The sequence below is a fragment of the Caenorhabditis elegans genome, chromosome V (genome assembly GCF_000002985.6).
Source record: "Caenorhabditis elegans chromosome V".
NCBI lineage: Eukaryota > Metazoa > Nematoda > Chromadorea > Rhabditida > Rhabditidae > Caenorhabditis > Caenorhabditis elegans.
The window spans coordinates 5,295,616-5,415,313 of record NC_003283.11 but is presented as its reverse complement, the minus strand read 5'-3'; the positions used below and the strand labels follow the sequence as shown (position 1 = coordinate 5,415,313).

The 119,698-nt window shown below is 34.3% G+C and overlaps 24 protein-coding genes and 12 non-coding genes across 42 annotated transcripts; 15 read left to right on the top strand and 21 right to left on the bottom strand.

Annotated features, from left to right (window-relative positions):
- Positions 1–240: 240 nt before the first annotated feature.
- F08F3.10 (uncharacterized protein) lies at positions 241–1,994 on the bottom strand. The gene is made up of 6 exons (NM_182419.6): positions 1,894–1,994; positions 1,605–1,690; positions 1,431–1,556; positions 702–821; positions 500–660; positions 241–441 (listed from the first exon to the last, which is right to left on the bottom strand). The coding sequence occupies exons 1-6, from the start codon at positions 1,901–1,903 to the stop codon at positions 318–320; spliced, it is 627 nt and encodes a 208-aa protein (NP_872219.2). The 5' UTR covers positions 1,904–1,994; the 3' UTR covers positions 241–317.
- Positions 1,995–2,312: 318 nt separating this feature from the next.
- Positions 2,313–4,359, bottom strand: F08F3.4 (L-threonine 3-dehydrogenase, mitochondrial). The gene is made up of 5 exons (NM_072032.7): positions 3,957–4,359; positions 3,721–3,898; positions 3,439–3,671; positions 2,605–2,874; positions 2,313–2,522 (listed from the first exon to the last, which is right to left on the bottom strand). The coding sequence occupies exons 1-5, from the start codon at positions 4,198–4,200 to the stop codon at positions 2,371–2,373; spliced, it is 1,077 nt and encodes a 358-aa protein (NP_504433.2). The 5' UTR covers positions 4,201–4,359; the 3' UTR covers positions 2,313–2,370.
- An 822-nt stretch (positions 4,360–5,181) lies between these two features.
- On the bottom strand, positions 5,182–6,791 carry C25A6.1 (Serine/threonine-protein phosphatase). Its single transcript, NM_072031.4, has 7 exons — positions 6,463–6,791; positions 5,951–6,079; positions 5,805–5,880; positions 5,685–5,758; positions 5,499–5,639; positions 5,371–5,448; positions 5,182–5,323 (listed from the first exon to the last, which is right to left on the bottom strand). The coding sequence occupies exons 1-7, from the start codon at positions 6,784–6,786 to the stop codon at positions 5,243–5,245; spliced, it is 903 nt and encodes a 300-aa protein (NP_504432.3). The 5' UTR covers positions 6,787–6,791; the 3' UTR covers positions 5,182–5,242.
- Positions 6,792–6,927: 136 nt separating this feature from the next.
- dmsr-7 (G-protein coupled receptors family 1 profile domain-containing protein) lies at positions 6,928–9,961 on the bottom strand. The gene is made up of 9 exons (NM_072030.6): positions 9,859–9,961; positions 9,579–9,791; positions 8,580–8,723; positions 8,125–8,383; positions 7,946–8,076; positions 7,772–7,897; positions 7,420–7,560; positions 7,281–7,355; positions 6,928–7,230 (listed from the first exon to the last, which is right to left on the bottom strand). The coding sequence occupies exons 1-9, from the start codon at positions 9,942–9,944 to the stop codon at positions 7,116–7,118; spliced, it is 1,290 nt and encodes a 429-aa protein (NP_504431.2). The 5' UTR covers positions 9,945–9,961; the 3' UTR covers positions 6,928–7,115.
- Positions 9,962–11,148: 1,187 nt separating this feature from the next.
- Positions 11,149–11,437, bottom strand: C35A11.8. The gene has a single exon (NR_068746.1). It is a non-coding gene; the product is annotated as an Unclassified non-coding RNA C35A11.8 (non-coding RNA).
- Positions 11,317–11,465, top strand: C35A11.6. The gene has a single exon (NR_068745.1). It is a non-coding gene; the product is annotated as an Unclassified non-coding RNA C35A11.6 (non-coding RNA).
- Positions 11,466–22,165: 10,700 nt separating this feature from the next.
- On the top strand, positions 22,166–25,834 carry C35A11.4 (Major facilitator superfamily (MFS) profile domain-containing protein). The gene is made up of 11 exons (NM_072029.6): positions 22,166–22,228; positions 22,290–22,477; positions 22,522–22,680; positions 23,184–23,281; positions 23,331–23,444; positions 23,844–24,047; positions 24,101–24,296; positions 24,346–24,477; positions 25,186–25,346; positions 25,396–25,546; positions 25,598–25,834. Exons 2-11 carry the CDS (start codon positions 22,298–22,300, stop codon positions 25,748–25,750), a joined length of 1,548 nt encoding a protein of 515 aa, NP_504430.2. The 5' UTR covers positions 22,166–22,228; positions 22,290–22,297; the 3' UTR covers positions 25,751–25,834.
- Positions 25,835–25,865: 31 nt separating this feature from the next.
- C35A11.2 (uncharacterized protein) lies at positions 25,866–27,672 on the bottom strand (the record flags this gene model as incomplete). The annotated part of the gene is made up of 4 exons (NM_072028.7): positions 25,866–26,290; positions 26,346–26,491; positions 26,537–26,667; positions 27,474–27,672. 4 exons carry the CDS (start codon positions 27,670–27,672, stop codon positions 26,158–26,160), a joined length of 609 nt encoding a protein of 202 aa, NP_504429.2. The 3' UTR covers positions 25,866–26,157.
- On the top strand, positions 26,976–27,125 carry C35A11.5. The gene has a single exon (NR_068744.1). It is a non-coding gene; the product is annotated as an Unclassified non-coding RNA C35A11.5 (non-coding RNA).
- C35A11.9 lies at positions 27,324–27,473 on the bottom strand. Its single transcript, NR_068743.1, has one exon. It is a non-coding gene; the product is annotated as an Unclassified non-coding RNA C35A11.9 (non-coding RNA).
- A 1,333-nt stretch (positions 27,673–29,005) lies between the features above and the next one.
- On the top strand, positions 29,006–29,211 carry C35A11.7. The gene has a single exon (NR_068742.1). It is a non-coding gene; the product is annotated as an Unclassified non-coding RNA C35A11.7 (non-coding RNA).
- Positions 29,212–31,229: 2,018 nt separating this feature from the next.
- C35A11.10 lies at positions 31,230–31,299 on the top strand. The gene has a single exon (NR_068741.1). It is a non-coding gene; the product is annotated as an Unclassified non-coding RNA C35A11.10 (non-coding RNA).
- A 5,142-nt stretch (positions 31,300–36,441) lies between these two features.
- Positions 36,442–36,571, top strand: C35A11.11. Its single transcript, NR_068740.1, has one exon. It is a non-coding gene; the product is annotated as an Unclassified non-coding RNA C35A11.11 (non-coding RNA).
- Positions 36,572–39,959: 3,388 nt separating this feature from the next.
- C35A11.3 (Glycoprotein) lies at positions 39,960–42,896 on the bottom strand (the record flags this gene model as incomplete). 2 transcript variants are annotated; one of them, NM_001356640.1, is made up of 9 exons in its annotated part: positions 39,960–40,133; positions 40,183–40,389; positions 40,928–40,990; positions 41,042–41,071; positions 41,137–41,202; positions 41,250–41,318; positions 41,702–41,764; positions 42,706–42,780; positions 42,831–42,896. In NM_001356640.1, the coding sequence occupies 9 exons, from the start codon at positions 42,894–42,896 to the stop codon at positions 39,960–39,962; spliced, it is 813 nt and encodes a 270-aa protein (NP_001343824.1). The 2 variants fall into 2 exon arrangements, with proteins under 2 accessions (NP_001343824.1, NP_001343825.1); NM_001356641.1 differs by lacking the exon at positions 41,250–41,318.
- A 3,525-nt stretch (positions 42,897–46,421) lies between these two features.
- T09D3.9 (uncharacterized protein) lies at positions 46,422–48,534 on the top strand. Its single transcript, NM_001392512.1, has 4 exons — positions 46,422–46,518; positions 46,563–46,676; positions 48,202–48,325; positions 48,370–48,534. The coding sequence occupies exons 1-3, from the start codon at positions 46,471–46,473 to the stop codon at positions 48,256–48,258; spliced, it is 219 nt and encodes a 72-aa protein (NP_001379654.1). The 5' UTR covers positions 46,422–46,470; the 3' UTR covers positions 48,259–48,325; positions 48,370–48,534.
- Positions 48,522–50,151, bottom strand: T09D3.8 (DUF281 domain-containing protein). Its single transcript, NM_001038414.2, has 7 exons — positions 50,105–50,151; positions 49,658–49,820; positions 49,149–49,197; positions 49,024–49,099; positions 48,893–48,977; positions 48,745–48,848; positions 48,522–48,700 (listed from the first exon to the last, which is right to left on the bottom strand). The coding sequence occupies exons 2-7, from the start codon at positions 49,793–49,795 to the stop codon at positions 48,652–48,654; spliced, it is 501 nt and encodes a 166-aa protein (NP_001033503.1). The 5' UTR covers positions 49,796–49,820; positions 50,105–50,151; the 3' UTR covers positions 48,522–48,651.
- Positions 50,152–54,854: 4,703 nt separating this feature from the next.
- Positions 54,855–54,942, bottom strand: T09D3.11. The gene has a single exon (NR_068738.1). It is a non-coding gene; the product is annotated as an Unclassified non-coding RNA T09D3.11 (non-coding RNA).
- T09D3.12 lies at positions 54,855–54,942 on the top strand. The gene has a single exon (NR_068739.1). It is a non-coding gene; the product is annotated as an Unclassified non-coding RNA T09D3.12 (non-coding RNA).
- A 1,013-nt stretch (positions 54,943–55,955) lies between these two features.
- Positions 55,956–56,085, bottom strand: T09D3.10. Its single transcript, NR_068737.1, has one exon. It is a non-coding gene; the product is annotated as an Unclassified non-coding RNA T09D3.10 (non-coding RNA).
- A 356-nt stretch (positions 56,086–56,441) lies between these two features.
- On the top strand, positions 56,442–61,261 carry nhr-216 (Nuclear Hormone Receptor family; the record flags this gene model as incomplete). 2 transcript variants are annotated; one of them, NR_151570.1, is made up of 14 exons in its annotated part: positions 56,442–56,477; positions 57,089–57,208; positions 57,258–57,358; positions 58,546–58,620; positions 58,714–58,772; positions 58,830–58,958; positions 59,008–59,119; positions 59,163–59,270; positions 60,110–60,229; positions 60,274–60,369; positions 60,438–60,538; positions 60,786–60,904; positions 60,957–61,108; positions 61,157–61,259. NR_151570.1 is itself a non-coding variant. In NM_001356639.2 (13 exons), 13 exons carry the CDS (start codon positions 56,442–56,444, stop codon positions 61,250–61,252), a joined length of 1,473 nt encoding a protein of 490 aa, NP_001343620.1. In that variant the 3' UTR covers positions 61,253–61,261. The 2 variants fall into 2 exon arrangements, 1 of the variants encoding a protein (NP_001343620.1); NM_001356639.2 differs by having other exon boundaries at positions 58,830–59,119; positions 61,157–61,261.
- Positions 61,262–62,246: 985 nt separating this feature from the next.
- srd-9 (G_PROTEIN_RECEP_F1_2 domain-containing protein) lies at positions 62,247–63,531 on the bottom strand (the record flags this gene model as incomplete). The annotated part of the gene is made up of 2 exons (NM_072025.1): positions 62,247–63,081; positions 63,341–63,531. The coding sequence occupies 2 exons, from the start codon at positions 63,529–63,531 to the stop codon at positions 62,247–62,249; spliced, it is 1,026 nt and encodes a 341-aa protein (NP_504426.1).
- Positions 63,532–65,742: 2,211 nt separating this feature from the next.
- Positions 65,743–68,820, top strand: T09D3.3 (EB domain-containing protein; the record flags this gene model as incomplete). The annotated part of the gene is made up of 10 exons (NM_001356638.1): positions 65,743–65,823; positions 65,868–66,000; positions 66,422–66,993; positions 67,039–67,141; positions 67,185–67,356; positions 67,721–67,847; positions 67,898–67,951; positions 67,997–68,090; positions 68,136–68,689; positions 68,734–68,820. The coding sequence occupies 10 exons, from the start codon at positions 65,743–65,745 to the stop codon at positions 68,818–68,820; spliced, it is 1,977 nt and encodes a 658-aa protein (NP_001343619.1).
- Positions 68,821–69,794: 974 nt separating this feature from the next.
- Positions 69,795–73,220, top strand: srg-25 (Serpentine receptor class gamma). Its single transcript, NM_072023.4, has 8 exons — positions 69,795–70,014; positions 70,860–71,017; positions 71,337–71,549; positions 71,600–71,818; positions 72,390–72,533; positions 72,578–72,760; positions 72,808–72,911; positions 73,007–73,220. The coding sequence occupies exons 2-8, from the start codon at positions 70,949–70,951 to the stop codon at positions 73,173–73,175; spliced, it is 1,101 nt and encodes a 366-aa protein (NP_504424.3). The 5' UTR covers positions 69,795–70,014; positions 70,860–70,948; the 3' UTR covers positions 73,176–73,220.
- Positions 73,221–73,838: 618 nt separating this feature from the next.
- Positions 73,839–75,517, bottom strand: srg-27 (Serpentine receptor class gamma). The gene is made up of 5 exons (NM_072022.4): positions 75,246–75,517; positions 74,672–74,890; positions 74,196–74,626; positions 74,004–74,146; positions 73,839–73,958 (listed from the first exon to the last, which is right to left on the bottom strand). Exons 1-4 carry the CDS (start codon positions 75,468–75,470, stop codon positions 74,005–74,007), a joined length of 1,017 nt encoding a protein of 338 aa, NP_504423.2. The 5' UTR covers positions 75,471–75,517; the 3' UTR covers positions 73,839–73,958; position 74,004.
- Positions 75,518–76,300: 783 nt separating this feature from the next.
- srg-29 (Serpentine receptor class gamma) lies at positions 76,301–78,130 on the bottom strand (the record flags this gene model as incomplete). The annotated part of the gene is made up of 4 exons (NM_182426.1): positions 76,301–76,439; positions 76,485–76,915; positions 76,961–77,179; positions 77,906–78,130. The coding sequence occupies 4 exons, from the start codon at positions 78,128–78,130 to the stop codon at positions 76,301–76,303; spliced, it is 1,014 nt and encodes a 337-aa protein (NP_872226.1).
- An 854-nt stretch (positions 78,131–78,984) lies between these two features.
- srg-28 (Serpentine receptor class gamma) lies at positions 78,985–80,426 on the bottom strand (the record flags this gene model as incomplete). Its single annotated transcript, NM_182427.1, has 4 exons — positions 78,985–79,117; positions 79,163–79,593; positions 79,641–79,859; positions 80,202–80,426. 4 exons carry the CDS (start codon positions 80,424–80,426, stop codon positions 78,985–78,987), a joined length of 1,008 nt encoding a protein of 335 aa, NP_872227.1.
- Positions 80,427–82,258: 1,832 nt separating this feature from the next.
- srg-26 (Serpentine receptor class gamma) lies at positions 82,259–84,047 on the bottom strand (the record flags this gene model as incomplete). The annotated part of the gene is made up of 4 exons (NM_072021.1): positions 82,259–82,400; positions 82,461–82,888; positions 82,933–83,151; positions 83,823–84,047. The coding sequence occupies 4 exons, from the start codon at positions 84,045–84,047 to the stop codon at positions 82,259–82,261; spliced, it is 1,014 nt and encodes a 337-aa protein (NP_504422.1).
- Positions 84,048–85,102: 1,055 nt separating this feature from the next.
- Positions 85,103–85,190, bottom strand: C10G8.9. Its single transcript, NR_068736.1, has one exon. It is a non-coding gene; the product is annotated as an Unclassified non-coding RNA C10G8.9 (non-coding RNA).
- C10G8.t1 lies at positions 85,104–85,175 on the top strand. Its single transcript has one exon. It is a non-coding gene; the product is annotated as a tRNA-Gln (tRNA).
- A 1,709-nt stretch (positions 85,191–86,899) lies between the features above and the next one.
- On the top strand, positions 86,900–90,508 carry C10G8.8 (the record flags this gene model as incomplete). Of its 2 annotated transcripts, NM_072020.6 has the most annotated exons (7): positions 86,900–87,009; positions 87,078–87,131; positions 88,163–88,245; positions 88,297–88,639; positions 89,649–89,798; positions 89,864–90,040; positions 90,090–90,508. In NM_072020.6, 7 exons carry the CDS (start codon positions 86,908–86,910, stop codon positions 90,336–90,338), a joined length of 1,158 nt encoding a protein of 385 aa, NP_504421.1. The 2 variants fall into 2 exon arrangements, with proteins under 2 accessions (NP_504421.1, NP_001367494.1); NM_001380642.1 differs by lacking the exons at positions 86,900–87,009; positions 87,078–87,131; positions 88,163–88,245 and having other exon boundaries at positions 88,328–88,639; positions 90,090–90,338.
- A 139-nt stretch (positions 90,509–90,647) lies between these two features.
- ceh-33 (Homeobox protein ceh-33) lies at positions 90,648–92,120 on the top strand. The gene is made up of 6 exons (NM_072019.4): positions 90,648–90,738; positions 90,832–90,907; positions 91,275–91,376; positions 91,418–91,621; positions 91,664–91,827; positions 91,878–92,120. The coding sequence occupies exons 1-6, from the start codon at positions 90,698–90,700 to the stop codon at positions 92,074–92,076; spliced, it is 786 nt and encodes a 261-aa protein (NP_504420.1). The 5' UTR covers positions 90,648–90,697; the 3' UTR covers positions 92,077–92,120.
- A 3,616-nt stretch (positions 92,121–95,736) lies between these two features.
- ceh-34 (Homeobox protein ceh-34) lies at positions 95,737–99,818 on the top strand. Its single transcript, NM_072018.8, has 6 exons — positions 95,737–95,912; positions 96,518–96,608; positions 97,757–97,942; positions 98,081–98,299; positions 98,350–98,408; positions 99,440–99,818. Exons 1-6 carry the CDS (start codon positions 95,878–95,880, stop codon positions 99,618–99,620), a joined length of 771 nt encoding a protein of 256 aa, NP_504419.1. The 5' UTR covers positions 95,737–95,877; the 3' UTR covers positions 99,621–99,818.
- On the bottom strand, positions 99,725–100,910 carry C10G8.2 (BPTI/Kunitz inhibitor domain-containing protein; the record flags this gene model as incomplete). The annotated part of the gene is made up of 5 exons (NM_072017.3): positions 99,725–99,966; positions 100,008–100,089; positions 100,137–100,198; positions 100,627–100,815; positions 100,859–100,910. 5 exons carry the CDS (start codon positions 100,908–100,910, stop codon positions 99,725–99,727), a joined length of 627 nt encoding a protein of 208 aa, NP_504418.1.
- Positions 100,911–100,957: 47 nt separating this feature from the next.
- C10G8.3 (BPTI/Kunitz inhibitor domain-containing protein) lies at positions 100,958–102,561 on the bottom strand. The gene is made up of 5 exons (NM_072016.4): positions 102,364–102,561; positions 102,239–102,318; positions 102,079–102,190; positions 101,882–102,028; positions 100,958–101,194 (listed from the first exon to the last, which is right to left on the bottom strand). Exons 1-5 carry the CDS (start codon positions 102,425–102,427, stop codon positions 101,025–101,027), a joined length of 573 nt encoding a protein of 190 aa, NP_504417.2. The 5' UTR covers positions 102,428–102,561; the 3' UTR covers positions 100,958–101,024.
- A 403-nt stretch (positions 102,562–102,964) lies between these two features.
- On the bottom strand, positions 102,965–103,379 carry C10G8.4 (TIL domain-containing protein; the record flags this gene model as incomplete). The annotated part of the gene is made up of 2 exons (NM_072015.4): positions 102,965–103,279; positions 103,329–103,379. 2 exons carry the CDS (start codon positions 103,377–103,379, stop codon positions 103,034–103,036), a joined length of 297 nt encoding a protein of 98 aa, NP_504416.1. The 3' UTR covers positions 102,965–103,033.
- A 687-nt stretch (positions 103,380–104,066) lies between these two features.
- Positions 104,067–111,625, bottom strand: ncx-2 (the record flags this gene model as incomplete). 4 transcript variants are annotated; one of them, NM_072013.9, is made up of 14 exons in its annotated part: positions 104,067–104,934; positions 105,660–106,343; positions 106,391–106,512; positions 106,679–106,837; positions 107,140–107,235; positions 107,428–107,528; positions 107,573–107,653; positions 108,168–108,599; positions 108,683–108,786; positions 109,104–109,215; positions 109,265–109,398; positions 109,446–109,850; positions 110,333–110,609; positions 111,491–111,625. In NM_072013.9, the coding sequence occupies 14 exons, from the start codon at positions 111,619–111,621 to the stop codon at positions 104,845–104,847; spliced, it is 2,928 nt and encodes a 975-aa protein (NP_504414.4). The 4 variants fall into 4 exon arrangements, with proteins under 4 accessions (NP_504414.4, NP_504415.2, NP_001023644.1 ...); NM_072014.9 differs by lacking the exon at positions 106,679–106,837 and having other exon boundaries at positions 104,068–104,934; positions 108,683–108,795; NM_001028473.5 differs by lacking the exon at positions 104,067–104,934 and having other exon boundaries at positions 105,645–106,343; positions 111,491–111,621.
- Positions 111,626–119,698: the final 8,073 nt, after the last annotated feature.

Sequence of the window (119,698 nt, the reverse complement as noted above, 5' to 3'; positions counted from 1 at the left end):
GGCCGCTTACACAGTAAGAGCTTCGAGGCGAAGCCTCAAACCTGAATAGTCAAGTTTTCTAAACATATACCCCACTCCTGAAATAATTTCAAAGAGATCTCGAATAACCCGTTAACAGGTTCGAGGCGAAGCCGAGAACCTGCGCCAGCTACCTTGCTAATAACTTAGAGCGAATTAACCCTATCCCCATTCCCGAAGGGCTGGCGGGCCCATAGGCCCGCTAGTCTTGCTTTCTAGAAAAACCGTAATCAATTTATTTGATTTGATACGTTCACAAAGTGAAATTCCAATATTGAATATCAAATTCAATTAATCAATTAAGAGTTCGATGAGTCGTCCTTGAAGTGTACCGATTTTGCTTGAGCGCTCAGAATTTCGTTTAGAATCATCAATTTCTCGTCCAAAAACCGATGAAATTTTGCGAGTAGATACAAGTTTGTGCTGGAAATTATTTTATTGGTTGTATGGATATTTTTTAATTTAAGAATTAAAAATTTACCATGCAAATAAAGTATGAAATATTATAACTATCAGGGTAAACCAAGCAACGCGAGATCCAGTCATACTGTACACGACTAAACTTGAAATGGCAATAACGAAGAGCCCAATTTGAAGCACGAGAACCAAAAGTTGCGGTTTAAGAAGTTTTAGGTTGCTTTTCTAAAAGACATGATATTTGAAAATCTGAAAAGGAAACATACATGTACAGCTACAACTGTGGAAATTATTGAAAGCAAGTGAAGAGAATGCAGAGAAATCCAAAAACCGAAAAATATTCGATATGCAATCCAATATCGTACGGGATCAGCACGTCGGATGTACTGAAATGAAAAATTACTTGGGAGAGAAGTATGAACATTTTAAAATATGACATTCTTGGTTCAGACAGTTTTTACTGTCATTAGATTTCCTTGTCGAGCTTGAGAGTTTGTTCAAATAGGTTATTCATAATATATTTTTGAATAAAAGTATAAAAAAAAGCAAATTGAAAGTCAATATTGTCGATATTAACTGCAAAAACAAAATTGATTTTTTTTAACTTTCAAAATGTTAAAGTTCATGAAAGCATTTTCTGCTTTTGGACAAAAATGCACTGGTTTTTGTTAAATTTTTTAAATGCTCGAAAACTGCTTCACATAAAAAATTTACAAATACGGCCCACATCCAATTTTTGGTTTCAAACAGATTTTACATGGATTGTGCTCGAATTTTAGCGAAAATCCATTTAGTTAAGCCAGAAAACGTTTTTCCTTTTTTAGCCCTTTTTATTTTTTAAAAATTGAAAAATCATAAAAACATTTTTGGAAAATTATTTATTCAATTTTTTGGCAATTGTATTTGCCCATTACGGTCCATTTTCTATGGTTTAAATCAGAATACCGAATTGCTTTTCTCCACTTTTGAAGTTAAATATTTGAAAAAAAACTTACTGCAAACGTCAATTTATAAATAAACAATTTCTCATGCCATTCTGTTTTGACCAAAAGTAATACTCCAAGCGTGATTCCAATTATTGAGGTAGCAATACTGATCCCACAATGTATGTAAACCCAGGTCTGAAAAATTAAATTTTCTGAAGCAAAAAAATAAATTGCAAGCCAAACCTGAATACGGAGCCTAAAACAAGTCTGCTTTTTTTCATTTTCTGAAAAGTTTCCAAAAGGACCTTGAATGTTTAAATATGGATTTCCTGAAAACAAAAATTTTGAACGTAAATTATGGAAATTGTGTATGAAAATATGTCTCAATTAGTTGCTCTAATTGGTTTGGTTTGTAAAAAACGTTTTAAAAGTAAGAACCCAAGAATTTTAAATTTAGACTAAATTATTTGCTTTTTAGAAATAAAAAAACATTTTTATATTTTGATATATAAAATATATGTGTGAAACTTACCTGAAATCATTTTTGTTGTAAATTATGATTCCCAGCTACAACCTTCAAAGCAGAAACAAAACGAAGAGTGGAGCAGAGAATGTTGAGCTCAGTTGACAACTGTTACACCATCATTTCATTTCAATCACATTGTTGTTTCTCACTCTAATTCTCAACCTTATGTATCACTAACATCTAATAAATTTTATTCGATTTTCGCATATTCTTTCATCTCAACTGATGTTTCTGAATAATCAAGTGTCAATTTTTAAATTGCTGACAAAAATACAACCGTGTTCATGAATTGCACTCTAATTCTTCTCATAACCCCACAGTTAACTGAAATGCTGTTCAAATGACCACTTGCTTTTGTGTCATACACCCATTTTGCACCCATTGATACTTTCTATCCGTTCCAAGTGTAAACTTTTCTCTCTATCACTTTTATTTTTGCAACAAGTAGATCAAATGATTTATTAATGCCTAAATAACCAGTTTTTATGCAGTACTGACAATCTTTGTAGGTTTGTCTTCTTCTCTTCGCAGCAATGCGAACATCACTTGAACAGTTTCATCGAGACCATATTCTGGATTCCATCCCCAATCCTTACGTGCTTCACTGTCATCCAATGACATAGGCCATGAATCGGCTGAAAAAAATTATTTTAGTTTTTTTAAAAGAGGTATTTCTTTTTGCAAGTCCACTTGCAAAAATGATCATATATCACCTACCAATAGACTGCCTTGTTGGACAGATATCGTAATCAATCTCGAAACCTGGCATCACTCTTCGAATTGCATCAGCAATTTCCTCTGGTGTGAATGAGAATCCCGTTACATTGTATGTTCGCCTCTTCAATGATTGACTGTCAGCAGCCAAAAGTTGAATGACTGAAGCCATACAATCAGTGTCGTACATCATTGGAAGACGTGTGTCTGGTCGAAGGTAGCAGGTGTGCTTGCCTTTTTGAAGAGCGTCGTAGAAAATTTGGATTGCGTAGTCTGAAAGGAGGATAGTTTTGACTGTGTACGTGAGAAATATTCTTTTCAAAAATGTATCAACTGATCAACTTTGACCACTTTTTGATACCGTTTGTCTGCAAGGAAATTATCTCTAATCGTGTTACAAAACCTTTCTAATTGAAAAGGTCGTATCAAAAATTAGTTGGGAAGTAATTCGAAACCATTCATATAGGGCTAAAAGGACCAAATTTCATAGTAAAACTTTTCCAAAAGTTTTTGGAAAATTTTTATTGCCAGTCAGAAAGTGGCAATTACTGAGTTTTGCCATTTTTCAAAAAAAAAAAATCTAAAACATTGTTGCATGTTCAAATCCCAATGTTGAACTATGAACATTTTCAACATAATCAAACAGCTGTAAGAAATTTTTTTCTGATTTTTTAATCGACGACTTGCAAAAGATAGGTGAAAACTGAGATTTCACCTTTTCAAATTTTTTTCTCTAAGTTTTATTATAATATTTGGTCATTTTAGAATTGACCGTACTTCATCTTTAAAGGAAAAAAGTTTCAAATTCTCGTTTAATTATTATATAATTTTACTCACCAGTAGTTCCACCACCTGGCTTTGTCGCTGAGATAATACCCGGGAATCTCATGCTTCTGAAATCAACCCCAAACCGATGATTGAAATATTCTCCGAGACGTTCTGCATATACTTTACTGACTCCATAAATGGTTGTAGGACATTGTACTGTAAGATCTGGAGTGTTTTCTCTTGGAGTTGTTGGTCCAAAAGCTCCAATTGTGGATGGAATGAACACTTTTAGCTTATGTTTTCTGAAACAATACAATGTCAAGATATAGTCCAATACAAGTAGGAACTTACGCAGCAACTTGCAAAATGTTCTCAACTCCTCTACAATTCACTTGCAGAGCCAACGGAACATTTGTTTCTCCAACAGCTGATAGAAGTGCAGAGAAATGAACAATTGTGTCGATGTTTTTGTTAACAACGATTTCTTCAATAGATCCTTGATTCAAAATATCCAGGTAATTGTAGTCGGCTAAAATACACAATAAATTAATTTTCTGTTGAAAATATGGAAAGCAGTTTCAACTTACAAACATCTGTAGCATTTGCAGGAAGACGAACAATATCACTCATAACAACGCATTCAGATCCATACATGTACTTGTAGACTGAATTTAAACCTCTTCCAAGCTGCCCAAGAGATCCAGTGATTAAAACTCGAGGAGCTTTTTGTGTTTGACTGATTGTTTTAAACCGTAATAAAGGATCAACTGGTAAAGGTGAATAGTTTCTTCTGGCATTGTGAATTCTTCCAAAAACTCGCAAGTTTTTCATTTTTTGTGTGACACGGAAGCAGACGAAGAACAGTTGATAATCAAAAAAGTTAACAGTTAGAAAAATGAGTAATCAAATCAAGTGTAGTTATGTGGGAATTTTCTTAAAAGAGGAACCAGTGAGGTCGCCTGATCAGAGACTTAGACATCGACGCCTTCTGATTTCAACGAAATGGGTGGAGGGTTGATCTTATAACTTGATGACGACGACGACGAAGACATACACTCATTTGTCCTCTTCCCACACGTGGTCATTGTCTAATTCAATTATCACGCAATTTGACGGATGCTGCCTGCTGAAGGCCTGTCCCCCCCCCCCCCCCAATTGCTAGAGAGACGAATCAAAGATAAGTATGTACCTTTTTTGTTCCCAACGCATACCTAGAGACAAACACGTGTTTCGTTAAAAAGTTACTTTGGGATACAGTTTTGGTACGGATGTACTCAGATTGTTCAGATTTTAAAGATTTTCGTAGGCTTTTTTGAAAAAATTATAAGAGTAAGTAGAGTGACTAATAGTAGTGTGACTGACTAGATGCCACGTGGGATGATATAATAACAAGCGTGACTGTATGATTAAAAGTCTAACATATGACACCCGTCTTGCCTTGGCTGGACTATCCGAATTAGAAATTTCAGCTAGTCACGATGATTGAAAAATGTAGGATCTGAAGCCAATATAACTAATTGAGGTCTCTCAAAATATTAATAAATTCAATTTTTTGGATAAAAAGATCAAAACATAGACTGGTAAGATTGAAAAATCAGTTAAAAATTTAAAGTGTTGTGGTATTCTAGTTTTGGGATAACTGTTGGGATCACCACTGTTAAGATCTCCACTGCAATATTTCTCTCAAAAAAGACGGGAAGTTGGTGAAAATTTCTACCGGAAAGGTGTCGTTGTTTGTCAAGCTGGCTGGGCAGGTTGTTGGCCAAATTTCAAATATTACTTTTAAACATTAAATTATTATTTTACAAATAATATCAAAACCACATTTATTTGTCTATTCATTTATTGAAGGAAATTATGAATCAGCCATCCATCAGTTTGTTTCATCCTTGAGCAATGGTTTCTCGCGAACTTCAAGGCGGCCACTCGTTGGACGGAGAATTTCGAACGAGCACTGTAAGAATGCACATTTATTACAACATTTCAATTAAAAATTTTTACCTGAAGCTTCTCGTCGCAAGACATGAAGGCAGCACAGTTGTCGAATTGACCACAGTAATGAGGAGCCGAGAAGATTGTCTAAAAATTTTTAATGTTCCTTTCTCTCGGCACTTTTTTTTTACTCATACCACCAATTTCCGACCAGCAAAGAACTCATAACCGTCTTGAACAACTTGATGGGCACGACAGATCAGGTCAAGCTTAAAATCGGAGCACACTTTCAGAACAGCATCTCTTCCGAATCCACACCCGGCACCTCGGTTGTTTTCCTGAATAAAGTTGATGAAATCGATCTTTTCTTATCAGAAAGTTACCATAAACCCAGAAAGACCACTAATAGGATCGGCCCACAAAAGATCAGCTACCAGTCTCTCCTTGCCGTCATGGCCTATTAATTTTTCTCAGGTTGTCCAAAGTGAAATCCTTTGACATACTAGGCGATAGTCCTCCGTGCATGCACAAGATCTTATTAGCAATGAGTCCGCAGAGTGGAAGCCAATTGAATACGTCCTGAAAGTACCGTTTTTCCTGTATTAATATTGCACCTTATTGTTCAATTTTGGTAAAAAATCAAATTTACCTGGAAAGCCGTGAACATGCGAACACTTTGATAGCGTTTCTGACACTCTTCATAGAATCCATATACCTTGTTGACAAACTCGCACTCATGGTTTCCACGCAACAAGAATAAATTGCCCGGGAATTTCACCTGGAATCATGACTTGAAAAATGTTTCAAAGAAGTTCACGCCATGGGATTTGGAAGATCGGGAGAGAGAAATAAACGTCCAAAAGATCCATCACTCCAGTTGACGTCATTTTTCAAATTTGACAGCTCATCGGAGCAGCATCAACTTTCTGTCACTTTGATACTTGAGAGATGCGCACTTTTTTGCAGAGCAATATGTGATGGACAATAAATATGTTTCTTTTTGAAAACACATTTATTTATCACATGTGTACGCTTATTTTGGAAAATCTAAGCGGTCTCTGCAAAAATCCCCTGTTTTGGCATTCTTTGTGTCAATGATTAATTCTGGCGCGTCACAATTTTTGATCCTAGCTTCTTTTTGCAAAACTTAAAGCAACAAACCTTATAAGCGAGAAGAAGAACAATGGTTTCAATGCTAAATCTTCCACGGTCCACATAGTCACCAAGGAATAAATAATTCGCAGTCGGCGGCCATCCACCACGATGGAAGAGACGAAGAAGATCCGGGAATTGTCCATGGATGTCACCGCACACCTTTATCGGAGCATTCATTTCAACCATTGATTTCTGTCTTTTAAATACATCCAGTGCCAAATCGAGAAGCTTTAGAACTCGTCCTTCCGTGATCACTTCGGAAAGTAGCTTTTCGTGAGTACTAGCGCTCAGGACATCAATTATTATGTTGTCAACGACGTCGTCTTTCATAATCTAAAACATCAAACCTTTTTAACTTTTGATTCCTGGAAGAGAAAAAGAGAACTCACCTTTCGGAAATCACTTTCAATTGAAAATAATTTTTTTTCCTAGTTTTACTCACATCTACGTGTCTTTTTGTAAACAATTTTTTTTTCACGGCGCCGTGAATAATTTAATAATTTTGTAAACCATATTGATTTATATAAAAACTGAATTAATAAAAAACAAAAAGTACCCGTAACAAGAATAGAATAGAAAATGCGAAAGCTATGAAAATGAGCAAGATATCACAAAAAATCTGCAAAGGGAATTTGTACCGAGATCGAAAAAATTGGAATTTAAAGTTGATGTTCTCTACTGCTGTTCTGATTGTCCGACACGGAAGCTTCATACCGCCAATACTCATTGCGTGCTGGTTCCGGTTCAGTTGCCAGTGGCGTATAGCTTTGTTTTCTGCAAATTAAAGATAATATTTTCCAGACTTCAAAAACAAATTAACTGACCTTCCTAGTCGTAAGCTGTTGTTCAACTGAAGCTGTGAAAGTTCCGTCGGAGAACCACGACGGGTCGTCCACAATCTGAGAGGAAAAATTTTATTTTAGACTACTGTAACAGGAACTGGTTCAATAAGAATGAACTTACCCACAAGCCCACGAAGGAATGATAACTTCCCAAAACGTCTGCCGGTATCTTGAAGACATCACACAATATAAAACAAAATTTACAGAGGAATTGACAAGCGATAGGAGATCAAGAACATCACCAATGTAGAAATAGAGGTATCTGAAATGGAAAATTTAATTTTTCGAAAACTTCTTTAGCGCCCAATTTTAGCTTTAATTGGGCCAACAAAAATTTAGCAACACTTTTGCAAGACTCAGCCTGCACCCAAATTTCCAAAAATTCAAATGACTCAAGAAAAATTGGGTCAAGCTTGGGGCAGTTCGATTTCAGTTTTTCCAGGCCAAATTTCTAGTTAAACATCAAATCTTACCTATGAACGTCTGTAGTAAAAATTGCGCAAAGAATCGAGATGATTCCTTGTGGAAACTCCGTTATTAAAAATACCAATAAAATAACAACAAGCATCAATGTGGTTCTATCTGATGTTCCATTCTTTCTGAAAATTTCCATTTTGTCATAAAAGTTCTTTGAGAGTTGACTATACTTTTTCAATGGTTTTGAATCTGTTGATGCATTTGACGGAACACTCGTTAGTTTCCTCCGATGCTTTTCTGCGTCTCTAATCTTTGATACAAGGCCGAAAGACAAGAAAATTAGCAGAATACATGGAATGATCTGAAAACTGGTAGGACGTTTAATTTGATAACTCGCGTACTCGCTAACCTTGAACAGAATTCCAATCATCCAAATATTCCATTTAAACAACCGGCAATTGTTGATAGTCGCCGCGTGGCTGACCATAAAAGTGTACACCGGTTCAGAGTAGTTCGATGCAAATTTTTGACACGTTTTGCCAGGTCGCCAGTCATTTCCTTCTACACGGGCGATTTCGTGGACCAGCATATTTGGAATACAAAGTACAAATACGACCATATAGATTCCCAGGCACAACTTCCATGCGAACTTTGGTCGTTGCCATTGACTGAAAATTTCCAGATTTTTTAAGGGGGCCAACGTTTCTGGGTATATTGCTTGCAATGTCTTTGTAAAATTTCAATTTTAAATATTTTTGGATACCTACCATTGTTTGAAAAAAATTTTGAAAACTTTCATTACAAAACTTGTTCATCTTAGTGTATAAAAAAATGTTAGTCCCTTAAACTTTGCTCCCAGCATACCTATTCAAAGCGGTAACCCTTAATGTCATCCTCCGAATGAACGCCATCGCCACAGCGAGCCATAAAGAAGTTGTGTGTAGTGTGATGCTCAAAACAACATGCCACAATAGGAATTGTAACCAAGAATGAGTGAACGTTGGAGTGCTGTAATAAAATCTAATAATAAAAATTATTGAGTTTCATTGCAAACGCTTGTTTTCGTGTTTTTCAGTATCATTTTACGAGCGACTTTTCATCTTGAATTCACTTTTGTTATTTATGAATACACGTAGTTTGTAGCTTTGTGACGATTTTCAAAATTTCCTATGATCAATAAAATATGCAGTTGTTTTCATGTTTTGATGCACATAAAACGGATAGGAGGAAATAAATAGTTCCAGGTTCAACTAAAATTCTATGCCTCTTCAATTAAGTGCAGCAAGTGACGAACATGGGCATTCAACTTTTGAAATTCCATTATTACTTTGAGGATGTTTTTTTGTGTGTGTGTGTTGATACTTGAGTGGAAAAATAGAAGAATATAAATATCCTTCAAAATTTTCAATAGAAAGAGCACACTTAGTTTGAATTCTTGTTATTAATGGTTTGAGGTAGAGTTTGGAAAATAAGGATTTTGTTTCAAAGTATTCGAAATATTCAAATATATGCTGCATAATCAAAAAAAAAGGAAACTTAAAAAATCGAGAAAGATTTAAAAATGTCCAATTTTTGAAATTGCGAATTTTCATATTTGAATTTTTCCAAAATGAGAAGCCATGACTATTTTTAAACCAATCAGCGCCTTCGAACTCTACATCCTTTTTATGAAGTGACCGACATTTTCCGGGTTTTGCAATTCACCATAAAATTGGAATAGGAAAAACCAGAAAATAAATATTTTAAAGCTTGTGTTATTTTTCCAAAAATTCCATATTTGTTGATGTTCCTACTCAAAAGCCGCCACGCCGCTCCATTTCCCAAAACAAAAACATTTCCACCCAATAAACACACAAGAATTACCAGGAATTATTTCGTCGTAAGACAAAATGTATAATATAAATGAGATAGGATGCCATTGTTCCGATATCACAGACAGCCACTGCTGTCAGTATGCAGTTGACGGCCGAATTGCGCATGTTGGGTCTCGATAAAACTGCCACATGCACAAAATTGGTGAAGATACCAAAAACGCAGATGAGCACACATACATATCCGTGAATTGGCTGGTACCATCTGACAATTAATCATTGGTTCATTTTTCTTTTTTTGAAAGAAGTGCACAAAAAATAGTTTAACAAACCTTTGAAAATGTGCAAGTTTCCGAAGAAATGCCTGCGTACTGTTACTGTTCGGATCAAACAACTGAGCATCGTGCGGACATTCCATATCTAGCACATCCTTCAAAATGTTGAAAATTTAAGGGGTTTTTAAAGACCATTGAAACAAAGAAACATAAGGAGAAAATCAGAAGAAGCCAAGAGCAACAGGGTGGAATGCGTTCTGTGTTTTTTGAACTTTTAGATGACAGTCGGTTGTTGTGGAAGAAGCTGATCGAGTTTTCGAACAAAATATATAATTTCGTTTTTCAAAAAATTTACAAAATTATAGGTCACTGGCCGGAAGTTATTTTTGTTCCGTGAGTTGTTATTTCTATAGCAGGAAAATACTTTGAAAAATTGTAAAAATCTTTGATTGAAGATTTTTATTTTTTAAAAACTATTTCCTAGAGTAAAAAAAACCAAAAAACCTATTTTTTTGCCGGCCAGGGCGGTAGATTTGTTTGTTTTCGAAAACAAAGTGAGCGAAAAATTGCAAAAAACGCGTAAATTCTTTTGTAAATTTTGCATGTTTAAAAAAAAATGACACTCGAAACCGTAAAAGAGAGCCATATTTATCAAAATATTTATTATTTGGGTTTAAAACATTTTAAAATAATTTTTTTCGATTTCAGCAGATCTTGAAAATGCACAAAATAATTGGTAGGCATGTAGGCATGCCTGCCAACTTATCTTGGCAAGACTAGTCTTTTAAAACATAGTAAGCATATTTTTCAGCAGTTTTATAATTGCGATGATTATAATTGTGAAGCACACTCGTTCGTGAATGTTTAATCTTTCGCTCAACTTTCTGTTTCTTGTGAACATGTAACCTAGATCTAGGGCTTCTAGGTAGGCGCCAAACGACTGCCTACCTGCCGGACTTCAAAGTTAGGTCCACCTGCTTTTCATCAAATTAATCGAAATTCAAATTTATTGCTTTCAAATTTTATGCGCCTGCCTACCATGTTAGTCCTACCTAGAACAGAAACTTATTAGTTAAGTATAAAAGTTTTAAACTTTGGTATTTCATGCCACCATAAAACATATAAAATCAGGGGGCCATCTTGTGAAAATGTTTGTTGTGTGGTGCTGCTTCACACACACCGAAACATTTGAAACAGAATGGATTTCGAGACAGAAATGTGGCATTCAAAGTTAATGAATTCATCTTCCAGAGAAGATGAATCGGAAAATCGAATATTCTCACGACTTATGAATAAGGAAAACGTGGAAAAAAAAAGTTTAGGGGCGCAGGCGCAGTCAAAAGGGGAAGAAAGAAAGCTCAAGTCCCTTGGGAATTGAAGTGATGTGCCTATTGACTATTGACCACTGAACATTTCATCTTTGTTTCAAGAAATCAAAAGAGTGACCTAGCTAATTCTCTAACACCTTAAAATGCAGAGAGCCTAATTGGGGGAGAAATGAGAAAAATGCAGGAAAAAAGCTGAAAAGGGGCAAAAACTGGAGGAAGGAGAGGCGCTACCAATGGTGGATTGCGCACGTAACGTGTTCATTGTCTTTTTTACTCGAAACAAAATGGCGAAGCTTCTCCTCAAATTCAATTTGCAGTTCAAGCAGCTTCTAGTGCTTGAAAAGCAGTGACGAGACTGCATTATTTTCAAAGTGACGAGCAAAAAGGAGGAAAAAAAAAGAAGGACTAGAAGGAGGGGTAGGAATAGTGAGAGGAGAGAATTGGGATGCACAAATCACAACAAAACTTTGGGCAATGAAGAGGAGCCTTTCTTGGTTCCTTCTGGCTCCTCCACAAGTTTCCTAATGCTCAATTCTAGACTAATCTTTCAGATGGCTGTGCAGACTCCCGGATAGAATGATTCAGGCGGCTGCTTGGAATGCCTCCGTTTTTTTTCAGTTTGAGCACATTATTTAGTTACAGTGGCTCTGACTTTTGCTATCATACAAAGATACAAACAGGCCTAGAACGAAACAAAAAACAATTGGGGTGAAGAAAAAGAAAGATTATTGAATAAAGTTCCAGATGTGTTTTTCACAGATTGCTTGTTTTTCAAACTTTTAGATTTAGCTTGGATTTTTCGGGAAATTGAAAGAAATTGAAATTGCAAAAATTTCAAAAAATTTCAAAAGCACACTCATGCTATAAAGATCAAGAGAAAGTTTCTCCGAAAAATTTTACATTAAAAAGGTAAAATGCCTGCCTTCAAGGCGACCTATGCCTACCCTGAACCCAATGAAACACCGCTTTTACAGTGAAATGCCAAGAAACTTATATTGGGCAGGCAGGTAAGCAAATTGGACAAGCCCTGCCAATAATTTCTCTAGTGTTCAAAAACATTTGTTCAAATGTGTCACTAGAATTCTTCATATTCCGAAATCGCCGAAACTGACGATTGCTGGAATTTCAGGAGTGTTCAAACTTAACTATATTTTGAAAATTAAACTTAAAAGTTTAACCTTGGCATATTTTGTTTTTCTTTGTATTCCGTCAGCCACGAAAATACCTAAACTTTCCAGGTTTTTTAGCGTTAAAAGTAAAAATTCTGCTGCAAAATGCATTTAGGGGTATTCATAATTTTTGGCAATTTAATTGTTTGATACCTAGGAGTCTAGATATCCTGCTTTTTGAAATGGAATTCTGAATATGAATGAAAACAAAATGCAAAGAAATTCAGAAAAAAAAACCAAGTACTATCCGTTATCAGAGGGTCTCGAAAATTCGACAAAAATTCAATTCGATTCGCAACAACATTGCGGGATCTTCGAATTAATTTTCATCATACTGGCACAGCCAACTGGCTCCCCCGTCTCTTTTCTCTCTCTCTCTCATCTTTATCTCTTCTCTATCTTGGTCCCAATGTGCTTGGCCCCCACTCCTTCCCTCCTTCCAATTCTCTCTGTTTCACCAATTCTACCAAACCTCTCTGTTTTGTTTTATGGTGCAACACGATGGGGGCATCTTCAGCGTGCGATTAATTCAATTCTTGTGATGTTGGAAATTTATTGTGATTATCAGGCGATCTTAGTTTCAGACAAATGAGAGAAGAAGAAAATGGAGAAAATGAGCTTCTGTGGTTTGAAGTCTTGAAGCGAAAACGAGAAAAAAGGAATTGCAGATTGAACAAAATAACAATACAAAAATGAAATGACGGAAGAATGTCCAGTTGTCAGTTGCAGACGATGACTATGTGACAGGAAATACTAATTGGCAGGAAGACAGGAAATTGAATGGAGCAGGAGAAAGGGGAAGAAAGTGAGCAAAATGTGTGATTTCCCGCCAACAAAGGAGGGAACTGAATTGAGTCATCCTATTTTTCTTGAAAAAGTGAACGAGACAATGGCGTTGGTCAATGATCGTGCTTCGACAAATGAAAAGGGGTTAAGTTCGAACTTTTGTGAAAAATAGTAACTGCATTTTTGTTTTGAAGGAGTAAAAGAGTAAAAGTCTCACATCAAACATCTGAAAGTCATTTCCAAGAATTTAAGCCTTTGTAGTTTTCCAAGAAATTTTCGAATTCCCGAGTGGCTATTTGGCTTGAAATGTTGGTGCACAGCCAATTCCCGTTTGGTCTGTCACACGTGAGTACAAGTAAATCGCGGACAACTGGCCTGTAATTTGAAAAAAACCAAGAATGCAGGCATGCCACAGGCATGTAGTCCAAATTACAGGCGTTTTGCATCAGCTCACCTGCGACAGATCAAATGCGAATCGCCTGTGTGGAAAACAAAAAGTTTAAAAATTTAAAGGTCTCGATCTCTGGATCTCGAGTTTCTCTGAATATCAAAATATTTATGACCTAACATCACAAATTTCAGGACAATTTTTGATATTGCACTAAAAAGTGCAGAAGCGGCTTCAACCAGTTTCAAATGAAAAATTCTTGTGTTAGCTGACAATGTCATCTTTCCAGTGACCACTCGAAAATGGCGCCATTCCTCAGAATGTTATGGATATTTAAAACAGCTACTAAGAAACCGAGCTTACAAGAAAAAGGATAACATGTTTACTAGAAACAATTGGCATCTAAAAACGCCAACTTTGGGAATTGTGTAGGCTCAGGATATTTCAAAAAACAAAGAAGTTAAAAATCGAGTTTTTCCAAAATGTTTAAAATTGCTACTACGGTGCTAATACATCAAAAAATTTGAAATTACAATTGAAACTTTAGTTTTCATCTAATATAATTTAAGAAGTCTTTGTTTTTTCTACGAGTTTTATATTCTATAAATTTCCTTCAATATATTTTTTTCAAACTTTGAAGGGCTTAAAACAAGAAAGAATGCTCTAATCTAACTCTTAAAAATTCGCGAAAACATTTACTGGGAATTAAAGAAGAAGTAAAACTTTATAAAACTTTCTATATTGGTTTGCTGTTTTCATCGATAAAAAAACCAGCATCTCTCGGCTAAATGTACGTACTGAAAAAAAATTATGAAAAATTGTAAAAAAATTGCGGTGTCCCATGGGCGGAGCCTACTGATCCTACAATTTTGAGAACGCCCAATTTTGCAACGCACCAAACCATCTACAGAAATAATTATAGCAGAAATTCTGTTAGTCACAAAAGTTATTTTAGAATGAAATACCAGAGAATTTGATTTTCAATTCGACCTTTTCAGGAGGCAGGTGATCTCACTTTTTTAAAGTTGAAACGCGTCAATCCTGGCTAAAAATTCTTCAAATTTAAATTCTAAATTTGTCTGACCCGCCTTCATATGTAAAATGTTTTTTCTGAGGTCACACAAAATTAACATATTGAACGATTATACTATATACATTTTTGGAGCATTATCCAGGTTTTTTGCAAGCCATCAATCTTCTTCAACTTAAAAAAAAAGATTCACCTTTTTAGCGTTGAATTCTACAGAAAAAAAAATTTTTTCCCGCAATATTGCTTATTGGGAAATAAGAAAAAAAAACGTGTACCGGGAAAAATATGTTTCTGCAGTTCTAATTTTGGAAGAATTTAGCTGTGTTTGAATATAGAATAACAGGTGATATTTCATAAAAATCGAGAAATTTTAAATTTAAATTTTCCTTGAAGCAAGCTTTTTGTAGAATCTCTGACCAAGCTATTTAGAAAAATGATTTATCATCGCCCAGCTAGACAAAGTTAGAGAAAATCCTTAGATTAATTGCAGATCTACAAAAAAAAGTCTATACAAACAGGATAATTTGAGAAAAGCGTTCATTTTTTGTCATTTCTGACTTTGTTATTATTTTCTCTTGAACAAAATCGTCTGACTAACAGAGAAGCAAGTTCCATAATAAATAAAATGATAAAAAAGATTACAAAAGCTTTGACTGTCTGCCATTTTCAAAACACTCCCACGAGGTTTGCAACAAAAAAAAACGAATTTTGTGGTAAAAAAACTGAACTTTATACTGAATGAGAAACCCAGAGGATAGCTACTCATTCAATTAATGGCGGCACGTAAATTTTGCAAAAGGTTAAAATGAATTGAGTAGGCGCGAGCCATTTTTAAATTTTTAAATAGGGGGAATGGTGTGTGAATGAATGAAAAATAGCAAGGAAGTTGGAATCGTCATCGAAAGATTATAACACAATGAGCATTAATGAATGATATTTTTAGCTCGTAATTTGTATTTAAAGTTATTAACGTTATTTTGTGCTTACTGGCCTGACTTTGAAAAAAACTGAATACATTACATTAGGTGTTAAATAAAACATTCTGAAACTGAAATAATATAATCTCGAATAAAGGTCAAAGTTGTATTCATTTCCTGAATAAGTGTTTTAAATTAGGATCAAACTCCAAATTAGGCTAATTTAAAGTTTTCGGCACACGGTTCAAGTGTAGAGGCTGAATTCAAAGATGATCTTAACTAAAAAAGAAGAAGGAATTGATAAATTTAAGAAATGATTGAAATTTGTTGTCCTTTTCTAAATCGTTTTAGAGAAGTTGACAACAATATGGTCAGTTTGAAAAAGAAACTGTTGAAAAAATATAATAACAGGGATGAAATTCAAAGAAATCCGAAAATTTAGACCACTTGTTAGCTTATTATTGAGCTTCGAAATTCTTCAAATAAATCAACAAATCGCCAACTTCTTAACCAAGTTTCGGAGTTTTTCTAATTATCAATTTTTCTTATAGACACGATATATTCCATTAAAAAAAAACCAAGAATTTTACCTTTTAAATAGCTATATAAATAGTTAGTTACAAACCGGAACTGTTTACCTTTTTCTCATAGTCAGCCACGAATATAAATTTTCAGATATAGAATACTACCTTTTCAGTTGATAGTTATGAAAACATTGTCTGGGTCAACACTGAAAGTGCTTCCTTGTTGAATTGATGATGAGAAATATTTTTTTGTGAATGAATATGAAATGTATTATCAAAATTCAGAATAACATTTTTTAAATGTAAGATGAAAGCTGAAAAAAAGAGATTTATGAAAAAAGTTTGTGAAAGTATTAGAATGGAATTATGCCTCGATGAATAAGCCGTTATGATGTAGGCGTATATAGGTGGTTAAAAATGAAAATGACTAGTTTTCAAGTGATTTTGTCACCTTAAAAAAATATATTCTGTTTGAACTGTATCTCTGCAAATATTTTCTCTTGTCAAAAATAGTAAAAACCTACGCAAAATATGATTTCATTGAAAAAGTTAAAAATCTAATTTATCAAATTATATTCTCGGATCAGAAGAAATAATGAAATTTGAAAAGCAAGTGGGTGGCTACGCCAATACATCACTGACAATGAGTCAAAATTGTTTTTGGGAGATTATTACAGAGTTATTCAAACTATGATTGCCTTTACCTATCTCTTGAAAAAACAAAAGCTCCTATGTTATTCTGAGGGGAAATTATGAGAAAGGTAACAAAGGGAGATAATGGAAATTATTATGGTTCTGGTTAATAGTGCAATCAGGATGAACAGGTTGAAAACACATTTTATTTATCGGAAAACGGAAAAAAGTCACATAGGCTTTGATAGTTTAAGCTCCATCATATTATTATAGGTAAAGTTAAAAAAACTGAATTTTTTTAAATTTCGTAAACTGATGTTAAAATATTGAAAGTGGACTGTCACTTGTGGAGAATTTGCTTTCAGGTTTGAAAAATTCAAAATTGCTGATTTTTTCAAAAAATTTGCAAAAACATTCTCAAATGGCTGATAAAAATGGCCACATACACTTTTTCAAGTTTTCCATTTTTCGGGAACTTTTTTAGATTTTTCTTGTTTAATGTGGCGTCTTTAATTTAATCACAAAAAAAATCCAACGAAAAAACGGGACTAATCAGTAATTTGCATTTTTTCTTGCAAAATCGAAAAATTTGCTTTAAAAAATTAGGTAATTTTATAAATTTTTTAACAGTTATATTTGGCCACTACGACCTATTTTTTACCATTTTAAGCAAAATTCCTATAACGACACTATCACATCTCCAAGCTCCTAAAGCTTTTAAAAATTTATATCAGGTTTTGAAGAGACGAAATAAACGATAATAATCGAATTTTCCTTTCCAAAGACATTTTTCCCCAGAATGTAACTACTTTCAAACAAAAATAAAATATTAAAGAAGTTTTTTGAAAAACTTTTGAAAAATATTAAATTTATTTCTTTCCCTCTCTCACTCTTGTTCTAGCGTTTTTCACAAAAAAAAAACATTGTTAAAAATTCAAAAAACATAATTCCCACTGACAATTAAAGTGTGTATCGATGCACTTCTCTGTCGCATAATCGAACATTTTAGTTTTGTTTTGCTTAATTGTTATTAAAATGGGCGTAGACTAGGGACAACTTATTTAAAATGCTCTAAATGGACCATTGAAAAATGTTCGAATAACTCTCGCTATGAAATATATTTTTTAAAAATCGAAAAAATGGTTAAAAAGATGTCTCATAAATACGAACACCCACTGAAAATATTCTAACTTCGAAACATGTCAAGTTGACATGAATTATTCCATCGGAAAATCCCGAGACGCCTACCTTGGAAATTCTATGCACGAAGGTGGAAATATAAAAGTCGCAAAACTAGAGAGTAACTTCCAAGGAGGATTTTATGTTCTCAAAATATTTTTATGATGTTTTAAGAACTTGAGCTCCTGATAAAAGATATGAATTGTTTTCCCAAAGCACCTTTCAACAGCTTATAAAGCAAGGATTTTAGTTTTTTGAACGATGCTCAAAACACACAACATGAAGAATCCGGAAGCAATTTTGATTTCATTCCAATAAATGGTAATGAGGAGGTGAGGACACTAAAACTACACTCTAAATGTTATTTCTATCAAAATCAAACGACTATAAGACCTAGCAGAACAAAGAAAATTATTTTATTCCGACGATAAATAAAAGCACAAATCCCAAAAGCATACATCCTCACAATATTATTTACCTCTCTAAACTGTAGCTATTTGACCAGAAAATCGTGGATCTTAAGTTTTCACACGTATGTATACCAGAACCTATGGGATCTATGAATTATTCCTTAAAACATATTTGATAAGAAATCCAGCTTTCCGAGGGTGGCTATAATCTATGTACTTACATAACACAAAGATCGGTATCACGGGAAGATCAAATCTGTATCAACTTCGGTTTTCCCGTTTCAAGGGGAGTTTCATGATAAGGAAAAAGCAACTAATACCTTGGCAACTTTGAGAGGGGGGGGGGGGGGCTAACTTTATTAAATCACTTTAAATTAAATTTTATCTATCTAGACTATTTAAGTAGCCGATTTTATCAAAAAACTGCCTTTTTTGACATGATTTTGCAAAACCGTTTAACTGAAAACATAATTTGCTAACTCCACTCTAGAAAAAGTGAAGCGGCGGACATCTCCCAAGTCCATTTCTGTACACTTCAGTGCTGTGCGGCGCTCGGCTCTCGGCGCGAGCCGAGAGCCGACATTTTGGTGTTTATTTTTGTTTTAGCCGAAAAAAAAATTTGAACTCGGCTCTCCGCGGGAGCCGAGAGCCGAAAAAAAAAATTTTGCCGACTGAGAGCCGACTTTTTTCAAGAGCCGCACAGCACTGGTACACTTCTTTTGAAATGTCTGAAACTCAATTTTTCCAGAAAAGGTTTAAGTCATAAAATATTCTTTAAATGGTTACTTAAATGATTAATTATATGGCATCAAACCAAGATTACCGGAATACAATTCAATTTTTAAATGCTAAATGCCAACGAATTTGGTAAAATATAACTTTTTAGGCAAAATTTAAGATTTTTCATAACTTAAAATAATGTTTTCTAACGGAATAATTAACGTTTTCTTAAATTTTCTGAAATAGATTTGTTGCAAATGTTCTGTTCTTTTTGAAATTAAATCTGCAATTTCAGTACATGACTATGATTTTTAAATATAATGGAGAATAGTATTAACAGTAACATTCATAAACCAGCCGTGGACCGCACCTACGGCGCGGCCCCCGACTTTTTGAGAAAACACATTAGATATACGGTGTATATCGCGGACCTCGATCGATGTCTGCTGCGCACTTACCATAAGGTTTCCCAAAATTGCGTTGCTCTGATCAAAGATCAAACTACATAGGGACAGAAGGACACGCGCTTTATATATAGTAAATGATTTTCAAAATTTCAAAAATAGTTTTCTAACGGGGAAATAAGTATTACTTGCAGTTTACTCTACGAAGTTTGGTACCACCATTTTGAATTAAAATTAAAATTCCATTTATTTCTTCATATATCATAAATAAAGCATAAAAATGGTTATTTCCTAATTCTAAAAATCCTAAATCTCGAAAAAATTATAAAAAGGATATAATACAAAGTTTCAAGTTCTGCACTGAAAACCTTATTCCACCTGCAAATTTCAAAACTAAAAAAGTTTCAATGCCATTCTTGGTGTCAAACATTCTACTCACAAAGCTCATTGAAATTCCAAAGTACGCAATTTGCACTGAACCCTAATTCTATACTCACCCAGATGAGCTATTGAGATGAGAATTGTAATTTGTAACCAAAGAATTGATGCTAAAAAGAAGGATATTCAACAATAATCACAAATGGGCTCGCAAAGAAAAAAAACTCACACACACATTGGAGCCATCATTGTGGGGAATAAAAAACCCCCAAATTCTTTTCAATAGCTATTCAAGGAACGAAAATTGGATTACGAACAATGTCAATTGATTAATTAGGTTGGACATTCTTTTTCACCAAAATATCCATCGGGATCCTTTTGTAACCACTGGGAGCACACATTTTTCTTTCAGTGAAATTCATGATGCAATGCATTTTTTTCCAGTCCTGGACCCGATGAACATGAGATGAAAAACAAGAAGTTTATAGTTGAAAACAATGGTTTTATATTTCAAAATTCATTTACGAAGAACACGTTTCTCAGATTACAGATCGACACACAAATTCAACGTTCAAAAGAACAATTTTTCTACCAAAATTTACATGAAACCCCATAATCCTGTTAAACAGAGATGAAATATCAAATAAACCCGCGTTCATTCCGTGCAAATCATGAAAAATTGTCTGGAAATGATTCAAAATGCAAATAAGTTTCAAACCTATAAAAATTCAATCCAAAGTTCAACCGCACGCAGTTTTAATTTTTGTATTCTCTTCAGATCGAACCCGGAGTTGGAGGCAATTATCGTTTTGTCAAAACTTGTCAATTGTCGAATAAAAATTTAATATTCTCAAATGTAGGATCAAAAATTTTTATTTTCTGAATTGGAGAGAAAAATGTTACGTTAAGTTTTTCTGTTTTAGCTACTTTTTTAAAAACTTTTGTATCAAAATTAACTCGATAATTGGGGAATCGCCAAGTTGCCAAATTGCAAAAAGAAAACCGATTTTGAAAAAAGTTTTATTATAATTTTTGAGCATGTCAGCACTAAATCTTTGGTTTTTAATCATTTCCCAACTAGACGTACTCTACCTTTAAATGACAGTTACTGTTTATTTACACAAAACTGACTAGGTTTCAATTTTACAAAAAATATGCCTACCCGCCTATAAGCCTATGTACACAAAATTTGTTCTAAAACTAGAACTTTTTACACCTATCTTTAAAAAAAAGATCCTAAATTAAAACATAATATGTACTTCAAAAACCAGTCTTTTAAGTACATACTTTTTGAATGATAAAAAGTGATACCTATAGGTGCATCAAATTGCACTAGGAGTACTTCCAGGTTTAACTGTAAATTAATTTTCCTTATTAAAAAGTTATTTATATAATGTTAAAATCACCAAACGGCATAGTTAGATCTTAAAGAAAAATTTAATTTTTTGTTTGCATTTTGCAGCCAAAAAAAAAACCAAATACTCATGTTTTCGTCAGTCATTTATAGTTTTTAACGTCCAACAAAAGTATGATTATCTACAAGTTTTATATTCTATGAAATTTGAAAGTAAATTTGGCAATTTACCACAAACTTGGTCTGAACAATTTCAAAAATCTAAAACTTTAGGGAATTTTCAAAACTACTATGTAGAAATATTTATAAAAGATGATTCCGTATCATTTTCTATGTCAGATTTTTTTATCAGTTAATTTTTTTTCTGGGTTTCGATTTTATCCAGAGATAATCGAAAAACCGTAAAACCGGAAAGCAAGAAACTTTAGATTTTTTGAAACTAGGAATTTTGATTTTTAAGACAAAAAATGTCTTAAAAAATAGGGAATCAATTAAAATTATTAAAAGATTAGAATTTCACAATTACTCATGTCGATTCATAAGCCGCTATTCGTAATATTTTGTTTAATTTTCGAAAAAAATAAATGTATGAAAACAAACCCTCCCTGGAACTACTTTACAAGGAACTATATTCCTCTTATCAACATCAGGCTCATAACGTTCGGCTCCTTGTTCCTCCTGTTCAAAAGGTCTGAACTTTATGTTGTCATAAAGTACAATTTACACGCTTAAACTTTAAGTGATAAGGCTGGAACCGCCCATGAAAACATGCGAAACAAATGTTTGAAGTGATAGAGTCCATCTTCACAGGGCACGTGGAAACCATTGCCTCGTGTGCTCATTAGATGCTCTTCTATTTTAAAAATGATGTCAGTGTACTGATAATTTGATTTTTGAAGACTGTTTTTGTTTTGACTGGCTTTTAAAGTTCTTTCTTAAGAAACTTGAAATGTTCAGTTTTAAAACTTTGAAACATAATTTTTTTCCGATTCCGGGATTAGTTATCAGTTGTTCGAATTTTCATCCGATCTTTCTCTCTCTCTTATGCTCTCCCACTGAAATTGTCACGCTTAAGTGTGTGTGCAAGTTATCAAAAAATTTCACACTGATAACATATATAAATGAAATCGTTAGAAAAAGTGTTAAAATAATCTCGAAATTAATTTCTGACAACCATATAGATAAGGATCATTCTCGCGTGTTTTAGGTTCGTCTATCACACCCAAATAAAGTCTGTCTTGAATTTTCTTATTTTTCGGAATTTTCAGAGACGAAAATGGTGGAAGCACCCAGTTTTCGGATGATCTGTGTTGCTGTCATAACTTCAATTGCAGGATCATTTCATTTCGGTTTCAACCTGGTTCTAACTAATCCATCACAAGAAGCATTCTTGAATTTTATGAATCAAACATTGGCAAAGCGATTCGACGGTGGATTGAGTGATAACACATTACAGGTTTGGATTATCTAGGATTTAAATTTGAAAAATTTTCTTTGCAGAATATTTGGAGTTTTGTGGTTGCGATTTTGTTTTTGGGAGCACTTGCTGGCTCATTTTCAATTCGATTAATTGCCGACTGGATAGGAAGAAAAAATGGATTGTACATTTCAATTGCTGTAGGAGTTCTGGCTGGTGGTATGTCAATTGCATCAAAATTTGTGAGTTTTAAATTTAATATTCAACTTTCTCATGGAAAACTTTGAAATCTGAAGTAGCAAATTTGTTAATTACTTTAACATACTCAAAATGATTCCAATTTCATACCAAGACTCTTTGGAAAGTTATCAAAAATGTTTTTATTCTAGTTTAAAATTTTGATTAGAAAAGTTCAACTTTACTAATTGGCAGCAGCTGGAAAGTCATCACCATTTATGGTTACAGTTTTATATTTTTTTATGGTTACAGTTTCGGATTTTAATTACGTGTATTTTCATTGATAAGGTACATTTTTCGGTGACTAAAGTTTGACAAATTTGTTACCCTATCTCATAAAATTGTACTGAAAACAACAGAGGTATGCGTTATAAACGACTAGTTTAGGTAGTTTTTTTGAAAATTTAAAACCATATTAATCCTTTTTGAACAGGTTTCATTAATTCTCAGAATGAAATCTCCTAGGCCCATTGTATATTCTAGAAAATTTCAAAATTTGAAATTTCAGATACCACTATTCGAACTCTACATTGCTTCAAGAATTGTAATGGGGTGGTCAGTATCTGTGAGTCTCGGTCTCTCGGCACTATTTCTCTCGGAAGCAAGGTAATAAAACAAATTATCAACGGAGTTTGGACTTTTAATCATATTACAGCCCGAAACAAAATCGCGGTGCAATTGGAATGATGACTGGAACTTGTGTTCAACTCGGAACTGTTTGTGGTTCAGTCATCGCTATGCCACAGATTTTTGGAACTGAGGATTTATGGTAATAATTAAATCAGGGATTTTTGGCGTTTTGAACCTGTAGAAACAATATTTAGTGAATCTAAAAATTGACAATGGTTTACTTTAGAAATGTGAAAAATGTTTAAAAATGTCTTAATAGTGCCAATCGTCGAAAAAAAGATCCGGCGAATTTCGGAAAAAGGAATTCCGTAATCTGACAACTTTAATACAATTTTTGAAAAATGCTATCATATTTCAAAAACAAAACAAATGTGTTTTTCATATCAATTAAATTTTTTTTCTATGTTTTACCACTAAATTTCAATTAAAATATCGGACTACATGCCGTAATCGGTCATTTTATAAAAGTGCCAAAATCCATTGCCGCGCATCCCTGGACGAAATAACTATAATTAAAAACTTTCTATTCAAATTTCAGGTGGCTGATTTACGCGACAGAAATCGGAATCATGCTTTTCTTCGGTGCTGCTCTCCCATTTTTCCCGGAATCCCCTGGATTTCTGATCCAACGAGGAGCAACTGAGGCTGCTACCAAGTCAATTGCCTATTACTACAACTGTGAGATTGATGAAGCCGAAAAACATTTGAATGAGATCAAGGAAGAGCAGAAAAATTCGACTAAGTGAGTTTTTGTAAAAGTTAAATTAACTGCCAAAACAAAAACCAAAATTTCAGGAATTTCAAAATGATGGATATTGTACGAAAGAAGTCTCTTCGTGATAAAGCATTCATTGGAGTTGTTGTCACATTCGCCATGTCTTTCAGTGGAGTTGCAGTCATTAATGCTTTTGCTTTTGACATTTTGAAGGATACTGGTTTGAAAGTTCTAGAAGCATCACTTGCAAACGATGCAATTTCCGTTGTGAGCATGGTAAGATTATTTTTTTGAGAAATGCTATTTGAAAAAAAAATTAATTTAGATATCATCAATTGTTGCTGCTGTAATTGTGGATAGAAATGGAAGACGACCACTTCTTCTCATTTCGTTTGCAGGAATTCTTGTCTGTAATTTGATTATTTTTGCGTTGATGTTCACGTTTTATAAGTTTGAGGTTAGTTTTCAATGTCGAACTCCGCTAACATAATTCGATGAAACAAAAAAACTATAGAGATATGATCTGCCAAAACTGAAAAATTGCACAGTTAATTCGCAATGTGCGCATAATGAGCACAATGCGATCGAGGACTGAGCACGATGTTCGCATATTTGCGGTGTGCCCATTGTGCCCGGTTGCGATGGTGTTGTGTAACAGGAGTGGGTGGCAATTGCCGTTCGGCAAGTTTATTTGTCGACAAATTCGACAAATCTGCCCGTTTGTCAATTGGCCGAAAATGTTCATTTTTGGCAAATTCCCAATTTGCCGGAAATGTTCAGAGGGATTATTTTATAAGACTGAAACACTTAATAATGTGTCTTTTTGAAATTGTTCCCCCGTTTTCTTTAATATTTTCATAGAATATGCTTACTTTTAAAAATAGATGAAGGAACGAACATTCATAGAATTCGTACAATTTTGCCGATTGAAATTTAAATTCTGAATTTTCCAAAAAAAAAAAAAAATGCAAACCACAATATGCCAAAAATTTAGGGTTTTTAGGTTCCTGATCACATCGCGAATTAACTGTGTAACATAGTATGCAATTTTTTGAAATTTATTTTTTTATTGCAGTGGTGTTTCTATGTAGCAAAAATTTTTTTGATTTTTTTAGGATTAAAAATCGCAATCACTCTTCATAAAAAACTTGTCTCCATTTTCCAGAATCATGTTCTTGGATTCATTCTCATCTGCTTCATTTGTATTTTCACGTTTTTCTTCGCTCTCGGCCCCGGACCTTTGTGCTATTTTATCAACGCCGAGTTGGTGGGACAAGCTGCTCGAAGTGCCGCGCAAAGTTGGGCCAGTGTTATTCAAATGCTCTCGTGAGTTTTATTTATAAATTTATTAAAATCAATAGTCTATTTTTTTCAGTCGATTCGTCATTGTCACCGCATTTCTGCCAATGAAAAATCAACTTGGAGAAGCATGGTCTTATCTTATTCTTTTCGTCGCCCCCGTCGCCGCATCACTTGTTTATTTGTACTTCTCGCTTCCAGAAACTAAAAACAAAAATCCATTTGAGGTTCGTCAACATTTTCTATTTTCCAACCTTCTAAACATGTACTATTTTCAGGTGGAGGAAGCGATTGAAGATCTTCCAAAGTTCCCGTTATGTGGAAAAAATCGTGTATATGATAGGAAACAATCTCAAGAAATGGTTTTGTCGAGGCAAATGCAATTAGTTGTAGATTATGGCTCGATAGAATCCTTATCTTATCGACTCTAGATTTTCAATTAATTTTTAAAAGAACGAAAATTAGATGCTATTCAAATTATTTGCGGGTATTATTAATAAATATTCACAATTCACAATTCAAAAAGCAAAAAAAAAAAACGAAAGATTTCTAAATTCAAACTGATTTATTTTAGTTTTTTTTATTTTTTTAAATTAAAATTATGAGGAGTTTGTGAGGTGTTAATGATAATAATAAATAATTTATGATTCAAAAAAACTGGGGAGATCTCATTCGAAATGTGAACACACTAACATTAATTACATTAATTATAATACACGAAATACGGTATAGAGATAGAGAGAGGTAGAAGGAATGCAACAAAATGAAGGAAAAAAGGAAGAAAATTGGACAAAACGGGGGAAAAGTATGGAGAAAAAAAAAATACATATGAGCAAGTTTAAAATTTGATTTGATTATCATGTCGTTGAATTATTCCAAATGATTTTGCAATATGGGCGGCCTGTAGCCGATGAGCTTTAAAGTATCGTCGCAATGATGGCTCATTTTCATAAATTAATTCTGGATTATTACTGAAAAAGAATTGAATTATTAATATTAAAGTTACATTAATTATATAAAACTTACTAATAAACTGTTAATACTTCTGGAAAATAATCAGGACGATTTCCAATTTTCATCTGTTCAATTATCCTCTCCTGAATGCTATTGAACACTTCATCTGATGAGAAAACAAGGTTAGCAAGTTGAATTTCTTCCACAGAGTCATCCCACTGCAAATTTCAGATTTTTTACAAGTTTTCCTTTAAAAAATTTACCGGGTGGCATTCAGTGTCTTCACAATGATCTCCCTGGCAGCAAAATTCATCAAATAATTCCGTTGGCTCACAGCTTGGAGCATCTTCACAGCAAAGCTTTGCAACTTTTTTCACTGTCCTTCGTTCGTGCTCTAAAAAAAATTAAGTAAAGTTTTTTGATCTATGAAAATATTGTTTCGTAATAGCTAATTATCTTGGAAAAAAGTCAGTTAGTCTGGAAAACTTTTAGAACAACAACAACGCAACGTTGACGAAACAAATATTAAATTTGCATCTGCCTTACTCAGCATCTGAATCTACTCGGTTGTTCCTTATTTACTAGTTTTAAAGTGTGAGGATTACGGTAGTTTTTTCGAGAATGTTTTCTGATCAAAGTAGTTTGAAAAAAGTTTTACTTTTCTAAAAGTTCACCTCATCGCTGAGAAAAATCGATGAATATTACACTACAAAACTAAAGAAAAATAAGTGGGAATTATTTTGCAGTTGAATTTTTTTAAATAAAAACTAAAGGCAACTGATAATCTAAGCAGCAAGCGTTGAGGAACGGGGTGCAGCACTATAAGAGAAATGCGTTATTTACAAAATCCAATTTTTTTATAGTTGTCTTAAAGTTTTTTCTTAGAAAAATACATGATTATAGAGAAATATTTGACTTTCTTTTATTGAACTTTCGAAAAATAATGTTTCTTCAAATTGAAACTTTTGGGAAATTTATCAAAACCTGGCTCATATGTCAATGTGCCGATCGACAAATTCACTCGGCACATAGCGCAGTTTTTGAGGAATTTTTAAAAATTTACCATCAAAAGTGAAATTATTTTTCTATTTTCAAAATACACAAATGTTTCTATATTTTCTTCGTAAAAATTTCCAAAAAAAAAAACGCTCTCAGAACGTTAAAAAACGTTCTCAGAACGTTCGATCATTAAATTCTTACCATTTAAATCACATCGAAGTGTTGTGTTGAAATGCTTTTTACAGTGCCTTTTCATATAAAATCCGGTGATCCTCATCTGACAGGAGACGTGCTTCATTCCGGCGCCAAGCTTTTTATCCAATTGTTCTGCTGTCACTTTTCCGTCTGATACGACAACCAGTTGATGGAGAAATGCAATGAAGAGCACTGATAATTGCATCTGAAATTTTTTTTTTAATATTGGAAAATAAGATCTAGAGAAGTTTAATTTTTTGAAGTTGGGAAACTGGGAAACTGAAACACAAATTTAAATATGAATTGAAAACAACAAAAAAACAATCTGAAGCTGAGCTGGATGGATGGAAAATCGTAGTATATAAAAGTGTTCTTATAAAGATAAAGAGAGCCGAATGACATAGGAAACATATAAAGCTGATCGAGAGGGAACGCTGAGTACCAGACACTTCCGGTCAAGAACTTCCTCCGGTCAAGAGGGGGACAAAGAAAAACAACCGATTCTTTGAGCAAACGTAAAAATTAATTTCATTTCATTTCAGAATATTCAGTGTTATATTAAAATAATAACATTCTTGACTTGTTTCATGTCAAGCAGGCGGAGCTTCACGACAAGAGAGAGAAAGATCCAAAGTCAGATGAACAACAGATTTCTAGATATGCGCCTAGCTAGGCTCCACCTCTTTTGTTTCTGACTAAAAGTTGTGAAAGAAAAAAGTGCGAACATTTAATTGTGGAAAATTTGAAAGGATTAAAATGTACAAAGCACTTTTAACATAATGAGGGAGTGAAATATGCCAAAACGGGGTTACGGAGAGATTTCGAAAACAAGTGGTTTTGTTGAAAAGTGCACAACATCACAAGAAGAGAATGCACAAAAAAGTATGAATTTTGTGGTAGATTTGGGGTAAGAAACTTTGTGGCGGAAATATGAATCAGAACTATATAGAAATTGAACGTTTTAAAAACAAAAGTTGGCTATGAATAAGCTAATTTTCTGCTTGATCTAGGAATTTGGATGATAACGAACAGAAAATTTAAAGGTTCAGTAGAGTCGTTTTGGGATTTTGCGTGAAATGATATATAGGGGTAACTATTTTCGAATTCCAGCGCAGTTTGCTGATATAGGTTTCCGCGGTTTTGTTTTTTCTAAGCATATTGGTTTTTAAATAACTAATATTTGACTGGAAACATAGTTTGCCAAACTTTGAGACGCAGTAAAAACCGCAAATCATTTTTCAGGCTAACTTTGAAGTTTCAGCAAATTCCTCCCAGGTTACCGGGTTTTATTTACGGAATTATTTCTGAAAAATTAATAAACTGTTCCCAATCAAGTTTTAAAGAAATCAAGCAAAAAAATGAGTTTAGCCAGTTTTTTTTTCAATTTTCTATCATTTAAAGCAACACTTCTAAACGACTCTACTCCATCTTTAACAAATATTCGAGAATTTCAAAATATTACCTGATCTCCGAGGCCCGCGCGCCGCCTCCAAACGAGTTGAAAATCGAAAACGGAAAGTCGAAAGTGGAAAACGAAATCGGAGAAAAAAAAGTTCCGAAAAGTGAAAACAAGACGGTGGGAGAAATTCCACGTAAGGACAAACGGAGATGACGCAAAGGGTCACTGGGTCAACGGAACACACACACATATACACACGAGGGGTCACACGATTTCCTCGTTTTGACCACCACAAAACTTTTTTTCTAGTCGAATTTAGAGATGAGAGCCACTGGTCAACAGCCAGAAACAGCTTCATCTTCTAGAAAACAATCGGCTCTGCAGGCGTCACGAGGATGACGACAAGGACTATGTTCCGAAGACAATTGACCCGAATCCGTGTGTGTATTATGCGAACGAAAAACATCTCAACGAGGAACACATGATTGAAGAGTGACATTAACGATAAAAAAACTGAGAATCAGGATCTGTTTGATGACCACTATCATCATCTTATGATGAAAACACATTTGGTATTCTGAACGGGCTTCTTGTTTATCGGATACAGTAGTCCTACGGGAAAGTGAAAGAAGTAGAGAAAACGGTGAAACCGAAAGGTCGGGATGAGTCACGGAATTTGTGGAATACCTTGTGTTCTTTGAGTATACATTTCGAGAAAACAAAAACTAGTTTGGCTTTTCACATTAACAAAACAAAAAAAATGTATCAAGGGAGGTGAAATGCCTTCAGTAAACAAAATAATTGAAATATGAACTTGATGGTTCACATGTGATTGATCAGAAATCTAAGGAACACTTATAGAGATAATAAATATGGAATTTTTATAACGGTGTTTTTTTTAATCTTATTATGAAACTGTATATAAATAGCGTACAATTTTTTGGCTGGGGGTCGCACCACAGGTCCAAAACAATTGAAAATCTAGAATTGACCAAAACTTATATTTAAAAAATATAATTTTCATTTGTAAGCTAAACTTTCGAAACTATTCAAAGATTCTGGAACTATTTGGAAAGTTTTCTTGTGATTTGGTTTTGATTAGGGAGTTCTCAAAATTTTTAAATGACAGTTTAAACTTTTAGCCGAATATTTTTAAAAATGTCATGAAAAGTTTTTGTTGGCAATAATTATTCATAAATTTTCTGGAATGTTTACTGAAATTTTTTTAGAGAATAGTAAACGGAACAGTATGTTTAAAAAAATTGAAATAAAGGTGGAGTATCATATTCCGTATATCAATAAAACACTACATATTTTTTAAAAAGATTTTTAGATTTTTCAAAAATTGCAATCAAAGTTTTGCCAAATTGCCAAATTTTCCAAAAAAAGTTAACTTTTTAAGGCGATTTAGAGAATCGCTGCAAGTTGGAGCCCCTGAAAAATCAAAACAGGATTAAATTAAATTATAAAACTCGTAAACTCGTAATAAAAATGTCTGAAAAAATTTGCTTTGGCTATAAGTTGCACGAAGAGTTTTCAAATTAGTATCTATTAAAAACAAGATTTGTAAAGGTTTTGAAAACGAACGGAGTTTTTTTTTGAACATATGTTTGCGCAGTTCAAACTATATTTTCTATATGAACTTTTGATCAATTGATAACGACTCCCACGGAGACATACTCAATTTTTAATTGCGAAGCTAATTTTTTTTGAAGTAAACTAGAGTTTCAAATATAACTTGAACTCATTTCAGACCTATTTACAAAAAAAAAGTTAGATTTGAAAAATTTGATGCCAGGTTTTTATTTATTTGACTTGAAAGTTTACTGAAAGATCATTGTCAATATTCTAGAAAATTTCTCTGAAATGAGAAAAAATTATTAGCAACGGGATATTTCTAGAACGAAGTGTTTCTGAAATTTTTAATACTTTAAAAATATGTTTATTTTTTAAAATTTATTCCAAAATTCTTTGAGAAAGCTAAACAGTTTCTAGTGAAGATTTAAAAAAAGTTTATAGATTTTCAAAAATATTTGTTAAAGAAAGGAACGTTTTCAGCTTGATATTTTCAAAAAATAGCTTTTACAATTGCTCAACGTTCTTGTCTATTTTTTTTGAATATTTCTTTTAGAAATTATAAATTTTATAAAATTCTTTTAGAATTCCAAAATCTAAATAAAACGACCCCTCCCTTATTTATAGACTTCTTAATAATAGTTGAAGTTCCAAAGTAGCATTAAATTTCTCTTTAAAAAAAACCAAAGAAACAGTAACGTATATCCAAAAAGCCATAAGTGGTATGGTCAACAATGTCCTTTCTGCTGCTACTCATCAGTAGTCTCTATGAGTTGCTTACACAACCTAGTTGACAAAGAGAGAGGGGCCCGCGCAAGTGCGAAAATATTGACAAGTAGGTAAACGCCCTTTTGCAACTTTTTTTCAAACTCTTAATTCCTTGGCAGAAAGAGATATTTGGAGAACAATGTATTTGCAGAAGAAAAGTGAGCAAGATTCTAGTCGGAAGTTTCCTGCTTTTAGAACTTAGAACTTTGCTTTTGTTTTTGGAGAATACCCAAATGAAAAGTCAAACAAACAAACATAACTAGGAGAGTTTCTGCTGAAAAAAATCCGAATGAGTTTTGGTTAGATCGTGAACCTTTTGGGAGTTTCAGATGTCACGTTTGCAAAAGGTATATTGAAATGTGAAGGATCTAAAAGCGCGCGCATCTAGGCGGCCTGCCTGCCGTCGACCTATGTTTTTGTATGTAATTTTCAATTTTTGATGATTGTCGATTGTAGAAAATTTTCAATTCCCGCGCACCACTGGTACGAATGTAGGAACAACCCAGACCAAGGATGCCTAGAGGTAGACGGAAGTTGCCTTGAAGTCAGGCAGATAGGCATATTTTATTCCTACTTGGACGGCTTTATCTTCGACATAACGTCAAAGTTTATTGAGAACGGTCATCAGGACTCTAAAAGCTCCCAACTGTTTGCACTTCAGTTTTTATTTTTTTTTGTCGAGGAAGTGCACTGATAGTGTGCCGAAAATTTTTTTCTGTTCATTTTTTTCCAACCTTACTCTTTTTTCAAATAGAAATGAGAGTACGCGCACTATTTCAAAAGTGTAACGTTATATATATATAGATACGTACAATATATAGTTTCTCGGATTATGAAAGATTATAAATCTGATTTGTTTCTGCTTGGATAAAAGTGGGTGAAAATTGATGATGACTTCATGGCATTATTCCCTCAAGTACAACATTTACTAATCTTCGAATATGCATGTTTGATTTTAATCCATCTGTTTTTGGCAGAGATAATAGATGAAATAAATACAGCAGCACCGAAGCGTCAAGAACTAAATGCAACATGCGTGGAAGACGGGTGGTTTGTCATAAAATGATGCAGAGAGGATAAGATTTGCAATACCGGGTACATTTGTGAAACTAGGTAATGGAAAAAGGTAAGAATTATCACGAATGCTTAAAAAATTTCTTTTAAAGATGCACTCGGCATGACTGAACCAAAACTGTTTGAAATTTCAAAAAAAGGTGCTAGAAATGTGGAGTTAGAAAAATGTGGTATTTGCTGTAAAATACTTTGATTAAGGTGGGATAAAACAAAATAAAATTGAACTCTTAAATCCCGACTTTCCAACTTTCGCAGATCGCCTTATTTCAATTTTATCCGAAATGTGAACTGCAAGACCAATCAGCGATTTGCACCGTCCTTTTCTGAACCAATCAGGTTGAAGTGTGCGAAGTTCGAGCTCGCTGATTGGTCTTGCAATTTTGACTTTGAAGGAGACTCAAAAAGTGAAATCAGTGAACTTTGGGAAATTGCGTTTTTAAGGTTTGGTACGTGCCTGTGCCTGCCGACAAATAAGCAGAAGGTAGAAGCGATTCGGATTAAAGGTTGACAGAAAAAATACAAAAATTAATTTAATGTATTTCAGAAGAACAAAAAAAACTGTGAGAAAAATCTTTAGATCGTTGCGGTAAAGTTGGATGTTGCCTCTTTAAAAAAAACATTTCGTTTCAAACTTAATGCTATAACAGTTTCAGATTTTGAAACCAAACCATTTAAACTCTAGATATTATCTGTAGACAACATAATACCTACAACATAGTTCACATCTTGTTGTTCTTAACATGATCAAGAGCACGTGTGATTGCAAAACTCTGGGTGGGTTATTTATATTAGGGAAGTTATGATGCTAAATCTGGGTTGATTTCCAGATAATCTGCATAAGGAGGAGAACAGTGATCGTGCAACACCTACGGTGCCAGACGGTATCTTCCAAATCCAAATCACAATCTTCTTGGACTTGATAAGTTGCAAGTTGACGATTTAAAGCGTTGCTACATCACTCAAAAAGGTTTCAATATAATTAAATTTTCTGAATATTTCACTTATCTTCTCTGATCTTTTGTTTCGAGAAGATCTGCGTTGATCTTGAATATTCGGATATCTCGGATAAAAATAATGAACCCTGTTGACAAAGCCAAGGTAATCAAGAGTTCGTTTCGAAATTTAAAACTCTAAGTCGGAGCTTATCCCATCTTACTTCAACTCCGTTCCTTCTCCGTACAAGTCAGTCTTATCATTTTCTGAGAAGAGTTTTGCGGAAATTATTGAAGCATGGAAGGGAAGGTAGAAATTTACGAGAAAATCGATTGAGACAGTCAAAATCGATATCGTAAAGTAAGCACCTGCACTTTACTGAAACGCGGACTTAAATTTTATTTTTTGTGGATTTTTTTGTATGGGTCTCGCCGGGAAGAAACGTTTTCATGTAATTTTTTATTTCTCAAAGATTTCTCAAAAATATTAATTGTCTGTACAATTTTTTTGAAAAAAAAAATCCCAATTTTATTTTGAGTATCTTCAATAATTTCAATACATATTTCCTATTTTTCCGTGCTTTTCCGTGTAATGTTACTAAAATAGGCGCCTTCAGCAAAAGCTGATCTTGAACCGGAAAAAAAGGAAAAAAAAAAACAGAAACTTGCTTGCAAATCGAAATTGCCATATAATGCTACCAATAGATCCAAAAGAATATGCGCCCTTTGAACAGATGTCCCAAAAATTTCAAAACTATGATGTGAAATTTATGGTCTCTATTAATATTCTGTGCCAAAACAGATTCTCATTTTACTTCACATCAATGAACTACAGTAGACTGACCCGAACAATCATAGTGACATTAAAAAGAAACTGTCATGAAGCTTATCCAACAGTGTCATTTTAGTTTATCTAGCTTATAGCTTACTGATTGAATGATCGGATAAAAACCACATTGGTTGGCTAAATAAATGTTGAATACTACATCTATCTGCTCCAAAGAAAACGTACATTTTGTGCATTAAAAATGTTCAGGATTTTGGAAATTGTAAAAAAAAGAAGTAAAAGTTGAGCTTTGCACAAACTATAAACCTGCATATTAATATCAGGTATTGCATTTGTGCGTTTTTTCAATCAAAATTAGGGAAAGCAAATCATTTCTATTTATTGAATATTCAGCTGTTAACATTTACGTCTGCTAGTGTTTTTTTTTATTCTGAAACGTTCAAACTTAAAATTAGATTTTCAAAGGTGAAATGGCAACAAGGAAACTTCTTTGAGATTATTATGAACTCATTCAGGCTAAAAGAAGACCGTTAAGCTTGCATTAAAATCTACGTAGTTGAATCAAAAATGGAAACACTTAATCCCGTCGAACGGGGCTTTTGTGCAAGGAAACCTTCAAATTTGACTCCCAGTTACGTGATAAGTGAGGGTAGGCGAATAATTTAAGAGGTGTAGTGGCGTCAGTAAAAATTTTGATTAAACAGTAAAAACGGTAAATAATTTGTGATGTGCTCATTGTGCTCATTACTATCGAGCGCATATGCTGCGATGTTTCAGAGGAACACATCACGAATTTGCTAATATGAATTTGCTTTGCTAATTGTTCAAAAAAATTCACAGTAAATACGTAAAGCGGTATGTACGTTTTCATAGTTTCAGCAAACGGATCAGTTGTTGTTTTTCAATATAAATCCAATAAATACTACGTAGTTAATTGGAAAATTTGGAAAATTTGAAAAAATCACGGAGTCTAACTTATATGTATTTTTAAAAAATTTCAGATGGATTTATATTCGCAAAACCAATTTTTTTCGTCGTTCCGAATTTAATTTTTGCTGATTTGGCTTTGAGCGGTGAAATGAAAAGAGGCATGTTTAAAAACGGAGTTTCTAAATTTTAATAATATGGGAATTATGGGATTGAACTTCATCCTACTTTATTCAGTTTCAGGATATCTCCAGACAAAAAAAAATTGAATTAAAAGTTTATCCTCAATTTAAATTTTCTTAGACTTAGCGTGGACTTCTTCTATTCTACAGTACTTCCAGCTGAAACTTCAGAGCTTCGAAATCCACTAAACCGCATCAAGAAGATAAAATAATGATGAGCTGGACGCCTGGCAAGACAGATTGACTGATCTGATAAACTATAAGTGCTCCAAATACAATAAACACCTATTGAAGGACCTCCGATAAGATGGATTTATTCTTTAAGATCAGAGCACGAGACACCTCTATACGGGTCATAGAAAAGCCGGGAAAGATGTGATACGGGTGGTAGACAACGATTGGATCAACTAACAATAAGTATACTAATAGTATGTATGTAAAACTATAAGCCTCCAACTGTAAACTTTTCACCGGTTTTGTATTATCTTTTTTTTTCTTTTTTAATTAATTTTTACTCGAGTTGAACTCTTTTAGGGTTCGTCTCGTTTTATCTGTTTATTTCTCTTTTTTTAAGTGAATAAACTCAAATTCAATTCAATTCAACTGTGAAACTTTAAAAGGCATACTAAAACATTTAAACTTCAGAAAAAAACTATTTAGTCTTATCTGGAATTCAAAATCATATCTAGAATGATAACTTAAATTCTGTTCAAATTTTGTGAAAAATGAAATTACAGAAAAATACATATTTTTTAAATTTGATGTTTTTCATTCAAATAGGTGCATTCAAATCAAAACATATTATTGCCATAACTTTAGTATTATAAATTTGAAAAAAAAATCAATAAGATTTAGAGAAACTTTCATAAAATCACCGAAATATTCAGGTCAACATTCTTTTTGTAGGGGCCTCTTCCAGTCCGAGAATAAATTGAATTTAAAATTTAATTGCATCCGACTCCCCCTCAAACTTCTACGAGATGCTAGTTCATTGTAAATCCAAAATGACATTTTTCTTCAAAATAGGTCAGTTGACAATTTACACAGGTCAGAATCGGGGTGTGCCACACTTGCACTTTTTGTATTCACGTAAGAATGACGAGTATTTGGGCAAGTCAACAAGATATTTTGAATATAGAGAAGAAATGTTTGGAATTTTCCATTCATATCGGCTGATAAATTTGAAAAATTTTTGAGCCAGTTTTCTGTAATTTCATTTTTTAACCTTGAGCAAAACTTTTGGTCGAGCTGAACTTCGGCAAGTGAACCTTAGCGGCTAGATTAAAAGTGACCTGAAGATTTTCAGGATCACAAATTGCTGCTGCTAAGGAGGGTCTACAAAGAGCAAATAAATACTCGGGCGTCATGTGGTAGTGAGTGGGTTGAGCACGGTTTTCCTCTTAAAGTACAACCGGTTACGTTCCTTTAAATATTTATTTTTTAGGTGACTGGGCAAAGTTTGATGGGTTTTTCTGTGTAGATCACACTGCGATCGAGTGGAGTTTTATTTTCAGCATCGGGGTGAGAACTTGTGAACTGGAAACTTGTGATGACATCATTTTTTGAGAAATTTTGAAAAAATTCGTTTTTGAAACAATAACGCACTGAACCTATGCTTATTTACTGTTTTGTTCTACTTATAAAACTGGGTACAATAGAGCACATTATGAATCAGAAGATGATGTGTGAAAATTTATTCAACCGGAAGGAATGTAAACAGAATATTAAGAAAATGTTTACAGGTGGCTAACATATGATTTTTAAGCTGAATACCACCTTGAACAAAACGAAAGTGTACAATTTTCTGTTTACCTTTTCATTATTTCAAATTCTAAAGTTCACTAGAATTCAGAGTATACAAATCACATAAAAAAGGAAGCAAAATCAAAAACAAATACCGAATCGCATGATATAAAGGTATTTGTATTTACTACTAGCAGAAGATGATTTTCCTTTTGGATAATATTGTGAAAACATTTCAAAGGCAATTTAACAATATAATGAGATGGAAAATTATTAAGATCGGGGGAGGTTTTTAAAATTATAGTTTTGGAAAAAATTATTCTTGTTTCTTGAAAACACTTTACAACACTGATTTAACAGTAACAAACAGTGACGGTCAAAATTATGAGTGTTCCTGGATTTTTGGTGATTTTTCTAAAATTCCAAGCGATTAAAACTGAAATTCTCCAGGATTGAGCAGAAAAACATTTTTAAAAAATATTTTACACGCAGTTCAAGTTTTACATAGTTGCTACATTTAAAATTTTTTCACAGGATGATAATAAACCATTTTTAGACGATTTATTGCAATTTATTTACATGCGAAAATTATAACATTTAAAAAAATGTTCAATGAATGATTTTTGAAAAATTTGCCTAGTTTTTTGAAATTATTTTTCTAAAGTGACGCCCAGAATTTTGCCCAGGAATATATTTACTATGAAAAATCTCAAAATCGGGCGCTTGAAGCTTATAGCTTGAAGCTTACAGCTTGAAGCTTACAAGCAAGTGTCCAAAAAATTGTTGCAACTTTTTTTGAATGTGATTTTCTGTGATTTTTTACACTGCTTCAAAATAATCTGACAAAATTTGTTTCCAAAAAAATCAGTTGAATAAATTAGTTGCTATAGCCTACATCTTTTTGCTAGATGTTTTTTTTTTGATGCAATGAACATTTGAAGCAGTACAAAGATACATGACTAGGAAATATAAGCATTTGCATAGCCGACAGGATGACTGAAAAATTGTGAAACACAAAAAAGTTATTTTCCGTTGAATTTTACACTCCCATTACAGTAGTCCGTTCCAAATAAGTTCGAAGTTCATTTTTATCCAATTTTAAATTTAATTGAGATCTACACTTCAACTCATTTATAACACCCATAGAAAACAAAATACGTCAGAAACGAATTAATAAGAATTTTTGAAATGAAGGGATCAGTTTTGACCTTTCTGAAAGTAATTGTTGCTGAAAAAAGTAACAAATTTTTTCTGAAAATTTGTAGTTTGAACATTAAGGTTTATAATTTAGTTTTAAAGAAAACCAGTGTTTTCAGATTTTTATTAAATAAATTTTATAAATTTTATAAATTGTTATACATCATAATATGTGAGGATTGAATTATATTTTGTTGTTTTAGTGAGTTTCGGGTTTCATAAATCAAAAATAAAATTCTCAGAACATTTAGTCAGAATCTATCTCATCATTAAAATCACATCATGCTTGAATAAGGAAATACTAAAATTATATAAAAAATGTTTCAAACGTAGGAGCCCATTTGGAACACTTCAGTGACTTTTCAGAGATAAAAAAGTATCTAAAAAGCGGAAATTTTGAACATCCGGATCGGGAGGGACTCATAAAGTTTTAGAAGAGAACATCATTTGCAACTCCGATGACCTCATTAAAAATATAAATTTCCAAAAAGGGAATACTCTTTCAATAGGAAACGCGTCATTCGATAGAGGATAATATTGAAACGTGAAAGCTCAAAAATCGACGAAAACTTAAGTTATTGCTTAAAATAGGCCTAAATATGAAAATTTTGGTTAAAATAAAATTGACACCTATTATAACTCATTTTTCACACCTTTAATTTTAGTGATATCATCTTTCAACTTTCAAAATCATGTCATTTTTTGAACAAACTTGAAGTTATATTGTTAAATTTAACACTCGAATTGTCAATTTTAGGTTAAGTATACGTTACCAAAGAAATCTTGAAAAATGACATTGATACACATTTTATACGTTTTTTTTTGAAAAATTAAAAATGTTCTCCGTACATTCTATTGAAGAATGACAATAAAATGCATAGATAATATTTTCAATTTAGAATTCCAATAACAAATTCTTGCAAACAAAATGATGACAATCGAAATGGTGCAGATTATCCTGTATAGTAGCACTACTTTTATTAAGTTTAAATCGTGCAAGAAGTCATATGTTTCTTTTTTTTATTGGAACAATTACCATCAAATCACTCATAAACACAAAACAGCAACTAAAACCTTCCGGGGTAACTGAAGTTTAAAATTATTGACGCATTAAATTACCTGATTTTGCAAATGTTGGACATATAAATAATAATTTCTGTTCGTTTGAATTAAAGTATTGAAACGTTAAATAAGAACACAAACTGTTGGATTAACTAACATAATCACAGCTTACCGTATTTCGTATTTTTCTATTAGTATTGCACCCCTCTAATATAACACAATTTATTTTTTAGCATTTTGCGGTTTCGGCAATATTGATTGGGTTTTTTTTTTCATTTTTTCATGTTTTTCCTTTGATTAATAATTTGAAACATGATTTTTCAATTCTTTGACATTTTTATTCAAAAAACTTGGTAATCGGATAGAAACTCGCTGAAACTGCAAATTGACCTAAAAATCTATATTTTAACAGTTTAAAAAACTTTTTTAAATACTGATTGATTATGTTTCAATGTTTTATAAAACAGAAAATGAAGAAAAAATCAATAAATATGGTCCCAAATTACAACGGGTTATAATTACTATAAAAGACGATTTCCCACTCAATAAAACCCTACTATTAACTCGGCAAATCGCCGCAACTTATCTACCAACTTTAGCAACTTTAGAAATGCTAAGCACAGAAGGTTGCACTGAAAATTTTTAAAAAATTGGCTAAACTAGGTTAAAAAGTTGCTAAAGTCGGGAAAGAAGTTGCTAAAGATAGCTTAAAGGTTGCGAGAATATAAAATTGGTAGAAAAGTTTCTAATGTTGGCGGATAAGTTGCGGAAGGGTAAAATTGGCGCTTAAGTTGCTAAAGTTGGTGGATAAGTTGCGACAAATTACCGAGAACATAACTAAAGTGTTCACGACAGCATTTTCTCAAGCAAAGCATCGATGAAGTTTCCGTCCGCATGCGTGTCCCTGTCCCAGCATATGTGGTATATGAATGCATTGATGTCCCGGTACTCGAAGGGTAGGCAATCGGCTTTGTCGTTGGCGCAGTTGTTTTTCTGACTTGCATCCAGAATGACGACGTTCTGAAGGAAAAAATAAATTTTTGATGCTTTTTATTGAACACAAGTTTACCTTCTTGTTGTTGTAGAAGACGAAGATCACATTCAGCCCGCGGTGGTTTTCCAAGTACAAGTGTGGTCCTGTCTCGTTGGCCTTCTCATAGAACACAATTGGCTTGAAGGTGAGAATCTTCGAGTAGTCCCGTTCTTCCAGGTCATCTTGGCGCCGGATAGCCATAGCGTATCCAGTGAACGGCTTGGTGATGCACGTGCCTTGGATCTGAAAATAAACGGAATTATTTTCTAACTTTTAACTTTTAAATACAAAACTTTTACTTTAGAAATTGTCATTTCAAAGGTGGAGTAGCGCCAGTGAGGAAATTGTTAAAAACCACTCCTATGGTCCAAAAATGACCGTATATCATAATAAAACTTTTCAAAAATTGTTTGAAAATTTTTTTGTTAGTGTCAAAAAGTGGCAATTCAGTTTTTGCCACTCATAATTTTGGAAGACGACAAAAAACAAATTATTTTTCGACATTTTTTTTAAAAATTTTCTTTAAATTATTTGTATAAAAACATTGTAGGGGTCGAAACATGCGACATTTCTTTAAATTCCCTTAAAAGATCGTATTTTTCAAAATTTTGGCAATTTGCCAAAACTTTACCCGGAAATTATGAAAAATCTAAAATGTTTTGGAGTGTTTTATTATGATATTCGGTTGTTTTGGATCATTATAAGTGCATTTAGACGAAATCCCCAGTGGCTCTACTCCATCTTTAAGCTGTATTCTCATTCACTAATCGTTTTTTCTTACCAGGGTGCTATTTCTGCTGAAGGTAGCTTGGTTCGGGGTAAAGCATATCTGATGTTTAGGAGTCTGAAAATTTAATTTTTTTTGTTGACAAACTATGTAGTATTTATTGAGTACCTCTGTTTTGATTGGAGATGTTGCAGCTCCCTGAAAAAATAATTGATTGATTTAACACTGAATTCTCTTAGAAATAAAAAAAAAAGTTTTATTACATCAGTAGTAGAAGTCAAGTGTCCGTTTGTTGAAGTAGTTGGCGAAGCGCAGGTAGTAGTTTCGGTCTAAAGTTTTGAAATATTTAATGAGAGGTAGGTTACTTGTTACATACCGATGGCGAGTTTGAAGAGAAGATTTCAGTTGTTGGAGTTGAAGACGTAGCGGTGGTCGACGTGGATACCTGAATTGAGTCTAGTGTTTCAGTTTCCAAGCAACAATTTCATTTTTTTTTTCATAGCCAGAAATATTTAATTGAAAAGAAACAAATAATGAGGGCCCTGTACATATATCCATGGATACCCGGGCGCATAAAATTGTATGTGCTGGGCAACAGGATAGATGTGACTATCGAGCTTTCAACATCAGCTTCAAAACTTTTTATGAAAACAAATATTTGTCTAATGTATTTTTGAAAGCGTCACTTGCTATCAATTTTCAGAACTCCTGCCTGACGGCCGGCACCTCCCGAAATCTCAGCGAAATTTGGAAAAAATGTAGATACACTTATAACTGTTGCATCTAGGCTTGAAATATTTTATGAGAGGTGATTTAGTTGTTACATACCGATGGCGAGTTTGAAGAGGAGAGTTCAGGAGTTGAAGACGTGGCGGTGGTCGGCGTGGATACCTGAATTGAGTTTTGTGATTCAGTTTCCAAGCAACAGTTTCATCGTCGTGTCATGTCTTTTTCTCAGACACATACGATTGAAAAGAAACAAATAATGAGGCCTATATACATATATATCCATGGATACCCAAATGTAAATCACATAAACTTGTATGTGCGGGGCAACAGGATAGATGTGGCTATCGAGCTTCCGGCATCAACTTCAAAACGTTTTATGAAAACAAAGAATTGCAACGAATAAGCTAACTTAAAGCACATAATATTTGTCTAATGCATTACTGAAAGCTAAATATGGAAAAAAGGTAGATACACTTAGAACTGTTGACAACTAAGTTTTGAAATATTGTCAGCTATAAGTTTAAGTCCAGTAACTATTAAACTATTACTTTATAAGCTAACACTATGGCTAGATCCTTAAAGGCAGTTGAGATATAAGTGTTCGGAAAAAAGTAGCTCCCGGCGCGCGGACGCGACGCAACTGGAATGTATCTCGCTCCAGGCGAGAAATTTGTGTGTTCTGAGATCATCCTATCCGCGCCCTCTGCGCGCTCTGATCGATTCCCTTCCACGCGAAAAGCAAACTTTTGTGATTTTGCGAAAGAGAATTGATCAGAGCGCTGAGTGGACTCGGATCGGATGAGCTCAGAGCGCGAAAATTTTGCGTCTGGTGCGAAATACACATTTATAACTATAGTTAAGAATCTTAAATCAGTCCTCATGTGTCATTTAATTAGACTGGAAATATTGAATATACAAAATCTCAATGTTAGAAAGTTAAAATGTTATGTAAACGTGTTTCAAATTAAAACACCAGAGCTTAGATGCCTATACGTGTACCTTGTTTCTACCAAGCATTTCCTACCAAGCACTACCTATCATTTTATGATCGATATCTGTTTTGGAAACATGTCTACTTGTATAAGGAAAAGTGCTACACTTACAGTGGTTGATTCCGTTGCCGTGGTTGTGCTGGTCTCGCGAGTACAGAACGTGTCAAAAGGAGCCGGATCGCTTGGCTAAAACAATTCAAAATCTAAATATATTTCTAAATATTTAACCAATGTACCTGGTAGTTTGTCTCAGCGACAGGAGTGCACATGGTAAGGAGGAGAAGAAGGTGGATAGAAGTCATCTTGTTGTTCACAAATGGAGATGAATGAAAATATATGTCGAGGAAAAAGTGAAAATCGGGGAATAATGAGGCTGTTGCTTAGTAGCACATAGGGGCGGGACAAGAATGATGTGGATTGGAAGATGTTGAAAGATTTAGGAATATACATATGTAGATATCGACATTTTAACTGTATGTACATAAATATTATCGGGTGGTTTGCAGCAACTCTACGGAAAAAAACATTGAAAGTTCTTCGCTAGCAAAAAATTCCAAAGATTGGCACAACGATGATGAATGAAACCTGGAATTACGATCAAACTATACTTGGACTTGGACAAATACTCTTTCATTGCTCAACTCTTGTAGTTTGTATCTTGATTTCCTTTACTTTTAGAATTGCATAGACATAATTTGAAACTCACAATAGTTCCCAATATAATCCTCAACCCGATGAATGGCTTGATGTGAACAATTTCAGTCCCATTCTTGTTTTATCGAAACGGTCCCAAGTAGACGTAATCGTCTAATCCCATATCTAATACATCCTTGATATTGGCACAAAACATTTTTCTGATGTAATCACTCAACAAAATAAAAGGCAGCATGAAATGAAATTTTACCTGATGAATCGGCTGGTGAATTCATCTGGTTCCGTTAGAACGTATCTGGTGAAAATCCTGGTTACACCGAGTTCTCCACCTGTTGAATGTGGTGAATGCTTTGATTTCTTCTTCCTTGTCTTTAGCCGTTAAACTTTTTTGTAGAAAGCAGATACCTGTAGAAAGTTTTGTGAATGTAGAATTTGTGAAATAATATGCCGTATTTTCCCTATTAGTTTTGCATATGAGTCTATTTTTTAAGCGGCTTTTTTGTGCTCTAATGGAAACGCAATAACTTGAAAAATGACATATTGGTTTACTTTTCCTTCACTTTATCCATTCTAGTTTTTGTAATACATTTCTTCAAAATCCCTTCTCTCTAATTTTTATACTAATTAGTTTCGTCATTCGAAAAGCTTGGCCCGATCAAACGGACCACTCGGGTATCCATAGCAAACCCCATTATTTCCTCGTTTTTCCGAATTGCGGACGAGACTATCCGTTTAATACACGTATAATAGAGCCAAATCGCTAAGAGCTTTTTTCAAATAAATAATAATGAGTCTGAAGTCAGTCACAGAAATTGTGGCCGTTTTCTTAGTTTCAAGAAAAAACTGTAGCAAAACAAAGTGGGAGCGATCAATCATAATGTCAGATCAACTATAAGATGTGGGATCCTAACTCTCTGAAATTTGACAAATGATGAAATTACCATCGCAAACTTTCGGCAAACGTCTACTTGGGTTAAAAATTGGGCAAACAAAGTTTGGTGAACACTCGGGATGTGATAGACTATGAATGTTAGCAAGATTTGGCGCTGATAAGTAAAAAAAAACAAAATTGAACTACTTTCTGCTGGTCATCGGGAGAAGTCGATGTCAATGACAAACACACCTGGGATAGCTCGCTGGCACTCTACGAAACAACCCAGCAGAATTTCTCATTGAACAAGAAAGCACTGTCGGATTGAAAATTCCCGCAACAGTCACAGATACATTGGAACAAAGAACTACAATTTGTATAATGTTTCCCATTTATCATTATTCTCACATAAAACAGGAGGTTTTAACGCAAGATGCAATTACAATCAATCCCAACGTTTTTAAAGGTTTTCTTTACTTCTCGTTCACTTTATCCATTTTATTTTTTGTAGTACGTATTTCTCTCAAATCCCTTTTTACATTATTCATACCATTCAATTTCGTCATTGGGAAAGTTTGGCCCGATCAAACGGACCACTCCGTTTAATACACGTATAATAGAGTGAAATCGCTAAAAGCTTTTTGCCAATAAATAATAATGAGTCTGAAGTTAGTCACAAAAAATTGTGTCCATTTTCGTAGTTTCACAGAAAAACTGTAACAAAACTATGTGAAAACGAAAAATAATTATGCCAAAACAAATACGAATATGAAAGCATTACTAACAAACCAAGATCCTTACTCACTGTCAGTCATCGGGAGAAGTATATTTATGACGAGTCAATGAAAAACACACCTGGGATGGTACAGTGCATGCTAAAAGCATGCTCAACCTTACAATCCAAGCTTAGATAAAATCAATATCTTAATTTCAGACTGCATATTCTGAAAAAAAAAGTTGCAATAAAAATTGTCTGAACGTGTTTTCAGCTTCTCATCCAGTTTTTGAAACACAGTTCGTTCTGGCAGAGAAAGCTTGGGAATTCAAACTTTGTGTAGAGATATAAATACCAATACGATCATTATACTCTCAAACTTGCAATTCGGCTTTCTAATTTGGTCAAATTGCCAACTTCTCGATGATCTTTTCATTAAGAGGCAACCAACTAGTTAGTTGTCGGTTGATGACGACAAGACCTGATTCCAACCACATAAGGCAAAAAATAGTATTTTTAGAAACATCATAATATCAGAAAAAATTATTTTCCTAGCGACAACTTATACAAGTTCGCTTAAAAAAGACTGAAGAACTTCCAACATTGCCATCACCCCATCTTTATGCTTAGAGAGCTTTGCGAGGCCCGTGAAAATGTGACCTCTAGATTGTTCTCTGACTTTATATGGCTATGTTTATCACGAAAGATCAGAGCGTGTTTTACTTCTACTAATTTAGTTTGTTCATTTTTATTTTTGTATGACACGTTTCATTTATTTCTTTCAAATCCCTTCTTTCAATTCTTCATCATATTCAACTTCGTCATTCGGAAAGCTTGGCCCAACCATACGGACAACTCGGGTATCCATAGCAAACCACATTATTTCTATGTTTTTTCGATTTGCGGACGAGACTATCCGTTTAATACACGTATAATAGAGCCAAATCGCTAAAAGCTTTTTTCAAATAAATAATAATGAGGTTGAAGTCAGTCAAAAAAATTGTGTCCGTTTTCGTAGTTTCAAGGGAAAAACTGTAGCAAAACAAAATGGAAACCATAAAGGGTTTTAAGAGAGGTTTGGAGTGTTTGCAGGTTTTTCCTCTGATCAATAGAAAGACAACTGATCTAATTTCTGTCGGTCATCGTGAGAAGCCTAGTCGATAACAAACACACCTATATGTAATATTCTATAGCACTTACAATCATTTGAAACTTTCAATTGTAATTTTAAAAATTTCCCAAGATAAGCACATAATGAGTATCGACCAAATCTTATGCGATAAGTTGAAATACAAATTGAACACACATTGTGTTTTTTAGTGATTTCTTCAATTAAATCAACTATTCCAAAGAATGCAGAGTTTTTCCAGTACCTTAAAAGTAGTAAACTTTCTTGTTCCTTCAGCCTTGTACAATACTCCAATTTCCGCTCTGAGTTCTCAAACTTAATTTTCTTAGCAACGTTTCATTTTCTAAGTCACGCCTACTTTCCTAAAGCTCATGTACATCTGGAAATAAACCACGCCTATTTATGCCCGCCCAGAAAATTTTCTGAGAGCTCATTTCCACAAAATAAATCTCAAACGTTCTCCAATCGACTAAAAATCTCTCGATTCTCTCTTAGTTTCCCATTGAGATGATCATCCTCTCGCTTTTTTTAGCGCCTCTGATGAGCACCGCTCAAGTAAGTTATTCACAAACATTATTTAAAAAAAAACAATGATTTAGGAAATTCCACCAAACATCATGAGCCCTATAAATTTAAATTTCTCCGAATACGGGACTTCAATAAGTCAATTTGCCTGGCCCAAGATACTTGCGAAGTACACTGTCAACAATGTGGTATGACTTAATATGTATATTTAAAAATGTTTCAATTTTGATTGAAAATAATTTATAATTTTAACGCTAATACTTTAAACTCATAATTGAAACTAAGAAACAGAAACGACATAACGCTCTGAACCCCAATCGATTGAAACTCAAAAAGTCGAAATTTCCCATTTTCATGAAAGGGGAATTTAGAGCGTTTCATTGTTTTACTTGCCGTTTAAAGCTTGAAGTTCAATTTTTTAAACGAAGCTTTGAGAAAATGTTAAAAAATATACAAAAATCGCTAATCGGAAGGAAGATCGGAAAATGTGCTCCGTACAGCATCTCTGTGGATTTTTTTGCGTTTTTCAGACAATTTTTCTATTCTCTGATTTTTAAATTCTCTGATTTTTCAGTTTCTTGTTGTAGGTGATTCAACAAAAAGTAAAAAACTAATATGAAATTCCGTGATCCTGTGAAAATTTGAAACAAAAAGAAAATCGTCTAGTTCAGGGATTATAATTTTTAGTATTTCCAGTTACTAAAAATGTTCGAGAATGATACCCTGTGTTATGACTCGAAAAGTTTATCGAAACCTGAAAACTATCTTGTAGTTGGTTCAAAAACGCCATTCGATATTACTACTTTCTAATTAGATCTGTATACAACTTTTCAAGAATGCCAATTTCTTAGAAAAATTAGTAATCTTATTACTTTGTCAGTTATGTACCCTTTACTATGTATCTGGATGTTGAAGACATCTTGCTTCGCAATAACCTAGTACTCGATGAGTGCTTGAGAAAATTTTAGTCAAAAATCTACAAGCCCTAAAAATAGAATTAAAAGTGTTTAACATTTTTAAACTTGAGTCTAAACATTTCTTTATCGGTTTACTCGGTAGGCTTCCGCGCACATTCTGCGCCGATTAATTTATTTTCAATTAATCGACGCAGAATGTGCGTTGAATCGGCGCAATACGCAGGGCTGCCCTGAATCGGCGCAATACGCAGGGCTACATTCTGCTCCTATTCTGCGCACAATCTGCGCCGATTAATAGAAAAGAAATTAATCGGTGCAGAATGTGCGCGGAAAGTGCGCAGACGTCTACCGACTAGCTCAACAGGATCACAACTCCAGAAACAAAAATATCAGCAAATTCAACTCCCACAGAAATCACAACATTTTTTTGTTGCTCTGCCTCCATCGCACTTCGTCGCACATCGTCGCACTTCGTCGGAGTTCACACAGAGTTCAGAGTTTTCTGTAGAAATGCGAGGGAAAGCATCGGAAAAATGCTGAGAAGTGGTTATTCATAAATTTTACTGCAAAAACTATTATTTATAATAGTACATACGTAACTTTTTTATTTACCACGAAACATTGTCAAATGTTTCGTTAAAGCCTTTGGTGTTGTAAAACAAATGAAAATATTTTTTGCTCGCAACATTTCACAGCGAAATCCAACGTAAAAAAGCCTAGAAAAAACAACTGAAAACTAGTTTAACTACAAAACTTGTGAGCACTGTCGGTTGCTTTTTACAAAGCCAGTTTTCAGACTCCCATTGCTCTCAGCTTCAATAAAGGCTTCAAATCCTCGTACATGGCAAGATGACTGTTACATGAGATATTTTCAAACCACTGATGCCGACCTAGTTGTTTATTGGAAGGGTTCTAGCGCTGTAAATTCTCAAATTAAAGAAATTTTTCATGTTGCATTTTTCAGATTTATTGCGAAGTGTACGTCAAACTCCCAAACGGTGCCCCAGCGTCCACACCATCGTTTCCTGTAAGTATGCTGCTCCGTGTAGAACATTTCAAGCCCAGATGCCCAGACCTATAACTGAAGTTCTGAAGTTTTTCTTCTAATGTTAATAAAAAATATTGTTAAATTTTATGTAATAATTAACTTGGAATATTCTAGAAAATAGTACATAGATTAATTGGTTTTTGATTCTCTTTTTTCCTTCAACTCCGCCCTCTTTGATTCAAAGAGAATCAAAACAATTTAAACACAGTCGCCGCCAAAGACGCAATACAAGTTCTCAATTTCAGTTCTGAAAGTATGTGTTACATTGTTAAAAAAACAGTTAAAACTTACACTGTTCCTGATGACCAAGTTCCATCTTTTTGACATGTTAATGTTGCTTCAGAGCTAGTTGCAAGATCATCTCCTATTTCGGTTGTTCCAGAGGGGGAATCAGCCTATATGCGAAAAGTATTAAAAAACATGCAAAATTACTGCTCACGTATAGAATAGTAGACGTGCAATCCGGAGAAGTGTTACAATAAACATTCCATTGAACACATCCATCGGAAGTTGAATCAGTTTGCCTATAAGTTACTTCTTTTCTCATTAACAGTTAAAAGCTGAACAAACAGCCATTCGTTAGGTCTCTTTTTCATGCCATCATCCGCTGGTAATAATATATCGTTAATTCCGCATACAGTACAATCTGAAAGAGATATTGTAGTTGGATAGGAGCTTTGATAATGAAAACCGACCATCAGGTGTTGCTGTTGTGGTAGGCTCTTCTGTCACTGTGACTGTCGTCTGATAATAGATAATTACAGTTAAATAGATTATATTATCAATAAACATATTTTTGCTATATATCTCCCCATAAGACTGGGGGGGGGGGGAGAAGTCTAGCCCAAAACGATTTCTGATAACCTCAAAAAATTTCAAACCACTACTTTATGCTAACGGTGATGAAGGGTATCGCCCAATGTTTGACTTTTTAATTTTGGATATATTTTTAAGAAAATTAAAAAATTAAAACAAGTAAAAACACCAGTGGACGATGCTCTTTTTTCGGAAAAAAAACTTTTATATTTTCACAAACTTAGTCACTAAACAACTAATCCTATAAATTTTATCATTTTTTACTTTATTTGAATTTTTAAATTTTGACAATTTGAAAATTGAAAAAATTGAAATTTGAAAAAAGGGTCACATATTTGTTACGTTTTTCTCTATGGTCTTTATCGCATTTGAAATAAAAATGTTTTACCATCGGGTCTGTAGTTGCTTCTGTCAAACCTGTTGGATCTTCTGTAGTAAAACCAACGTCATCCGGAGGGACCATTCTCATACAGAACTCCATTGGTCGGGACATTAAAATGAATAAGAGATACGGTGCCCAATTCATTGCACTTCTATGTACAGCCCAAGCTGAAAATTATTTTTTAGTTCCGAACTGAAAAAACTCTAAAAGGTTCTAAATTGGAAGTACCTGATGCTTACAACGACTAGGCCATATCCTAATTTTAAAAACCATGGTTTTTGAAAATGTTGTTTTTATTCTTGACGTTGTTTTGTTAATTTCCAGTTTAAGTTAAGTTGAAAATTAAAAAAAAATTTAATTTTTTGATCTAACAAGTTTGTTTTTGAGTTCAAAAAACGTACAGTACTATTGTAAAGAAAACAAGGTGTCTGACAGTAGACTCGATTTAAAAAAAATTAAAAAAATTAAAAATAGGAATAATTCTGATAAGAAACAATGACACTCATAATTTGTCATTCAACTAACCCCGCCTTTTTCCATATCTTTTTTTTTTGCAATTGTTAGAGTACATTTCACTTTCTCTCGTCTCATCGACAATTGATGGATGACAAGAAAAACAGGATTGAGGTCTGGCCAAATGTGAAGTTTATTTGAGTCTTCGAGTTATTTCAAAACAATTGTGACAAATAACTGCTCTGTGGCATACACACACTCTTTGACTAATTTTGAATTCACACAAACTATGCAAACTCTGGTCACACAAAGTTCTTTAATTCACTAATAATCATTAAAATCTGACAAGCTTCCAGCAATGAGCGGAGCCTTTTTGGAAGTTATTTTATAGTAATCTCGATATGGTTATGACAAAATGCATTTCTTTAGACATTTAGAACCGATCTTCGGATTCCTCGACTATCATGGCGCCATAGTGAAAAGTTCTTGTCGAGGACGGTTTTGATAAAGAGGTTCAGTCTGAAAAACTAAATTAAGCCACCTTTTGAAACGGTCAGTCTCTAATGATAAATCGTTTCGTCGGCCGATAAAGAACTCCCACAAAAAAACTAATGACAATATCGCGGTGAAAACGACCACCCATATAAGAAACGAATAGATTGGGTCAGAGAATTAAGATGAAATGTTCTAACAAGGGCATGTGAACAGCATTAATAGGAAAAAAACTAATATGCGGGTGATTAAAAAAAAGGATAGTTGTCAGAAATGGTGGATTCCCTAACAAGGGAAGGATCTCGAAGAATTTCTAGGACTTTGTTAGACCACCAAATACACTCAATAGAAGAAGATTACGGATAATTACTCCAAAAATTTGAGCTGTTTTAGAGCAAGTTCAGCCAAACATATCGTGAAAAATTTGCCGAAAAAGGCTTCATGTTTTAATTCAAAAATTGAAAAGTGTTGATATTTTCAAAAAAACGAGTTGAAGAATAAGGACAATGTTAGGCAACACGCTTTTTTTGGCAACTACATATGTTTTCTCGAAAACTGTGCAAAGAACGTTTTTAAAATCAAGAACTAATTATTGGAACATGTTTTTTTTTTGTTAAAAAATACACACCGTGGATTAGTGTGCTCAAAACGTTTACAACAAACTTGACAATTTAAACATGTTCTTTTGAACGAAAGTGCATGAAACATAATCGAAATATTCCAATTGGATTAACAATATTTTGTTTCTCTGTTAAATTTGTGTTTTGAAAGTTTGCAAGCACGTTTGAAAAGTTGTATTCAACGTATTACAAGAGTTTAGCCAGGTGCTGTTTAAGAGACTAGCAAAAATCTGAGCATTTTCCAATAAAAATCTTGCACTCTTCCCCTTCATTATTCTGATTTGTGATAAAATGAAAATCTACTATAGTTTCTGCTTTGTTTCCATCTAATCACCAAAATATTTTCAGCAAAAAAAAGTGTAAGTTCAAAAGCTTACTCATTTGTTCCCTAACTCGATAATTGTGGTGTTGTACATTTCGAGAACAAACGGTGTACCCGACAAGGTGCGTGCTCTTTTGGTTTTATCTCAGCTTATCACTTTTCCCCTGATAAGAAGAGATTCGCCTCTCGAATTTTCAAGCGGATGAAAAGTCAATTTAATTCGAATTGTTGTTTTTTTATTTTAAAAACTCGACACCAATTTTCTTAATTTGAAATTTTTAGAGAACACATTTTGTGCATCCTCTTTTATAGAATAGCCAATCTTGATATAAACTTGTAAGATCGTGTAATCTTTCATTATTTAATGATTGTCTAGTTGTTTTAAATGTAGTTAAGCATTTTGTTATTCTAGTCTATCAAGAACAAAACAATATTTTTTACAAAGATCACGTTTTCAAGTTATAATCTAGAAAAAATAGATTTCTGTCTTTTTGCATTTACCGTATATTCTCCATTAATGTTGCATTTTTATGTTAGGGAGTGCAAGACTATTAGGGAGTGCAATACTAATTTTCAGAGCATTTTTCTGACATTGAGCTTACTAGTTTTTCTCTGAAAATTTTCGAATCTTATGCTAAAATTCAGAAAATTTGAAAAATTGTTGCACAGTAGGCAAAAAATGTTGTTGAAATCCTGAAATTATCGAGGCGGGGTTGTAATAAAAAAAGTAAATGCAAGATTATTAGGAAGTGCAACACTAATAGGGAGTGACGTACCAATTTTCGGAAGGTCTCCGAGGGGCAATTCTAATAGGGAGTGCAAGTCTAATAGTCTAATAATTTTCAAATTAAAAAAATGTATCATACTGAAATTAACAGTTTTGTACGTTTGCAAAAAAATTACAACCCTGTGCTTGATGTTGTGTTAATGAAAATTGTTGAATTTAAAGTTAAAATTTTGAGATTGTAATTTTTTATTAACGTCCGAAAATGTAGCAATTCGTATACTATAGGATGTGAACTGTGCGATTTCAATGATCCTATGATCTTGTACGGCTATACTATCATACATATGCCAAACAAAACAATGTTTTTTTTATAATTGAAGTCCTTTATGCTTTTTTATTTGCCTTGTTTCTCAGTAGTATTAGTTAGAACTATAAACACCTGGGTAGGAAAACCGAACCTCATAATAAAGTTCAAAGTTTCTACGTATTGTTCTGTCTGCCTGTCTGGTTTCATTGTTTTTCACCTCATTACCACTAACGTCAAGCCGAAACATCAACGTAGGTACAGAAGACGTCAAAAATGAGTCAAGCTAGAAACAAAAGACGAATTTCTTTTTTTTTTTCCAAGAATCCCCTTTGATGGGGTATTCCTTTTGCAAATCACATAGTAGGAAATGATTGGAAAGATTAAGATTGAGATTAGCTCAAAAAGACGTCATTTGCAGGGTGTAGGGTGAATTATGATGGAGTTATAGTTCAAAGCTGAATGGTTTATTTTCTGCTGATCCTTGTTTCATATCTTGTACTTTGTAAAATATTGAACTTCTGTTTGGTCTCCATTACTGTAGCAGAGATTATAGCAAAAATGGTTGAATTTGAAATACTAAGCAAATTCATTTGAGGAAGGAATAGTAAATGTTAAAAAAATTATTGAAACGTAAAGTGTAGTACTTGCTGTGGTATCAAAAAAAAATCCATTGACGGTCTGAAATCCTAGCTGCTTTAAATTTGAAGTATAGCACAAATTTTTGGGGGTCTCGAATTTTCTATGTATTAATTTACGTAAACAAGATGTTCGAGCAGAATTTTTCCAGCTTTCAAGCCTTTTAAGCTTTTCAAGCTTATTGCAAGTTTATCTCCGGAAAAATTAAAAATAAACCGAAAAAGTTAATAAACTAACCATGTTTAAGGAGATAACAGAATGCCAAAATGATATTTGAATTTTTACAAATTGCCACTTGTGCGGGAATTTGAAAAAACTAATTGTTTTCCCACACTTGGTCAACTTTACCATGTCAATTTAGGGACCGAAAATGTGAGTTTCAGCAATTTCCCCACATCTTTCTTCAAGCTCCTTCTTCTACAATGTTTTTTAATCAATTCGGTAACAAATCACATAGAGGTTCCTATCTGCAAACTAAACTACACTCTTTCTATCAGACAAGTCAACGTGCACTTCATATTCATGTTGTTAATAACATAAGTCTTTGAAGCTCGTCAAGATCAACGAGTCTCAAAAGAACTAGAGCAAAATTTCCAAATTTCTGATAGAGTTCATCAGGATGAAGAACTACGTTTTGTAAGTGCTACAAACCACGAATCTGGAAATTGGAATAGTATCAAACTAGAAATTAGATATCTGCAATGGTTGAGAAGAAAACACCTGGAGTATGGTATCAAAAGGTCGAAAAGTTATGGAAGTCTTCTGAATTTCAACTCAAGTAAATTTAAAATCCTTTTGGAACAAAAATTCTGGGAAAAACTAAAATAGTACAAAACCATATTCAGACGAAATTTGTTTTTTTTTTCAGTGTTAACGGGTTTTTCCGTTTTTGCTTTATTTTATTCGTAAGTAACAGCACATCCATTTTTTCATTAATATTTTCATTAATTCCCCAATTAACGATACTCTTTTTCTTTGAAAACAAAATTTGTATTCACTTGGAAATTCAAATTTCCAGTTTTGCGAGGATTAATTTGAATTGTTAATTTTTCAAAACTGAACACCTTTCATAATTAAAAAGAACTTTGTTTTTTTTTGAGTGATCTACAAAGTTCGATAAACATATCAGATTAAACGTTGCGGAACTTGTTTTCCAACTTTTTTTTCAAAGTTTTTTCTTCAAAATTTTTTATTCTGAATGACGATCTTAAAATTAGTCAGAAGCTCTGTCTGATGTGAAGCGTGAGAAAAAGTCGTAATGACTCTCTATTTGGAAGTATAATACTCAAAACATTTCCAAGTCAACACAAAGTTCTGCCAGATCATTGGAATATGTCCCGTTGACTGAATTGCACCTGCCTAGACTAATGATTAGGATTTTGATCTTATTTGAAAGTGCTGCATGCTATGCAATTACTCTTTGAAGTGGAAAACATTTCCGAATCTTCAAATATGTTTTCAGGTTCAAAATGTTTTTTTTTCTACTTGAGTATCAATTATGTGCAGAAATAGAAGGGATTGGAAAAATTTGTTCTCAAGATTTGCATTTAGTTATTTTATTTATTTTTCCTTCTTTTTCCTTCTTTTCTTTGCTAGACAAAACATACACCCCGCCAGACATTCATGCCGCCTTCCGGTTATCAGCCAGCCACCCACCTAGATTCGAGATTAACTTGTTATCCATTTTTTCAGAATAACACCAAAACACGAACACTTGTTCCAATTCTCGGTGGGCTGCTAAAACAATATTCAGCCAAGTAGTAATTATGTGGAGACCAGAAGTCTAAGTGTCTACAGGTTTTTGAAACTTGGCGCTGCTCGAAAATAAGTCCTTATCTGAGACAATGATCAGTCTCTGTCTAGATATGGCTTTTGTTTCTCAAAAATTTACGTAATACAAATTTTAAGTCAGACAGAACAGAATCAAAGTGGTCTCTGAAATTTTGTTTATTTTGTTTATTTTCACATTCTGCTAGAATTATTAATCTCATAAAAATTCTGACTTTTGATAAAAATAAAGATTTCAGATTAAAATTGAACTTAGAACTTTTCAAATATTCAAAAAACTCAAAATTTCAAAACTAGGTAATTTGTTTGAGCCTGAATTCAAAAAATTCATTAAAAACTGACTATCAGAAAAAAACGAGACCTTTCCTCATTGTATTGTCTTGTGTTTTTTTAAATTTTATTCTTTATTTCACTTTCTTCAGAGGCCAAAGCCGCACCGTAATCAAAATTAATTAATTTAAAAAATTAGACAACAAAATTTTTGACAAATTCAAAAAGTGTTTTTCAGTCATTTTCGGTTATTTCGGGGCATTTTCCACTTTTTTATACAGAACCCCTATTGTCGATACTTCTAATCAATATTTTAAAAAAATATTTATTAAATCTCGTAACAAAAAAATCAAAAGCTGTATATATGAATGCCTCAAAAAATGCTCACAATTAGCAACTATTGCAAACTTTTTCCAATTTCAGAACTATTTTGGTATTTTTCAATTCTAAAGCGGCTAAACATTGTTCTGTTCAGAAATATGTAATAGATTCATTCAAATATAAATATCAAAAAAAAATAGTTGTATTCATTTTTTTTCCATCTTAGCAAGTACCAATCGCGTATTCTTCCAATACATTAAATCAAATGAAAAACCACAGACAGCACAAATATTGACCCTCTTTTCAAATCTTGATATGGAAAATCCTAATCTTTTTTCAAAAAGTCCAAAATGTCATACATCACTCTTAAGAAGTTCTTAAGTTCTGCTCCACCCATTCCAAATCCCTTTGCATTTTCAGAACAGACAAACCAACCGAATTATCAAATTATCAAGCATATTAGGCTTCCTTTCACATTTTCATCATTTTCACTTCCGATATTTTTGCACATTTTTTGTTTTTCCTGAGCTTTACGCTATTCGCAATTTTCTCAAGAGGGTATGACTTTCTGAGTCATTTTACTCATTTTACTCATTTCTCATATATATTTGACTCCAATTTTTGAAAACGAATTTTGAAGTCGCGCGGGATAAAAGATACAATTTCTTTGAGATAACATTTGTTTTCAAGAGGATTGAGCTTTCTCGGAAGCGACGAAAATTAACCATAACCCAATGGAGATAGACTCCACCCACTTCTCATCTGATCATTTATCGTATTTTACACATTCAAAAATAGGCGACAAGAATCTTCTACTCTAATTTACTGTACTCTCACTGATTTCTGTACTAAATATGCAGAGCAGCAGCAATATTTATATCGATCCAAGCGTTTGTTTATTGCTTAAAGAAAATACATTGCAAATACTGAGAAAAAGAACTTTCTTTTTTAAACAAGAATCAGAAATACGAATAGAATTTAACAATAATCCAATTTCTAAAATTTCAGAAAAACTTTAAAAGTTAGGCCCGATTGGAAAATGCCAATTTTTCCCGTTAAACTGGGGAGAAGGAAAACTTAAGCCTAAACCTAAGCCCAAAGCTAAGCCTAAGCCCAAGCTCACGCTCGCCACTGACGCCAAGTCTAAACAGGAACCCCCTGAAAAATAAAAAAAAACGGAAAATCCTAACCCTAAATATCGTCAGTGGTGACGCCAAGCCTAGGCTTAAACATAAGCCTAAGTCTTTTTAAAACCTAAAAACCTTTTTAAAACCAAAACCTAAGTCTAAGCCTAAAGCTTAGCCTAAGCCTAAGCTTAAACCTAAGGATAAGCCTTAGCTTTTTTTAAAGTCAACGGCTTCGTCATTATTAACACATCAAAAAATGTTTCGTTCTGTGTTTCAAATTTCGTCAAAATTATTTGAATAATTAGAAAACCCTATCTCCACTCTTAAAAAAACCTTTAAAACTCTAATAAGCTTCCAGAAACATAAATTTTCAGATGTATCCCCGGTACGAGTATGCGAATCTGGATATTTCCAGTTTCGAGCGGTCCCCCACATTTGAGCAGCCTCCAAGTTATCCAACATATGATCAACATGTTCAGTTCTTGCCAGAAATCGTGAGCTTAACCAATTTTGCCAGCTCTGCAAATTCAACACATTTTTCAGGAAAACAATGGGCCAAAACAAAAATGTCGGGTTTGCAATCTGGAAGCTCATGGAATGCACTTTGGAGTTCAAACTTGCCGGCCGTGCGCCGCATTTTTCCGGTAACAATAGGTGTAACTATTCACATTTTTTCGGTTTAAATTTGAACTAATCTTGCATGTCATTGTTTTTTTATTCAGAATTCTCTTTGTTTTCTCTTTTTCGTTTTCTATGTTTTCGCAAACCAATGATATTATTTTGTCAGTCCGTTCATATTCTATCACGCTGCGATAAGTTTCAAACAGAGAACAATAGGTGTCACGAGCCGACAGTGGTGAATTGGTATCTAAACAGACATATTTCACAATAATGAATTAGGCAATTTACAAAATGAATAGTTACTCATACTCGATTCTCAGACGTCTGTGCAAGTAGTCAAAACAGTTATTAGTGGATTTACAATAAGGTCTAAACCCGAAAGAAAATTTTATTATGAACTTCTGTAATGTAAAGCATTTTCAAATGATAAAACTGCCCAGTACAGCTTATTAAACGATCAAAGGAAGTTATCAGGTGCTTCACTATCAATTTTGTTCTAAAACATTTGAACTAAAATTTTAATCTGGAAATTGTTTTCTAGGCATATGTGATTCAAAAGTTTGAAGAACAATTTATGCATTTTTTTCACGTTTAAGGATACGGTAAAGTGACCATTGGGGAATTGATTTTTCAAAATTTTCAGCCAAAGTTTTGGGAAACTTTCAAAATATCTATACTATGAAAGCGGCTTTAAAAAATTTTTTCTTGAAACTCTAACTTTTTTTAAATTAATTTCAGTACCCGGAATACAACACAAAATTGCAAAAAAAAAAAATATTTTTGCGCAAAATATAAAAGTTTGGGCTTGGGTTTAAATTGTGCACAGTATGAATCTAGAATGGCCAATGTCCTGTCTAATTTTTGTTTCAAAATTTTTTATTTGAAAATTTATATAGAAATTTAGAAACATGCTTGTACTTTCTAATGACAAAGTTAGTTCATTTAAAAGTTTAAAAGAAAATTTGCTCAAAAACATTTTTTTTTCAAATATTTGATATTTTTGATATGAATTCTGTGACTAATTGAGACGGACTCCATGTTTTTCATACACGTGGAGATAAGCCGATAGTATAGCGCTGAGACATTTAAATCCGATTTGACTTTCTCTTGTCCCAATTTTTAAATTTGTTTTATTTTATTTTTTGCATGACATCAGTTCTTTGAACTCACTATCAGTCTCTAAAATAATAGGTTTCAACCTATATTCCAGACGGATTGTTGTACTCGATCTCAAATACACTTGCGTGTCAAATACGCAGAAATGCAATGTCGACGGGCGTGGAAGGTAATTTATTTTTAGAGAATTTTTGGATACCTAATCCTTAAGACACATACATTTTTATGAAATTCTGATTCATAATCTTTTGAATCTTTTCAGAAATGTGTGTCGCGATTGTCGCTACAAAAAATGCATTGCCGTCGGAATGACAACTGATAGTAAGTGTGTCCTTCTGACTGCCCCAAATCCTTTAAGTACATACAAATAATTTCCAGATGTCCAATACAATCGCGACAGCCACAACAACAAGAATTCTTCTGGTTCCGGTGGTGGACGGGGACGAGGTAAAAATAAGAGAAACGTCATGATGATGCTGACTGACGAGGAGGAGGCAGCCGGAAGTAGTACTGTAAAACCGGGAGGTTCGATAAAGGGGGACGAATCTTTTTGTAGTGATGGCTCTTCATCGACGCGTGGCAATCCTCAGTTAGATCCGGATGCGGAGAGACGGGACGATGAGGAAATGGACAAAATTATTAGCGATTTGAAACATTTATTTGTAGAAGTTGGATGGCTTTGAGAAAATTAAACAAGATTTTTGATTTCAGTATTCACCTCCTGAAATGATAAATCAATGCTCAATTAATCAACTTCAAAGACTTACTCATTCTTTGGTTCTGTATAGACAGAATCAGCAATCAGCTAACCAAATAAAGGTGATACGTTCGAAATGTTTAAAATATATTGAAATTGTGGTATTATACGCTGAAAGTCTTACTTGAATTTAAGATTTCAATAATGATTAAACAACTTTTTTTTGGCAAAATCGGTGAAATGTAACAGGGTGGGCGGCAAATTTTTTTGTCGACAAACTTGGCACATCGGCGAATTGCCGGTTTGCCAATTTGACGGAAATTTCCAATTCCGGCAATGTGCCGGTTTGCCTATTTGCCGGAAATTTTTATTTTCGGCAAATTGCCGATTTACCGTTTGCCGAACATCAATTTGCCGGAAGTTTTTAGAGTGATTTTTGTATAAAACGGAAACATTTTAAACTGGGCGTTTTTGAAATTTTTTCCCGTTTTTAAGATATTTTTATAGAACTTGCTCACTTTTCAAAGTAGATGTAGGAACATTCCAATGATGCATACAATTTTGCCGATTAAAATTGAAATTCTGAAATTCCCAAAAAAAATGTGCAAAACCACAGTTTGCCGAAAACTTTCGGCAATTGCTGCTTTACCGGCAAATTCGGCAGATCGACAATTTGCCGGGTTGCCGATTTGACGACAATAGCTTGGCACAACAAAATTTCATGGAAATTACCAAATCTGGATACTCAAAGGCTGGAAAATGTTAAACCCGATCTTTGCTCAGAATGTTAAACGTTCATAGAAATTTTCTGAAATTTCAGAAGAACTTCAAGCCATTTTAAATATGAAAATAAGCTCACAAACATAGTTAATTTGTGATGAGCTCATTGTGCTCACAGAGGGATTATGCGCACATCGGGAAATAACTATTCCAATTTACAGAAATTCATTCTAATTTTCAGTTTTGTGATACAATAAATGCCTTCACCGATGGCAAAGCACATCTTCAACGAAAATCCGAAAAATTCTCAAAATGGGTAAAATGTGTAGACTTTTTCGATAAGTTGTCCGATGAACAAAAAGTGAGATATTATTCTTAAGGTACTAAATTAAACAATTTTTTCAGATTGATACTGTTAAAATGTCGTTTACTGTGTTTGATAGACTTGAACGCGCTCAAATGTCTGTGAAAATTTTTGGCGAGAAGAGTATTACTGAAAAAGTAGGTTTTGATTGACTTAAGTTTGACTTAAGCTTGACTTAAGTTAATAAGGTAAAATTTTTTTCCAGAAAACCACGTTATCTTCTTATTGTGCTGTTGACTGGAAAAATGTCAAAATCAATCCAGAAACTGCAATAAATACTGAACAAGCAAATAATTATGTTAAAGCGTGAGTTTTACAGCATTTTCCCTATTAGACTTTCACCGCCAACGCTCTTCAAAGTCTTATATTTCGGTTCTCTTCAGTTTTACCAAAACATGTTCTACTGTCGAAATCTAGAAAAATTTTTTGCACGTATTTTGTTAGTTGGCAATTTTTTGCTAAAACCCAATAGAAACTATATATCAACGGTCAAAGTACATCATGTGTAATTGGGAAAATACTGTATTCATTTCTTAATGAACAATTTTTAAAGTGAATTCCACGCTCATGTTGATTCAATTATTGATGAAGTATGCAAACCACTTTATGAACTTCAACTTTCTGACACTGAAACTGCATTCATTTTGGTACAAGTTCTTGTTTATCACGGAGGTTTGTTCCCTTATAGAACCAATGTTCAACCCTTTATGTAATTTGTCTTCAGGTGAAAAAGTGACTCCTGAATTAGTGAAAATGTTCGATCAACTTCGTGAGACTATTGCCACAGATCTTCATCTTTATTATACAAAAGAATCTCAAACAGGAACTGATACAAATCGAATACTCAAAATGATGAGCGTTGTAAACGCTATGAAAGTATGCTGACCTTAATAAACTTTTAGTCATATACTATAAAATTTTCAGAAAATTCACGCAGATCGTGTCAGGAAAAGTGATTTAATACAAATATTCAATATTTATAAAGTATCTGAAAAACGAACCGATTTTAATTGTAGCTAATTTTTCTTTTTTTTTGTATTTTTTGAATATATACTGTGTTTTTGTGTTTTCTTTTGGTGTGTTCTTTTTTTTCTTTTTTTTTTGCAATTTCCCAACAATTCATTTTTCTCATACCATAAAACGTTGTACTATTAATTTTTTTTGTTAATTCGAAGCTCAAAATTTGAGTTCAAGTTAAAAAAAAAACTTCATGTAGAAATTTTCAAGTGATCTTCAGAAAAGGCGTTTGTGGTCGGTTAGAAATATATTCATGGCAAATACTCATTGACTCCAAAATCATTGACTACCTGTTCTCATTGTCTACCCTTGCTCATTGACTACCCTTGCTCTTTGTCTATCTCTTTCTCATTGACTACCTGTGCTCATTGCCTTCCTGTTCTCATTGCCTACTTGTTGCTCGTTGACTACCTTTTCTCATTGCCTACTCTTTCTCATTGCCTATCTTTTGCTCATTGTCTACTCGTTTTCTACATCAGTCAAGAGGCACGTACAAGGACCGTATTTCAAGAATACATCAAAGGCACATATACTCAATTTGTTCATTTCTTCAAAGGGTATACATATTTACAATCTTTCAATCTGTACACAACGTTTCGGGCAACAATTAGTAGTAGCTGAGTCATGTTTTAATTTATATTAATTTTGATAGGACACGAAAAGGCTGCCGTAGTATCAGACGTGTCAGACAAGGATGCACTGGAGTTGATGGTGGCTTTCGATCTAAAAATGAAATAACCTTCAAAACTCTCTGAACTGAGTATTTTCAAACTGGCGTATCTCAAAAAATACACATCTGGAAAACAAATGACCAACTAACAAAATGATCAGAAATATAGTAAAGGGTCTTTTGAGACCCAATTAACATATAGTACTACGTATTTACTTTTTATGCAATGCAGCGCTTTCATAAAAATAATTGTTGACTGACTTTTTACAAACAATCGTTATTTTATATTAACTTTATTTGTCTCAAAATTAACAAACTTTCAAATTTTTAAGAATTGTTGGGAACACTTAATCGATGTAACCTCCCCATGCTAAGTACAGAAATTTTATGTTTAGCAGCGAGAGCAACTGCAGAAGAAGCCGGTTCAATTTGTGGAATAGGAATGGTTACTCTTGTAAAGATACGCAAGATTTCCCGGCGATAGGGTCGGATATGGTAAAGTGAAATAATAGATGATAAAAGTGGGATTGGAGCAGGAATTGCACATATCAGACATTCAAAAATTGGGTGGGTAATCAGCCGGATTGCTTGGATAAAAAAGCAGAATACTCCGCCAACAAATAAAACTGGAAGACAAGCTTGCAGCGTCAATGCTCTCAACAGTTGCTTGTGGATGGATTTTGTTTCAGAACGTAAATTCTCGGTGTTTTTCCCGAGACGGCAAAGAATTTTCCTTCGAAATACAAGGATTGCAGTGTAAATCGCAAAAACTGGAACTGTCATGTTTAGGATTGAAAATGTAGCAGCTGGAGATAATGCATCGGATATTCCCGTAACAGTTGAAATTTCAAATGTATAATCTGGGAACTTTGATTTCAACATTCCAAAAATCAAATAAGGATCCGCGGCGGTGAACATTAGCACAATGAACTGAGTGAATGATGGAATGTATATAAAAACACTGAACATGAATACTTTCCACGTAGATGGGGGAGCAGATGAGAGTATATAGTTACGATATGCAAATGATAAGAGTAGTGACCACATTGAATGTATGAATAAATGAAGAAGTGCACTCCAGGATGCGTAACATAAAAATGGATGTCCAAAGTGACAAAGCCCATAAAATATATGGGCCATGGCATAGTCGAGTGGTATGATTCTGAAAATTTATTCACTTGGCTTTAAGGGGTTTCTAGATTTTCTTGAAATTTTCAAAAAAAAAAATATTTAAACTAATTCAAAGTTTAAGTTTGCAAAGTTATCCCGGTTTAGGGCACAGACTTCGGATTTTCTCTTATCCGGACGTTCTGCCCGCTGTCAAAACCGGACGGTTTTCGGAAAAAACTAGTTCTCTCGATTTGCCACCCTTGTCGAGATTTATGTTTTTCTGCATGAAGTTGTAAAAAACTAGGTCTTACCTTGGTGCACAGAACATCATTAGAAATGAGGAAAACATATCCGTGAGTGCAAAGTTGATGATTAGAATTCGGTAGGTTTTGATTTGAGACGGAGATCGGAATATTGCTAAAAGCAAAAGAAGACCATTCAGGACTATTCCGAATGCTCCAAGGATGGCATAGTAAATCATCAGAACGATAACTTCAATCATCCTGAAAATGTTCAATGTTTAGTGTGAACCTTGTTAGAATGAAACAAAAGACGTAAACAAAGAAAAAAGGAAACGAAATGGATAAATGCAGTAGCGTGAGACGAAAAACAACGTGTTTGGCACATTGTACCCTTCATTCTTTAATTTGAACTTTGTTCCCAAAATTTTGCGAAACAAAATTTCAACTCACGTGGTCGCCCGTGGTCAAGCGTGTATCAGAAATGGTCATTCTTCTGACGATGTATCAGAAATGGTCATTCTTCTGACAATTGGCAACCGACTTGTCTCCGAGAGAACTGCAAATCACTCAGCAATCTGGACACATCAAATTGCTGAACAATTCCGGGAGACGTATTGTGTTTGGAGTGAGCACGGCGCTTAAAAAAGCAACAAGTACTCCGACAGGAGTTCTGGATCCAAATGAAGCGGCTCTTTTCACAGTGAAGTGTGATGGAAAGGATGTAAGTGGGGAAAGGCATGAGCGCAAGGGTGGTTGAGTTTTCGGCAATTAGAAGATTTGCCAAAAAAGGAGAATTGTAGTATAAAACTTTAACTTTCTATACATTTCGGAGCGTAGAAATGTATTCCGTTGAAAAATTTTAATTTTTCAAATTAAAACTGCCCAAAACTCAAAAAAGAAAATTGTCGAAATTGCCGAAAATTCAAAACCCGGCAATATGGGCCTACGTGGAAATATCTCCCACTTTTTATCGATCAAGAAGGAAGTTGATGTTTTAAATTTTAAATTTCAAAATTTATTTTAAAATCGTTGTGAAACGTATGACTATGCAAGCTTACCCGATTGATAAAAAGTTGGAAGCAATTACACGTAGCCGCAATGTTTCATTTATTAAAATTTTCAAAATTTTCAGCAAAACGACCGTATCACTATCATCTACACAAATCCTCCAGATGGAACCGACAAGCAGTATCGATCCGAATACTTTCTCCGTGAAGACGCTCTGATCGTCAGAAAGAATCTCTCGACACGCTTTGAGAAGATTACAGCTGTACTTGCAAAATTCGAAAAGGCTAATTAGTTTGTAAATGATATTTTTGCTTAAAAATAAAGTCTGTGTCTTGATTCCGAAACAAAAATGAAAAGAATGACAATGTTTGCAATTCTTTTGGAATTTTTTCGTCAGCGGATTGTGCAGCAGCACGTGGTGATCGTGAGAATGCTTGATCACTTTTAGCTGTGGTCAAGAATGTGTAAACTGGGAACATCGAACACATACTAGAATTTAGTCGACTATGAAATCAAGAGAATATATTTAGATTTTTTTCAAAGATTAAAAAAGGTTTAAAAAAACTTTTTTTTTTCAAGATTTTATGAATCACTTTTCAATCATACTCGGAAGTTAGTCATGTTTTTGTCCCGTTGCGTTTTTGAAAAACTGGAATCTGGAAAACTTAGATTATTGGAGGAAAAGTTACACAAGAGGGTATTTTTTCGAATAATCAAAATATGACAATATATAATAAAAGTTGAAATTTTTGGAAATTTTTGGAAATGTCAAAGTTTCGGTTAATTTGAACAAACATTATGTTTAGAAGTTAAAACATTTTTTTTTTAATTTCAAAAACAAACATGAAAAAAGGTTGAATTCCGGCATTAATGAATTCTCTAGTTTTTGGCATTTTTGCATTTTACCTTATATTAATTGGTTTTTGTTTATGTTATCTTTGATTTTTGATTTGAAAAACATAAATTGACAAGGTTTTATAATTTTTTCCGCAAAAAAAGATCAAATTAATAAATAAATTAACATAGTCAGAAAATGCAATAATTTTAAAACCCCTAGGTTATTCATTTGCACGAGAGTTCTAAATTGATTCAGTCTTTTTATTTATCGCAAAATTGAAAATAAAATTAGAAAAATGCTATACATTAGGGTGATACGGTTAGATTTGGTACAATGATTCTGTCATTTAGGGCAAAAAATCCATAGGTGCTACTCCACCTTCATATTCCCAAAATTCAATAATTATTCAACCTTTTCCAAATATCTCTACCTCGATCATGTAATAAGATAAATCGTAATGATTACGCAAATCCAAATACAAACATTAAAGGAGACGCACGCATATTCTGTCATTCATTAGATAATTTGGAGAGAGGCGAAAAGATATTTGAACAAATAATAAATGAATGTGTCAAAAGTTGAACGGGCACATTTTGATATTCAACGTTTTCCAAATCAGTGAATTATGAGCTTTATCAGTGCGACTAAATTCGTAATATTTTTTGCTGCTTCAATAAATGCACAAAAAGTTGAACAAGATCATTCGGTTCGTTTTTTTAAAATTTTATTGTGTTCACAGGAAATTTTCAGGTAGTAAATAGAGTTTCAAATATTGCGGAAAAATACAGTAATTGGGCTCTAGGAAAATCAGATTATCGAAATGGAAATTTGAATAATTTTCAAGTCACTCAAGTTCAAAGTCCTCCAAGAAACTACAATACAGGTGAGGGTTTCAGATAACTTTTGTAACTATTTTAAAACTCACTAGTTTGTAGTCAAATCTAGTAGCTTGCCTTTTTTTAACTTTTTAGAGATTGAATAGTGTTTTTAACTCAACACTTTTGCTTTTGAAGTTTAGTTATAAACTAGGCAAGACCTAGTTTAAGCTTTGCCCAAATTTAAATGTTGAACAAACTTCTCTCGTGTGGTTTTAAACTTGCCAAAATATTGCTCAACTCTTTCTTACCTGTTGCCTAAGCTTTGCCTAAGTTTGGCCACCTGTTGAACTAGCTAATATTTTTTTGACAAAACTTGGCCAAGAATCTAAATATTGGAAAATACCTAGCAGTTGTAGGAGATTATTTTTAAAAAATTTTCTGATTTATCACATCAGTTTCAAAAACTATACCTATTTTGAATTTCAGCTCCAGTAAAACGATTTTTTCATCAAGTCCGAATCCAGCCGCCTCTTATCATCAAACCTGTAACTTATTCGGAAACATCTTATCAACCAATTGACATCTACTCAACTACACAAACTCCAATCCTGACAACTCCACCATATCCTTCTCGGATTTCTCATTTTCCAACTGAAAATCGTCAAATCTTCCGATCTCCAGTACGACAACATTACCAGCCATCTCCAAATTTTCCAAGACTTTTGGAAACTGAAGTACCAGTTTCTCAGTCATCTCCGATGTTTACTTCAAATTCTTCATTACTCCCACCACATATGTCTCAAAACTTTGGCTCTTCAATATTAACACAACTTCTTAACCCAATTCTACAAGAACCTAATATTCCAACAGCGCCTCCAAATTTACAAATATCACCTCAAATGCACATTAATCCAAATTTCCCGACATTAGTTCCATTACCAATTCCTCAACCGGTAGTTCTTGAACCGACTAAAGAAGAAGTGATGAAAATTGCATCGAAGAAGAATCTATACGGAATGCCAAGATTTCCAATCGAACCTCACCGTGGATTTTTTCAGGTTTGATATATATTTATTAAAACTTCAAACATCTAAAACCGTTAGGCATCAATGAGCTGCATGGATGGCTGGTGTGGAAATGAATGCTGTGAACCGAGGAGACCATTTGCAGCACCTACCACTACGATCCAAGCAAGCGTGCTACCAGGTACAGTAGAAGGGGTAAAAAAATAATAAATTTTTTTTTTCAGGCTCACCAAGCCCACCGCATCCCCTGGTTTTAGTTGTACATCCCGCACCACAGGCACAATGCTCTCCGGCCTGCCAACCTCATTGTAGTCAGCAATGTGTTGCTAGACTTCAATATATGCATGAGTCACAGTTCTACAACCACATTTTGGAGCCAAGTTGCCGTCCAGATTGGTATGATTTTTTATGTAACTGAAAATTTCTTCCATATAGGCGCCAAAATGCGTGCCTTGCAGATCTTCTGCTAAAACACATATTTAAGAACTTTTTTCATCTCGTTATTTGACTTTCATTAAATTGATTGCTATCAGAAAGTTAGTACTTTAGTAAATTTAGTAAATTTTTAAGTAAATTTATGTCAAATTGAAGGAAAAAGGTCGGCAGGTCTCAGGCAGGTAAATAAAGGCATTTAGCTCAGCCAACCTCCTAAATTCGTACAATCCCATAAAATTTTTTTCGAATTTTCAAAACGTCTAAATATAAAATTCGAAAAAAATTTAATTGAATATTTTCATTTAATCAATAATTTATGTTCCAGTATGCCATCCTGCCACGTCGATTGCCTCATAATTCCTCCACAGCAAGTCCGATGCAATAGCTTCAATTGTCAGTGTTTGGCTGGCTACGTGCAATGTGCCGCATTTACTTGTTGCATGAGATACCCGGTGAGAATATCCGTTTGGGAAAATCCAAACAACATGTATTTTCCTTCCAGAATCTGGCTGCAAGAATGAAATCCAACGTGATGGCAAAGTCATCTGAAGAAGAGGTGAGATGGAGGAAAGAGTGTAGTGCCAAAATTGAATATTTTTAGGCAAACGTTAGCGAGGAGGGGAAACAAGATAATGAGATCAGCTATCGAAGAATGTATACGCCTAATAGAATGAGGGCTGGAAAGGGGAAATACGGTTGGGAATATCAAGGGGACATCATCTCGAATCAATTGTTTTCAGACATTGAGAATGTGACATCACCACCAGTTATTAGACCTTCTTATTGGACAAAACATCGAGTGAAGTCAACGAAAGAACCAAAAACTACAATATTCACAACAACTCCAGTGCCATGCCCCACGACCACATCTACGACAACAAGTGCAACTACACTAGTTCCAACCACATCTAGTTCTACAACTACTACAACAACTACTACACCAGTACCCGTTACATCTACAACAACTGAACCTACTACGACAACATATACAACTTCAACTAGTACTAGCACCACAACTACACTTCCACCGACAACATCCACCCCAAAAATTGTGGTTAACCTAACTCCTATCTATCCGGATATGTTAATGAAAGCAAACAAAGTTCCAATGATACCAGCCTACGGAATTTGGACAATTCCGCCCCATGTACCACCCTCTTCAAAAGAATTTGATAACCCATTGAGTGGAATAAAAACCTCGCCAACTGAAAAGCGGAATTCTATTGGTGATATTCGCGGGAGACATGTTATCCGGTCTGAAAACTTTTTGGATGTTCTCAGTGAGCTGGCGCAGGTTTGAAATTCACTTCATGTATCTATCCTACATACAATTTTTAGGTGAAGCTTAAAGAGGATATAACGGATGACTTTTCACATGCAGCAAATTTCATCGATTTTATGACGGACAGATTTAGCAAAATTTAGGAAAATTTTATAGCTGGATATTGAACTATTGGACTGAATTTATGTATTTGTACAAATAAAATATTTCTGAAAATCCGAGAGATTTTATCATGAACATTTTCACATTCTAATGTTCTAGAAAATGGAGTGCGGGATTTTTTTTCACCATTTTTTTGGTTTCTTCACTGATAAAATCAAAAGAATTGTTGTTGTTGTTGTTGTATCTGATCTTAGAAACTTTAAAAAAAAGTATTATTAATTATTTGTTTACAGTTTGGTCATTCAAAAAATGTCATTTTTCAGCTATATAAACATTTTTAAAGCCTTCAGAATTTTAAAAATATAAATCAACAGAGTTTAAACTGATAGAGGTGGAGTAGCGCCAGTGGGGAGAAAACCAAAACGACCGAATCTCATAATAAAACACTCCAAAGTTTTAGATTTTTCATAATTTTCGGCCAAGTTTTGGATGTTTGCCAAAATTTTGAAAAATATGAGCTTTTGATGAGATCCAAAGCACTTTCGCTTATTTCGACCCTTACAATGTTATTTTATAAATAATTAAAATAAAATTAAAATATAAAACATGTTGGAACATTTTTTTTTTGGTCGACTTCCAAAAATATGAGTGGCAAAAACTGGGCAATTGTCACTTTTTGACAGTAAATAAAAAAGTTTCCAAACATTTTTGAAAAGTTTTATTGTGATATTCGGTCATTTTGGCACCATAGGAGTAGTTTTTACACTTTCCCCACTGGCGCAACTTTTTATTGCATTTACTACACTCGCAAGGAGTTACTATAATTTTAACTAATCCTTCATTCAAAGATCTCAGTGGTCTAGAAAAGTGCTTTCTACAATAGTTATCATGAAAATTACATACGTGCCGGACGTTAATCAATCAATCATGTTTGCCTTATTACATCCATCACATAAATTACAAATTAGACACGCAACTTGTTTTTTTTTTCAGAACTCTTTGATCAGTCCTCGGGAAACACCTGCATCATTTAATCTTTTTTGATTTCCTTATTTCAATAGATCACGAATAAGTTGATTCCAGGAAATCACTTTGATGTAGGTGCACAATCTGATCCCGGTGTTTTATTTTTGTTAAGGTTCAAATGATCATCCTGTGTTATTTATTGGTGACAAGACTAGTCATGCAGGATTTTTAAAACGTGGGAAATTGTTATTCGGATGTTGTCTAACTAGGTAAGTTTTTTGAGAACAAAAAGTAAGTTACGCTGGAACAAAAAAAATATATTGAGTTAAGTCAGGAACATGTGTTAGGCTTTTTGGAAATTCAATTATGGGTGATGGGTGGCGATAAGAACAACGTTTTCTGGTACTCCATGCGTTCTGAAAACTGATGTTTCTTCAAGTTTTTTTTAAAGCTTTGTTTGGATATTTTAAAACCCGTTTTGTAGTTTCAGGTGGAATTTCAAATCACTTTGTAAATGTTATTAGTTAGGCGCGTATAAACTTTTTTTCATAATTTACACCTGTTACGTAACCAAACTGAATGGAACATTTTTCGGACAAGTTTTTGAAGTTACTAGAAAGTTATGCATATGAAAAGTATTCCTCCAGTCATCGTTCGAACGATTTGATGACGTAGAAAGCTAAAATTCAGCTGTTTAGAAGGTAGTATTTTTAATTGATTTAGGCTTGTTGATGTGATTATCCTTTTCGTGGGTGTTCAAAAAGTTTTTTCTCATTATTAAATATCGTATTTGTAACATTATTAAGTAAAATTTGAAAAGTTTCAAACAACGTTTAGAGTTCGACCTGTAAATATTATATAATATGTAATTTTGAAAATATTTATAAAATGAAATTAGAATTATAAAAATACAAAAATAAAGAGTTTTTAAATAGCTGTGGTGTAAGTCTATCTCGACAATCTATCTCAAATACTCAGCTACAGATTTTAAAAAAATCAAATATAAACAATCTCAAATGGTAAAAGATACCCATTTAGACCTTGAAAGCTTCTCCGTTACGTAACTCCAAATGTTTTTTATTCAAGAAAAACAATAAAAAATTTCAAATTACAGCTTCGCATCTGCAATTATCCCTTATTCTCGGGTTCAGGTACCTGACCATTTTCTACTTAAATACTTTTGTCTTCTATTCATATTGATTGATGCTACTGTTTATAATATTATTCATTATGAACAAAACTTCAATAATTTCCTTCGACTATCTTGAAGAGGTAAGTAGAAGCATAGTGTTTTTTTTTTCAATTTCCGGTGGCATGTATACTATTTTACATATTTTTCCTATTTCCGTAGTGCAACTGATGTAAAAAGCACAAAAAAGTAGCAAGTTTGATCATTTGGGTGTGGGAACAATGACCAACTCTCACTATCAGTGAATATGAGCAAGACTCAGTGTCCGATTTTGATCTGAAAGAGAAAATGTGACTTTTGGCTTTTTTCACATCGCTACACTTGCATTGTCTCTTTCTGTCAATATTTTTTTCGATTTTTTTTTGGTGTGTCAGTTAATTATAGAACCACAACTCATTACAGATGGAAGAACTACCAGATCCTGCAATAAGAACTTGTAACTATCAATTTAATACTGTAAGTACTCAAGTTGTTATGTACGTTCTACAAGTCGGATATGCCCTCCCTGTATCTATTCTGTACCTTTTCGTAATTCTGAAAATTCTTAGAGCTCACAAGTCAGAGCAGATGTTTTCAGATGCATATTTCAAAATTTATGTTCTCGATGGAGTTGTGGTGGGTTTTCATTTGGAAGGACCTTCTTGGACCTGAACTTTTACGTTTAGAGCTTGATAGTAGTTATCTTGGACTACGGTCTGACTCGTCCATTGATATATATTAATCCTTTATGCTTTTTATTCTGGAATTGGTTTCCGGAGCCAACATACATTTTGACGCCGTATTTGTTTGGATTCAACTATTTTCAATTCGCAAAAATCTTCTCCATATCGCTATTGTCGGCTAACAGATTCACTTGTGTTGCGTACCCAATATGGCATAAAGTGGTAAGACCTATGTAACTGAAAATAGCGTTAGTATGTATTAGTTTTATTTCGATTTTAGCTTTTCGTATTTTTTGGTTAGTCTTGTGCTTTACTTTAACAGCTTATTTATCGGATGACTTTGGCTTTATCAAAAAATTTCAACATGGAAAATATGAAAAAACGTATTTAGCTGTTGAAAAGGTTTTGATAAATTACAAAGAAAAATAATAATAAAAAAATGGTTTTGCTTTCTACGAATTTAATTCAAAAACATTGTTAATGAAATATTAGTTCGTAGAACTGTGGAGCGACTTTCCGATAATGATGCCGTTGACTTAATTTATTTAATTCCTCATTTGAAATACGGAATTGAAATCTTCATTTGTTATTAGTACGTAACACATTTCCATATTAAATTTAGCTTTAAAAAACAAGAACTCATTAGTGCCATTTTCTAAGAATACCTGTCTGTTTGTAATCACTAAAATCAAAAATTAAAGATTGGAATCAAACACATCTCTTTACAGGTTTTTGGTTTAACTCAAAAACGGTTTGGTAGATCAAAAAATGCATTGAAATTTTGAATTTACAGTTTTGGAAAAAGCACACCAATAACGTCATTATTGTTTCTCTGATATGCCCTGCACTTTTCACGTGGCAACTTGCAATCTCACCGACTCGATTTGATCCTTACGTTGGCGAGGGAATCTTGGGATATGTGAAAGTTGTACCTTTTGTAAGTCACGTCACTTATTTCCCAATAGAACGAAGATCCTTAAGGTGCGGACAACATTTTTCAAACTAATTGTCAGTCTTTCTGCATTTATTTTTATGTTGATAACAAATATCAAAACATATCAACTCACAAAAAAGTTCAAGAATAAATTGAAAAGTTTGGAGTTATCTCTGACATTGGCAACTGTCGTTATCAGCGCAGTTTTTGTAATTTATATTATTATTCAAGTAATTTTTTGAATTTTACATTACTACAGTTTATTTTAATTTTACAGGCGGTTTTGCTGATTTTTTCCACTTCGTTTCTCGTTGAAAATTTGTCCTTTGGTAGTACTTTAAAGAAAATAGAGTTCATCTGCAACGATTTTTACCTAATGAGGTATGTTTCATCAAAGATTTTAATTTGCAGAATTTTAAAAAGTCACATGACATAGTTGACGCCAAGCTCACAACAAACATCACTTTCAATTTCAGCTCTCCAATAGTTCTTATTATAATGAACAAACGACTACGAGGTTCTCTATTCAAGGTGGCTCCTGGAATGACACAAAACTCATCAGCGCCTAGAATGTCTACAACAAATGAAAATACTGTTAGGATTATTGTAAAATCACCACCAGCTAAAACCATTACAATGTGGTAATTGAAATTTGTTTTTTTTTTGTTTAGTAAATAGTTTTTTGTCGTATTTTCCTGTCAAAGAAAGTCTTCTTCTTATGTCCAGGCTTCTTATTGAAGCCAATATTACTGTACAAAAGATTGGTAAAAAAATGTGTTTGGGTAAAAAAAAAATTTTGTTCGGAAATTTTTCAGGCAAGTTTTCAAGCTCTGTAGGTATTTGGAAAAATGTTTTGGAAATTGAAACAATGTGGAAACTATTGAAAAATTAAGCAGATATTTAAATACTCATTGAAACATAAAAATAAAACTGGAAAATACCATTTACACACGTAAAAATATTTCGATTGTTCGAAATGTAGGAATCGATTCCAAAAAGGAAGAGTACAAGCCAAATACAAAAACTTAATTTTTTTGGAATTTACTTCAAACAAACTTTTTCGCCCAAAATTAAGATGGTTTGTGACCTTATTAACAACCCGATGTATTTTAAAGAAATATTTTTGTTGAGAAAAATTATTTTTCGAAAATATTTTTCAGAATATTTTCGAAAGCAGAACGTGCCTTTAAAGTACCAAAAAAATGCTCTGAAAAAAAATTTAAAGATCGAATTTTTTTTGCTCAAAGAAGACCTTCGCTGCTAAATTTCTCATATTACTAAAAAAATTATCTTTCAAGCGGAATAAGTTTTATTTGAAAAAAAATGTGAGTCAGTTTGTGAGCTGAAATACTTCCTTTCTATTATAAATAAATATAAACATTTTAATGAGTTGGTTGTAGTATGAAAGGCGCTCGGAGTACGTTGAATCTAAAAATATATTTCTCAAATTAAAAGTTTGAAAAAAGTACAAACCTCAAAACATATGGGTCTCGGTTATGGTGTGTGGTTTTGCAGAAATCTCGATAATTTTTTTACTGGAGTTTGAATGTCGAAGGGAGCAGTGTAGAATTGATTTTCTGATTTTCTTATCAAGAATCAGCAACACCACGGGTCCACTGAAAATAAAAAAAAATTAAACCATCAAAAGCGGATAATTTCACTCACCTTAGCATGTAAAAATCATTAACAAATTGTGTAGCACCCAATAAAAATGTGCCCATCCATGGATTTTGTACCATGGAATCCAGTGGAACAAATAGTTGCATCACTTGTACAACTAACATCAGTGCAAAACCAATTGAAACAAATATTGTAGCAATAGTCAGTGAAACCTCGACTCTTCTCATATGTCTTCCAAGTTTTGACAGTTTGCAAGAAGTCACAATACTAGAAAAAATAGTGAAAAACAGTGTTGAACCTCCAATTAAAATCCGTCCGTATGAAGTATGCGCCCACGAAAATCGATGTTCGTACATTATCAGTCCTTGCCCTTTGTATGGTTGAAAATTGGTTTTTGCTATTCCAACAGGCCAAACAAATAATAATGGAACAGCTAGAACGGCGAATATTACTTTCGAAAAGTTATTGCTCCACATCTAAAAATTCAGGTTACCCGTTCAGTGATAAATGTAATTTTCTACCGGTTTATGCGCCAATGGGTACATTATAGAAGTGTATCTGTTGATACTCATTGTTAATGTTGATAACATTTTCGATAGTTGTAGATACATGTATAATGTGAAATATGGTGTTAAGTAGTAAGAAGGATCTTTGAAGTTTGATAGGAAGTATTCACACGTAGGTCGTACATAAGTGGTTTGACGAATTAAAGAGATATCGAGAAGCAAAAATATAAGAGTCTGAAACTAAATTTTTTCGTTACTTTTTCCCAATTAATATGATTATCAAGTGGTATTATTATTTGAAAAAAATAATTTAAAAATACAGAAAACATAAAATTATGCTGCACCTGAAAGGTGACACATTTTTTTCCCAATTATCTTGTTTCCTTTCGGTTTTCCAGTGAGTATATTCCTATTTACCTTTTATTTCATACAAGGAACATAATTTTTAGTTCTTTTGCTAGAGAGACCCAAAAACTTTTTAGATTTTCCGGTATGACCAAAAAATTTTACAAAAAAATTTTTATGGGGCTCCAAGAAGAGCGAAAATAACTGATAGTTTTCGTAGTTTATCAAAACTCTGAAAACTTACAACTGCTCCATCAACCAGATGAAGGGCGAAAAACGAGTCTTCAAAAACTTCATGATGACCTCTTCTTTTGACAATTGCAATCATAAAAGATAAATACAATAGTCCAAATGGCATTAAATAAGATAATTGTAAGCCAAATTTTACGTATTGGGAGAAATCGGAGTCCCCGGAATCACAGCTTATTTTATCCCGAAGATAATCAATAGCATCGTCGATTTCAACCATCATGAGAATATAATGGTTGAGTTTTTGAAAATGATTTTTGAATGTACAATATGCGAGCCGAGTGGGAGTTTTTAAAAGTTTCAAACCTGTTCAGTGATCCGTGAGTTGTAGATCTTGTTATGGCACGTATCACCAATGATTAATTAGTGAATGGTTACAATGCTTTCATATCAATAGCGGAGGTGTATTTTTAATAAATTGGATTTTTTTAAAAATTTGTAATAATAACTCAAACTTTCGTGAAAAGCAAATGTGCCTGACCTGACTGTTTGCCATAAAAGCCGCCTGTTCCTAAATTGATTGGTGGAATAACTATTCTATGTTTCTTACAGTAAAACCATCAACGACGTGTAATGTGAAAAATGAGTCCTGCAGAATTGCTCTGTCTTTCCTCTTTTTTATAATACCGTATAAAAATGAATGCCAAAAGGAATTACATATGATAATTGAATACCATATTTTAGATATTGATATAAAATATTTTCACCAGAATCACAACTAGAAATATTTCGAAGAACGTCATTAGTAAGTTTTCTGGGTTTGTCATATCTCCAGCTTCCATTACGTTTTGAGTGAGGCTAGGAGAATGGTCAATTCGATTCAGTTCGATGAACCAGCACTGTGCTTGTTTTTTGAATTATTACGTGAAATTTGTGAAGGTGCACAAATATATTTGATATTCCATTCTTAATTTGTAGTTTGATTTTGTAGTTTTTTCAAAGTAAAATTTTCAATTTCAACGCGTCAAAGTCTTGATTTTATTGGTTTTATCAAAAATTAAAAGAAAAACATAATATTTACAAATGAAAATACATAAAATATAATTTACTTCAAGGATGGTGTGAATGGACCATAGTTATAGGTTGAACTGAAACTTTTGTGGTCCGAGTGGAGCTTTTGGTTTTTTTCGAGCAACAGCACAACGATGATCTCATCCTTTTATCCAGTATAAGTAGCACAACTGGTCCACTGAAAAATTCAATTTCAGATTATAAGAAAACATCCCCAACATACCTTAGCATATAGAAATCATTACCCAATTGAGTTGCAGCCATAATCAACTTTGTCACCCACATTTTGTCTAATAAACTGGCGCTGTCTATCAGAAGATAACAAATTTGAAGTGCAACAACTAATATAAATCCGCAAGATGTGAAAATTGTTGCAATAGACATTGAGAACTCAACTTTTTTCATGTGTCCACCTAGTTTCCTTAGCTTGCTAGATGTCACTATACTTGAGTAGATGGTGAACATGAGAGTTGGAACTGAAACTATAAGTCGCCCGTATGTAGTACGTGCCCATGGAATTCGGTGTTCATAATTGATTACGGCATTTCCATTGAATGGTAAAAAATTTGTGTAGCCTATGGCAACTGGCCATACTCCTAACAAGGGGATTATGAAAATTGCAATGACGGTTTTTGTGCAATATTGCATCCATATCTAAAAACAATGCTTAAAAAATTATAGGAATTTGGCAACGCCTACCGTTTTATGATGAACCGGATGATTAACTGAAGTATATCTATTAACGCTCATCGCCAAAGTTGACAACATTTTTGCAAGTTGAGCATACATGTAGGATGTGTAAAATGGGGTCAGTATATAAGAAGGATCTTTCAGGAGAGGTACAAGAAATTCACAAACTGGTCGAACGTAAGAGTTCAGTCGGAAGAAACTGGTGTCTGATACAAGGAAGTATATAGTCTGAAAGCATTTTTTGAATGAAAATGGTGGGAAAACGAATTTATGATTTGTGATTTTAATTTTTCTTTCAGCTTGGAAGTTTTTTTAATCAGGAGGATTTATCCAAAGCCTTCTCTAGACTGTATAGGTATTCCGCTAGGCTAAGACGTTATGAGGGCGGTTCCCTCGCACCTGCAACTTTTTCTCTATTTTTCGAGCCGTTTTTTAGGTAAAAAGCGAGTCACTTCCGCTTTAAGTACCTGTAAACATGAACTTTCAGTATTCAAAATATATCATTTTTCAAGTAAATAAGCCAAACACCAAACTGGTCAGAATGAGTGAATACACTTTTAATGCATCAACTCTTCTAGACGCTGAATTAATTTGTGATTTGCAAAATGGAGTACGGTCATTTGGGATTTTACTACAAAATACATAGTCCGAATTTCAAAAGTTTGCACAAAAGAAAATTGAAAAAAAATCTAGAATTAAAAATCCAGCTTAAAAATGTTTGATACATATTTCAACCCTTGAATCTCCCTGTTTGAATTTGTTTTATAATAGGAACTATTATACGACCAATCAATGATTTTGTACTTTGCTTGATTGGGTGAAAATCGGTTTCTCATTGGGTTCTTATTTTTGCAATTCTCATTTTTCTCGACTTTTTTGTTTTTCGTTTATTTTAATTTCGAATTTAAGACTATTTTGAGAATATTTTGAGACAAAAAATCACTTAGAACTTACAATTATCCCATCTGCCAGTTGCAAGGTAAAAAATGAGTCTTCAAACAACTCTCGATCTTTTCTTCTTTTCACAATTTTTATCAAAAACGAAAGATACAAAATCCCGAGTGGGAGAACATACGCCAACTGCAAGCCAAACTTGATGTACTGTACAACATCAGATTCTCCAGAATTACAGCTAATGTTTTGTAGAAGAAGATCCTCTACCACTTGAGCGCTGGACATTCTGAATTTCACGTAGACGAATGAACACGAGGAAAGCAAACAGATTGGAGTGGAGAGGTATTCGAAAACAATCAGTGAACCGTGATTTGAGATGAAGTAATTCCCAATTCGTATCTATTTTTCTAATAGCTGGAAATGGAAATGAAGGCGTAGAGATTAAAGCTTTATAAATAGTGATAGTGATAGCCGTCGTGAAATTGAGAAATCGAAGAGAGCACGGTCACACAATTATGGTGAATAGCGTGTGAGTATTCCCAAAAGGGGGAGGATGCTAATTGTTTTGACGTTAGTGGTTTATAGTCTACAATATATTCATGACTTGAAAGATTTGAATTTTGATTTAGATGCTTTGATGTTACGAACTAAACTGGAGCTTTTGTTTTGAAAAGTGTTTCTTTTTTTACTGAAAAATATTCTGCGCAGACTCTTCTGCAGAAGACGAAGAGATTTTGTGGGAATGACATTTGTGGAATTTCAATCTGATTATATTTCTTAAGTTCCATGACGAGTTTTAAATAAAATGAGTAATAAGCTCTAATAAAGCCTTGAAAGAAATCATAGTTATTACGTAGACATTGAAAGATGCAAATTTTCGCCATTTCTTAGGTCTCGCCACGCGGAAACAAGTTACTGTAATTCGGTTTAATTTAACAGGTTGAAACAGGATAATGTAAGAACCTACCAGCACATTTAAATTTTGATCAAATTTTGGAAGAAATCTGAAAATAGCCAAGTGGTTTTAATAAAACGAGTTTGCAAAAATTTTGCCAATAAAAAACTTTTTTCGGGAAATCGAGATTTTGAAATATTTTTTTTACAAATAAATGCGTTTTTCGGGACATACAAAAATATGATCAATGTGAAATCACAAAAGTGATTGGTTGAACTGAACCATTTGTCCTTCTACCGGAGCTCGACACCGTCTGGGTACAACAACGAAACGAAGATCTCATTCTTTTTTCCAAAATGACAAGCACAGCAGGCCCACTGTAATTACAACTTTTGTTTGCCTTTTAATTTTGTGCAAACAACCTTAACATATAAAAATCATTGCTCAATTGCGTAGCTGCCATTATCAACTTTGTCATTCCGACCTCATTTGATACCGTATTTGTGTCAATTTTAAGGTATAAAAATTGAAGCACGACAACTGAAACAAATCCACAAGAAGTGAATATTGTTGCGACGTTCATAGAGAATTCCACTTTTTTCATATGTCCACCTAGTTTTCTAAGTTTCGTTGAAGTTATTATGCTTGAATAGATTATGAAAGCAATTGTAGGTATAGATAATGCAAGTCTTCCGTACGAAGTACGTGCCCATGAAAATACGTGCTCATAGGCAATATATCCATTTCCATTGAAGGGTAGAAAACTTGTGTTGCCGATTGCGACAGGCCAAACTCCAAACAACGGAATTATAAAAATGAGAGCAATGGCTTTCGAGCTATACTTCATCCAAATCTACACTTTTGATTCAATTTAATATTTTCATTACAGAATATTCATACCATTTTGTGTTGAACCGGATTATTAACAGAAGTATATCTATTAATACTCATCGCCAAAGTTGACAACATTTTTGCAAGTTGAGCATACATGTAGGATGTGTAAAATGGGGTCAGTATATAAGAAGGATCTTTCAGGAGAGGTACAAGAAATTCACAAACTGGTCGAACGTAAGATGTTACTCGGAAGAAACTGGTGTTTAATACAAGGAAGTATAGGGTCTGGAAAACGGAATGGTATACTCGGTAGTGTCCGTATTTAAAGTTTACAACGAGAGGATAAATCAAAATTGGACAGACTTTTGTAATGACCACGATCTTTTGATACTCTATGTATTCCAAAAAAAAACATGCCTTCAAGCAAAATACAAAAATTAATTTGAATTCTCGAATTTGAATTAAAATTGGGACATTTTTCAGACACAGTCACTATCGTCAATTTTTGTGGCAAAATTTTCAGTGTTAACGGATTCTCTCCGTTTTCCTTTTTTTACATCTGTAGGCTGAAACCCGAACTACAGTTTTCAGTAATTTCCTCATTTCGTTAATAGCAAAATAACTCACAATAACTCCATCCACCAAATGTAGAGTGAAGAATGAGTCTTCAAAGACACCTGGAACTTTTCTTTTCTTCACAATTAACATCAAGAAGGATAAATATAAAAACCCAAGTGGCAATACATACGCCAGTTGCAGGCTCAATTTCAAGTACTGCTTGACGTTGGACTCTCCAGAATCACAGCTGACACTATCTCGAATAGCATTATTGGTTGCAATGATATCCGACATTTCCGTAGTATCAAACCGATAGAGCCAAAAGTTTAATAATGAACGCTATTTTTTGGTTGTTGAGGGAAGGAGAAAAATCAGTGAACCGTAGTTCAACACAGAAAATGTGCTTTCCTCATGTAGGAAATTTCTGAATTCTAACACAGGTGATTCGCGAGTACGAGTTTTATGCCTCATCCGAAGTTCGCGCGTGCTTCGAATGGGTACTTGAAAACATAAGCAAAAATGGAGCAAAATGCTCGTCTTTGCGAACAAACTCGAGCATAAAAGGAACATTGCGAAAACAATTTATGCTTCCTTTTTTCACTTATATCAGCTGAAAAATCTCAAAATATAACTTTAGTTCTTGTATAAGCCACCCCCACTACCCGAAGACATGATTAAGCCACCTCAAGACTTGGAAAGGATTTTCTGTTAGCATCCGGAGTCGCACCACTGACCTGTTTCTTCGAGTTCTGAAAGTTTACCTGTTGACCAATCCCGCGTGCGCTTTCGTTAGTTGCAAATCGATTTAAGTAGTGATCTAGGGCATCTCACTGCTAGTTATCTCGCGCATCTAGTTCCATCATTCTGATAACTGTCCCAAAATGATCTAAAATTGTTCTCAAGGCGATCCACCGTACCAGGTTTTCAAGATAATGATCCGTTTTCAAGTTATGATAGTGGCCGAGTCTTCTCCCACTTTGCAAAAACCGCCCTGTGACAAAGGTTCTTTGCAAAGATCTTTGGAGATAAAGTATCCAAAGTGACAAAGTGGGGGTACCTTGGTGCGGCTAGGATCAATGATGACAACTTTTTTTCAACTAGTTTAACTAGATATGTATTTAAAAAAAATGTTTCCTATATGTGTAATGCGCCAAAATATGGCTTGTTGAAGTCAGTGCTGTTTTGCTCTTACTCAACTGTGCCCTTCTTCTCGAACATGCAAGATAGAAAAATATGGTCAACTTGTTGTTCAGTTCATTTCTGACAACTTTTCAGTTGAAGAAAGTTTTGTATTTTACGTCTCAAGGATGTTAGGAGCTCTCAAACATACTATGTTTCAATGACCCAACTCTAGACTTTTCATGATTTTTTGCCTGAACATTCATTGTGAACTCTCACACTTGTAGAAAATATCAAACTGATCATTTTCTACACGTTCAACATGTTTTCGAAAAAATTTCCAAAACAAACAAATTTCATCAAAAATTTTATATCATAAGGGGGGACCCTTATGATTTTCGAAATCTGACAAGTTCCTTCTAAATCGAGAGTTTTGTTTTTCAAAAACGTTAGTATCAGCAAAAAAACACTCAATAAACAGAGAACTCAAACAAAAATAGCTTTAAACTAACTGAAATGAGCACTTTAATGATGGGAATAACGGCCAAACAAAATGCGCACACTGCGAGCGTTCGCATTGTGCCCTTTATGCTTGCCACTGCGGCGCACGTTTTCGCAAACACGAGCATTGTGTGCGTCGAAGCGTTTTGCTTACACTGCGAATCACCTGTGGCTATATACAAATGTTTTTCTCTGCGTTTGGTCTGTCACGGCGCACTTGAAACGTTGCGGACTTTTTCGTAAATGTGCAGCCGACATTGATCGAGGCCATCGAAAAAAAAACAACAAGAAAGCTGTAGGATTACTATAGGATATATTATTGTAGACGCAGGAATAGCGCTGAAGGAAGATTATAATAAGGTTTTATTTTAATGTTCGAGGATTTTTGTGTTCAAAATAAATTGCAAGTTTATTAGAAATTACAAATATGAAATCTTAAATAAACCAGTCACATAAAAGTCTAATTGTAAGATAATTTTCAAAAAACATACAAATTTATAAATTCATCAGGAAGCCAATGTTCCCCCGTGTGGCTCAGTTTGATGAGTTGAAACAATTGTGCTAGTTTTAGCATTTTTTGGTTTTTTCTTGAAGCACCATATTGAAGATCGCATGCGTTTGTCGAGTATAAGAAGCACAACTGGGCCTCTGCGAAAATATTTTATTTTTTAGTACAAAACTTTCTTCAAAAAAAGTGTGTTCAATTACCCCATCATATAAAAGTCGTTGCTCAATTGAGTACCTCCCATAGCCAGTGTGTTTCCCAATTTTGTAGTAAGAGCTTGCGCACTTATTCCAACATAACAAAAATTTAGAATAACCACCAATATGAATCCTAACGTGTTGAAAATTGTGGCAATATTCATCGAATATTCAACTTTTCTCATATGTTTTCCTAGTTTTCTTAATTTTGCTGAAGTCAAAACACTTGAATAAATAGTGAAAAATAATGTAGGCAATGCGATAGCAAGTCGTCCGTAAGATGTTCGAGCCCATGGAATTCGATGCTCGTAGGCTATGAATGTGTTTCCATAAAATGGCAGATAACTGGTGTGCCCTACTGCAACAGGCCAAACTCCGAGTAATGGAATTATGAATGTTGCAATAATAACTTTCTTGCAATACATGGCCCAAATCTGGAATAAAACGGAAACTATTATTTAACTTTTTTTCTCGCTACCTGTTTATGTTTGAAAGGATAATTGATGGAAGTATATCTGTTCACACTCATCGCCAAAGTCGACAACATTTTTGCCAGTTGTGCATACATATAAGACGTGTAGAACGGTGTCAAGACAAAAGAAGGCTCTTTCAGAAATGGAATAAAAAATTCGCATACTGGACGAACGTATGAAGTAAACCGGAAAACAATTGTGTCTCCAACAAGGAAGTAAAGAGTCTGCAAACTTTTCGATTTTTTTAATTAATAAATGAGGCTTGTTTTAGTCAGTTTGTAAAATTAAAAATAAAGATCATTCAGCGTTTGATTTTTTTTTTTAATTTGAAAGAAGCGATTTTTTGATATACTCGGGCTCATCAAAATTTTCAAAAATCGAGTTGGGAAGTTTTATAATGTTATAATCAGGGAGTAGAGGTTGTGATTTTTGTTTAACCAGACTAAAAATGACCTTGAACAACCGAATTTCATAATGTGTAATACTTATCAAAAAAATTTTAAGACTTTTTATTGCTGGTCGAAATTTCGAAAAATAGAGAAAAATTTAGCACTTTTTTAAAAGAGAATTTGACCCGCCAGAAAAAAATGGTTTGAAATTTATTGAGAAGTCAAATTTTTGAGAAATCACAAAATTATGTCGTTTGGCATCTTTAATTAAAAAAAACTCCAGATGCAGTATTTTCCATTGAATAGAACTCAAAATGAGCTTAATTTCATACTCAATTCAGATTTTTTTAATTCTCAAAAGTATTTATAAGGTTGAAAAAGGGATAAATTTGGCTGAAATTCCAAACTTTCGCCAATTTGCTCGTGGTTCATTTTTTGTCATCACATAGAGAAAAAGTGAGCTGATGTTTCCCAAAACTCAAAGGAAAATAAATAAAGTCACTTACAATAACTCCATCTGCCAAATACAAAGTAAAGAATGAATCTTCATAAAGCTTCCTTTCCTTCTTTCTTTTACTGATTGCAATTAAAAATGGAAGATACAACATTCCAAATGGCAAAACATACGACAACTGAACACCGATTTTAAAATACTGAACAATGTTTAATTCTCCAGAATCGCAACTTAAATTTCCTCGCATTATTTCTTCAATTCCTAAGGCGTTGGCCATTTTTTTTTCAATGGGAATAATTATTTTTAATTTTGTTTCCTAATACTTGGACAAACTTGAGTACTATAGAAGTTTTGTTGCTAGTAAAGTAAATTTGTATCTAAGAAAAATATTGCGAATGAGCCAGTCGTAAAAAGTATAGAAACTTCCGTCCCAAAGAAGAACGAAATGTCGAGCTGGTATTTGTAACTTGCATATGGGATTTACGACAGAGACTAATGTCGCTTAATTTTGGGATTTTCATAATTAGTGAGGGAGCATTTTCTTCGGCAAACGTGTCTGAAGTAGATGGAAAGTTCTAGACTGCTCGAGAATGATTAAACCTTTTGAACGGAAGCTGAAAATGAAAACAATTGGACGGGGCTTTTTAAGGACCTAATTTTAAAAAATTTTTGAATTGAGAATTGCACGGATTCAGCTGTCATCGCTCCCTTTGACCTCCGGAAATTGCGGGAGTCTGTACACAAATTTACTGGGAGTAAGCCTTTCACGAAGCCAAGAAGTGGAAAGCGAGTTGCGCCCGCATGGGAAATTTAACTGTGAAGTACCAGTAGAAACCTCGCATGTATGCTCCCGCATTTTTCGTTGGTCACACCGCGAGAACAATAAAGTTTCCAACATTTTATGAACTCCTGGCGCATCTCACTACAAATTTTTGCCTGGAGCTTTTGTCCAATCTAAATTGATTCCAGAGAAGTCATGTAAACTGATTTTCAGGAAACGCTCCAACCACACCTTGACCGGGTGTAGTCTCAGGGTTCCATGAAGTACATTTTTCAGCCATTCGACTTTTATTACCATAATCGGTAATGATCCACTGTTTGTCGCCCTTTCACACTTTTCCAATCTATAGTTTTCGTACAGCCTTTGTTTTGTACTAATTGACAAACCCATTCACGACTTTCTCTCGCAACTACCAAAAAAGCAGCTTACGACCTGTTCTGTTTGTTTTTCCTGTTCCCCATGCTTCTTCCACTTCTACCTCTCTCAATATTCAATGTTTCATCTCTATCTTTTCTTTCCGTAATATACGCTCACCGGGAGGCGAAAAATCGTGGTTCCATGGTGTAGCGGTTAGCACTCAGGACTTTGAATCCTGCGACCCGAGTTCAAATCTCGGTGGAACCTATCGCTTTTTGAAAAGTTGTTTTGACCAGTCAGTTTAGAAACCTAAACATACTCACACAGTTGTCCATTTTCTCCATCTTCCAATACTTTTCCTTCTCTTTGTCTCACTTTTGCCGACCAGTTTGTCTCTCAGTTTTCTCTCATTTGCCGTCCATCCGTCCCGTTCGACCGACCGCTGCTCCCTTTTCCAAAATTCCCTCTCTTGTACAGATATTACATAGACACGAAACACACATAGACAGACTGCAAACGCTCCGCTTTTTACTCCTTCTTCTCTTCTCTAAATCTCTATGGACGCTCCCGATTTTTCTTCGATTGATAGATGCGAGACTCTTGAGGCGATAGAGAAATGTGGGGAGACATAGAAAAAGAGAGAAAGTTGATCATTTTCTTCCAATATTTTTCTGATTTTTGGTGAATTTCGCAATTACAAGATTTTACTCTTTTTTATTGCAGGCCCGTCTTGTTAACTTCAGGATTTCAACGAAAAAATTTGCCTATTTTGCAACAGTTTTTTACAACATTTTTACGAGATTGAAGTTTTTGAACTTATATGTTACAATTAAAATCAAATTTTCTGAATTTTTACATAAGATTCGAGCTTTTTCAGAAAAAAACTAGTAAGATCAAAGTCAGAAAAATGTTATGAAAATTAGTATTGCACTCCCTAATAGTCTTGCACTCCCTATTAGTATTGCAAGCGGGAAGGCTATCGAAAAATAGTATTGCAGCCATATTAATAGAAAAAATACGGTAGTTACACTGTTTTGAGAACAGTAAATCATAAGCGTTCAGTTTTCAACCATCTCTGCATTTTAAGATCATAATACACACTTTACAATTTGTTTATTAGTGGTCTACAATTTGCTTAGGCTAGATCTCATCGGTTTTAAGCCTCACCATATTTTCAATTAACCGCTCACGCAATTTTGAGAAACTGTAGATTTCAAACTCCCTTTCTTATCAGATCGATTTTGGCATGAAAAAGAAAATGACAGTTTCTTGATTGTAAGTTATCAACCAAAACTTTATCTTACGCATTACGTCTTCCAGTCAATAAGTTTTGGCAAACGCTGTTAGATGCACCATATTTGGTAGCGAAATATTTTTTCAGTACATTTTTCAGTTTTTCGAGCCCGTTAAAATTGCTCCAAATGCGATTTTCCAGACTTTTAATGATTTTGAAGACCTTCAAGTGTAGATAAAATTTGAAAAATTCCAAAACGCATTTGCCAGATAAATTATAGTCTAACAATCAAATTTCGGTGTTCTTTTTGAAATTTAGTTCTAATATTCTAGCGTAATCCTGTTAGAGCAGTTTTAGACCGTAAAATCGCCCCAAGGCGATTTTTACAACCTTCAAAAATCTGTCCCCAACTTTTTTGAAATCCCAAATAATTTACAATTTCTTGTCTCAAGACAGTTAAATTATTCTGACGTTTAAAAAAAAACTGTTTCATGATATATTTTGACCAACCGTTAAGCTTTATTTTTGGAAATCAATGATAATCCAGCGGTCTCTTTTTTTTCGTTTCTCCCGTCGCCATCACCCTCTCTTTTCAATTTGTTTCCTGTTTTAACAGAGCTACATGCAATTATTTGCATAAAACAGTGTTTGGGTGGCTGCTGGTAAACACAGCCTGTTGTTATTCTCTCACTACCTTCCAACTCAACTGTTTTACTTGTTCACTTTACCCCTCAAAAAAAACTCTAAAATTCCGTAGGGCTCGATATGGATCGTGATAAGCGACGCAGCGAGGAGCATGAAGCAGAGCTCGATCGCAGAATCGCCCTCATTCGGGAAAAGAACCATCAAATTGAGCAACGTACTAAGGTATGGATTATCTGAAAATATCTTGCGAAATCTTTTTAAAAAATCTGAAGTTAGTATTTGATTTTCAGGAGATCGAAGAGGATCGTGTACGCAATGAGGATTCTATAGCGAAATCTCCAAAGGTATGCTAGCATCTTAATTCAGAAGAAGACTAGTTGAAAACTTCTTTCCCTTTTTCTCTTACTGTACAGTTTTGTGGAAAAAGATGAAAGGAAATGTGTTATTTATGAGACGAGACATAGAAATCTGCAGTAGAAAGAGAAATATGATAATAGGTAAAATAAGATGATATTCGTTGCCTGAACGGGCGGAAAGAAAATTACAAATTATCCGTCATATCGGGGAAATATTTTGTAGATACTTTCATTGAAACATTTATATTGATTTTAAAAAAATTCCAGCCGAATGATGGTAGCCTGATCTGAAAATAAAAGTTGAAACATTTTTTCGCAACAACATATTTTTTTAGAAAAAACAAATCCCCATTATTATTCAATGTCAATTTCAATAAAATGTTTTCCAGTGTAGTTTTTTTCATGGTTTTGCTGACTTCGAGGCCTCGTAAAATTGATTTAGAATCTGTTTTTTGTAGAAATCCGAAAAAAGTTCTGATCATTTTTATGATGCTCAGGGCTCGGTCAACATTCTATAAACTTTTTCGAGAGCGTTAAATTTTTCAAAAACAAAAACAAATTACAGATAACCTTCCAGAGAATTCCGCTAACACTAACAAATACCATGAAATCATCAAAATTCTTGTAAAAATTAACTTTTTGCACAATTTTATGGACATTACATCAAATCGAAAAAAATGCACTGAAACAATCTGAGCTCATATTAAATACTCACTTTCCTTTAAAAAAAATTAGAAGCAGTTTTTGAAAATTTATGGCAGTTTTCAAAAGGTTGTTGGTCATACCTTTCAAAAAAAAAATTGGCTACTAAACATGGACAATAACATTTTTCTAAATCTAAAATGCCACTTGTTCTCTGTATTAATTTTCAAAATGATAGGTTGTTTTTTCATGGCTAGTAAAATTTTTGAAAGTTTTTTTTTTCCAAAAAATGTCATAATTTTACCTGATTTTTATTGAGTGCGCAAGAATTTAAAGATGTGTTTTTTATATTCCAAAATAACTCAGAACATTTGCAGTCATCGTCTCAAACGCCTCCTAAAGCGACAACCCCAGACCGTACAGGTCAGTGGAGTCGCGAGTGGGACAAAGGAAAGACACCGTTAGTTTCAGTTAAAACCTGCTTTATACCAAAAAAATTTTGAAATTTCAGTGCCGAAACTTGGCGGGAGAACGTGCCTTCAATGGATTTGAAGGGAAAATTGGCGGGTCAAAGTGGCGCTAATACTAATAATAATAATAATACCAAAAACCAAGAGAACGGAGGAGGATCTGGAAATAATCGACGAGGCGGTGGAAGAGGTAATGAACAAGGACAGAAGAATCAAAAGGATCAAGTGAAGATGCCATCAAGATTGGAAGGAAGAGTTACTTTTCCTGGAAAACAGAATGAGGATAAGGAAGGAAAACGAGGTGGAAAAGATGGAAAAGGTGGAAATCATGGAAATTCTGGAAGAGGAAATCAGAAAGAAGGGCATTCGGAAAAGAAAACCTCGGTAAGCTTTTGATTTTTAGAACTAAGTTTCAAATTTCAAAAAGTTGTTGAGTTGAAAAAAAAGTTTTAAAAATGTGTACAATTGTGACGTCATAAAGTGTAATAGAATACGTTTTGCAAAATTACTTAAACCAAAAAAGTTGGATATTTGCTCAAAATAACAGAAAACAGTCCCAATATACCGAATATAACTGTAAAAAATTAATAGAATTTGCCTAAATTTTTTATTATTTTTTCCAATTTTGCAAAAAATATGAAACGGCTTATTCTGAATTCCCGCGCAAATTAATAACCTAGTTTTGAATTTTCTGGTATTCCTCTTTTGATAACGGGTTTAAAATTTGAAACATTGTTTCTGGCATTTTTCCATAAATAAAACTTGATAGCCTAAAAGAAAATTAACGAAATTCTGAAATTGGCCTACAAATCGATAATTTTTATTAATATGATTTTTTTTTTCAAAAAAAAGGTACAATTTTGAATTTGAAAAGAAACCAGTAAAAAAATGTCAAAACTATGTAGTTTATTAAATTGCGCGGGAATTATAAAATGATTCAGCCTTTTTCAATTTTTTTTTGAAATTTGAAAAAAAACTCACAAATTTAGAAAAAGTCATTTAATTTTTACATTTGTATTGGTATATTCAGACTGTTTTCTATAAATTGGAGCAAAAAGTGGCACTTATTAAAGGCTATTTTATATGTTACCAATGATTGATAAAAACACAGAAACCGGGGATGATGCCTGCCAAATTTAATTAATGAGATGTAAATATTGTATGACAATTAAGTAGATCAATACATCAAGGGGGCCCCCTTCCTGCCACCTATCCCCCTATTTGATTTATGTAGTACATAAGTATCACTGGCCGTCCAGTCAATTTCACACCTGTCACCATCTCTCATCAAATAGTACCGCTCACCAGCCGCCTGCCAACCATTGGATATTGCCACCGATAGGTGTTCTCAAGTTTCATTAACACATCCCGACGAATCTCCGGCTTTTTGTAGGTGACCGCTTCCGATGGAGAGGCTCAAAGAGGGCAGAGAAGACGTGGAAGTCAGAAAGATCAGAAGGATCAAAATGGGAAACAGCAGATTCAGAAGAAGGATGGAAAAGGAAAGAGCCAGCCGGTTGGAGATAAAGTTAATGAGGATAAGGTATTTAGAATTTTTAAGAAAAATGTATTTCATTTTAAAAAAATCAAACAATTTTTCAATTTCAGAAGAAACAAAAGAGTAATCGTACGCGTCGTGAGAGTGATAACTATGCAGTTCGAAAAGTTCTCCACAGAATAGTTGACAAAGTATGTTGGATGGAGCGAGTTGAGAAGAGAAGAGCAAAAAATGAACTGCTCGGGGAGCAAGAAGAATTGGAAGAGGAGCCGAAGAGTGAAGATGAGGTAAATTATAGCTTTTACCCATAAATTTTGAAGATAAAATAATCTTTAGGTTGATGTGGAAGATCACGATCAAGAAGAATGCCAAGATCAAAGAACAGAGACTCAAACTCCAAAAAATTCTGAGCCGGCTCAAGAAGAAGAAACCCGTGCAGAGGAATCTAAAGATAAAGAAAATACCGAGAATTCTGATGAAACAAAAGAAGAATCTTCCGAAGATGTAAAAGAAGACAGTAATCAGAATGTGATCAGTCTGGTCCGTGAAAAAGTGGTTACCATGACAACCTCTCAAGTCGCCTAATCCTCTAAATTTCTGTGATTTTTTTTTTCATAAGAAAATTTAAAAAAAAACCAATACAAAATGACATTTGTGCCTTAATGCTTCCCACTTGTTCCCATATTTCAGTTTATCAACCTGCAATATTTATTATTACGCAACTAATTTTTTTTTGTAAATAAAGCTTCTTCTCTAAGTTTACTGTATCAGAAAAAATTGGACAACAAGAATTTAGCAGCAGCTGTTCCAGTCTGTTATGAGGGAAATATGAAAACGAAAGCGCGTTTTTCGTTTTTCCAAAACTTCTCACTATCAGTTTTCAAACATTGTGTCACACCGAGCATCGCCGTGTGAGCATCATCATCATCAGCAACCCGAGCAATATGCAACTAAACTCCTCATCGTTTCATCCTCATCATTTTACGTATGTTCTTCTGATATTGATACTTAATTTTATCAGATTTCAACACGATATCTGCTGGAATTTCATCGCCTCAGTTTCTTGTTTCTTTTTCAGTTGCGACACGACCAGATACTCCGAAGAGCAAGTTGCATGCATTTGTGAAGCATTGTCAAATGATGCGAGGAAGTTGGTGAGTCTGAATTTTCCTTTCGATTTTTTTAAAATTATTTGTTTCCCTTGTTGTATCTCGGTTGTGTTTGGTTTCTTTCAAAAATTGCATATTTATTAAAATATAGAAAAATTATTAGCGCATATACTTGTGAAAAATGTTTCAATAAAATCAAGGACAATAAATATGTATGCTTTTAAAGTAGAGCGATAAAAGTGCAAGACTAATAGGAAAATTACGGTATATTCTAGACTAAATTGTTTCTATTTTTGCAATTTTAATATTTTTACAATGTTATAGAAAATTGAGTTTCTAAATACTCTCAATTTAAAAAAAAAATTTGGCTTGTCCGAATAAAAGCCTAAATCCTCAATTACTCAAATTTCAGTCTCAATTTGTTTGGACTGTGCTGGAACGAGATGAGATGAGAAACAATCAGTATATTCTAAAAGCTCAAGCTTTTTTGGCGTTTCACTCAAATAACTTTAAAGTAAGAATTACTCCAAATTCAATGTATGTTTTAAAATCTAGGAACTATACCGCATAATCGAATCTCATCATTTTGCATCTGAGCATCACTTGCCTCTCCAAGAGTGGTGGCTCAATGCTCATTACCACGAAGCTGAAAAAATCCGCGGACGCCAACTTGGAGCTGTTGGAAAATACAGGATTCGAAGGAAATATCCACTTCCAAGAACTATTTGGGATGGCGAGGAGACTAGTTATTGTTTTAGAGTGTGTTATTCAATACTTTTCTGAAAAAATTTTGTGATTCAGGATAAATCTCGAGTACTTCTTCGTGACTGGTATTGCCGGAATTCATATCCAAGTCCAAGAGAGAAAAGGGAGTTGGCTGAAAAGACACATCTGACAGTGACCCAAGTATCTAATTGGTTTAAGAATAGAAGGCAAAGGGATAGAGCTGGAGTTCCTGAGCCAAAGTAATTTGATTTTTATAAGCTATGAAAAAATTAAATATAATTTATTCCAGAGATTGTCTGAAAGATATTAGTGAAGAAGAAGATCTGAAATTAATTCGGAAAACTGCATCAAAACTTTCCAATTCATTCCATAATCCATCAGATTTGTCTTCCTACTCTGCTGCAGCTGCCGCCGCAACATTTCCCGGTTTTTATATGAATTACAATGATATGATGATTGGCGCTGGTACCTCTTATCAATCTTTATAATGTTTATTTTCTATGTAATTTCTAATAAAGTCCCTCAATAAAATTGGCTCCACATACATATATCTTCACCACCATTTTCTCCGCCACCCATTGAACATGCTGCTAATGTAAAATAGCGGAGCCAAGAAATGAAAAGCAACGGGACTGGTGGCGAGAGAGGAAATTGTGTGTGACCATAGGTGAAATTCAATACTTTTTTCCCATTTCTCTCTCATTCTCTTCATGATTACGGTAGTTCAGTCAGCTTCTTCTTGAAAAACAAGCAGAGAAAGGGAGAGAGCAACAAGAGAAAAATCAATTTTTTGGAACAATTTCTGAAAAAAACACATTTTCTGGGAACAACCGTTCAGCATGTAGATTGAATGACCCTGGTTTTGTTTTCCAAAAAAATAGACAAATTTTTTATACCGCATTTTCCTTACAAGATGGCCTAAAAATTATAGAGACTGTGAAAAATGGGAGAAAAAAGATAAAAAAAATGAAAATCCATAGAATATTTATAGATTCTGGCACCGCTGTGAAGTTCGAAAAGTTATTTGAAAATTTTCCGATTTTCAAATTAGATATTATTACTTGTGAAGTTGATAATTTCTGTCTTTGTTTAAACATGCGCACTTCAAAGTTGCCCCAGAATTTTGAGATTCAGATATGTTGCGGTAAATATTTTTGCAAAGGTACAGAACTGTAAAGTTCAGAATGAGAATTCTACTTTTTGAATCAAAAAATAATATAAAGATGTAGGAAAATGTTTAATCAATTTTAAAATAATATGTTTTGTGTAAAAAACTGCGAAAAAGTACCATAAATAGTGCTTGAAAGTCGCCGTTTGCCAAAAAATGGTTAGCGTCCTTCATGACCTATTTAAAACCTTTTCTGATCTTTTTCACAGAAATATGAATTACTGTTTAACTTAATAAACATTTTCCTACATATCTATATCAATTTTTGTTTAATAACATAGATAGAAATACTTAAATCAACAGTTTTGTACGTTTGCCAGATAGATTTGCAGTCCAGCTCTGTTGAGAATGCTAGCCAATTTTTGTAGCTCAACTTTACTAATTCACACGATTTGTATTTTTTAAATTGTAATAATGGAAACAGATTTTTTTTTAGCGGACCGTAATAATTTTTTTAGCTACCACTACATATTAAATCAATAATTTCCGAATAAATCACCCACCACATCCCCTCATCATCTTTCATTCCCGCCAGTCAGTTGTCTTCTAAGACTCCCACGACGATTACAAAGTATACATAGTACTAGAAAAGAGGCAATTTGATCCGAAACATCTTGTTTTCTTCTCTTTGATCCAAAGCCCGAAGAAACAAGAAGTTCGCGCACTGTGAACTCTTTGAAGTGACCGCTAGCCACATGTGTGCTCTACTGTGCTCTACGAAGTGATCATAAGCCAATTTAATTGCTTAATTGCGTGTATCCCAAAGTTTCATTATGAGAAAATATAATTCGTTTGGCCAGAATTTGGAGTACCTGGGAAACTGTTTAAATAACTGACTCGTGGAGTCGTAAATTAGTTACGTAATTTGTTTAGATTGTGTTCCCGTTTCAGTGTCAGTATCAGATTCAATGAATAAATTCAATAAATACATTTAAATAAACAAACCATTGGTCACCTGCCCACTCTGACCCACAACCCAAATGATTCAGATTATTAGAATTTTGCAAAGTTGCAAAGCGTCCGAAGATGACACATTTCAATGTTGTCATGTCACTTTGAGGTTCCCCTACCTGCCTTACATCTACCTGGATCCTGAAGAATTTGTATCGCGCGCAAGGAATTCGAGGGGTACACCTGTCAATCATTTTATTGCACATTGATGACAAGCGACACGAGTGATATTCATTAACAGGAAGCATCGAGTTGTTAACATCAAATACACCTACAGTAGTAAACTGCTGCTGCTGCGTGCACATAAGATATTGATTAGAACATGGAGAGGATTCTTGAGATTTGTAAATAGACTTTAAAAATTTTTTTGGAGCTTATTCAGAACAGGAGCACGAGTAAAAGTGCAAAAAGATTTACTAAAACCGTTTAGAGATTTTCTAAATTTTTGATAATCCTGATGGAGGCTAGATATCTATGTACTCAAAGTTTTTTACTCAGAACTTTTTTGAGCACATAGTTAAAATCTTAAAACTAGTTGACCGGTTTTGCCACGAAAGGAGTGAGCTGAGAGTAATGAAAAATGCAAGACAGATTTTTTCAGACAGTGTTACTTCAACTCCTAAAATAATGATCAAGTGAACTTTACAGTCAATGTGCAGAAAAAACTCACAGGTCCACCAAGTACAGTTATTGCTCACGCAACACGAGTTGTAGTGCCACTTCTCGTAAAGGACGTGTGTCCAGTACATAAACATGACCGTGTAAACCAGTTATCATCTGCCATTGTTTGGACAAGAAAGCACCCGGTTTACTGGAACATCTGTACGGCTAAGCGCCCGCGCATGATGCTGCTCAATATGGTCAAAAGATACACAGAAAGCTAATGAGCATAAAGTGGAAATCAATCTTGATTTTAGCAGTTGGTAGAAGAAAAATGTTCAACCTCTGATCTAGACTCCAGAGTCAATGTTTGATTGCGCAAGGTACTTGGAGTATGATATAATAGTTTTGAGACAATGGACGATAGGTAAAGAGAGGGGATAGACTGTTCAACAGGTAACTAAAACGAAAATTGGAATTTTGGAATAAAAACTTTCCGAGCACAAAAATTTAGTCATTCAAAATCAGCGGCAATTATTTGTTGGCAATTATACAAAATGAACGATAGAACCATGTTTTTCCAGTTTTTTTTAAACCTAAAACAGAGTCAACATATAGAAAATTACTTGATTTATTTGCTAATTGTATTTATTTTAACTGAAACATTTGAGAAAGTTGTAAAATGACCTGAAAGTTGTCATTTCCCGGTTATCGAAGGTTCGAATTATTGAGCATAATTTTTTTTTGCAATCCACAACTTTTCAGGCAATTACTGAAGATTTTTACAAATGAATGCTATTTTCAGATAAAACAAGCGATTTTCTACATTTTGACACTAAATTTTAATTAAAAATGTTGGAGCAATATGGCGCAATAGGTCATTTTGTAGATATACACACTACGAAAACTTAAAAATTTAATCAAACTCAAGTGATCATCACTATGAAATGCGGGAGTGAAATAAGTGTGGTGGTACGGGTTGTGTGTGGCAGAAGCTGGTGAAATAGATATCGGTACAGGTGTAAAATGATATTCCAACTCCTGGCGTCTGTCTCCCTAACACTACTGAATGTCTCTGTATGCTGCTTCGATTCAACCCGAAAAGAAACCAGGAGCTAGCCCGAAGAAACGACGCGAGAAGGAAGGCAATGAGAAAATAATAGGCAAGTTTAGAATTTCAAACCTCGGATACTCTTACTCTGCGCTCCGGTCCAAGCGGCCTCCTCCTACTTTTTCAAGATCTCCCATTACCACTGTGTCAATTTTTTCAAAAAATTTGTTATCACACAAAAGTTCCATGAAAACTTCCAAAATGGTAGCATTGATACAGTACGATCTTTTGGTGCTCGTTCATTCCTATTCGACGGAGAAAATAGAGGCGTGGCCAAGAGCACACACACACACACTGGGGTGAGCCAACGGGGAGGCGACATTCACTGGGGGACGACAAGAGGACGACGCTCTCGGCTCACAGCACCACTCACCACCTACTCTCTTTTTGTCAGCTCCTACCGGCGCCGGATCGACGGATCTTTTAGGATCACGTCTTCTGTGATCTGGCTCATCGAACATGCAGCAGTCATATAACCCGCAAAATAGTCTGACGTAAGTTGAGATCCTTGAAGCAACAACTCGGGAAAGCTCGGGTTACGATCTTCTTTGGTAATTGTATACGTGGCAACGCGACACCGATGGGGCGGCGGTGGCGCCAAGCGATAGTTTTACTTTAGAGGATTCTTTTCCCCCTTCCACCGTCTCAGTCTTCGAATGAGTTCGTTTTTCACCGTGGTGTTCTTTTCCTTAATTCAAGGGGATTTCAATTCAAATCAGGAGTGTGGAATTCCAAAAACAAAGATCGAATTCGACGAAAAGTTGATCCAATATATTCCTTCAAAATTTAGTTCCAAAATATGCAAAAATATTTGTTTGATTCGAAAAAATGTTCGAATTTCAGTTTCAAAAAGTTCGGCAAAAACTCCAATTTTTGAGCTTCTCTACACAATTTTAAATGGGAGCGAATGTTATTTTCAAATCAATCAAATATTTTTCTATATTTTGGCACTACATTTTATGAAAAAATATAGAAACAACTTTTCGCAATATGCTATTTTGTAAAACTGCCTAAAATAATTATAAGTTTTGCCCCTCCGAATTTTTTAGTGTTTATTTTTTCCAAGTTACGTAAAAACTTTAATTTTTTGAATTTCCAGAGCAACCACATCCTACTCGGAGCAAGAAATTGTGTGTATTTGTGAGTCCTTATTCAACGAGGGACTTCAGACAGGACGGACTGAGCAATTGGTGAGTTTCTTTCAAATTCAGATCAACTTTTCATTTTTTATTTTGTTGCGAATTTTGTGGGTTCCGTCTCTTTTCGCTTCGATCATCATTTTCTCCCCTACCTCATCATAATCTTCTCCTTCTTGTTGCTTCGAACGCAGGTGTCATGTGTCACTTATCAAAAGTTTTGACAAACATTTGACGTAGTCTCTCACTGAAGATCATCTCTCTCCCCCTCTTTTCTCCAATTGCTTGAATTTTGCGGTTTTGAGTTTGGAAGAGTCGAACGATAAAAACGTGAAGCAAAAAGGTGACAGAAGGAAGCGAGTACGGTAGCTGCCGCACGCGCGCTTTTCCCTTTTTCTTTCTAGAAAGCAAACAAAAGTCCATTATGGATGAAAGCTTGATGATGATGACGATGTGGGGAAAGTGGGAGCAGATGTTGGAACCTTATAGAGACAGAAATTTAGATTTATTCTAAATGGGGATACCGTTTTGAACTTGCAACTTCTGTGCTCCACTTTGACACATTATATCTTGCCTTTTTTGATTTTCATCAACAAATTGTCAACTGACAAAATACATAGAAAATATTTTTCTATAACACATTTTGACTTTGAAATTTTTTTTGATAAAATCCATCACAGATAAGATATGAGCCGTCATAGTAAAGCAATGGAAGAGAAAGTCTAAACAGGAAAATAATACATTTTTTAAGGTCATCAATGCAACGTAATCTAAAAATTAAAAAAAAAAAAACTATCCTATTAATATTTAACAAGGGCGTCAGTACGTTGTTCTGCAAAATTGACAAAACTGTCGAATTAGTTATGGTGGTCCAATTTTTGAAATTAAAAATGCATGTCAAAATATAGAAAAATTCGATTAATTCGAAAGCGATATTTATTTTCTTGAAAACTTCATAGAGACTTGCTTCAAACTATTTGTAAACTTTAATTTATTTTTCTTGAAACGGCAATTTTCAAGTACTATTCGAGATTTTTCGCAATTTTTTCAACAAACATGAGTAACATTTTCGATTCAATCAGGTGTTTTCCTACATTTTTATTAATTTTTATTCAAAACTTTAATACAAAAAGCTAGATTTTCGTACTGAAAAAAGCAGCTTCAAAAAAAAAAAATTAAAAATTCTATATTTCAACTTTCAGGCCAATTTCATCTACAACCTTCCACAATGCTACCAAGTAATGGAATCAGTTTTAAAAGCACAAGCTCTTGTGTATTTTACAACACAAAACTGGAAGATGCTCTACAAGTTACTGGAATGCAGCAAGTTTTCCCCACATAATCACACAGTTCTACAAAATTTGTGGCTTGATGCACATTATAAAGAGGTGAGTATCGGAAGGATTAGGGTGTTAATACTTGACTGATCTGGGGACCACTTGTCCAGTTCAATAAGCCAACGTTGCATAATATTATATCATAGTCCGCGAATCTGAGATCAATATTAGCTAACCCAAAGTTTACAGGCTGCGAAAACAAAGGATCGGGAGCTAGGAGCGGTTTGCAAATACCGGATCCGAAAGAAGAACCCATTTCCAAACACAATTTGGGATGGAGAAGAGACAAATTATTGCTTTAAGTCGAAATCTCGAAATGTTCTTCGGGATGCTTACAAGAAATGCCAGTACCCATCAGTAGAAGATAAAAGACGATTAGCTCAACAAACTGAATTATCAATTATTCAAGTTAGTTTTGAGTTCAATTCGTTACTTATCCAAAACACAAACTTTTGCAGGTGTCCAACTGGTTCAAAAACAAGAGGCAACGTGAGAGGGCAGCTGGTCAACTCGATAGGTGAGTATGGTCCTCCTGGCGAGTGGGGTTGTAATGGTCTGCATGCGTGGAGTTGGTGTGTGTTTAAGCTTGCGCAATCGGACATATTACTAAGGATAATCTAGTAACTGCAGTCAAGATTTGTCATAGAGAATGGGAAAAAAGATGAGGTGCAATAAGTTGAAAAAGGAAAAAAGTTTACTTGGAATGGGTCAAAATCGATTTTTTTTTCCAAGTATGCCACTATTTATTAACGCTAGAATTTTTATTTATACTCAAAATTTAATTCTCTTTTAAAAAACATTATGTTTCAAACAAGCAAAGTTAATGTGATTTTACGGTTGCCTTTAACTAATTTGACTTTGAAATCAACATTGATATAAGTTTTAAAGTGAAATAGCTTCAAAGTTAACAGAAAGGTTTTTCAATTTAATATAGTTTTCCGGAACAAAAACACCTACTTTTTCCCTGTCAGTCGTTTTGGTTCGCTCTTTTTTGACAGCTTGTATCTCGTTTCTCTTTGATTTTATTTAAAAAATTATCCACTGACAAATTATGTATCAAATATTTTCCTACATTTTGACAGAAAAGTATTTTTTTGTCGAAATGTCAGCTGAGATTTAAGCTGTCAAAGTGGAGCAATGGAAAATACGGTAAAATTCAAAGTTTTGAATTTTTTTATCGTTTACATAGTTGTAATTTATAATAGTTCCATCTTTTATCTCCACCTCCTACCATATCCAGCTTCTCGTTCGTTCAAAAAAGGTGCAAAGAAAGGGCACCCCGCTGTCATTAGTGTTTGCCCAAACTTTGCAGTAAGAGTCGTTGACACGATCCTGTCGCGGCTCGAACAATACGCATTGTTCGTGTTGTTGGCGGAGATCCTCTTCTTGTTCAGAACATATGAAGAGCTTCTCAAACAAGACATAGAAGCGATAAGTTTTATGACCGGGGAAGGTGTCAGTTGGGAGAGTTTCTTTGAATGTAGTATGAACAAAAAACTCGGAAACACTCTTTCAAGATGTCCCAATATCAAAATATCTATGTTTCAGAAGCTCCGCCAGATCCAACGACAGTGACGATGGATCATCTGGCTGTGAATCAAAACCTCCGATGAATATTGACAGCCCTGCGCCTCCGCCATTACCAACTTCATTTGATCTACAACCCTATTATCCATCACCTTACACATTTGCTCCACATTGTGACTTTTCATACATTCAGAATTTGTGATGACTGCTTTTCCCCCTCAAGACCATTAGAATAACTTTTAACTATATTTTTGACATACCTTCCCTGCCATTTCAAGTACTCTAACTCATCGGTTCTTCCAAACTTCAGTTTTCTCCCAAAGACAGTATTTTTTGATATTCATAATACAAAATATCTTTAATCAATAAATTATATTTTTTTTTACAACAAAATGAAAAATACTTTTTTTGATGGCACATGGCGTTGAGTGGGCAAATGTTTGAAGAACACGTCTTCCCAATTAACAGTCTCGTTGTGCTTTTATAAGTATATTCAACTTTCCGACGACCGTCTGGGCATGTTACATTGAACTCCGATCTCAGCTCTTCTAAAAATGAGAATTTTCGAATGCCCTTTTCCGCTTGTTACCTAAATCTTTTGATTGACAGCATATTCCTTTTCTAGTACAATAATGAGAATTGATTTTGCTTGTTTTCCAATTACAATCTTTCTGAAATTAAAAAAATTATATTCGTAAGAAAAACTATAAATTCTTACATGACTTGCGCATTGCTGGGGTATAGCCGGATTTCGATGAAATGGGCATCCTTTATAGTTGCCTAAAAAAGTTTTTTACATCATGTTATTGGAGTTCCAATAGCTTGAATGAATCATAGCGGCAGAATCAATCAGCGCGGGGCCGTTCGGCGAATTTATTTTCCGGCAATTTGCCAAATTGCCGGTTTGTCGATGTTCCGGCAACTTGACGAATTGCCGGTTTGCCGGTTTGCCGTAAAAATAGTTTTCCGCCCACCCTGATTGTTTACTGATTACAGAAAAGTGGCAAAAAGGCGCGTGATATAAACCAGCCTTTTAAAAAAATTTTCAAAAATTCAAAATTTAATAAAATTACAGGCCGACACCTCGTGAGTTTATTTTATACTAAATATTTCTTTTGAAACGTCTGTACCTCAAAAATGATGAGTTTTCATGAATAAAATTTTAGTAAAAAAAATTGTAATTAATTTTCTATTAATTTTCTATTTACTTTTCAGACAAGTTGATGCACATTCTTGAAGACTATCAAATTTATTTTCCTGATCTTTACACCCGTCCCATCGGAAATTCATGCATAATCCAGTTGACTGATCAAAATGAAATTTAATTGTAGACGACTTCTCACATTTTGCTGTTAAATTTGAATCAAAAATCGACTTCGAGCATCGTGGCGATAACGCTAAAAATTAATTTCACAAAAAAAATTAAAAAATGAAACAAACCGCCATGAATTAGAAAACCAGGGAGAAGGTGATAAATATGAGGAATCGTCATCAAAGAAGAATAAAAAAGTTTTTCGTCAAACGGGGGAAGAGTGAGAAGCAAACCATTAAATATTTTATTTCTCTGAACAAAAAAAGCTGTGAACTGTCCAACCGAATAGAAAATTTAGTTGCAACAAGCCGCAAAAAAGTTTCCATCAAAGCATGTACTTCCAAATGGACAGAAATTATGAAGACATCGTTTTCCAAGAAGTTGAACGGTGATTCCGTGGATTTTCTCCCGTACAATTGTCTGTCCTATTGGGCACGGGGGATTGTAGTCGTTGTCAACTTTGTCTGAAATTTGTTCTATAGTTTTAAATTTAGCGAGTTCTTTTTTCTAAATTTCAGGTTTTATCGGTAGAAAATGGGAAGTAGTTTCCTAAAATTTGGGCAATACTATAACTATTACTGTGACTATTTAACGAGAAAATTAAAAATGAATTCAGAGTTGTGGTTTTACTGTTTTTATCTGAATGTTCCGAAAATTTTTTCACATGTACTCCAGGCGGGGACAGTAAAATGGGTTATTCTTTTATCTCAATCCTTTGAAAAATACCAAATTTTCAAAAAAAAAAACTATTCGGCGACAACTGTCGATTTGCAAAATTTTTTGAAATTTATTCGACAATTCGGCATTTCAAAAAATAGATAGTTCTGAAAATAAACAAAAATTGGTAAATATTATGTGAACATTTCGAAAAAAATTTTTAAAGAAATTTTTGAAAATTTTTGAGAACTTGACATTTTGGCCGATCTAGAATTATAGGCCCATTGAAAATTAGGATTGATGAAAGCCACTTCTGATATGAGTCATAACATTCTGCAATTTTTTTTTTGAAAAGTAGTGACTTTAAGAATTTCAACCGTTTACGCTTCTCCATCTTTCAAAAACATTTTTAAAAAGCTAGACGGACTTTTTAAAAATTATTTTTTTTAGAAAATTAATATGTATTTCTCCGTTTGGAAAACTCCTCCACCTACCTTTAAACTCTTTCTCGCAACAATGCCCATAAGCTTGTCCAATATTACAATAATTTCCCGCATCACAATCACAGTCATCGTTGCAGACAGTCTTCCCTTTGGTTGTTTTATGAATTTTGCTAGCCGCTGGACATTTGTGATGATCCACTGAAAATTCTACTTAAAATTAATGTGCATACGCACAAAACCAAGCTCACAAGGCAGACACTCTTCATAACATGCTTGTGACGTGGCAAAATTATTCCAATTGTGGCCACAGCCTGTGTAGTTGAATGCGAGACATGTCTCGGTGGGAACGTCCATGTAGTACTGAAATGAAAAATTTAAGTTAACTTCTAAATAACTCTTAGCGGTTACTCTTATTGACCACTGTTTGTCACAAGGGGTATCTCCTAGGAAGAAAGGGTCATGGCAGGCTCCGGCAATATGCTCTTTCCCTTAAAAATATTTGTTTAAATACGATTAGTTCTATAAAATCCTACCTGCTTCAGCTGAGTTAAGATAGATTGCAAAAATCACAGAAATCAAAGAGAAATAAATCATCATTTACGAAAAAACAGATAACGAAAAGCGGAACGTGTGGCAGTGTTAATGAATATCCGTCGTTTTTCGTTAACTTTGTAATCTTTGTTGTTTATTTCACATTCGTGACATAGATGTGATAATGCGAAGATGGTGTTGATGATTAGTGAGAGATTAGTGTTGATCTACTCAGCCCGAATAGTATCTGAACCGTAATGTAAAATTCTTTAAGAATCATTTAATTAGATGATGTCATTGTTCCTTTTAAGCATCACGAACGGAAAACGTTCATAATGTTTATTGTAAAAATAAAAAATAATTAAAATGTAATCCCTATTGAGTTTGCAGCTTCACAAATTAACATCATAAAAACATTTTTCGAAAAGTTCAGCAAGCCAAGCTTTCATTTGCCCATTTGGCAATTTTGCAAAAAAAAAAAACAATTGCGGTCTGCATCTCTTAGACATCTATTCGTTTTGAAGACTTTGATTTAGTTATATTATGAAGAAAATAACATTTTGATTAAACGATATTTCGTCCTCAGATGATCACTGTTTTTTTTTCATTTTTAGCAGGTATGCACAGTACACTAAATATTGCAATTAATACACTTCATTTTTATCAAAACAATTATTTTCCGTAAACGAAACAGTCTTGAGGAGGAACACATCCATTTGGCCCTCTCACAAATCCTTGGGAACATTGACAAACGTTCAAGATGCATTGAAGAGTGCAAACTTGTGGATTAGGATTCTGGCAAGTTGGTTCACAAGCCGTTCCACATGATCGGAATTCTTCATTTGATGGACATCTTTGGTATCTTCCTTGAGCTGCTGTTATGGTGACAATAGCGACAAGGAGAATGATCAGGAACTTCTAGAAAAGATTTTAATATTATATTTTTAATATGATATAAAATGCTTACCATTTTAACAAAAATTTCAGAATGAAATAGGACTGTTGAAATCGGCAGCATTGGTTTCAATTTATATATTTTCTCGGGGACAATTGTTCGATTGTGTGCATTGTATAAAATGTTTTATTCATTTTTGTCTTATTTCCATTGATGATTGTTTAAATTGAAATTGTTGTCAAAACTTGGGACAAAGTTACATGATTTTATTTTGAGAAAATATCAAATACAGACCAAAAGAACAGTGGTCACAAATTGAATTGGAAATACACTTTTAAGAAGATTGCATTCTCTAGTCATTCTCGAATCAGTTTTAGAAATTTTCTTAAACTGGAATTTTAATGTATAATATTGTTCAAGGTATGGTTCCTTTTTAATATTTGCTTTTTGCTAGATTATTTCCTTTATGTTTTTTTGATAAGCTGAATGTTTTGTCCAAAATATTTATTGAAAAAATTGAATTTCCAAACAAAAAATTTTTTAAGTTGGAGCCAATCACTCCAAAAAAATTGATCAAAAATTAGACTTTCAATCCCTATTGGAATTGGGTTCTAATAAGAGTCGCACGTATAAATTTAAAAAAAACTGTATTGCATTCATTTAGGTAACAGCTCAATTTTGAATAAATTTTTCCGATTTTTTTAAAAATAAAATGTTGCTGGAATTTTTTTTTGGATTCTTCCTGAATTGTCTCCTGAATTTTCCCTGTAATAATTTTTATAACTTTTTTTTTAATGTGTACAATTTTCATACAATTTGAAATGATTCATCAATGAAACTGAAAACATAAAGAGAGAAGAGAGATTTCAAGAGCAGGGGAAAAATAACTGAAAATGAAAGATTTGATGCAAAAAGCAACGAGGAAGATTGATAATCTTATGATATAACTTCAAATGGATAAAAAGTGAAGATTAAAACAGAAGAAAATCAGGAAAAAAAATATAATCACAAAGTGAGAAAAACAAGAAAAATAGGAGAAGGAAGAGGAGAGTGAAAAAGAAAAAACGATTTAGGCACCTTTGTCGACCAGAAAAGAAACAGTGTTTTGGGGTGGGGGGGGGGGGGGGGGTGATGAAAACAATTCTCACGGAAATCCTGGCTAATTCTGAAATTCCAGAGAATCGTTTTGGGTTGACAACTCGTAAAAGTTATTATTGAATTTGAAAAAAAAACAAAATTATTGTATCCTAAATGTAAAATATGCTATGGTACAGACTAAAGGGAAAAATGGACTAGAAAATGGGGATTCTTGTAGTTTTTGAGGAAGAGGAGATAGGGAAGAGGAAGAAGACATAAGCGAAACAGTTTGGAAAGTGTTTTGCAAGGAAGTTTGTTTTTGTTTAATGAGAGTTGCACGCAGAGTGTGAGCAAACTGAGAGAAACGCCCGGCAAATGATAAATGCGGTGATATGATGATTGAATTGGCGGGATGAGGGGGTGAAGAGATTTTGCATCGAGCTTTGCGAGTTTGCCAGCCACTTCTTCTTCGCGATCGGAAAAAATTGAAGACGCTGGTTTGCTCGCGGATTTAGAAGCCAGGGATGATACAGTAGGCTTCCAATGCGGAGAGAAGAAGGTACATGAACCAAAGCGAGGCGAAGAACATTGCTGTCATCCACTGAAAACGTTAAGCATTTTAATACTGTAGTATTTTTAAACTGTGTATTTGATTCTATCTAGATTTTCGTTTGGAACTGCTATAATTTTTAAAACACGAATTTCCGATCAACTTTGCCAACTCATATCTCAGTTATCGATTGTGCTCTACAAAAATTGTCAACTGAAAAAATAATTGTAATTTCTCTCTGAATCGTTTTGTAGTTAATTTTACATTGATATCTCAAAAATAATCCAAGATAAGATATGCCCGTTAAACGTTGAAGTCCGCTTTTTGGCATAAAGGAGGCATTAACAAGAACACCTTTTTTCATTATTGTGCCAGTTATTTTTTGAAAAGTTAAGCAAACATATAATAACTTTACTTTAAATTGAACATATCAAAATGTTACTTAAAAACTGACTCAAAAATCATGTACCGATGGGATCATTCACCCGGGGCAGTTAGTGACTATTGGACAAAGTTTCAAATTTTACAAGCAAAAGGAAAACTAATTTCAGAGAGCACAAATATTTTCTCCGAATTTTTTTTAGTTTGGATTTTTTCAAAAATTTAGTGGATGCATGTTTAAAGCGCTACGACGTTTGCATTTAAATCATCAAAACAGAATTGAAACATTAGGTAGAAAAAATACAGTTTTTATTTTATCAACTTTCAAAATAATAAGTTTTACTATTATTTTCGACAAATCTATGTTACAGGTCTAAGTTTTAAAAAAATCTTACCCTCAATGCAATCGGTCCTCCCAACTCTCCTCCGACCTTCTTATTTCTTCTGAGCACCAAGACGATGATGCACAAAACAGCTTCTGTGCAGAAAATGAGCACGGAGAATCCAAGATTTCCTGGGTCAACCAAGAACTTGGTTCCCTGATTCCAATGGTAGATTGCGGCCATCGACCAGGCGATTCCGATACCCAAGAAAACGTTGACAGCGTTGGATCCGGTGACGTTTCCGACGGCATTATCAGCGTACTTGTCCTGAACGGCCGACACCTTCGATGCGAAAGTATCTGGCACAGATGTTCCCAAAGCGACAAATGAGATAGCGGTGACAGCATCCTTAAGTCCAACCCAGCATCCGAATTGAGAAGCAAGATCTCCTACAACAGCGGTAAGGACTCCAATCATGAAGATAGCGACAACGAATGTAGCCCATCCTCCGAAGTAGTCAGTTGGTGGGATGGTAGCGAAAGTGAGCTTCCATGGAACAGTAAGAACGTGCATAACGTAATCCATGCATCCTGGCTCTTCTGGCTCCTTCTCTTCTCCATCCTCACCATCCTCTCCCTCATCATCATCATCATCTCCAGCGGATACGACAAGAGCCTCCATGAATTGCTCTCTCCACGAGTGAGTTCCGAGCATGATACGGGTGTTGGCATTCTTGATCATACGGTCGACGATTCCCTGAAAATGTTTAATTATGAAATTCGATTTCTCTCCGAAAGGCTTACCTGGAATTCCTTGGATTCTCTGATTGTGATCTGGCACTTGGTGAACTCTCCGAGTCTTGGTTTTCCCATCTCGGCGATTTCAAGTTGAGATGGTGTCAATGAAGTTGTGACCTCATCGTCTCCTAGAAAAAAACACGATCAGTCACGTTCTTAAAATCGAATTAGAAAAAGGAAAACCGAGCCAAAATGCTCAATCAACTCATAAAAACAAATCGATAGATTTTTGTTAGAATGTGGAACGGAATTACAGACTTTTTCATGCAAAATCTTCTCCATGCATTCACAAACCGTTACCGCCTTTCATTCCGGCGATCCATGATCCTAAACGGTTCCTGAATCGACTGGTGAGGTGAGGTGAGTTGGTTTGTGATGATCTACGTGGATCCGATGACGGTTGAAGCAAGTCGACACTGGCGGCTCGAGTCGATTTTTCGGCCGGAGCAAGTGCTGTGAATAAGTATAAAAGGGTGATAACCGGGGGATAGAGGGGGTGAAGGGTGGAAGATGCGTCAGAAGTTGGATAGGTTTGGTATAGGTATTTGGGGGTTTTGATTGAACTTAAAAATGTCTAGTTTCTATCTGAAATTGTAGCCCAGGGATGAAAATATTGAGAATTGACATGTTAATTACAGAAGCGTTTGGTACCACGACCATCGGGAGGGATTGGATCTCAAATTTACTTTTTTTTGTGGTAAAAAAAGCAAGCTTGAGATCAACACTTCCCCCTATAAATATACAACATCACCTACCGTTCTCAGTGTTCGAATCCTTGGATTCCGATGCAACTGACGATCCTCTCTTGCGTTCCATACGGCGTTGGAAGCGCTCTTGGATGCGCGACAAGTCTAGAGAGAAAGAGTCAATCACAAACACAACATTGATAAGACGAATAAGGTGATAAAATAGAATAAAAAGTGGGTGATTAATTGATTGTTTTTGTTGTTGTGTTGTTGTAGTGAAATTAACAATGTGCACATATGTATATGTAGAAGCGTTTTTGTTGTTTCACTTAAAAAAATAGTTCCAAAAATACTCACCATTCATCTTCTTGGCCCAGATTGGTGGGGAAAGCTCGATGTAGAAGTAGTCGGAGCGTTCGTATTGTTCAGTATCGACAATTCCAATTTCAACAAGAGCTCTGGAAAAAAAGTTGAAGAAAAACGATATTGGTAGGTGATGTACTCAGTCTGGTTGTCTTCAAAAACGATCTCTCCCTCCTTCATCTCGAAGTGCTTGTCAGCCGAGGCAGTTCCTTCGACGGTTCTGAAAATTTTTATTTACATTTTTATATATCCAGTTTTTTTTGTATTTTATTTTTTAATTCGACTCTGTTTTATTACATTTCAATTGTCTGCAACAGAGATGTGTAGCACATTTCTCATCGGCTCAAATAACACGACACATTTACTCTGAGGCCTTTGAGGCATTTTTGAACTCAAAACGTTAAACTGAAACTAAAATTATTTTCAGAATTCACAATTATTTTTCTATGTTTTTATCAAATGACAATTCCCTTCCCATTTCCTGTATCCCCTGCACCTAACATAACCCTCATGTATTCAGGTCATAGTTCAATTAGTCTGTACTCATCATTTTCCGTTTTACCTCCCCGTCTTCCACATCCAATCATTAATCAAATAAACTATTTCTACTGCTCTCGCAAAATTTCTCAAGCATCGTGTAAACACCGTCCTCAAATGACGCACTTACTCTCTTCGCAACGGGAATCCTTCCACTACCTCCACCCCTTTCAATTTAATATTCTCGGCAACAGTACCTGAATGGAATGATGACCTTTCCACGTGCACCAGAGTGTCTCTTCATTTGGAGTGACAAATGTCCGCAGTTCTCAACAACCTGGAAGTGATCGTGCTCGAAACCGAAGACTCCTGCGTGATCGTCATCGAGAATCATGATGGTGGCGGTGTTTGGCATCTCGAGCTGAGCAACTGGAAGTCCTCCGATTCTTGTTGGATCGATGATGATTCCATCCTTGGTGCGGACACGAAGGTTGCACAGACGAAGGTAGAAGTGTTCGTCCTCCTCGAAAACATCATCATCGACAACTTCGATTGTGACCTTCTGATGTTTATCTTCTGGGTAGAATGTCAAAGTTCCCTTCACTGGAATGTAGTCACTTCCAGCATTTGCAGATCCATCCTCAGTGAAGTAGTCAACCATGACAGTGAGACCGTCTGGTCCTCCATCTCTGAAATAGGAATTGTCACGTTAGATTCACTTTTCTTTTGTATGAGTTATCCTAGATTAAACCTAGATTGTTATGGTACATACCTTCCAACGACAACATCGAAAGATCCGACGCTCTCAAGAACTGTGTAGTGAGCTGGATCCAAGAAGATCTTGCAAGTGTTGTCACGCGACTGCTTCTCTTGAGCCTGTACCAACTGAAATTAGCCGAGGTGTTCAAAGAGTTAGGGTTAGTCCTTGCGATGCACCACACCATTATGATTTGAATCTGATTTCTCTCACTAGTTTGTGATTTGAATTCATTTCGCCATACTTGTCAGTACTGCCAGGATAGAAGTAAACTCTGATCTCTTTTTTTGTGAAAAATGTTCATGCTAAACATATTTAGAAGTATTTTTTGTGGAAATTTAGAAGTGAGAAGAAGTTAAAATGTAATGTATTACAATATCAGTAACTATCAGCCATTTGATAAGAGAACATTACCATTGATGCATATCAAACTTACAGCATCAAGAGCCTTATTGTGCTCTTTGTCAATTCTCTTCTTTACAATATCTCCTCCTCCGATCAATCTACGTGTAGCCTGAACACGGTAGAAAGCGCGGGACTTTGGTCCTCTGAAATATATAGATTTTCTCTAACTTTTTAAAGAACTATCAGTTATACCTGCTGATCATCTCGTATTCGGCTTGCTTCTGAAGCTCTGTTGGGGTAATATGTGGATTTTGTTTTCTGATCTCCCTCATCAACTCAATGAATTCTTGACGATGTTCTTCAAAAGCTTTAAGAGCTGGATCTCCCTGAAAATAAGTCAAAATTAGAAAATAAGAAAGGAAAGTAATTTTACCTGTGTTCCGTTCTCCAACATTTTCATTTCTTCAGCCTCAGTGGCGATCATCTGTCCGTGAGAACCTCTACGGTATCTGTGGGGCAAGAACTTGTTCTGGATAAGCTTGATATCAGCCATGTAAGCTGTGAAGACGGTAAGTGGGAAGAAGATGAAAGTGAGCGCACCCTCCCAGATCTCGATCTCTCCTGGTGAGAAGAAGGCGAGGATCAAGTAGAGCCACACGTAGGCAAAGACGGACCATGTGGCTGTGACACAGAACACATCCAAATGCTTCTGACGACGGATTTCTCCTTTTGGAATGACGACGACGCAGATGGCGATGATCATGAACAAGTTGAAAGCGGCTGATCCGACAATGGTGTTCGGTCCGAGGTCTCCAGCTTCGAATCCTCTGGCGATAACCTTTAAAAAGATGGACATAGGTTATTTTTTGTAGGAAATGAATTTAAATTGGGCGGCAATTTTTTTTTGCAATTTTTTAAATTGTTTATTAAAGATTTAAAAGTCTCGAGTTTTAAATTTCACATTTCTCTCACTGGACATTGATGACGAAATTGAAAAATTTACTTTTTTTTAATGCAAAAAAAAAGGGCTTCCATGTAGGCACCAAAACGCCTGCCTGCCTAGCCTTAAGGCAACCTTAAAGCGGTTTTGTACGTTCTGCTTAAATACACTTCAAATTGTTTTTTTTTAATCTTGTTAGATTTTCATCAGATCGATTGAAATGAGGAAATTAGGAAAATTTATATCAGTAGGTATCAGGCAGGCACCAGGTCTGAAGCCGCGCCTGTCTGCCATGGAAACCTAACCAAAATTGCTTATTTTTTAAAGGTCTGCTTTGATACATAGATTTTCATTTTTAAGCTGACTTCAAATATACTCACCTCAATAATCGAAAGCAAAATTTCAGGAGCAGACGATCCGAGAGCCATAAGTGTCAAATTGGAGACAGTATCGTTCCAAATGCGCACTTGGACTGCCATCGGGTCGAGTCCCGGTCGTTTGACTACAATCGTTCGTTCCATTGATGTGATCACTTCGATGGAGCTCATGAATCTGTCGGCGACAATTGAGATTCCCAAAAACATGTAGGCGATGACGAAGAAGTAGAGAACTCCGCGTAATACTCGGTCACCGGTCGTCAGATCCAAGAATGGTCTCCTGTAAATTTATGTCATTTGATTTGAAAAGTATTGTTTTTTTTTTGCTCCAAGAGTTTTCAATTTCCCATTCTCAACTACACACACATGTTCTTGATTTTCGCGTTCGTCGCGAGCTTCTGAATGTCTCGACCGGTGAAAACCGATCAGTCTCACTTGATTTATGCGCTCATTTCCAGATGTTTCTCATTTTTGCATCGCTTTACTTTCATTTACACATCATTTGTGCTCTGGGAAGATGTGTCTAAGAGAGGGATGATTTTTGAGAGATCATGAAAGTTTTGGCAAGTTTTTATGAATAGTGTTTTACTGTCTACTTGGACAGCTCTTATCTCGGCTATATTCGGTTTTATCAAAAAATGTTCAACTGGCAAAACGTGCAAAATGTTTTTCTATATTGTAATTTGTAAATTTTTATTGTGAAAACTCAAGAAATCCAAGAAATAAGCCATCAAAGTAGAACAGTTGCGGTGCAATGAAAAGTACGGTATTTCAATTTTTGGAATACGTTTTTGTCTAATTTTAGAGGTAATTTAAAAATAGTCAAATGCTTTTAAATACTTATAAATTAACTTACTGGAAAATTATTGTTTTAAAGTTTTCAGCTATCTGGCTTTGCTTCAGTATAAGTCTACAGTTAACTCGTTTAATTCAATTCGAAAATATACCAATTTCTAGAGAGAAATATTCGATTTGTTTTTTCCCTACAACTTCCCAACAACATATGCATCTCAAACCCCGTACCCTACCAATAAAACATTTTTGAATGTTCAATATCTCTTCGAAAAAATCATGTACATCTATCCGCGATTTTCATGACTTTACAATAATCATTTTTATTTCAAATTTTGATTCAAGCTTTGTTTTAGTTTAAATCCTCACCAAATAGGTATAACAAGTCCATCGATGCAGTTTCTAGTGGCGTCGGCTGCTGAACAGTTGGATCCAGCATCTGCGAGTCCAGCGAGGGCCACCAGAAAGGCTACTGCTAGCCAACACCCTAATCGAGTCATTCAACTGAAAATCAGATTTTAGGCTTTTAAAAGTAAATTAAAGATTTGTTTTCTCATTAAAAATCAAGTGACAAAGAAGCAAAGAAGATATTGGGAAGATGAAGAAAAAATAGAAAAAAGCAGGTGTTATTTGAGTGAGGTGACAACGGGTGTGGGTCATTATGAACAAAAAAAAAAGAAGAAAATAAATAGAAAACAGTGAATGCCTTAACAATGGATCAAACAACTTTTGGTAATTAGGGAGGCAACAATTTTAATTTTTTGTAAAATTTTTACAGTTTCTAGATCTCAAAATTATCAACTCTCCAATCAAATCCACACGTTTATTCTTCAGACTCATTGAAACAACTGTCAGTGAAACAAGATGAATGGGTTAGGGGTATCAGAAGCAGAAAACTTCCCCCCACCAATCTTCACTTTATGAAGAATTGGAAAAATTGAAGAATTGAAGAAAAGAGCAAAGATTCGGCAAAAAGATTATATGCGCTTCCCCCTATCCCACTGGGTGTGGAGGATAAAGTTGATAAAAAAACGGCGGGGAGTAAAATTCGGGTTGTGGAAGAGAAACAGAGAGATGAAGATTGAGAACATGCTCACGCACACCGGGAAGAAGAAGAAATGCTAGAAGAACATGATGGTGATGACTGGTGTAATGACGAAGAGGAAAAAGTCGAGAAGAAGAAGAAGATGAAAAAGAATAAGAAGAGAAAGAGGATCTTTAAGTCTCGACTTTTGCTCCACGTACTACCTAGAGAAGGGTCGCCTCCTTCTCCCCAGAGGGATGCACTATGGATGAGAAGGTTATGGGGCGGAACCCAGAGAGACATCTAGAGAATCGCCGAACGGTCTGAAGGAGGTACACACTACGCGCCCCCGGGGGCACCACTTGAACTTGCTCCTCACCTACTAACTTTTATCTTTGGCTTGCCTTATCTCACTCTCAACAATCTACAGTTTGTTCTTACTTTACAAGTAAGGGGCGGTGAGAAGATGTACTCGATCATTTATTCAATTATGGAACGAAGATCCTGGGGACAATCCTGACGTCACGTCTTAGACCTAAGATTTCTCAAAAAAGTCTTTGCTCCGAATGCAATCATGCAAAAATAAAAGGTAAAAGGCACCGCTTGACCTCCTTGTGGTAACACGAGCCGTCGAGAACTTGAAAGTTCGCTGAGAATGAGGAATCTCGGGAGCAAAAAAAGTCGTAAGACTCCGCCCCACGTCTTCAAAATCTTTTTCAATTTTTCATCGCTAATTGAACACAGATTTCCATCTTTCGATTTTCGCTTGAGACTTTCAAAGAAAAAAGAAGTATAGATCAGTGAAACGTGAAGGGTTTCATTATGTCATGGGATTATCAGATTGCGAGGGAAATGTCAAAAAACTTTCAATTTGAGATAATACTTATCAAGAACAAAAAGTTACATCCAAATGTTTTCCTTTTAAAAACCAAATTTAACTTTAAAAAATGTTCAACTTTTTGTAGCATTTGTTTATTTTTCCGTAAATTTTTTATGGAGTTTAGATTGACCATTAAAAATTGATAATATTTATGTTGCAGAAAAAAGTAGGCTTTTAAAATCTGTCCGAATTCACACTAGGTGCCAAAATGCCTGCCTGTCCGACCTTAAGGCGACCTACGCGGAGGTTAGAGGCGGTTTCAAGGCCTGATGCCGCTTGCAATTTACCTACTTCACGCCGGCTTCTCGTCTCTTTTTTGTATTACATTAATTTTGATGACAATTCATTTAAGAAATCACACAAGGTCCGGGCAGTCAGGCGTGGGAAGAGAAGGTTTTCGTCGCCTACGTGGATTTTTTTAATTTTTAATTTTTTTTAGCACTAAATTGATTGAAATGAGGCACATTAAAAATTCAAAAAAAGGTGAGATACGCAGGTTTCAGGCAGACATTAGGGCCTGTACGCCTGCCCTTATACAAAAATTACCGCCTCAAAATATCCAAAAAAATATATTTAAAAGACACCCTTTTTTAGAAAAATCAAAGATGATCATAAAAGTCTGCAAGCTATAATAGAAGCCAAAAATTTAATGAAGCAAAAAAAATTACAAACACAAACAGTGTCCTGGGCGCCTTGGCCGTGGAGTTTTAAAATGAAGGAAACAAATAAGAACTCTTCTCTATTTCTAACTCCCTATTTCTGCTCGCCTCTCGCACTAAATATATCATTATTAATCTGGCGACACGCAATCTATCTCTATTTCTCTTCTACCTCCTCCCAACTTTTAGTTTTTCCAAAAAACCCCCCACTGCTGACTGACCCACCTGCCTAATGCTCTAGTCTGCGCACTACTTCGTTGATATATAAGCTTTTGGTGATGATTAAAATTTAAAGATAATACGCAAAAAGATGCAGAAAATAAGAGGAAAGGGTGTTTTTCAGATATCAAGGTATTGTAACCATCTAGGTTTGTTTCTATAAAATAGAAAAGTGAACACAAAGGCGTCAGAGAAAAATGAACAGAAAACATAATAAAGAAAAATAGAGAGAAGGGGAAAATGAATACTGCTTCATGGATTTTTCCCTATTCTCTTTTTCATTCTACACCAGCACCCTTATTTTTCAGTAGCAGAGTTCTTTCCCACAACTATTGAATATCGTTGTTTAGGACGGGACAGCAGTGGATTTTGGCAGATTTTGGTAAATCGAATAGGTCAAAACCGGATATGTTCATATATTTTTAAAAGAGGAAACCACCTTCCCCCAAATAATCGGTTTATCGTCGTTATGGGCTGAAGGTTCCTTTGGCAATAAATAGAACGGGGGAGACTACTAGAGACACCGGATTACGGTTTTGGATTACGGTTATGACGTGGCACAAAAACAACAGGAAAGTTGCTAAAAATTGAAATGAAACTTGAGTAGACTCTCTCTCTTGTGAGTCAGTACTACTATTTGTGACAAAGTTTGCAAATTGACTTAGGGGGGCGTCTGTGTTCATCAAAACACGAGGTTTTTTTTTCTTTCACAGAAAAATTAAAACAATGTCTTGTTTCCCGGAAAGTGACGAGTGAATCGGTGCTCAAAAACCATAAAGAAATCATTTTTGAAAAACCCGAAAACCCAGTGGAAATTAAAAATTTCAAAGTAAAAATTTTAGGCACACACATTTTAGGCTGACGCCATTTTCGTGAGTGTTCCGTGTTATTTAGGATTTGCCAAGATTATTATTCATGTAGAACCGAAAGATCAGAATTTTTTTTGAATATTTTTTTTTGGGAAAACATCAACCAAGTTTTTAGGATTTTAAGAAAACATGTTAAAATTTCAAGCAAATAGGCAAGCCCTGAAGGCGGCCAGGTAGGTAACATTTTTATTCATATGGAGGACTAGGATTGAGGTTTTTCCTATAAAAAATTTTCATTCGAATAATTTTGTATTTTATTTTAATAAACCTGTGAAATTTGTAAAAGTTTTCAAATGTAATTTCTAAAATAAATGGAAAGTTTTCGACTACCTTACTTTGAGAAGTTGTATCTCAGTTCTTTGAAAAGATATCAATAAATAGTCAATTTCAAAACTATAGAAAAATAACTTACAAATATTTTGCATTCAAAATATTTTGAATTTAACAAAGGAAAACTGAGATATAAGCTCTAAACAATACTCAAGTAGCCCGAAAAGTGAATTTTCTTAAAATCACTACTGGAACTCATTAAAACTAAATAGAAGCTTCAAGCCTGTATGACAATGATCGAGTTAAAGTCCAAGTACATTGCACTTTTCACAATTCCCCAGATCACTTACAAATCCCTCCGTTATTCCTCAATCTCAGACAATACCACTTTACTACTTTCCGCTCAACTCTCGACCATTGTGCTGTAGGAAAGGGGGAGAGAATTGGCTTGACTCTTTTGGTTTCTTGTTTGATTAGAGGAATTGCACTAGCTATCCACTTGAGAGATAACGGTTGCGCCGCCCGTTTGGTAAGAAGTTAGATTTCGAGGAAGGGGCAAAAAGTTTTACAAGGCTCAACTCAAGGAAATCAAAACAAAGCTATCGACTATTGCATGTGAGACACCTGAAAACCAAAAGATAATAATGGTGTGGTGGTGCTCATGACACTGGCAATTATTACACGGAACTCTAGTTTTGACGACGAACGAGAAAAAGGAAGGAAGCGCACGCGATATGAACGATTATAGCTGTAAGGAACACAATTGGATCGGAAATGAATAAAAAAAGATTATGCGTTTTTTCTATTCTAGGTCCAAAATTTTTAAGTGTCAATCACAGTTTAATGAAAACAAGGAGGGGACCTTAAAAACCGCAAAGTGAGGGCTTGTCACACCATCCATAATATTTTGCCGCGCCGTTTCGGCACCCATCGACACACACACTCTGCAGACACATACACTCAGATCGAGTTACACGACATATCCTTTGTTTTTTTGTAGATGATGGCCACATTGAAAATATAAAAAAGTGAGAGTTTGAGAGATGGAGGCAGATAGAAGAAAAATGGATCAGATTTTCACACGGAATGTGTTCAGGAGTTATGAGTTGAGTGAACTTTTTACTATTTTTGGGGGTATATATTGGATTTAAAGATTTTTATAGATTGATTGGCAACTTAGCTTACAATTTGATTTTTTTTTTGAAAATTCATTGCTCTACTTTAACAGTTACCGTATTTCCTCTGTTATTATTGTCTTAACTTTGACAGCTTATAACTCAGTTGTTAATTGTTCAATTGAAAAATTGTTAAGTAACAAAATATTCATCAGTTATTGCTCTACATTTTTGTAGTTAATTATTTCTTGATGTTGTTAATATAAACCAAGATACAATCTTTTAAACTAAACTAGTTGAGTGCAAAACTAATAGGGGAAATACGGCTCCACTTTAACGGAATATATCCCGATTGTCTTTGGTTTTATCAAATCAAGTTTCACAATGAAACTGTAGAGAAATATTTCGTACGTTTTTGTTCAATAAACAATTTTTGATAAAACCACAAGGAACCGAGATATACGCTCTCAAAATAGAGCAAGTGGAAGCAAATATATAGTGAAAATACGGTAAATCTTAAAAAAAAAAACCTAATAAAGTTCGAGATCAACCTACATGTCCAAGATGTCTAAAGAATAAACTGTTCGGTTTGAGATTTGACAATCTATTCTTTGAATTTGAAACTGTACGAAACAATTTCACCCGATTCCTTCCGCAACACAAAAAATGGGAAGGCGGAGCCAACTCTACAAGAAATGGCACCGAAGCATCACCAATATTGGTTGGTGCTTTTGACACTCGAAACAAGTACTTGTGAGCTATGTGTGTGTGTGTGTGTTGCCAGTGCCAAGACCCCGCGATGGAGTAAGAGATGTGCTGAGATTTTGAGATTGCGAGGGCGAGAAGAGCCCCCCGATCAAACAATCGGACCGAGGGAGCTATGCCGAGATTTTGCAGGCAGTAGCAGCTAAAAAGAGGAGTACAGTACTACCTGCGCATCTTTTTTTGAGTTTGCGTCATACTTGATCAAGGGGTTCATCGGTTGATAAAATATATAGAATGATTCACGACACCTTGACCGGTTATGAAAAATCAAAAGATTGCTCTTGGGAGTTTAGGGAAAGGGTGAGTTATCGCAAAAAATCATTTGATTGCACTTTTTGAGAACTTGAAATTTTTGTGAATAACAATTAAATGTGGAGTAGCAGTATCAGTAGGGAAATAAGTACATACCCACATGGTAAAACTTTTTTCGCAAATTTTCGGGTCTCACCGCGCGCAAAACGAGTTACTGTAACTCGTGCCAATACACGGGCCTATAGTCTTTCATATTATTTTTTAATTTAAGCAAATTTTCACTGAATTGTGAAAAAGATGAAAGAGTGGCACGAGTTAAAGTAACTCGGTGCCCGCGTGGCGAGACCCATGCGCGTAAAATATGGCAAAAAATGTTCATTTTCATATGTCTACGTAATATTAGCATATTTAGAAAAAATCCCCACTGGCGATACTTGAACACTTATCAAAAGTTTTTTTTTTGAAAATAAAATAATTATCAGTCTGGCAAATTTAGTTTCCAAATAACAAAAACGCCATACTTATCGAAAACGAGTAAAACACAGGACATATTCAAGAATGGATTCTATAGTGCTGCCAAAAAAGAGATGTGGAGGAAGAAACAGGAAAGAACGGAGGAGCATAAAAAATGCATAGGATGAGGGAGAGAAGTGGAGAAGAATGAGTAGAGAAAGGTGATAATGATGATGATGATAATGATGGCCTCCCTGTGGATTCGGGACCTTCAGAGGTACAAATACACATGTTCCTGGTTTACAACAATGACGTGCTAATAGCTATTGGGAACATGATATCCATTGCAAAAACTTTGAAACCCTCTGCGCCGGGGTACAGAAAACGAAAAAGGTACATGTGCAAGTTTATATCTGTTCCCGAAAATTTGAAAACAAAAAACTCGGGAAATAGATTCTACTGTCTCAATTTTCTGTATTTCTAATCGAGCTGTTTTTCCATATTTCTTTAGAATTTATGGTTCTATTTTGAAATTGCTCTGTGTCTAAAAAAACAAAACAATAGGGCCGGTAAAACGAGAAAAATATGCAGAATTTCAGTCAATTTTAAGAGCCTATTTTTAACCTTTTTGAGGTAACAAAACTTTAAAAATTGAGCCAAAATCAAGAAAGTTAGCAAAACAATTGCTGAAAAAATTTCGGAAAATTATCGTTAAAAAATTGTTCGGCAAATGATAATTTTTAGCACCTAGTCCCATTAATAAAATCAAATTTTAAAAATATTTTCCAATTAATCAAACATTTTACTAAATTCTGTAGATAAATAAATTTGAATAAAAAAATTAGGCATACATTCAGGAGTAGGTCTTTTTGTAGAGTTGAAAAATGTTTTTCCCGCGCAATTCTAGGTACTTTTAGAAAACAATACGGTGGCTACAATTTAAGTTTAAAAATTTTAAACTTCTTAAAACTGAATAGAAAATAAATTCGCCATTTTGTCACTTTCAGGTAATCTTTTGAGCACTTTTATTTTTTTGTAAAATTGGCAAAATGATGACCACCAAGCATGATAGGAATTTCTAGGAAACCTAGAATTCAGTTATTAAACAGTTAAGAAAAAGCCGTGAAAAAAAACGAAAAATTGGACAATTGATCCTGAAGCATTTACACTTTGGGCGGAAAAATGTTGATCAGGAACTAAAGGTTATCTCTACTATTGAAAAATAATCACATCTTCACGAGTATGTTTTGCTCTTTCAATATACACACGTACACGTCTCCCTTCATTTCCCAATCCCCGATCGTTTTCCATTGCTCGTTTCCAAACTTTTTTCTCAAAAATCTCTTCCGATCATTATAGTCTCTCACACACACACATTCTATTCGGACACTGACACTGGCAACATTGGGATTCTTCTTTTTTCTCTTCCATTACCCATCGAAAAGCGATTAAGATTCGATATTTGTGTGTGAGAGTGTGTGTGTATCTTCAATCTGACTCCCCGAAACCAACTGGCCGAAATGAAAATGCACCACGAGCCATCAGATTCATCACTACCAGCCACAACAGTGACACACAGAGAGATAGAGAGAGAAAATGAATCTCGAGTTCTATTGGTGATGGGAGACATTTTTCGAGAAATTTGGGGAAAGATGATAGAAAAATCGAATGAGAGACAGAAAAAACATAATCCGAACAACATGTTCTCATTGCTATTAGATGAGACTCGAGATCTTCGTACTTCTTTTTGCAAATGGAATAGGAAGGAAATGGAAACTTTCGCAACTTTTTTTTTTGCTTTTAAAAAGAAACATGTGGGTGAAAAAACCCGGGATTTCAAAGGTCAGATCATTGGAGCAATTATTTGAAAATTTTAGTAATTTTAACTGCGGCCTGAACTAGCTGAAAAGTAACTCCCTTGAAGATTACATAAAAGCACAAAAATTCCTGAAAGTATGCTTTTACTAGTGTAATCTTTTATTACAATCCAAAACGGTGTCTAATAGATAAGCAGCAATGTCAAAATATAGAAAAAAAAGTTAATTGGCCTGAAAATAGTTTTTATTTCAAT

Coding starts and splice junctions, on each gene's coding strand:
- F08F3.10 (NM_182419.6), bottom strand. Junction 822..1,430: donor TTTATAAATTGACGTTTGCA/GTAAGTTTTTTT, acceptor TTTTCATTTCAG/TACATCCGACGTGCTGATCC. Junction 442..499: donor TTTCATACTTTATTTGCATG/GTAAATTTTTAA, acceptor AATAATTTCCAG/CACAAACTTGTATCTACTCG.
- F08F3.4 (NM_072032.7), bottom strand. CDS start 4,200: ATGAAAAACTTGCGAGTTTTTGGAAGAATTCACAATGCCAGAAGAAAC. Junction 3,899..3,956: donor TGCAAATGCTACAGATGTTT/GTAAGTTGAAAC, acceptor TGTGTATTTTAG/CCGACTACAATTACCTGGAT. Junction 2,523..2,604: donor TCCAACAAGGCAGTCTATTG/GTAGGTGATATA, acceptor AATTTTTTTCAG/CCGATTCATGGCCTATGTCA.
- C25A6.1 (NM_072031.4), bottom strand. CDS start 6,786: ATGAAAGACGACGTCGTTGACAACATAATAATTGATGTCCTGAGCGCT. Junction 5,640..5,684: donor GTGGTCTTTCTGGGTTTATG/GTAACTTTCTGA, acceptor AACTTTATTCAG/GAAAACAACCGAGGTGCCGG. Junction 5,324..5,370: donor CTTGCGACGAGAAGCTTCAG/GTAAAAATTTTT, acceptor GCATTCTTACAG/TGCTCGTTCGAAATTCTCCG.
- dmsr-7 (NM_072030.6), bottom strand. CDS start 9,944: ATGGAATGTCCGCACGATGCTCAGTTGTTTGATCCGAACAGTAACAGT. Junction 8,724..9,578: donor TTACGACGAAATAATTCCTG/GTAATTCTTGTG, acceptor ATTTTATTACAG/CACTCCAACGTTCACTCATT. Junction 7,561..7,771: donor TTTACTACAGACGTTCATAG/GTAAGATTTGAT, acceptor TTTCCATTTCAG/ATACCTCTATTTCTACATTG.
- C35A11.4 (NM_072029.6), top strand. CDS start 22,298: ATGGTGGAAGCACCCAGTTTTCGGATGATCTGTGTTGCTGTCATAACT. Junction 22,681..23,183: donor TGTCAATTGCATCAAAATTT/GTGAGTTTTAAA, acceptor TTGAAATTTCAG/ATACCACTATTCGAACTCTA. Junction 25,547..25,597: donor AAAACAAAAATCCATTTGAG/GTTCGTCAACAT, acceptor TACTATTTTCAG/GTGGAGGAAGCGATTGAAGA.
- T09D3.9 (NM_001392512.1), top strand. CDS start 46,471: ATGATCATCCTCTCGCTTTTTTTAGCGCCTCTGATGAGCACCGCTCAA. Junction 46,519..46,562: donor CTCTGATGAGCACCGCTCAA/GTAAGTTATTCA, acceptor ACAATGATTTAG/GAAATTCCACCAAACATCAT. Junction 46,677..48,201: donor AGTACACTGTCAACAATGTG/GTATGACTTAAT, acceptor GCCAGTTTTCAG/ACTCCCATTGCTCTCAGCTT.
- T09D3.8 (NM_001038414.2), bottom strand. CDS start 49,795: ATGAATTGGGCACCGTATCTCTTATTCATTTTAATGTCCCGACCAATG. Junction 48,978..49,023: donor AAGAGACCTAACGAATGGCT/GTTTGTTCAGCT, acceptor AGTAACTTATAG/GCAAACTGATTCAACTTCCG. Junction 48,701..48,744: donor ACTTGGTCATCAGGAACAGT/GTAAGTTTTAAC, acceptor ACATACTTTCAG/AACTGAAATTGAGAACTTGT.
- srg-25 (NM_072023.4), top strand. CDS start 70,949: ATGCTACTGTTTATAATATTATTCATTATGAACAAAACTTCAATAATT. Junction 71,018..71,336: donor CCTTCGACTATCTTGAAGAG/GTAAGTAGAAGC, acceptor AACTCATTACAG/ATGGAAGAACTACCAGATCC. Junction 72,534..72,577: donor ATGTGAAAGTTGTACCTTTT/GTAAGTCACGTC, acceptor AAGATCCTTAAG/GTGCGGACAACATTTTTCAA.
- srg-27 (NM_072022.4), bottom strand. CDS start 75,470: ATGGTTGAAATCGACGATGCTATTGATTATCTTCGGGATAAAATAAGC. Junction 74,891..75,245: donor ATCTGGTTGATGGAGCAGTT/GTAAGTTTTCAG, acceptor ATTTAGTTTCAG/ACTCTTATATTTTTGCTTCT. Junction 74,627..74,671: donor ACCCATTGGCGCATAAACCG/GTAGAAAATTAC, acceptor CTGAATTTTTAG/ATGTGGAGCAATAACTTTTC.
- ceh-33 (NM_072019.4), top strand. CDS start 90,698: ATGCAACTAAACTCCTCATCGTTTCATCCTCATCATTTTAC. Junction 90,739..90,831: donor TTTCATCCTCATCATTTTAC/GTATGTTCTTCT, acceptor TTTCTTTTTCAG/TTGCGACACGACCAGATACT. Junction 91,377..91,417: donor TTCACTCAAATAACTTTAAA/GTAAGAATTACT, acceptor TTTAAAATCTAG/GAACTATACCGCATAATCGA.
- ceh-34 (NM_072018.8), top strand. CDS start 95,878: ATGCAGCAGTCATATAACCCGCAAAATAGTCTGAC. Junction 97,943..98,080: donor TTGATGCACATTATAAAGAG/GTGAGTATCGGA, acceptor CAAAGTTTACAG/GCTGCGAAAACAAAGGATCG. Junction 98,300..98,349: donor CTGAATTATCAATTATTCAA/GTTAGTTTTGAG, acceptor AAACTTTTGCAG/GTGTCCAACTGGTTCAAAAA.
- C10G8.3 (NM_072016.4), bottom strand. CDS start 102,427: ATGATGATTTATTTCTCTTTGATTTCTGTGATTTTTGCAATCTATCTT. Junction 102,319..102,363: donor TCTTAACTCAGCTGAAGCAG/GTAGGATTTTAT, acceptor AATATTTTTAAG/GGAAAGAGCATATTGCCGGA. Junction 102,029..102,078: donor TTATGAAGAGTGTCTGCCTT/GTGAGCTTGGTT, acceptor TAGAATTTTCAG/TGGATCATCACAAATGTCCA.